The following is a 121,896-nucleotide window of genomic DNA, read 5'->3' on the forward strand; positions in this document are numbered from 1 at the left end:
CTGTATAATTTTCCTAACCTTTATTCATAGCATTTCACCATATTATAAGAAGGTGGCACAGCAGGATTCGCTCTGATGTTTCTTGGCAGGTTTAGTTTGATGGAGTGGGTGGTTTGGCATTCTCTCTAAAGGATTCAGAGGTGTTTTCATTTAGCCTTTTTTTTTTGTGCCTATTTGCGCTGTTTGCTGTTTTTGTTAACAATAAAAGTCCTGCCACACACGTTTATAGACAAACCCCTTTATACGATTCTAAAGAACAGATTTATCAATGTTTTTTTTTTTTTTAATGAAAGAATGTTTTATGGGTGTGCATTTCAAAAGAAACAAAAAGTCTATTCCACAAAAGGTTCTTTTTAGTGGAAAAATGTTATTTAGATAATAAAAATGTTCTTCACACTATAAGAAGGAATTGTTCTTTAAATAACTGTTTGGTGAAAGGTTCTTTGGGGAACCAACATTGGTTCTTCAATGGATCATTTGTGAAAAGACCCTTTTGGAACCTTTAATTAGTAGTCTCAATCTAATAAGCCAAAGACCTGTAAAGCCTAGAAAGGTCATTGAAATTGATTGAATCCTTATAGATACCGGTGTTTTGGTCTTAAAATATTAGTTCCCCCAAAAAGGAAAATTCTGTCATTAATTACACTTAAACTTGTAAGATCTTCATCCATCTTCAGAACACAAATGAAGATATTTTTGATGAAACTGAAGAGCTCTCTGATCCTTCCATAACGTCATTGCAACTTTCAAGGCCCAGAAAGGCAGCAAAAAAAAGATCAACAGCAATTTCTTCTCATTCTGTGTCATTCTCCTACGCTGTTGATGTGTAAATACAGTGCAGCTTTTCCAAATTCTGCGTCGGAACGCCAGCTTACCATTGTTTGACAATGTTCATGGGAGCGTCACGATGCATGCGTGTGATGCTGATGCAGGAGCTGGCAAATGGTAAGCCGGCATTCTGCCACAGAACTCGGAAGAGCTGCACTGTATTTACTACAGGAATATCGTAGGAGAATGACACAGACGAGAAGAAAATGTCATTATTTATGTTTGTTTTTTTGCGCACAAAAAGTATTCTCGCTGCTTCGTAAAATTAAGGTTGAACCACTGAAGTCACATGGACTATTGTAATGGTGTCTTAACTATACCTTTCTGGGCCTTGAAATTTGCAATGATGTTATTGCCAATGGATGGTTCAGGAAGCACTCAGATTTCATTAAAAAAATATCTTAATTTGTGTTCTTACAGTTCTTACAAGTCTTACAGGTTTGGAACGACTTGAGGATGAGTCATTTTTGGGTTAAGGTGAACAAACCCTTTAAATATATACACTGTAAAAAATTATTTAGAAAAACAGTTACCTGGTTGCCTTAAAAATTTGAGTTCATTGAAATTAAAAATTTTAGTTAATACAATGACATTTTTTGAGATTCGACAACCTTTATTAAAATATTATTAAACGATTTTGTAAGCATATTGGGTAATTGTGTGCGTTTTATTTCTGATGACGCAGTGAAACATGCCAAATAGTGCTATTTTCATGATTTATCAAAAGTTTTATGTGGTTCAGATAAAATAATATTTTGAGTTTCTATTTATTAAACAAATTTCCTTTATTGTATCAACTAAAATTTTTAATTTCAATAAACTCAAAATTTTAAGGCAACCAGGTAACCTACTTTTTTAAGTTAAACCAAAAAAAAAAAAGCAGTGTAGTTTACTTTTTATTATAAAGCTTAAAAATTTGGATCCAGAAATGCAATGTTCATTAAAAAAAAAAAAGACACCTTGTCAGGAAACTTGAGAACTTGGCAAGATGTTGTTAGGATTCAGTCTAAATGTTTATCTATCTGTATTCTCAAAGTCTTTGCCTTATTGAAGCCCAGTGTCTGTAACAATGGCACTTGTAGTCAGTGCCCATCCCCAGTAACCACGCTGCAGTGTTCTCGACCTCTACCTGTAAGCATACTGTATTTTCCAGCGGGGTGATTATGTATGGGGGCAGAGCAGATCTAAAGCTCTTGGCTCAGACAGCCCATTCTCCTGCTCACCCTTTGATGTCCTGCTTTCATTGCTTCTCTTTTGCCGGGACAATGACGAGAACCTTTCGCCACAGTGGGCATAATGTGCTTGTTGCTTTTGTTGGTTCTGTCTTTCTCCTCCACACCACAGGGGAATTTTCCTAACTGGCACAAATATACTCATACTACCCCACCAGACTGACTTCTCTTGCTTCCCTCTTCTTTGCCAGACTCTTCACAACATCTTCACATCCTTAAAATGCCTTTCGTGATGCTCTCTGGTGTAAATTTCAGGCATGTGTGTCAGGTTTTTCCCGTCATATAGGAGCTACATTGCTTATTACAGTTCGGTAAAGGCATCAGAATGTTTATTGCTTTATAGTTAAGGCCCGCTAACACAAAGATGATAACCTTATTCACCTCCACACCAATAGGCAATTACATTTGTAATTAGAATGGTTAATACTTTATACTACTTTATAATTTATAGTTAAAAGGATAGTTGACCCAAAATTAAAATTCAGTTATCACTTCTGAAGAATGGTTGTTGCCATTGACTTCCAAAGTAGGAAAAAAATAGTCAATGGCAACTGTCAACTGTTTGATTACCAAAATTCTTTAAAATGTCTTCTTTTGTGTTCAGCACAAGAAAGAAACTATGTTTGGAACAACATGGAGGTGAGTAAATGACAAAAATCTGGGGAAAATTCTCCCTTTAATAACTTTGATAACTTTGTTTATTGTAAGTGCACATCTGCCACTTTAAATGCTGATCATCTTTGAAGTTGGGTGGATTATGATTGGCTGCCAGTGTTTTTATCTTTCATCTGCTGGAGAAAAAAAAATGTTCTGAAAGTGATTCCAACGATGTTGCTATCATGTTTTTGTAATTTGTGGTGAGGACTTTGCTTTTCTCATTTTCATCTCAGAATTAGAAGGATGTTACTTTTTGCTTCATAGTTCTACTTTATAATTAAACAGTAGTTATCGGTACAGTCCTTGGTGTGACCTTAAAGGGGTGATGAGTTGCGAAACAAACTTTCCCTTGAGCCTTTGATATATAAAAGGTCATGGTAATATAGGAATATCCTGTAAGTTTCAGAGCTGAAAACTTCCTTGTTAGTCAAAGAAAAGCTTTTATAGACACCAAGCCAAGAAAACGATCGTGTACGCATCTTGATGTCATTGTGTGGCGAAACGTTGCTTCTAAAGAATAATAAGCCTGTCTAGTTTTTTAGCCCCGCCCACCGACTCATGAAGCTGTTCGGATTGGGCTAGCCAGCAGCGATAAACATGCCGAAGAAGATAGCAAGATATTGCGCTATTCCTGGTTGTGGAAGAACACAGTCACTGCATAAGCTTCCTTCGGATCCTAATATTAGGAATGTGTGATATTTAATTTATTTTTAATGAAGTTCCAGCTCATGTGGGGAAGACATGTACGCGTATTCGCTTCATTTCACTGCAGAATCATTTCTAAACAAGTCTCAGGTCAAACTGGATTTGCAGACATATTGAGATTAAAACACAATTCTGTGCCTTCTATATTGGATCCGACAGGATGGTGCAACACACTTATGAGAGTAAAAATTATTTTTTTATATGCAATAGTAGTCCCATGGCTATGAGTTTTCCAAACGGGCTACCAAAACATTAGCCCGTCGGCAGGCCGGTGAATCTCAAATAGTGAAATAACATTCTTGATGTGGGCGTGGGTGAGAAATAAATCATTGTGTTTGTTTGTCTGATAAAAATGTTTACGAATCCCTGTGACTGAGAGAATCATTCCGGTTGACGCTGTCAAAACACTCCCTCCCTCATGTGAACTGACAGGAGCTGAAGCTCATTAAATATGCAAATCTTATCCAATCCTAGCCGTGGGCGTTTACTTCTAAGTCTCCAGTGGTCACGCTCATCAAAACCCAGCGTTCAGGAGAGAGCCTCAAAACCAGTGTAGAAAATAGCCTATTACTTATTAATTATGATGTTTTTGAATGTAAAAACCACACAAACCCCATATATTGACCTCAGACAACAGTATACGTTTTTTTAAAGCCAGTTCATGACACCTTTAACCTTATGAAGGCACGTTTTTTCCTTAAGTAGAAAACTAAATTTTTGTGGTAATTATTCAAAGTGCTGTCAATTAAACTAAACTATTGAATCTGGATTATCCTTGTAAGTATGCCCTGTAATTCTTTTTGCCCTTCGTTCTGCTCTACATAGTCAGAGGGTGAGTCTAATTCTAATGTTATGATTCTCAGAAGAGCCATTATATGAAGTGTAATGGAGAGAACATTTCAATTGATTCTCAACAGACCGAATCTTTCTGATGTACCCGCTTCGGCGCCCGGAGGCAGATACAAATGGAACATACCTGTTCCTGCACCTGCTTAACGCAAGTTACCAGATGTTTGGAGAATTCACAAGCACGAATTGACTCGATGGTTGCCATGGTTACCGCCATTTCATTTGCCTGCAACATTTTTGACATTCCACATAGTGTGTTTTGTTATTGTTGTATTTCCTCCATGAAAGGTGACCTGACAGGGCAACTTCGCGTGGCTCCCATGGGCACCACAGGGCAATCATGGTGGGCCGAGCTGCTATGTGATGTGGAACAGTACAAATAATCACCCGGCCAGCTGTTTATTTTCACCTGTCCTCTCTGGCCACCACACCAGCTTCCTCAGGACCGCGGCGGGAAGCACGGCTGATCGAGCGGCGCTCCCCCATAGAGGTTAATTGGTGTAATGTGTGAATGATCCTCCTAGTCTGCATGTGTGTGTATGCTCGTATGCACATTGCCATCATTCTTCTTTACCAAGACCTTTTCAACCTTGAAACCAAAGATTGCATTTTGAGTGATTAGCTCAAAGGATGAGTGCTCTTCCAGGTGGCTGTTGCACAAGGCTTTATGTATTTGGTAAGTAGACATCGGCATTCCAGTTGCATGATGTTACTTTTACCGAAACCAACATCTGACAATTCATCTCATGATGGTGGAGCAGGTAAACATCTGCACCCATTCTATCAGCTTTGCTTTTTTTCCGCTATACTTGAGACAGGTGATATGTGAATACTTGAATTTTTTTTCTAAGAAAGCATCACTTATTCTGCACAGGAGAGCAACAAGCAACTTATTAGCCTGCCAGCGCATACAGAGTTAGACCCACCACAGTGTAGTCCCTCCACAATTGTACAGAAGCCGCAAGACTGGCCCGTGAAACTCTCTTTATTTTACAATCTTCTTATAGAAACCCTGCTGAAAAAATGACGGAATAACATTGCACGGAGGCACTTATAATGCCTCAAAACATTTCTATTTCAAATAAATTATTAAACATGTCTTTTCATCTTTAAATGAAATGGTCAGTTTCCACAAAAATATTAAGCAGGAAAGCTCAACAATAATAATATGTTTTATGAGAACCAAATATTAGAATCAATTCTATAGGATCATGTGACACTAAATACTGAAATAATAGCTGCAGGAAATTCAGCTTTTTCAATCAAATGAATAAAATTACTTTAAAATGGATTGTTCTCCCAAAAATGTAAATTCTGTCATTAATTACTCACACCCACGTCATTCCAAACCCGTAAGACTTTTGTTCATCTTAGAACACAAATTAATATATTTGTTTTAATAAAATCGGAGAGGTTTCAGTCCCTCCATTGACAGTCTACGCAACTGACATTTTGATGCTTCAAAAAGTTTATGAAGAGATCGTAAAACTAATCCATATGAATTGAGTTTAGTCCAAATTTTCTGAAGAGACACGATCGCTTTATGATGAGCAGATTGAATTTGGGCTTTTATTCTTACACAGACGTTCATCATTTCACAGATCAGTTGTGGTAAACAGAAGCTCAAGCATGTTTGCTTGACGTGAGAACTAATGAGGTTCATTCTTGGGTTACGCAGGACGTTTGAGCTTCCTCAAGAACCAGTGAGGTTCATTCTTGTGTTACGCAGGACGTTTGAGCTTCCTCAAGAACCAATGAGGTTCATTCTTGTGTTACGCAGGACGTTTGAGCTTCCTCAAGAACCAATGAGGTTCATTCTCATGTTTTATGCAGTACATTTGAGATTCCGCAAGAACCAATGATGTTCATTCTTGTGTTACGCAGCACATTTGCGCTTCCGAAAGAACCAATGAGGTTCATTCTCATGTTTTATACAGTACATTTGAGATTCCGCAAGAACCAATGAGGTTCATTCTTGTTACGCAGCACATTTGCGCTTCCGAAAGAACCAATGAGGTTCATTCTCATGAGATACGCAGCACGTTTGGGCTTCTGCAAGAGGTTTGTCATCGTGTGTCAAGCATGTTCAGTTGAGCTTCTGTTTGTTCGCTGATCAATTTTTATATGTGAATAAAAGACTAAATTAAATTTGTTCATCATATAAAGTGATCATGACTTAAGAATTTTTTTAACTAAACCAGTCAATTCATATGGATTTGTTTTATGATCTATTTATGAACTTTTTAAAGCATCAAAGTGGTGTCAATAGAGGGACAGAAATCTCTCTGAACATGAGGGTAATTCATTAATTTCATTGGGTAAACTATCCCTTCAAATATTTCACATTAAAGTATTTATTTGTTTATTTATTTTCATTTATTTTTGATAAAATAAATGTAGCCTTGGTGAGTGTAAGAAACTTCTTTAAAAAAAAAAAAAAACAATTTGAATGTTAGTGTAAATATAATTTACATTTTGAGCTTTGGCCCTTTCCATAGTGCCTTTATACACTCACCTAAAGGATTATTAGGAACACCATACAAATACTGTGCCAAGAAAACATCCCCCACACCATTACACCGCCACCACCAGCCTGCACAGTGGTAACAAGGCATGATGGATCCATGTTGTCATTCTGTTCACGCCAAATTCTGACTTTACCATCGGAATCAGAATTTCTCGAAAGGAATCGAGACTCATCAGACCAGGCAACAATTTTCAGCAACAGTCTTCAACTGTCCAATTTTGTTGAGCTTGTGCAAATTGTAGCCTCTTTTTCCTATTTGTAGTGGAGATGAATGGTACCCGGTGGGGTCTTCTGCTGTTGTAGCCCATCCGCCTCAAGGTTCTGCGTGTTGTGGCTTCACAAATGCTTTTCTGCATACCTCGGTTGTAGCGAGTGGTTATTTCAGTCAAAGTTGCTCTTCTATCAGCTTGAATTAGTCGGCCCATTCTCCTCTGACCTCTAGCATTAACAAGGCATTTTCGCCCACAGGACTGCCCCATACTGGATGTTTTTCCCTTTTCACACCATTCTTTGTAAACCCTAGAAATCGTTGTGTGTGAAAATCCCAGTAACTGAGTAGATTGTGAAATACTCAGACCGGCCCGTCTGGCACCAACAATGATGCCACACTGAAAATTGCTTAAATCACCTTTCTTTCCCATTCTGACATTGAGTTTGGAGTTCAGGAGATTGTCTTGACCAGGACCACACCCCTAAATGCATTGAAGCAGCTGCCATGTGTTTGGTTAATTAGATAATTGCATTAATGAGAAATTGAACAGGTGTCCCTAATAATCCTTTAGGTGAGTGTAGTTTGCATTCATATTTTAAAGCCTTGAAGGAAAAAAAAAAAATTAAGCTATTTACTGTCGTTGCTTTCAAGCTTCAAAAACAACTCAAACGCAACATAAGAATATTACAGAAGCGCTCTATATAACTTGTGTGCTATATTTCAACTCCTCCATAAGTGAGGAAAGGAACAACATTGAAGTGGTTAATCACCAATAATAACCTCCAGGGAGCTGAGAACTTCACAACCATAGAGTGAATGCAACAGAAGAAGCGGACTGGATTATCCAATTCAAAGATCCTATTCAAATGAATGATTCATTCATGAATTTGTTCTTATGAACAGGCCAAGGAAAGCAAGGTCAGATTTTCAGCGAGTTGCATGGACAGTTTTTACATTTTTATGGTGCTTTTGTCTTTTTTGGAGCCTGACAGACTTCCAATCCAAGACCCTTTGTGTTCTGGTTTGGAATGACATGAGGGTGAGTAAATGATGACACTTCATCTTCACAGGCTTCAAGAAAACATGTTTTATTTGTGTAATGAAGTCACATGAAAAATGAAGACTTTTTTGGCTTAATGTTTATGACATTACAAGCAGCTTATGGGCATTATTATACATAAGTATGGAAACTTCAAGCATACACTTAAAGACTATCTAACCATATCTAAATATATATCTATATATTTCAATTTTCCATAACATGAATAGGATACATATTACTTATACAAGTACTTGTTGGAGAATCTAATACACAAGTGTGATTTGTATGAAAAAGAATGTTAACCAACCTCGAGCACAAGCAAAACACAGCAATTACCATCCCATGAAAAGCTGGATCCACACCCGGAAGTTCTCGGATCGTAACGTACACTTCTCAAAGTGATTCAGCGCCACATCTGAAGCTAAACCGCAGGGCTATGCACAACCATCACAGACGCTCGCCACAACCATGTGACTCACTCCCCTCTCGGTTGACGCAGGACAGAAGCTCGATGAAGGGTGACTGTGGGAGATATTATATCAAAGGCGCTAGTGTGGTAAAATAAGACACTGTGACTGTCCTACAAAAACAAGTCTCGCTCTGAGAAAGCAGCAGTCCAGCTTTGGGAGTGTCTCGATGTGGAGCGGAAGAGGATGATGAAAGCTTTGTTCTGGGAAAGGCGATGTTGAAATGGAGGGGCCGTCGGCCCAAAATTTGGAGGCTTAAACCACGTAGTTGGTCTCAGAGGGCTGACTGGATTCGGGTGCTTCCTTTGTGTCCTTCGTAGCTGCGGGCTGTGGCTTGAGCTTGGTACCAGAGACCCGCTGGCTGTTGGAGACTCCTCCACGAAATCCTGAAGGAAGAGAGCATTAAGTAGTGTGTTGAACAGCATTTATGACTATGAATCAAGCCGTTTTTTGCCAGGGTTTCAGTTCAAATTGAACAAATTTTGGTATATTTGCTATAAAACTGTGTTCACACTTGTAGTTCAGGTCGTACGGTCAGGACAATAAAAAGAACATTTAGTCCTAGTCTGCTTAGTGTTCATATTGGCATTTTAGCACCAAACCTAAAGATACCAAAGCTTAAGGTTTTGGGATTTATACACTTGATTTGTCTGCTTTTATTACGTATATTTTATGACAGCAGATACTGAACATCCAAAGAAGTGTAGTGTGCTGGGATAAATGCGCTCGTTGTGTGTGCATAGCCTACATTTGTTGCTATTTGACCAGCTGAGAACTCGTGAAGAGCTTGTAAAATGTGAAAAGGAGTCAAAACAGCATACAGGAATCCCTCCGTCACACACACAAACAAAGATCTGCTGCGAGGATCTTGTGATATCACATCCTGTTTCTTGTTCGCTTACATGTCTTTAGTCCGTGTTGCGTTCATATATTATTCGAACCACATCAGAGTTTGTTTGGAAGCGGACCAAGAACCATCTTTTCAGTGGTCTCGGTTCGCTCTATTGGTGCAGCGTTCACACTTATTCAAATGAACCACACTAACAGAGCAATCGCGCAAGGGTTCGTTTTAATCGAACCAAACCTGCCAAGTGTGAACACACACTTATTGAGCTTCGTAGGGAAAAGAAGAAAAGTGGTAAAAAAAAAAATTAAACAATGGTTAAATGGCATTATATTAACTAAATGCAAGAGGGTAATACAAACACCGTTTCAGTACCACGGTCTATATAAATAACAAAATATTAAAATAATTAATAAAAATAAGACATTTTGACAGTACTGCAAAAACTTTTTTTGCCAGGGGTTTAGTTTAAATGGTGCAAACTAAAGACCTCCATTCATCTTTGGAACACAAATGAAGATATTTTTGTTGAAATCCAATTGGTCAGAAAGGCTTTTTATTGACACCAATGTCATTTCCTCTCTCAAGTATAACGACTTATATAGTGATGGGCCGATTTCAAAACAAAGTTTCGAACCGTTATGAATCAGTGTATCGATTCATGATTCAGATCGCATGTCAAACCGCCAAACTGCTGAAATCACGTGACATCGGCGATCTGAATCATGAATCGATACACTGATTCATAACGGTTCGAAACTTTGTTTTGAAATCGGCCCATCACTATATAAAGTCCTTATTTGTTTTTGTTTTTTTGCGCACAAAAATATTCTCGTCTCTTCATAAATTTTTGTAGAGCCACTGTAGTGAGATGGACTTTGTAACGACGTCTTTAGTGCCTTTATGGGTCTTGAGAGAGAAAATGACATTGGTGTCAATGAAGGCCTTTCTGAGCCAGTCTGAGTTCAACAAAAATATCTTCATTTGTGCTCTGAAGATGAACGGTCTTACAGGTGTCGAACGACATTAGGGTAAGTAATTAATGACAGAATTTTCATTTTTGGGTGAACTAACCCTTTAATAAAAATCCAGCTGTTCAGTGCATTAACTCATGTTAACAAGATTTTAATAATGCATTAGTAAATGTTGAAATTAACATGAACAAAGATAAATAAATGATTACTGCAGTTCGTTATTAGTTCATGTTAACTATTGTAGTTAACTAATGAACCTTATTGTAAAGTGTTACCGTATTTTTTTATTTTATTTTCAATTCGTCTTTTGAATCAAGTTTACACAAAAGCTTTTCTGTTTTTTTCCTACATTTACATATTTAGTCATTATGTTTAGTAATACATGTTTTAGTAATTTTAGGGCTGCAAAAGATCATTTAGAATTTCATTTTAGTTTGTGTAAACAATGATAGCATTGCACTCCATGGTACCAGCAAGAACATAATTTGCCCAGAAATCTATGGTATTATGGTAATATGTCTAAAAATCCATGCTAATACCATGACATTACAGCGGATTTCTTGCACAAATCCATTTCCAGGTGGCAATTAGTAACTTGGCCTTGAGAATGAGGGATGTGGGATGTTGTCTTACTCTTATTGCAGTGACGTCCATGCCAGCCGTCCCTGCACTGGCACCTGTTGGGCTCCACACAGGTCCCGTGTGCTCCACAGCTGGGCTCGCAGACAGCTGCACACACGTATACACATACACAGAGACGCAGTGTTTAGTCTTACAAATGTATCATGTGCTGTTCAGAAAGCCTGCAGCCAGAGTGGAAAATTTAAGGTGCAATCAAGCACCGGCGGTTCATTTTTACCCTGCGTGAGCAAAGCGCATAGAGCAATGCTGCAGTGGAACATGTGCTTTTGATCAAACATGTCCACAGTTCTTCTGCCAAGTTGAGATAATCTTACCTTTGGAGCACAGATCGCCATGGTAGCCTTTGCTGCACTTGCATTTGTTCTTCCCCGTGCATTTGCCTCCATTTCTGCAAGGCTGTCGACATTTACCTGCAGACGACAAATCGCAAACTGCATTATCGCAATCCCTAAATGCAAAAAAATAACAGACTGCAAAAATAGAGGGTGAGGTTTCGCATGCTCTACAGAAATGTCTTTTCAGATAATATATTATGCCGAGATCATCTTGTCAAAGAACTCTTAATTAATTTATAACATTTTAAAGCGGTAAATCAAAATTGTTGATGCACATATAGCAACATCAAATTGATAATAACACTTAATTAATTTTTTCCATTCAGTTTTAATAAAAGTATGGGAATTACACTGCAAAACAATAACATTTTAAACATAAAATTAAAAAAAATTGAGACGGGGGATGTTAAATATACTTCTCAGCAGTGTAAACAAATTGGAGAACCTTAATGTTATATATTTAACAGTTATATTTATATTTTTCAGCATACAACAAGGTTATTTATTTTGCCAATGGGGTTTTACAAAATTTATTTTATTATTTATGCCATTAGAGTTTTATTCATATGTAAACAAGCTGCAGTAACTGATCTTGCATTAAGGATGTTTATATATTTGTTACTGGAAATTCTGACAAAAACATTGAGAATTTGTAAGAACAGCCAACATTCGATGTAAAGCGAATGAGGCTTAAAATAAAAGGAAAATTTAACCCTTTTAAAAAACAAAAGTGGGTTGCATAGGAGAACAGATCCTCTTACACCTACATATTTGATCAAGTTTGACTGAATTTCAGCGGCTTCTTTGTTCCTTGACAAATCGGCGAAATCCATACCCATGAATCTAGACAGAGAGGGGGGCGTCTTTACACAACATGACCTCAACGTTTATGCCACAGCTAGTTTTGACAGAGAACATGATCCATACGGCAGTGGATCAGATGGCAACAACTGGCTTAATGCTGTAAAAATGTTACGGAAAAGTTTCTTCAATATTTTCTCTTCCCTCCCTTTTCAGACCAAACACCCCTGAATACTGCAGAACTTCCTGCCTTTCAACAGGAAAGGATGACATTTGGGGTCAAAGTAGAGTTGTTTAAACACCAATGAACTACAGTAGACTACAGACCTTTGAAGCAAAGCATATATATATCATTTGGGATCGTTAAGTCTCTTATGCTCACCAAGGCTGCATTTATTTGATTCAAAATAAAAACAAACAGTAATATTGTGAAATATTATTACAATATAAAATAACAGTTTTCTATTTGAATATATTTTAAAATATAAATCCTTTCTGTGATTCAAATCAGAATTTTCAGCATCACTACTCCAGTCTTCAGTGTCACATGATCCTTCAGAAATCAGTCCAATATGCTAATTTGTTGCTCAAGAAACGTTTTAGATTATTATCAATGTTGAAAATGGATTCTGTGATTAATAGAAAGTCCAAAAGAACAGCATTTATCTCAAATATAATTTTTGTAATGTTATAAATGTCTTTACTGTCACTTTTGATCAACTAAACGCATCCTTGCTGAATAAAAGGATTAATTTATTTCCCCCCCAAAAAACAAAAAAACTTACTGACACCAAACTTTTGAACGGTATTGTATAATGTTACAAAAGCTTTCTATTTCAGACAAATGCTGTTCATGAACGTTCTAGTCATCAAGGAATACTGAGAAAAAAAGTGTGTATATATTATCAATCAATAGATCAACAATAATAATAATAAAAAATGTTGCAGCAAATCAGCATATTGGACTGATTTCTGAAGGTTCATGTGACTAACTAGTAACATGTGAAAATTCTGATTTGCATCACAGGAATAAATTACAACTTAAAACATATTCAAACAGAAAACAGTTATTTTACATTGTAATAATAATTCACCATATTACTGTTTAAATAAATACAGCCTGAATAGCAGGTGAGCAGAAGAGACTTATTTTAAAAGCATAACAAATCTTACAGACCCCAAAGCATTTTAACGGCAGTTATTATATATAGAGTTTTTAAAAGGGGAGGGGAAAAAAAGCTTAATTTCTGTTTCAGAAACCAGGGCCTAAGATAAAATGCCACACTGCTTGAGTGCATGTGAGCTCATGAGGTTGTTATTAGTGAATAGGGTGACAACACAACTGCATTACATCCTGTGTTTGCCCAAGTAGGTGCCGGCTCATTTACCACTAATGTGAGAACACACTTCACTTAGGAAGTTTACTTGGAGACCTGCTCTGAGGGCAATTTGTGGAAGTGAGCCTATTACTACCAAAGAAAAACAACACAGCTTTCCCTTTGAAAGATGATTATAAAAATATAACTGCCAGTTAACACCTTAGGTTATAAGTTAATAGAGCTGTTTAGTTAGTAGTCCAGAAACTCAGAAGAGTATTAGCCTATTAGCCAAACCAAATTCTGTAGTTTTCCATTTGAATATTAAAAAAAAAAAAAAACTTTATTCCTGTGATGCCAAAGCTCCAGTCCACTTGATTTCTAGCTTGATATTTTTGTGGAAACCATGACACATGTTTTTCAGTATTCAATAGAAAGCTAGAAAATAGCATTTATATGAAAATGAAATATTTTGTAACATTATTATTGTGTTTACTGTCACTTTTGATCAATTTAATGCATCCTTGCTAAATAAAATGATTGATTTACTTATTAAAAATCATACAGACCCGAAACCTTTGAGTTTAAAGACCGGTACCATGATTCATCAAGCACATAAAACCACACCCTAAAGTAGTTGCAGTCCTTATTTTTACAACTTTATTTCTTCTAGAACCCATCTGAAAGTCCTTAGGGTTAGCCAACAAGTTGGCATTTGTTTGTTTTTGTTTGGATCATTTTTAATTTGTTGTTACTGTGGTCTGACTGTAGTGTGGATGAAGAAGCGTGTATCTTAACTCACTGAGCTCACAGCGGCTCCCCTCAAAGCCGACAGCACAGACGCATTTGCCAGGATGGAAACACGTCCCTCCATTCAAACAGGTGGTGCTGCAGTTAGCTGTTAATGCATAAACAACAAGGCATGAACATGTCACAAACTACAAAGAGAAATAACACGCAAACAATTTGTGCTTTTCATTATTTATCTAACGGTTTGGTAGATCATGTTTCATGGTTTTGGCCTTTTGATCTTAATCCTTTAAGAACAGCTGTCAAATTAAAATATGTCGAGACTGTGATCAGAATTTCTTGCTTACCGAAAATAACAAGTCTAGACAATTTCCTGTCTGGTTATTGGTTAATTAGTCAGGTTAAGTCATTGACCCATGTATTTAAAGCCTTCCTGTGTTCCTTGTTCTTTTTTGTGTACAGTATGTACTCTTTTATAGCATGTTCCCGTCCTGTCAAGACTTCTCTCCTGTTGAGTATTGATTTATGGCTTGTTTCATTATTTAAAGTGCCCCTATTTTACTTTTTCAGATTTTGCAAAGTTTCAAAACATTTTCAAATTTGCAAAGTTTCAAAGATCAAAGTTCATGATGAATGGAGTTTATTCATGACCACCCTCAAAGAGTTTTAACATGTTATTCAATACAGCAATGTTAATGTTTTGGGACTTGACAGACCAGGGGCCAGATTTACTAAAAGCTTGTGCCAGCACAAACCCTCTTTTGGCATTAAAAACCTTGCCATCAGGATTTATTAAAGTCACGCAGTGGAGAAAAAAAAGCGCTGAAAAGGAGTGGACAGATATTTTTGCATCTGACCTTATTGCATATGCATTTGTGGGAGTTTCCCTTTCAGATGCAAAATGTTTGCGAGGCGAGCATTTAAATGAAACATGCAATAAAAAAAAGCATGTCTTAAACCAGATGCTAACTGGTAGATTGCGTTGGTCATTATGGAAATGATCCGGCTGCGTCTGTGTTCTTTCATTTGTACACCGTCAGTAGATCACGCGTTGAACTTTCCACTTCAATCGTCACTTGTTTTTAAATGCGCTCTTATGCCAATTTGCCCTTTTTAGTAAATCTGCCCCAATATCTGCTACACTGCAGCAGAGTAAGTATGGACTTTCTATTGGCAATAGATACACGGACACGCTGCTATTTATTGGGTAACACAATTAACAGACATACATAAATCGCCTAGTAAATCTAGCCAGGTGGAGCTGGGGGAGGTGGAGGGTTTTAGAGGAACTCTAATAATGCACTGCATGACTTGCCAACGCTGAACCAGACTATTTAAATGTTGAACAAGCAATCTCATTATATAATACCAGCCTATGGTCTTCATTGGCTGCCTGTGAGCAATGTCTACTTTGACCTACCCTTAAACACTGTAGTTGTAGCTACACAAACGGAAGAGTTTGTGTTGTCGACATTGTGCTGCAAAAGCATATTCAATTTGCATGCACTTCCAAGAATAAGGACTCTGGCTTGAATTGACAATGTAAAGCTGAAGCCATCGTTACGGTCCGTATTACTGTGTATACAAGAACTGAGAAAGCTGTTGGATCTAAAGGTCAGATATAGTAATGGCCGTTTCATTTCCAACAAACACTCCAATCAGAACAGACCAATAAGAGCAAAGTAGGCTCTCGGAAATGAGGGGGTTAGAGAGGCTGAATCCTTGATCAAACCGTTTCAAAAAGAGGTGATGCTGCTATTTTCATAATGTCAAAATTAAAGTGTTTTTTGACCTTGGATGCAATTAAACCTATTTTTTAACAAAAGTGTGAGCCTTTAAAATAGCATTTTAAAATAGCATATATATATATGTACAAGTATGTATGTTTTATGCAAATGTATGTTTATTATTAGTGAAACCATACTTATTAAATAATAATCAATAATACAGCATGAAGACTAGACATGTGTCAAAGGTCATAGATGTTTATCAGTCTTCTTCATGTCACTTCTTCATGTCTCTTAAGCCTAAGCAAAAAAATTAAGAATAAGCAGTGATTTCTATCATTTTAAGAATATAATTAAAAGGGAGTTTTTACACTGGAAGTTTAATTCAGAACAGGGCACAGTTCGTATGAAAAACTGGTAATCTGAAAGCTTTCATACAGACCTGGAGCGCACCAGTACCACAACATACCTGGAGGATGTCCATAGTCCACCAGTAGGTATATAGAGTGGCCCTATTAAACTGCCGGTATTTTGTGTGTGTGTGTGTGTGTGTGTGTGTGTGTGTGTGTCCACGATTCATGCAAACAGTGTGAGAAACACAGACTTGGGAGTGCTCTTAAAAAGTAATTGTAATTGTAATGTAATCTGTTGCTTATTGTAATGTATTTAGTTCAATAAAACATTGAACTATATTATATATTGAACTTTATTATATATATATATATATATATATATATATATATATATATATATATATATATATATATATATATATATATATATATATATATATATATATATATATAATAAAGCTGGCATAATATAGAACAATAATGGATGATATGCAGGAAACCAACCTCTCTCACAGCTGGGTCCAAAGTAGCCCGGAGGACATATACACACACCTGGGCTCATACACAGGCCACCATTCAGACATCTTGGAGAGCACAGGGCTAAAAATGAGGAAAAGAGGATTTTGTTTGTTTGTATTATACCTAATATACCTTAATATTTCACAGAGCTTCCAGGCTGAAATATTAATGTTTTAGTATTAAATGAAAAACAAACAAGTTAAAATTCTTGCTGCTGCTGTTGTTCGGCCTGCAGGTTTTCTTGATATGCAATGCACAGAACTTTGTGGTTTTGGCAGCGATGCAGACAAAAACAAATCAGCCAAAAGCTGTTGGATGAAAGTTGTTTTGTGGAAGCGGTTTAGGTACAAACATAGCAGAGCTACAATGAGAATATTGAACACATTTTCAGCATCTAATGGAAGTCTTTTTGTTTTTTTGTAAACCGCTCTTTAAAGTTATAAATAGATAAAAAACACATGTTTGTGCCTTCCAACCTGCTGGGTCATTTTTTTTTCAGAAACCTTTTAGAATACATGCATGCTCCATTCTCTCATATAAACTAGTACATAGCAGGCTTAACCGCGCTTTGTAATTTGCACAAGGCATTTTGGGACGTGATGCCCTGAGGTTGAGTATAATCATCATCATAATAAACTATATGCACTTGTTTGTTTCCAAAGGAAGCTTGTCTTTCTGAGAAAAGAGTCTTGTAGTATACACTTCTCTTTTTCTTTTTTTAAATAAAGTTATTATTTGGCTTTGTCAGAAGACGTTTTACGACAAGGTTCTACATCTGTTGTTGATGGATTTGTTCTGTTGCAGGTAGCCTATGAGACACTTTATATTTATATTAAATATTATATTATAAATTATTAAACAAATTATAACATTTAAATACAAAATAAATAATTATGTTTTATACATTTTTATGTTTAATGTTTCTATTATACATTTAAAAAAAATGAAATGTAGTAAAGTACACTGTCAGTAACCTGCATACTGACTTTGATTTGATGGTGGGCCTATATAAATATGGTTACCTTTCTCACAGTGCACCCCATAAAACCCATCCTGACACTCGCAGACCTGCCTTTCATTGCAGTATCCTCCATTGCGACAACCACCGGGGCACTTTGCTTCAGAAAGAGGAGACAAGACATAAATGGTGAGAACATTTCCTCTTTTTTCTTTTTTTTTTTAAATCTTCACCATAACGTACTCCCTTCCTATACCACTTCAAGGACATCAGATTCCAAGAGAAGTTGAAAGGCCAGTGAATTCAATAACAGTACTGACACCAGCATATAAAAGGAGGGAAATAGCTTTGAGGTAAAACCACAATGTCAACAACTCTGTCAAACACAATGTGGCCCCATATGCTGTTACAGAAATGTTTCACATTAGTTCACAACCATCTTTAAGGATCTTTAAGTATTATGTAGATTAGTGTGCTTTCTGTCATCATTAACTCTCTGTGCGTTTTGAGACACATGACATTCTTTTCTCTGTGAAAAACTAAATGAGAAGTTTAGCAGAATGCCCAAGCTGCTATTTTCTTTACAATGAAAGTGAATGGGGACCAAGGCTGTCAAGCTGGATTTTCAGTGAATAATGTCTTATATTTGGGTCTGTTCTTCATACAAAGACTCAAAACAACTTGGAATATAGCACACAATTCATACTGACCACATGCATACTAAGCTTTTTACACTGTTAAAGACTTGGATTCCCATCCTAAACACGGACAAAGTTTCAAAAAATAAGTTGGACGTTTGAGTATTTCTGTGTTAAAAATACTCCTTCTGGTTTCTCACAAGTTTCGGAGAGTTTTTTTCGAGTGTATGGGTCCACTTGAAGTCAACAGGGCGGAATTTCCTTGTAAGGGCCGTTTGGGCTCTTCTCCCGGAAGGGTGCGCACACGACCAGAGCGAGAAAGCAAATACACACCCATAAACACTGCTCTATCTGCTGTCACAGGACTTCACCAAATTAGCAATGTCACCAAAGAAGTGTGTTTTTGACGGAGCGGTCCTTACGATAAAGGTTCACGGTCGTGCTTTGGAAGCAGGCGGTGAGTAAAACTGCTTCAAATGTCTATGTTGTTGGCTATCGTTGTGTAAGTAAACATCAGTAAACGACACGATCGTGTATAACGTTAGTTAATTTATCAATGGAGCATGCAATCTATGGTGTGTGTTTAAATACATTTGTTTAGCTGACCACTATATGTGTCTGTTTGTTTATTGTAAAATCACCCTAAACATAAAGCTAGGGTATGTTCTCGCAAAGCGTGCTTCTTCATTGAAATGCGCTACTCCATTCTTGTTCTATGTATAACGTTACACTAGTCTGACGTGCAAAACCGTTTGGCTTGCTACTGCTAAGGTTTAGTCGCATACAATAGTCCATAAACCGAATCATGTCCTCATAGACTGCGAGTAAACACACACAAATGTTGACAGGCCACTAAATACAGTACATACCACAGAGACGGACGTCCTGCTGTTACTGCTGCTCCTGTTTAATTTATTTCAGCCTCCGAATCTGATTCTGGATCATTAATGTATGGCTGAATCTGATTGATAGCCATGGTTTATTAGGGTAACGTTTTCTTTTCCACGCTTGAGGATGTCAGCTTTCAGACGCTCTCATGCAATAGCTGCGCGCACTCGTGATTCTTTAGCTCCGCCCACACGATAACGCCTCCATCCGTTTTTTCCGGAAAGACTCGGTACAGCCTATATTTCTTTTATAAATATAATGAAACTAAAGACTTTTCGGAGCTATGAAGGATGCAGTACTACTCTATAGGTACTCAAGACTGACATGAGATTGACTGAAACTGAGTGTTCACCCCTCCTTTAAGTCAAGTTTTACAGTAAAACCCCAAAAGTTCCTGAACTTTGAAAAAGTACTACCTCGTGAGCAGGTACATTTTTACCCAAAACGCCATTTAGACCCTGGTCCCTGTGGTTAAAAACACACAAATATTACCCCAAAGTCCCTAGTTCCAGTGGAAAGTTCCTGCGGTGAAAACACAGCTAGTGATGAACAGGAAAGAATGCAAAGAGACCTTAATCCTCCTGTAAAGCATCTCTAAAAAGGCAATAATTATTCAGGTGAAATCAGTTCAGTCTTCATTCATCCTGGCTCAATAACTGTAAAGTTCATCAATTATGATCAGTTCATCAACAATGCTGAATATAAAGTGTTCCCTTTAGTCTACTCCCCTAGTCTTGGTCAACATTCATTTTCACTATATGGAAAAGAGCAGCTTGGACATTCTGCTAAACATCTCCTTTTGTGTTTCACAGTGGGGGAAAGTCATACAAGTTTAAAATGACAAAGGGGTGGAAAAATGATGACAAAATATGATTTATTGGTTCAACTAACCTTTTTAAGGTTTGTTCAATGCAACATCCATGAAGATATGTTTACGTCAGCTTTAAGAAACATGAAACGAAGCGTCCAATATTGTTAATACCGGTCCTCAAAAAAAGGGGGAAACTTGAGTGTTAATCTATATCAACTTTGTCAATGTCATTTTGTCCTGTGGGTGAAATTCAAGCAGCCAGACTTTAAAAAAACAACTTGTGAGTACTAGTCATTAAGGCACCCTCAGCTGTCACTAGGAAACACTTTGCTTCCTCCCTGCGGGGTGGCTTCAGACAGATGGACCATTTGATCTGTGAAGTCTACACGCCGAATGGAGAGGGGTGGAGAAGGGTGTGTAGGGGAATGCAACACCGTGAGGTTAGTGTGTGTGAGAAGGGAGGGGGGATCAGAGAAAAACATAACACGCTCATTCTAAAGGGCTGCAGCTGGTAGGATTCACATGACCTCATGAGCCAGCGATGGCTTTGTGGGTGAGGTTGAGAGTCACCCATACCATGATCACCGCTTCTCTTACCAAATGCACTTAAAGAGGGGCGAGAGGAAGAGGAGACAAATCCTGCTCAAAATCATAAATAAGATCTCTTTAATAATTGTTTGTACCAGAGCAAATGGAAACTTCCACCTAAGTCTCCAGGTTACTCTATTGAAAAAAAAGAAAAACTTCTCGCATAGACTACCGTTCAAAAGTTTTAGGTCAGTAAGATTATCTGAATGTTTTTAATGTTCAGCAAGGCTATAATATTGTGATTTCTATTTTCATCTTCAGCGTCTCGTTCAGGAATCATACTAATATGCTGATTTAGCGCTCAAGAAACATGTCTTATTAATATCAGTGTTGAAAAACGCTTAACATTTTTGTGGAAAATGTGCTAAAAAAGTAATAATTCTGAATTCTTTGATGAATTGAAGATTTAAAAAGCAGCATTTATTTGAAATAGAAAGCTTTTGTAACATTGTCTGTACTATGTATTTTGTTCATTTTAATGCATCCTTGCTGAATAAAATATTAATTTATTTCAAAAACGAATCTTACTGCCCCCAAACTTGTGAATAGCCATATCCAGATCTCAATAAAGTCTTATTTTAGGAATAAATTTGCATCTTTTAACATCAAAGTTTCGGTATCTGATCAGGTATTTACATTCCCATCACAATCTCTCAGTCATTAAAGGGTTAGTTCACCCAAAAATGAAACTGATGTCATTAATGACTCCCCCTAATGTCGTTCCACACCCGTAAGACCTCCGTTCATCTTCAGAACACAGTTTAAGATATTTTATATTTAGTCCGGGAGCGTATGTAAGTGTATGCACACTATACTGTCCATGAACCGTTATGAATCAGCGGATTGATTCATGATTCGGATCGCCAATGTCACGTGATTTCCGCAGTTTGACACGTGATCCGAATCATGATCAATACGCTGATTCATGACCGTTTGAATCTTTATTTGAGGTTTGAAAACAAACTTGGAAGAGAAGATGATGCTGAATAAAGTCGTAGTTTTTGTTATTTTTGGACCAAAATATATTTTCGATGCTTCAAGAGATGATGTTTTTATTACCTTTCTGGACATGGACAGTAAATGCTCTCGGACTAAATATAAAATATCTTAAACTGTGTTCTGAAGATGAACGGAGGTCGACATTGTGGAACGACATTAGGGTGATTTATTAATAACATAAATTTCATTTTTGGGTGAACTAACCCTTTAAGTGCATCAACATCTACAAAGTTTGAAAGCTCACCTCTCTGGCATGTTTTGAAGAAGATGGCATTGTGAGGCGTCCTCAGGATGATGTTTCCTCCAGCATCCATCACCAGGATGGTCACCTCGAATGCTGCAACTCCGTCCTGGTCACCTCGGCATGGGAAGCCCACCTGAATCACTGAGTACACAAAACCGCTTTTGATTCGTTAACATTAAGCATCCATCTACCATAAGTCTCATGGCTTATGATGATCATCTACTAGATATGATTTTAAGAATAATCATTGTTATTCTACTATTCCGCCAGTTTATTATCAAAACTTGTGCTAAGAGGGAAAACTATAATCACAACAACAGTGAAATAAATAAAGAAATAAAATACAAATAAACATATATTAGAATAAAATAAAATCACACCAGAAGCTTTGTGTGGGACTGATCCCAAAAGAGGTACGTTGACAGTAGGTTCATCCATAATGTCTTTATCCAGTGAACGCAGAGTCTGAAACTCATAGAAGTACTCTGCCTGAAGAAAAACAAAAGATAAACAGAGGTGCACTTTGTTTTAGATGTCAAAAACATTCAAAGAAGCAGTGTAGATTTGCATAAAAAGGGGCATTTGGGACAATAGCACAAAAAAAGGTTGCATGTGGTTCATGACAGGAGCACATATACATCTGTAAAGACTAAAAAGAGGTTTTCCGGGTATCCTTAAGTTTGCACGGCAATCAATTTCCTCCACTCTCTGACTAATGACCTCAACTCTTTGAGAATTACACACTTGTGAGGACAGCCGTGATGGCAAGGCCAAACATGCGCTGCAAAAACAGCAGATGAAAGCGAGGTAGACGGCTCTTTTTTCCCTTTCTTTTTTTCTCTGGTCTCTAGATTTCAGAGTGTAAAAGCTGGGCAGCGTTTGATGAAGGCAAAAGTACACAAGCTGTGTGGAGAGCTTTGCTAATCCTACAGCTGAATGGTAATAACCAACACAGATAACTCTCGCCGCCAGCCTTTTATGCCGGAGACCTTTGTTCTAAAGCCTCAGCGGCCGTCTTTGAAGCTAACGGGGGCCAGGACAGAGTGGGCCCTCTCTTTTTCCTCCGTATCCCTCCCCTTGCTATTTTAATTTCTCCCTCTTGCTTCTCTTTCGTCAAGTCAACATGCCATTCACAGATTATGATCCTGGTGTGCAAAGATAGATCATTTGTGAAAAGAGATTCCTGTACATCCCCTCACCCCAAAGGCTGTTTAGGTACATACATACAAAGTTGTGAATGAAGCTGTGGTGAGTGCAAGAGCATCTAGTTTTACACTTAGTTTTACATTATTTATTTACGAGGAACACAACAAGTGATTTGTTTTAAAGGCAAGTGCTACTAATAGCATCAACATTTTAATAAACTGACATTTAAATGAAAAATTGGCACATGCGCTATGTTATTTTAAGTTGCTAATGTTATTCATGATATTACAATGCATTTTTTGCTTTGATTTTTAGAGTTGCGATTTATATGCACATTTTATATAACTTTTTTTCATTGCTGTTGTCACCTTATTAGGATTTGTAAGGCAATATTCTTAGTAAAACTGCTTTGGAAAGCTGTGAAACGTGAAGTGTGATACAAATAAATTTGAATTGATTAAAAAAAATATTTTAGTGGGTAGAAAAAGTTTAATTAAAATAAATGCAATAAAAATAAACGTCCATTTAAAAGCTAGTGTTTTCGTTTAATTATAATATTTTATGTAGCTTATATTATTATGCCTTATAACTTAAAAATAAAATATATATGAAAAAATATTAAGTTTTAAAATCTTATCTGAAAGATTTCTTTACTGATTAGTCACGTAGTTTGTGATCAATACCAGATTGATATATTGCTATTACTATTAAACTTTTGTGGGAAAAGCTCTGCAGAGTTAAAAAAAAAAAAAAAAAAACTTTTGCCACTGTTTCTGCCAAAACCATAACGAATTACAAAGAGGATCAACAAGCAATAACAACACAACAAAGTGATTCTAAATGAAGTTTCGTTGTGAAATATAGCGCGGGCTCTGGCACGCGTGCTCTGCTCTGCACTCAGTGTAGGCTACTCTACTGATGACGACCCAGATGTTTGGCACATGCATGAGGAGGCGCGCTCACGCGGCGGGCCCGCGCTTTGATCCGCGTGCAGCTTTACAACACCAACATGTAAAATACCACAAGAATCGAACTGACCCTTTCAAATGTGGTCAATATGTCACAGATTCACTTTACTAGATTGAAGTGCCAAAATATTTTCCCGTTAAAAAACGGTAATACTTTCCAATAAGTTTTCGTTAGTTAAACATTAGTTAATAGCTATTAACTAACATGAACTAACCACGAGTAATACATTTTTTACTGTAGCCTATGCAGCAAAAAAATGCAGCTGTTCATTTTTTGTTTATGTTAGTTCATGGTGCATTAACTAAATTTTAATAAAGTATTAGTAAATGTTGAAATTGACATTAAAATAAATAAATAAATGCTTTATAAGTGCAGTTCATTATTAGGTCATGTTGACTAATGCAGTTAACTAATGAACCTTATTGTAAAGTGTTACCAAAAATAACTCTTATAAAATAATAAAAATAGGCTACAGAAGCAAAACTACATAAGATTAGCTTTCAAAGAAAATATGAATGAATTATTTTACGGATTCATTTTCTACAAAGTAATTTTGTAGGATATTTAGTTTTTTATTATTTTTTATAGCGGCTACATGAAAACAGGAAAATACTAAGAAATTTCACAGTAATAGCCTAAATATGCTATAATAATAACAATAATAATAGTAATAATAATAATAATAATAATAATAATAATAATAATAATAATAGCATACACATTGTAGATAAATAAAATAATGTTCAAGAGTACCACGTAGCATTTGTAAACGAAAAACCAACTTAATTCAGTAATTCTGTTTCTCAAGTCAAATCAATTTGTTTTAAAGATGTTTACATATTTTTAATGGGGAAAATAAGGCACCAAGATCAGGATTTGACATGCGTCACTGGTTAATATCATGCCCGATTTTTGGAGTAAAGGTGTAGACTACAGTACCTGATCAGTGGCCTGCCAGGTGAAGTTCACGTGGTGGATATTGACAGGTATTGCTGGCATTCGCTGCTGTGCTTTCCTGAAGTCGTGTGTGAATGGGGCCATTTTGCTCTCGGAAACTATTAAAATATCCTCCTCAAAACCTGTTGGATAAAGCATTGAGCATTCACAAGCTTCTCATATCTAAAAAAAAAAAAAAAAAACCCTAACATTTCAGTTCAATTCGTATAGCCTACGTACACTTGCTTGGTTTACATTTGGGCTCTAATAACATTGGCGCGCCGCAACAGAAACCACGCAAAACACATTACCAATTAATATTCTTGCTTGATTGGCATCAATCCACATGTACATGCTTCCTTGCTCCTGGGCAGCTTCCATTAGAGCCCCTAAAAGCAGAAGAAAACACGTTTTAAGGTGTAGCTGAACAGCAGGCGTCCTGAAAGCCATCCCTCGGTTTATTTAAAGTGAAATTCCCGGTTTGCTGGCTCTCCCCTCTCGCTCCAATCCAGTGCACTAAATGTGTCTCGAGCGACTCTTCAATTGACAGAATGATTCGCGAGGACTGTTCCGCGAGCTACTTGTACGCAGCAGGAGTTGCAATTCACAGATGCCGCCACGAGGTGGCGTAGTGTAATAGATGCTTTTTTCATTATTCAATTTTACACACACACACACACACACACACACACACACACACACACACACACACACACACACACACACACACACACACACACACACACACATATGTTGGTCTATGTGGTTTACAGGGACTCTCCATAGGCATAATGGTTTTTATACTGTACAAACCGTATTTTCTATCCCCCTACTCTGCCCCTACCCCTAAACCTACCCATCACAGGAAACATTCTGCATTTTTACTTTCTCAAAAAAACATCATTTAGTATGTTTTTAAGGCCATTTGAATTATGAGGACATTTGATATGTCCTCATAAACCACATTTATAGTGTAATACCAGTGTAATACCCATGTAGTTATACAAATTTGTGTCCTCATAAACCACATAAACAGGCTCACACACACACACACACACACACACACACACACACACACACAAAACATCCAATGACATTTAACATCAAACAAAAAACAAATAGAAATTGGGGGACACACATAACAGATACATTATAGCCTACATGATAAAACGTTAAATTTAGCACATTACTTTTTCAATATGGGAGATGTTTTAATATAGCCTACTTCTTATTTCTAGTAATTGAGTTTAATAAGTAATCAAATATTTTAAGATCTTTACTGAAGGTGTGCAGGTGTGATAGATTTTAGCTTTATGAATATTAAACTTCTCATGAAGAAGAATGAACTTTAATGTGTTATTCTATAAGATCCAGTATTAAAGTCCAAGAAGAGGATCATAGTCTCTTCTACTTTGATTACTTTGTCAAATGCATCAAAAACCATCATAGATACCTGCTTCCAAAAGTCTTCTGAATATTTACAATTGCAAAATAAATGTGTGAGAGTTTCAGATTCAAGATTACAAAAATTACATTGTGGAGAGAAGTCTTCTTTGAAATTGTTAAGAAACGCATTACATGGATCATACATGTGCAGTATTTTAAAATTGATTTCCTTTACCTTATTTGGCAGTAAAAACGTATTATTTATGACCAAATTTTCTCAATTGAAAGTATATAGAGAAAAATTGTTTCCATTTTAAAAGTGCTTCTGAGTAACAAATGATATTATTACAGTTTCTGATGTAAGAGTTTCTTACACTTCATATCCAAGATATTAACACATCCAATAACAAGTTTTGGAGTCTGCCGGGACACAGAATTGTAACCGAGAAGAGCTTTCATAAGGGGAAGCAATTTAGTGGAAATGCTTTTCACCACCATTAGGAAATCTCAAAGACTCGATCCCTGAGAGAGAATGAAACTGCTGATAGTATAAATCTCACCATCACCATTTAGTAAGTCTGCAATAGATATAATTCCCTTATCAAATAATTATCTTTTAAATATACTCTTTCTTTTAGATAACACGTGTTGGTTATTCCATAATGCATGAGTGTGGAGAGAAATTATGTTTAACGGCTATTTTCCATGCTTCTATAGTGATTGCTTGTGAACATTATCATTTGATGGGAAGTTTACTATCACACAATAGTAAAACAAATATGTTTTATAAAAACATATAAAAATATAAAACCATAGAACTGTTCAGGGTCAAGCAATGTTTTCATTTTAAAAATGATATTAAGAGTGTGTAGGCCTAATACATGCGTATTAATGTTCTGAAGTGTAACGGCATGAAAATGAAATGTTTTCTTCCATATCTTCAAAAAGGCATTTCATCAAATTCAGTATGGATACATCTCTCAACATCTTTATAGTGTTAATCCTTAAATACGGTCTTATATATAGCCTATATTCTCTCCTTTCAATCTCGAACACCAACACTAAGTGAAATTCCCTGTACATTTGTAAGTCGAAGACAGAGAAGTCTCTTGTCAGATATTTGACACAAACCTTTTGGAAAATCCAGTTAAAGATGTGGTTTCATTCATATTTTTAATTCACGTTGACTTAGATTTATAGTAGCTTAACAAATATGCTTTGTATAATTATTTATTTTAACAGATTATAATTACTAAATTTGATTTGATTTTCTTCATTGCCAATTTATTTTATTAACATTTATAATAATATAGGCTAATAATAATATATTTGTTAAATAATTGAAAGGCAAATCAAATAAAAGTTAATATATCATAAATATCACATTAAAGCTCCTTTATGAGTGGAAACTGCTTTGTTACAGTTTTCTACCTCCTTATTTCTGAAATAAGATGTGAAATAAGAGGTGTTATAATTATGTAAATGTACAATTCTTTACTGAGTGGAATGTGGCAGTCCATTGAAGACAAAACTTTGCCAAAGACTTTATATTTATATTTACTTAAAAAAACATTAGTTTTTTTTTAAAGGTCTAAATATGGTTATATTATCGATATACATCGGTTTTTAAATATTTAAATACTTTATTTTTATTTGTTTCTTTTTGTGTATCCCACCCGATTACCACCGGATGTCCGCCCTTTATTCTTGATTGACATTCATAGTGTTGTATAATGTTTATTTAATACAATATATATAAAAAAGTTTCGCATTTCTTTGCTTCCAAGTTGGCCGTCTGTCCGCTTACTTCCACGTCACTTCCGCCGTGTCTCGCTGTGTGCGTTTTTTCGTGCAAAGATGGCGTCTGCACAGTTAACGGATGAGGAGCTTGTGTCTGAATTAAAACGGCTCGGCTTCACCCCTGGCCCGGTGACGGAGAGCACGCGGCCCGTGTACTTGAAGAAACTGAAAAAGCTGCGGGAGGAGCAACCACAGCCAAGGGGCTTCCGGAGCGGGAAAGGGCTCAGCAGCACCGGGAGTATCAACAACAACGGCAGCAGTAGCGCTAGTAACAGCAACGCCGCCGCGCGAGCTTCGGGATTCAGCGCCAGGCCACCGGGCAGTGACGTCACGCGCCGGAGCGAAAAGCGCAGACCCGGAAAGTTCGTGCTGGGTTTCAGCTCGGACGAGTCGGACGCGGAGGCGCCGCAGAAGAAAGGAGGCCCGAATCACGGCGGCAGCAGGAGAGACCGAGGATCCGCGCAGCAGACACCCACCATCAGGCCTGCGGGAACACCCGCTGCTGCCTCCCTCGGGTTATCCGCGGACAGGAAAGGCATTTCTGGGTCTCCGTGGTGGGCAGACCGGGGTAAATCCAGCGGTTTGGACGAAACGGAAAGAGACAGTCGCGCTTTGAACGGGAATAAGGCTTTTTACGAGTCTAATAGCAGTAATTTAGCCAGGGATTATTCCGATTCCGACGAGGAGGAGGAAGAGGAGGGTGTGCGAGACCGTCCCCGCGAACGCCGTCTGACTTTCAGACACAGTCCACCCGCCTCCTCTTCCCCGTACCGGAGCGTCTGGAGCTCGGAAACGACGCATGATACTCCCGACTTTAACCTAGAGATGGTCGGGGAACGGAGGGACGACGATGGCAAGAAACCGAGGGAGTTCAGCGGAAGCTACGTGAGCCGCAGCTATCCGAAACTCTCCGTGACTGACGGGGATGACAACAGCAGCAGCAGAAGCATCCCGTCCGGTTCTTTTAACAAGAACCACCTCGACAACGGAGACGGCGAGTCCGCCTGCAGCAGCAGCAGCCGATTTAGTATCGGACTCAGACCGCGCTTTTCCTCCTACACCGCGACATACCGAGCGAACCACTCGAACCACACCGGGTCCAACCACTCCTATAGCCATGCCTCAGCCCCCAAACCCAAGCAGCACAACACGGTCCCCGAGGACGAGCTCCTGCAGCAGTTTAAACGGGAGGAGGTGTCCTCCACCGGTGGCTTCAGCGCTCACTACCTGTCCATGTTCCTCTTGACAGCCGCCTGCCTGTTCTTCGTGCTGCTGGGCCTCATGTACCTGCGGATGAGGGGCTCCAACACCGCCGTGGGGGATGCAGTCAGTAAGTATGAAGTGCTGAAGGTGGCATGACTTTTAAAACCTAGTCAACTGTTTTCTTGTACCATGGTAAAATTGTATCCGATGCTACTGAATGATTACCACATAAATACCATGCTATAATATGAATGTATTACTTCCACCCAGTTCCCAAGAATACTATAACAGATACCAGGTGGCACTTCTAAGAATGCTATGGTGTTACCGTGGTGTAATGAAGAAAAAATTAATCTGTCATAGTTTCAATAGTCTGTGAGCCAACATAATCGTCATATTCAATCATGTTAGTGGTAGTTGCACTAGTGTTAGCATCTCTTTTAAGATCAGGTTTATATGGTAAAAGTCATATTGACATCTGTTGAATCACTAAGCACAATTTATTTATAAAATTACACATTTAATGCTTTAGAATGTTTGTTTCTGGAACTCCATGAGTCAAATGTGTCCAATTCACACAGCAGTTATCACCCCAGACTGTTTGCACCTTCTCAGACAGGAAATGCACTTCCCACTGGTGCTTTATGGGACAGAGAGAGGTATTTGCATTAAAAATATGTCTCTCAAACGACTTGTTCCAGCCCTGGTGGATTTCAGGAAGCTGATCAAACCTTTACACTAAATGCTGCAACACGATGTTTGACACAAACTTTTAGTCAGATTACTCCCCAACATCTCTCAGCGTTTCATAACTCTCACTGTATTTGGTTTTTATGCCTTCATGTTTTTCTGGTTCTCTATTTGCTATTACTAAACGTGAGAAAGTTTAGATAAAGTAAATGGTAAATATGCATGATTCCAAATGACTGAATGAATGAACAGTTTTCTAATTATGCCCTGCGCTAAACATTTTATTTGGCTATATATATATATATATATATATATATATATATATATATATATATATATATATATATTAAACTAGCTTTGATTTTGAAATTGATGTAAATGATTCATTAGGCAGAATTTGAATTATTAAAAAAGTAAAACCATTTAAAATAATTATCTGTTGTACTTAATTATTTTAAATAATGAATTAAATTGAATGATTTTTAAAACTACTAATTCAGCGAAAATATAAGATATGGAAAGTCAGAGAAATTAATGTTTGAAAAGTGTGGGAACTCTTTGACTCTTAACTCTTAACTCTTTAACTATTTGTGAATAATCATGGCTAGTCTGGTTGTCCCCACGTTTTGACATGTTGACATCATTCATGGTCATAATGTGATAGCCAGCAGTAATCTTTTGATACATTTTCCCAGACGAGAGAAAGTCTGTACTTGGATGTGCGTTCAATGCCACTCAGTTTAAATAGCTTGAGCAGCATCAGAGTAAAGTGCTCTGAAGGCAGAGACGGCTCTTGAGAGGAAGGCGACTGATGAATTACTATGTATATTTGTGGCATGGCCGGCCTCTCAGGGAGAGAAGCTTTGACTGAAGAGTGTGCTGCAGACATCTAGGTCACAGACAAGCTAAAGCGGCCTAATTGTCTGTCTCTCAGGGGACTGGGAGTTTGTGGCCAGCTAGAGTGACTGACTTCTCTCTGGCCAGCTAAATGCTGGATTCTCACTTTGAGGGATTATACATGTGTATCAGTTTTTTTACTTGTTCAGATTGTAGTTTGCAGCTTTTTTGGGTGCTGTGCACTAAAATCTTCTGTATGAAGTATGTCCTGAAGCATTCAGTACCATTTTCCACAAAGCAGTGCGGTTGATTGATCTTCCAGTATGACCACTGTCACATTATCCACGACTTTTAACATCATATCAGACTTGGGCTGCACGATTTAGGAAAAATATTGAATTGCGCAAATGAATGGGTGCATGAAAAATGTCATTATTCACCCTCATGTCATTCCAAACCCATAAGACTTTTGTTATTTTTCGGAACACGAATGAAGATATTTATGATGAAATCCAAGAGCTCTCTGACCCGTCCATAGACAGCTATTTTAACACTTTCAAGGTCCAGAAAGGTAGTAAAGACATTGTTAAAATCGTACATGTCACTGCAGTGCTTCAACCTGAATGTCATGAAGCACGAGAATACTTTTTGTGTGCAAAAACACACACACAAAAAAAACACTTTATTCAACATTTCTTACGCTTTTGACATTGTGGAAAGAGGGGTCAGAGCTCACATTTCATCAAAAATATCTTAATTTGTGTTCTGAAGATGAACGAAGGTCTTACAGGTCTGGAACGACATGAGGATGAGTAATTATTAATGACAGAAGTTTCAGTTTTGGGTGAAGTGGTGAACTAAGCTGGTATTCAATTCCGAACAGCTAAGGAATCAAAAGACTGGAAGGTCAAGTCATGGGATATTATGATTTATCTGTAATGTTTTAGAAACATATCAGTGAAACAAGTGACTTAGTAATTATAAAAGTGATATCCTTTATATCACCATTATAAAAATGAGCCGCTTAAAGCCATGTATTTCAGTGGTTTATACCATGGTTAAAACGGTTTAAGCCGTTCACAGCTGTAGCTGAACCACAGAACCAGCAAAATGTCCTTGAACATCCCATTGCCTGAAATCTAGGTCAAACTTTGGCGAGAATCTTAAAAGCTGTTGTTTTGTCAGTTTAAATGGCTTGCGTCTTCAGACGGCTTACATGTGATATACCAGACGAATGGTATCTATGATTGAGACTTGCAGGGAAGGGCAGTTGCTGTGCTAAATCTGGGACCGGGCCAGTGCGAGGACAGAAACGCAATGTTCAGACAATGACTCAAGTGCGAGACTACGAAAGGCTCTCGTTCCTAGTCACACCCTCAAGTGTGAGACGATGAGCAGCCCTCCTCCACGGTCACTCCCTCTGTCTGTCCTCGGTATGGTTGGGAAACACCATCCAGCCATAATACCATAATATAACTGGACTGTGAAAGATTTTTGCTAATGCCGTGCAATGCCATTTGTCATCATCTTCTCTTTTCTTTTTCAGTCTTGCAGCATCCGTTTGGACCTGAGTTTGATAAGCAGTATGTAAGTATCTGTAGTCAAGTAATTTCCTTTTTTTTTTTTTTAACTAAGAAGGTTGTTGTATAATCCTTTAACGTGTATTTACTACACGTACTTGTGTTTGATTCAACAGGATGTCAAAGACAGAGACCTCATCCTTAACCTTCTCCTGTCTCTACATGAGCACCTGGCCAATGTTGCAGGTGAGCATACAGTTGAAGCTCATATTTTAACCGCTAAACATTGTACAGATTGGAATTGTAATGTGAACATTTTGATTGCCTTTCAGGAGAGCATGATTGCGGAGACCTTAAAAATCCTTTGAACAGAAGTGTCTCATTTAGTGACGCCTCCACGTACCTCAAGGTTTGTTTTGCTTTTTGAAGGGTTTGGAGCTATGTTTTATTTTCATTTAAGTCAAATAAGGTTTTTTTTTTTTTTATAGCCATGGACTTTTGTCATATTTAATTGTATTATAGGGGAAATAGTTGCCAACTCTGAAGATGTGCAATATAATAGTTTCTTTCTCTTTCAAGCTCCAAAATGAAGCATACGAAAACTTGATTGAAACATCTTTAGAATGGATCATGAAAACCAAAGATGTTGTCGGAATAAGGTAACTGATATCCATCCATATGTCTGTCTGTCAGTAGGCCTGTCTTCCTGTCTGCTGGCCTGTCTATCTGTCTTCCTTTCTGTTGGCCTGTCTGTCTGTTGACCTGCTGTCCTGTCCATCTGTTGACCTGCTCTCCTCTGTTTGCCTGTCTTACTGTCAGCCTATCAACCTGTCTGTCTGTCTGTCTATCTATCAGCTTCTCTATCTTTCCGTTAATAAGGTGTAGCGTTCATTTCTTTAAAATCTCTCGGTCTGTGTGTGCGTGCCATTTTCCTGTGATCACTGGATGTATGCATTTTTCTGGGCAGGATGATTGGTGCCGACCCTGCTCAACCCATAGAGTACGTATCGGAAATCTCACGGCTTGAGTCCATCCACCCCCGCATGTCCTTCTTCTGCCGCTTCAGACGCGCCTTCTTCACTGTGATCCACAGAGTTCTCCTCATTCTCGCAGGTGCGCATACTCTGTTTGTATAATTTGTCGATTTTCCCTTTGGTAAAAGCGTAATTTTGCAAATGTTGTCCTTTTACACTGTTTTTCTTTGTAGGCATTGGTATTATTTTGGGTTTGGTGTATTACATGAAATACAGATGGCGCAGAGAAGAGGAGGAAACGAGACAAATGTATGACATGGTGGAGCGAATCATTGGTAAGATTGCCTCATCGCTATAAGGTACACTTTAGCTAGAAGTGACACAGTGTATCTTAAATGCCTGTTCTTTGTGTTTTTACAGATGTAATGAGGAGCCACAATGAGGCCTCTCAGGAGAATAAGGACTTGCAGGCATACTTGCCCATCCCTCACGTCCGTGACACTCTTGTCCAGCCTCAAGACAGGTATTCTGTTGTTGCTGAACGAATTTGGCTTTAATATGGGTCGCGTTCTTGTATGAAAAGCCCTCTTTTCACAATTCCTGAATAGTATGTTTGTGTTGTTCTCTCAGAAAGAAGATGAAGAAAGTGTGGGACAGAGCAGTTGCGTTCCTCTCAGCTAACGAGTCCCGCATACGGACAGAAAAGCAGAGGATTGGAGGTGCGGATTTCATGGTGTGGCGGTGGATTCAGCCCTCAATGTCACCTGATAAGATGCATATGCCCTCCAAAGTTTGGCAAGGCCAAGGTAACTCTTACTTTGTGTGCAATCAACCATCAACATTTTAAGTCCAAGCTTGTTCCATATTCATTTTTCAGATCCATACACGGCCATAAGTATGGCTGGATACCTCCTTCTGATTGACTTGTTTGAAAGACCTAACTGGATGTTTTGATGTTAAAACATGCATTCATGTGTAGACACTCATGAATAGAGTGTGAATGTGGACTTCATGGCTTTGTTTTGTTTTTTAGCATTTCCGTTGGACCGAAGAAATTCACCACCAAACAGCTTAACGCCATGCTTGAAGATTCGCAACATGTTTGATCCTGTAATGTAAGTTTCCTAAGGAATTGAACACGTGACCTCACATTGAATTCAAGCAGGCTAGTTAAATGTATTTACTTACATAAGACTATATAGGTTTGACTTATGTTAGTGTTTTTTGAGATAAGTAATCAGTATTTTCCTTTGAACAGGGAAGTGGGGGAAAACTGGCACCTCGCCATTCAAGAAGCCATTTTGGAGAAGTGCAGTGATAACGATGGAATCGTTCACATAGCTGTTGACAAAAACTCAAGAGAGGTGAGCATCCTGAGCCTGTGGGGGTCATTACAAAATGTAAAGCCTGAATCTTTGTCCAAAAGCTAATGAGTTCTCAAAGAGAATTTTGGAAGAGAACACAAATATTGGATAAGTAGAGCAAGTTTGGAAAAGGGAAAAAAGAGCACGTTGCTGCCTTAGAATTTCCTTAGAATGTTCCTAGAACCATTTAACTAATGGGTTGATTTAACTATATGGTCTTCTTCTTGATTAGGGCTGCGTTTATGTGAAGTGCCTTTCAGCAGAGCATTCTGGGAAAGCCTTCAAAGCGCTCCATGGCTCCTGGTTTGATGGTAAATGAATGCCGTATTTATGCTAGACTAATCCGAGCCACTGCAGTTTTCAGTGCGATTCAACCTGTCACCCATTTCCTACAGGTAAGCTGGTGACGGTCAAGTACCTACGTCTGGATCGCTACCACCAGCGTTTCCCACAAGCCCTGGGCAGCAGTACGCCCCTCAAGCCCTCCAGCTCCAGCATGAACAGCATGTCTCGCCTGAACCAGCGATCCAGCACGTCCAGCTCGCTGGGTTTCTCTTGAGGGACTTGCTAACGGCCACCACCATCCTCTCTGCTCTCTCTTTCGCTATATACGAGGCTCCCTCCTCCTGCGTCCTCCTCACCAGAGAGAAGCGCGTTCAGGAGCTTTTACTGTTGGGTGACCTGGGACGCCCAATCAGTTTTGTCAGCCATATGCAAGCAATGGTGTTTAAACCTGTGAGCTGCTGTTTTTTTTTTTTCTTGTTTTTTTTTACCCCTGTCCTTCGGTATCAAGGAAAGCAAGGGAGATGTACACACTGGCGTGAAACCGGTGCAGAGAGTCGCTCAGTCCGGTGAGAACTTTTAGGAGAGGTGGACGACACAATCCTCTGTCCTTCCCATATATGGTGCAAGTGGACACAAATTTCTGTTTTCTCTTATGTATTTTCTTTGTTTTTGATATACCGTCTTTATGGATTCAATGACAAAATGGCTTCCAACTTTAAATCTTACAAGAATGAGAGTTTTCCGGCCTCTGCTTATTTTTTATGTAACTAACTCCCCTCCTTTATTCCAAGGAGCTGTGTGGGGCTTTACATAGCTGCATGTGCTGGTTGAAGTATGCCTATATTTAAGCTTTGAATTGTATCATATATTGTGGATGTTTATTTCCCTGAGGATGTTTTAGCTGATGTATTCCCTTTATTTTTCCCCCCTTTTTTTTGTAGTTTTTAGTCCGAGAACGGCATGCACACACTCTAGAAAGGGGTGCTGTAAATATCTCATTGAATGGTGGTGGTTGAAATCATCTGTATGAAATTGAAATTGTCATAAGCTCTTGTTTGTTTCTTGCCAACAGAATAACTACACTGCTGCTTTCAGAGACGTGTCATGTGGAGGGTCTACGTGGCTTTGCGAGAGAATGAACAGTTGTGTTCCCCTTCAATGCCATGTTTCTGAACACTAGTCTTAATTGTCACAGCCTGATTATATTCAAGTATATAATTATTTACTGTTGTTTTTGTTTATATTTTAAAAGTTATGCTTTTCCCATTATAATTGGTGAAGGTGGATCCCCCTCACCCTTCACTTGGCAAATTTTAAATGCCACCCTGTCGCTGTTTTTAATCTGTCCCCTGACCCTTCTAAATTTCCGAGAAACATTTTTGATGGAGGTTGTTTTCTGACTTTCACTTTACACTTGTGCTACAGTCGCAGCCTGATCCGGTGATCTGATTCTAGTTTGTATCGGGACATTCATAAACGGAGCATGTCATGCTGCGGCCATGTCTATTTTGGATCACAGAAAGATTTATCAGCTTTTGTTTAGATTCAGTTCGGGTTGATATGAGGTAAATAAAATGTACTTGTTTATTACTAATTGTTGAATTTCCTTACATATTCTGCTGAGCACATTTTAACTTCTGCTTTCTCAAAATGACTGGCATCCACATTTATATAAAACATGCTGGCAATGACTTTTTAGATTAAGGTAATCTTTTAATGATTAAAAAAAATGATTATTTGTCATTCATCTGTAATTGCCCACTCCAGGTGCATAGGTGAATGTATTAGTATTACGATAGAAATCTTAGGACAGTACTTTAATTATAATCACAGCGATCATTCATAAATTAATGGGATATTGTTTCGTCAAATCATATGTTGGTCAATATTTATGTATACAAAATCTTGTTCTTAATTCCCATCCTGTCTCTTTCAGATGCAAAACTGCAACACCAGCCATTTCAAGTCCTTTACTAGTCATAGAAAAAGTGGAGGCTATTAGAAATCCACCCAACTGGCGACGTGATATTCACTTTAACAAGTTGTGTTGTTTAATTTTCTCCATCATTCCCAGTTTCTAACCCATCAACAAGGATCCTTGGACTGAAAAAGGTTACTTTTCATTTAGTGCGGATCTAATATATAGACAATATTACCCAGTGCAAAACAGTTAGATAAATGGTTCCACTAAAATAACCATAGAAGCCTACATATATTCCTTAATGTTCAATGCTATTATCACTAAGGGAAAGCTTAAGATATTACAGAGGCATTGGCCATGCTAACTACATGAAATTAAACAGGTTGACTAATAAAGACACTAAACAAATAGGCTTACCCCTTCCCACACTGGTTAATTTATTTGTTGCTACTTTTTAATATGTATTAGTTTATATTGGCCCAGTTTCACAGACAGGGCTTAGTTTATACAAGGATTGGGCATTAGTTCAATTAGGACATTTAAGTAACATTCAGAAACAAGCCTGTAAAATCTTACTGGTGTGCATCTTGAGACAAAACAATGACAATTTAAGATATGCCAGTGCAAATTGCTTTCAGTTAAAACAGCTCAAATTAGCATTTTTCGGTTGGGACTAGGTTCAAGCCTCGTCTGTGAAACCGGGGGAAAATCTCCCGTCTTTTGATAAATTAATACATCTAATAAAGTTGTCTGAATCCACTGATCTAGAGTGATCTTTTCAAAATTCACCACATAGTTTAATTGTAGCTGTCTGATCTCACACCTGAAGGTACTGGCAGCTTTATCTGGAAGCAGCATTCGGAATTATGCATTTAATCATATTAACAATATTTTGTCATAGCCCAATGACGTAATTAAGTTGCTAAAGCGCAAAACTGCTTCGCGCTGATTAAGTATGCGCGTAAATTACGCATTGCTCATATTTGGAGCTCGTCTGCTCAGCGAGAGGAATTTCCCAGAATGCACTTGTCATTACCTAAGAAGTACACGGTCGTGTCGCTGTTTGACAAATGCGCTGCTCTCACAACGGCCCCCCTTCACTCTCTAGTCTGCTGTCCTACTCGGTTTTTACGCTATTTCTGCTGTCTGGTACGTGGAACTACTTATTATATGTCTATATTCTGTGTTATGCACTTTTAAGTGACTTTAATGCAACAGGGTTTCTATGAGTACGCGCCGAACATGTAACACAACACCGTTATACTTTACTGTCATTTCAAAATTGACGCAGTTGAAATATATCGCATATGTAGCGTTTTCATTCGTTCCATACGCGTATTAATTTGTTATGCCTATAGTTTAACATGACAAACTATTACGTAAATATAGACACAGGGTAACGTTGTTTGGTGTCCTGTGAGAGGCATATCAGTTACACTTTGTATACAATATATGTATCCTCCCACACGTGATGTCATAGTAGCGAGGCATTATTACATAACGTTTTGTTTATGTTAACAACAACCTTACAAAAAGTGGCACTACCATGATAAAGTGATGTTAATACCCTGGTATTACCATAACACTCCGATTTCAATTGGACTATGGTCATTTTTTGTAAGTGCAGACTTTTAAAAGATATGTCATGTTTATTTCATTCTGAAATACTGGAATCTATTTAATGCACGTCCAAAAGCCTGTCAGGATGGACTGTAATAATAGCCTATAGATTAAGTTGTATAATGGTTGGGGTGCTTCTTTCTCTTTGCAGTGAGTTTGTAAAGGTCCTATTCAATACCATTCACTGTATCGGCAAGCTTTTTACCTTTGTTGGTTTGGGTGTTGCCAAACAAAACGCATAGATCAGTTGCCAAAAGTTTCACATGCTTGAGATATTCATACTCCTAATGCTGCTTCATTTGCCAGCATTCATTTGGGCAGGCTAATCATTTCACAATTTTCTATTCGGCTATCAGAACCAGTTTGGTTAAATAGCAGGCATTCATTAAACAAATCTGATTTTAAAACATTTCAGATCTTATCCTTCGCTTTACTTCCATATATAGTTATGACTCTACCCCAAGTATCAAGCATGCTGTATTTATAAACGGCATTGATACTCAGAGCACTTGGTATTTCTGTTACGTAGAGGCTTCAAATGCACCTATTTTGTCTGATTATTTTATAGTCCAATTGTGTTAAAATAACGAGTCACGCAGTCTCTCATTAAGTTCCAGTTCAGCTTTACACAAATGAATCAAATTAGATATGGCTTTCCTTAAGTGTATTACAAACTGGAGTTGTTCATTAAACAGTACTGCTTAACATATTAAAATAAACACATCAGTAAAATGCACAAGCACTGGATCATTGTTCTGAAATGCAAAATGTCAAGCTGTAGACAGTCACCGATCTGGTGTGATTCTGCAGATCTGCAATTGAGTTCTATTTATAGTCCTCTCAGCCGTGAGTGCTGGGTATGTTTGAAATGTGGCCTTTCTTGTGTCTGTATCTGTGCATGAGTTAAACCACTCCTGCCAGACAGACCAGGCCTGGGTAAAGAGTCACTGGAGTACCAACAAGTGTCTGAATACTGTTCTTTCTACAACAATTCTGACTTTTGATAAAGAATAACCATGTCTGTCTTATTCATTTTGATCAGTGTCCTATTTTACACTTGCTGCATAGTAAAAAAACAAATGTTTAATTATAATTTGAATATTTACCAGGCCCCAAAAAGTATTTGTACAAGTAATGAAATCTATATAGAAAGATATATATAAAATTATTTCTATATATATTTCATTACTTGTACAAATACTTTTTGGGGCCTGGTATATATTCAAATTATAATTAAACATTTGTTATGTATGTATGTATGTATGTATATATGAATTTATATACACTGTAAAAAATTTGTGGTGGTTTTTGTTGGTTTAACTTAAAAAAGTAAGTAACCTGGTTGCCTTAATTTTGAGTTTATTGAAATTAAAAATTTGAGTTGATACAATGAAGGAAATTAGTTTAATAAATAGAAACTCAAAATATTTTTGTATCTGAACCACATAAAAAATGTGATAAATCATGAAAATAGCACAATTTGGCATGTTTCACTGTGTCATCAGAAATTACATACATTATTACCCAATATGCTTATAAAATCTTTTAATAAAGGTTGTCAAATCTCAAAAAATGTTCATTGTATTAACTCAAAATTTTATTTTCAATGAACTCAAAATTTTAAGGCAACCAGGTAACTTTTTTTCTTAGTAACTTTTTACAGTATATATATATATATATATATATATATATATATATATATATATATATATATATATATATATATATATATATATATATATATATATATATATATATATATATGTGTGTGTATATATATGTATGTATGTATGTATGTATATATGTATGTGTGTGTGTGTAACACTTTATTTTACAGTGTCCTTGTTACACATCATATATAGTTACTGTAGTAAAAAATATACATTTTACATAATTACATGCAACTAACCCTAACCCTATAGTCAGTTAATTCTCAGCACTTAAATGTAGTTAGTTTAATTTTAAATAAAATGTATCCGAATATTTTATCGAATATGTTTTTGCTAAAAAAGTGCTAAATGGAAGAAGAAAAACATTTCATAATAAATTGATATTTCCATGATAATTTGTCATTTTTTTATACTCTCCCATATTTTTTGCAGTTAATGAAAACTTCTCTCCCTTTTCCTCACACACCTGCACAACCACTAGATGGACCTCATTCCTTATAAACCGCAGCTTCACCCTCTCGCTCAGCAGTGCTCTGTGGCTTTTTCTGTTATTGCTCCTGTAGTTCAGCTGTAATTTCACACAATCTTTGACTTCTAACAGTTTTAGAGCTACCTTTTTCATAGGTCTTTATCTTTATAGTTACACAAAGTTTGGAGAAGGTCTTAAAAGCCTTCCCACTCTCTTCCTCAAAGTTTCATCCCACTCGAGTTTGCCGTAGGCCAGGATGGCTGCCCGTCTTCTCCGATCCATGGCCCCGTTCGCATCCATGGCCCTGCTCCAATGCAGGCGCACCCGTATATCCGCAGGACCGCTCCTAACACTGACTCCGCCCACTGCGCTAGGTACTGTGACCCATGTGGTTAGCTTCTATAATCTCTGATATGTCTATGAGGCAAGTTTAATTAACTGAGAAATAGACAGTCGTGCATTGTTTTAGAGCAAATGCATGTTCTGTGTAGTACAGTTGAAAGTATATTAGTTAAGTTGCAGACGTGTATTGGTGTAAATTGAATTGTGAGGTTTAGTTTTCTTTTCATTGACACAACTGACGTGCTACAGCCATAGAAACCGCCGATAAGCTCCGTCTCAGCAGCTTTTAATATCTGTTTCCTATGCAAAATGCTTCTGCACTTTGTTCTGTTTCTCCTCAATAACCCAGCTCATTAGAATTGACATACAATATATGTTGGATCCACTAATGAGGTTCTCTGACATCTTAATTACTTCTCAAACTGGTCAAATAATCATGTTTTTTCCCTATTAATCTTTCTCCTTTGCTTGAAATATATTAGACTGTCAGCACATATGTGTATATATCAGGCATAACATTGATTATTACAATTACATTACAAACTATGATTCACTGTGTATTCTGACACCTTTCTATCAGAACCAGCATTAACTTGAGTAATTTCAGCTTCAGTAGCTCGTCTGTTTAAACGGACCACATGAGCCAGCCTTCACTTCCCACATGCTTCAAAGCCGCCCATGACCCTGTCGCCAGTTCACCACTTTTCCAGCCTTGGACCACTTTTGATAGATACTGACCACTGCAGACCGGGAACACACCACAAGAGCTGCAGTTTTGGAGATGCTTTGACCATCTTCTTCTAGCCATCACAATTTGGCCCTTGATAAACTCGGTTAAATCCTTACACTTGACCATTTTTCCTGCTACTGACACATCGACTTTGAGGACAAAAAATTAACTTGATGCCTAATATATCCCACCCACTAACAGGTGCTGTGATGAAGAAATAATCAGTGTAATTCATGTCACCTGTCAGTGGTCACAATGTTATGCCTGATCAGTATATGTGTGTGTGTGTGTGTATGTATGTATGTATGTATATATGTATATATGTGTGTATATATATATATATATATATATATATATATATATATATATATATATATATATATATATATATATATATATATATATATATATATATATATATATATATATATATATATATATATATATATATATATATATATATATATATATATATATATATATATATATATATATATTTATTTATTTATTTATTTGTGCAGCAAGAAACTGTTTCAGGTTCATTGGTTTTAATATTTGATTTATAATATATAATATATATATATTGCTACAAGGTTTCCATTGTGAATATTATCTTTAAACATCTTTATCGTTCCTGTTCACCTCTCTCTCTTTACACAGTGACGTTAATCAACCTTTCCTTGCATGAGAAGTGTCAGACGTCCCATGATTGGCCGCTCTAATTGTCCATCTCTGTAACTGACACCTGTGTTGACCTATGTTGTGTTTTTTTTTCTCCTTCCTCTCCCTCCTCGCCTATGTTTGTCTTTATTATTTTTTTAGCCTGAGTGGTAGGAGAGTGTTTTAGCAGGCGGCTCCTGTCTCGCCGCTGTTTCTGTTCTCCCAGCAGCAACGGCAGCAGCCATGTCCGGGTTCAATCTACTGCATCTGGTCAGCCAAGGCCAACCTGTAAAACTCAAGGCCTGCGGGCTCCCCTCAGGTCACCTGGATGCTCTGTGTGTGTGTGTGTGTGCAGTGTGCAGTGTGCTTTGCTTCCTTGACGCTTTCATATGTCCGCACACGCGTGTGAGAGCGTTCGGCAAGGGGTGCGTGTTTGGTTGATGATAAGGTCACTTGTGGAGAAACCAACTTCTGGATTTATCTAAATGCAGCCTGACGGTGAGCTTTATGCGTGGCGAATGTTTTTTTCGCTGCGTAAATGCATGGACGTGTATAGATAGTACTTTTGTTTTCATTTCAAAATACCAGATGTCAGGTTCCCCCTGATGCTTGGGTTGGTTTTTCTACATTTGATGACCCCTTGCCCTGAAATGTCACTTTTTGCTTTGCTCTTTTCTCTGTTTAGATCTTCAGTTGCTCATGGATTAATGCCTAACTCACTGTTTTACCTTCTTTTAAGCCTGCATGCTTCAACATTTAACTTAGTTTCTACTAATGATTGAGTTTTTATATGCATTTTAGGAATCTAAATGAAACTAACATTTGAAATGCAACATTAGTTGTATCTAATTGTATTTTGTAAAATAACTTTTCCTCGGGTCATCAAGATTTATCAATAGATTATTTTTTATTAATGGACAGTTCTTTGTCAGAAAAACAATGCTTGCAAGGCAGCGAAAAAGTTTTTTTTTTTTGTCTATGTAAATGAACTGCAGGTTTCTCTGAATGATAAGTAATGCACGTTATATGATTGACTAGTTTTCAGAAGGAAGAACAGTTGCGGTTCAGTATGCAAATGTTATGGTGAAGTCATCAATGTCAGGTACATTTTGAATGCTGAATATTCTCTAAATGTCAGTTAACCACTGGGGCTCTTTGGTCATTTTTAATCAAAAAAATAGTGCTTTCTTTTTTTTTTGTGAATTTTATTGCTTTATGGATCTTAGTACAGCTTTTGCCACTTGCTATGTAAACACAAATAAATAATGGTCATGATTCAAAAAAGTAAAATTGTCCTGAAAACAATAGTCACACTTGTACTCCTCACAAAATTAATGGGGAAATTAATTTCATCTAGTGGAAAAGTTTGGTACTTCACCCAAAGAAAATCTACCTGAAAGCTAGTTTTTTAAGAAAACAACCTCAAATTTGGAACCTTTGGCTTTGAGTTTCTTGCAGTTTCAAAGTAAAAAATATATAGCAAAATATAGTTCATATAAACATAGTCTTCTTTAAAAAGAGAACAAACTTAAGTGTTCTACAAAACATTCAAGATTCATGACAGTTTAATTTCCAGGCCTATACTCAAAATATGACTACTGCATAATTATAATTTAGTACCATAAAATCCCCTAAAATGCAAAATATTAAAATAAAAAGCATTATCGAACTAAAATATAATACATTCATTTCATTGAAAGTGAAACAATTAGGTAATTTTTGACCACTGTGCAAAGTACACCAGAGGGTTAAAACAATAAAATAAAACAATATTTAAATGTATAAAGCTTAAAGAAGTAGTACTCCTAATAAGGCTGGCATTATATACAAGATATATGATATTTATTTAGATTAATTTGGATTTTAAATGAGCCTCTGCTCATGTAAATGATCTGTGTATAGACACATTTCAGTGCAAAAAACATTAGCGTGAGAGTACAACTCGTGCCTGCTGTTGCACTTATGTTATGTTATGCTTTTGCTTATGCGTGCTGTCTGAAACAGGCCTGAGTTAAGCATTTAAAACAAAGCAAAATGTTTAAGGAATCAATACAGCGCTGCCTTGCAAGCACTATCAAAAAGTTTGAAAGCAATGAGTTGAGGATAGCTAGAAAAAGCGTGAAGAATGTCTGGGGGAAGACGTGATTATGTTTGGTTTGAAGCAAAAGGCCTGTGCTAAAAACAAATCTTGCTTCCAATTAGGAAATAACTTTCACTTGAGGTTATAGCGGAGGGATGTTGGAACAACGTGCTGATTTGTAGCGTGACCTCTCGGTGCACCAAAACTAAATCATTTGCAGGGGGTGACACCGACTGAATTCCTGAATTTCTTGAAATGCCTCCTTAGAGGCTTTTCTAGACAAACCAAGAAATAAAACACTTTTTTACCCTTTCCCCCTCCTTCTCTCTCACAGTATAAATAGTGTTCAGAGCCCTCCATACACAAAAAACTAGGAATTCTCTCTCTGTGTCTCACTAATAGGATCCAGAAGACCCCTCTCACAGAGTCGAGAGGAATACAGGAGAGTCCTGCAGGGAGGCGACCCCCCTCCTCTTTGCGCTCTCCTCCCCTCTTCCCCATGTTTGTCAGAAGTAACTTTGTACTCGCTGGACAGAGCAGGGCCCATCAATGGAGCCCATTCACCAGGGGGACCTTTAAAGACCCCATTATTTCCTCCATTCACATGGTTTCAATCTTGTCGAGAGGAATTCTCCACATAGTCTAAGTGAAGGGAGTCCCGCTCTCACCAGAACACAAGCCGTAAAACTGGCCGAACAATACAGGAGCAAGACAGACCCCACAGGAACACGAGTGAAAAAATCGTTATTAGCTGGAAAAAAGGTGGAAAGGAGGGAGAAAGCACTCTGTAATGGGAAATTGCAGTAGAATTGTATGTAATTTAAAACTGCTGCGTGTCCCGGTGAATAAATGGCGTGCAGATGGACATCTGGCCCCCTTTAAAAACATGGCTACAGCGCTTGTCTTCTTCTGAGGACCTTACGGTTGCCAGAATGGATATTCTGGGCTGCAAGATATCAGATTTTTTTTCTCTCCAGCCTGATGTTTTTAGGTTTATATTCAATTGAAGTTGCATCGCTGTTTGATCAATTAAAGCAAGGGTCACTGTCCAGCAGAGTTTAGCTTCAACCCTAATTTAACACACCTGAACCAGTTAATCAAGGTCTTAGTACTAGAAACTTCCAGGCAGGTGTTTTGGAGCTAAACACTGCAAGACCGTGGCCCTCCAGAAGCGGAATTTGATGCAAATTAGATGACTAGAGTTTGAAAGTCCTTCTGCTGGCGTTTATTCACTCCTCAGGTTGACCTCTAGAGGTCAGCATTGTTGTAAAGCCAGGAGCCAAGTGTAGACTTCAAGATCACTGCCTTCTGTACGAACATCCAACTTGAGCAATCATCTAGAATGTCATAACTCACTGCGAATGTTATGCAGGGAAAATCAAATTTGCCTCGGCGTAATACTTTGGCTGTAGCACATCACTGACGGAGTGTTTGGATTGTGTGTGTGTGTGTGTGTGTGTGTGTGTGTGTGTGTGTGTGTGTGTGTGTCACTGTCATTGTGTTTTTTCCAGAGTCAAGTCAGGAATTAAAATAGACATCCTTTGTTATTGGCCAAAACCAAATAACTCGCAACCAAAGAAGTCACATCGGAACCTAGATTAGCGTGACAATTGTTTTGTTTTTAATAATACTGGTGGTTTAACACTACTTAGATGTTGTACTTTTGTGATTACGAACACTTATGGCTGTCTCACCTCACTTGTCTCTCCTGTAGGAACGTGCCGAAGTAAGAAGACATGGCCCAAAACGTTCCCCGAGGAGGAGCTGAGGAAGCGCTTGACCCCCATGCAATACCATGTTACTCAGGAGAAGGGTACAGAGAGGTGGGTGACTAACCCTAACTAAAAAACACCTTCAAATACACTTTCAGAATGGATTAGAATTAGAAATGATCAAAATGACACATTTAAGTATTTTCCCTGTGAAAATCATGTCTTCATGCCTTAAAATAGCTTGAAAGTAACTCTACACCCTTGCTTTATTTAGCATACGTGGATCAATGCATATGCAAATTAGTATTCACATCCTTGCCATCCCAGAGTCAGACAGCTGCCTTCAAAAAATCAGCTTCCTTAGAAATGCTTTGGACATCATAGAAAGTCAGTGGATCGTAATATACATCATATGCATAATTAATCTGCTATATTTCTACATGTACCTGATTTTTCCAGTCCCTTCTTAAAGGTGTTCTTGTGCTCAATGATTTGAAAAGCCCCATCCTTTACTTTTATGGGATTGGTTACTTGTTTGTGAGGGTAGGAAATGGGGGAGGTTTCAAACGCTGTTTTTGAGACACTGTCTGGTTTACTGCAGGTTTAAGGAGAAAATACTCAGCAATGGTGCTGATTGGTACATTTGCTCATAGTTTGTCTCAAAGCATATTAAAAATGCCACAGAGACATATAAACAACATTAAAAACGTTTTCATCACAGCGGGTGTGAAAAACATTTTTTTTTTTTAAAACATATGCTTAAGCACTTCATATTTGTAGACAAAAATAAATTATGCATGATTTATTCATAAATTGTTATTAAAATAAAAGATTAAAAAACATTTTAACACTTAGTTTAAAAACAAAATAAATGCATAGTCGATGTATTTTACATTTAATTCTACAATTAGTATACAATTAAACAATTAAATGATTGTTTTTGAAAGGGTTAATTTGGGCTGATTGCACCCAACAAGTTTAAATACTTTATATTCTAAAAAGTGGAAAATATTAAACAAGTGGATGTCAAATAATGAATATTGGATTTGTCTGAATGTACCTCTTTTTTTCAACTTGAAGCACTTTGTTGTAGTTGATCATGGCAGTAAAACATCAATGGACTGAATGTTCTTTGTACAGATTTCTTTAAGCTTGGCTGATAAAAATTTTTCTTCTGAACAACCCAATGCCATGAGATAGATGTTAGGTAAAAGGAGGATATAGTGCAGAAGAGAAAACACGGACACTTTCCTTCTTTCCCTTTATCCCTCAGTGGTAAAACACGTGGGGAAAGTATTTTTCGGCCCATTGGCAGTAGGAATGTGAAAAATGCCTGTGAAAGGAAAGCAAGGAAGGATCCTGAAAGGTGCAGTTTGAGGCCTGCTGCTCTGACCATCCACAAATCCTCCTCAACTTATCTAGATTAGAAATGCTCAGTCAATTGCCATTTACAAGTTTTTTTGCATAAACAAACCGAGCATGGGCAATTGAAATGCAGTTTGAAACAAGCAGGTGTAAGGAATGTTGTTTAGCATTGATTGTAGATTATGTACAGGTATGAAGTCACAGTTTGTGTTTTGTCATCCCTAGTGCTTTCACAGGAAAATTTGCTGATAATAAAGAAGAAGGAACCTACCACTGTGTCGTTTGTGGTGCTTCTCTTTTCACGTGAGTTTCCATAATGACCCATCTTTTTTGCCATTTAGAAATCAAAAGGGCTCTATTTTGTTATTGACGCTTTATTGTCCTTGCAGGTCTGATAAGAAGTTTGACTCAGGATCAGGTATGGCTCTGCATTCACCTACAATAAGATGAAAATAAATAATCAGTAAAGACAAGACACATGAGTGTATTTTTGTAAAAGTGCTTGATTTCCTTCTCGGAAGAGCTACATGTTTTGGTAATGGACATAATATTACAAGATTAAGCCTAATTGTTTCTCAAAACAAAATTAATAAAAAAAAGGGGTTTATTGCTTCTCATTCTTCTCTTGTCTGTCTCACGAAGAAAGAGTTTGACCTTCTCAGCCACCTTTAAGGTTGATTTCAAGGACGAATGTGAATCATGTCAGCAGGCTAATAAGCTCTGCAGCTTGAAACCTCACATGGTCCTTTATATATGAGTTACAGCACCTACAGGAAACAACACCATGACTTAAAGATCTTATAAAATATCTTAAATATTTTAATGAACACTACCTGTTCCATATGAGGTTAATGATATTGACTATAAACATTCAGCTGCTGTCATCCATAGTCTTTTGGAATTCTCCAGTTCGCAATAAAACATTGACAATCCATTGGAATTAGAGAACAACTACTGAATTAATTCAGTTTTCCTAGGAAAATTATGCAAAGGTTTTGTGTTTGTTTTTATTAATGCTGTTAATGGATTACAAAAATGACAAATTATGATAAATAATGAATTAAAACATAATATTTGCTGAGAAAGTCAAATGAAGATAATAATGAAGATGTGACCTATTGGCCAATGACAGCTTTTGACTAAACATGACAAAAAGTTGTTTTTGCATCGCTTTTTATGATGAATGTTGCATTTTCAACAGTTGGAGACCCATTTTAACAGTCTGAGTGCATGGTCTGAAGCGCAAAGCGCAGGTGCACTCAGGGCATGTCCGAATCCACTTTTGCTAGTTTAATGACAGAAAAAATGGTTGGCGCGCCAGATGCATGGTCCAAAAGGGGTTTCCCTAGTTTCTGAAAGGGGTCATATAATGGTACATGGACTTTTACTAGTTGATTGTATGGAAATGTGTGTTGGCAGTGCTTTTACACAACCATCCTATAATGATCAAAATCCTTCCAGTGTTTTTTGTTTTTTATAATCTCCTTATGTTTTCCCCTGTCTCAAATCCAGCTGTTCGATCGTATGTGTCACACGGTCGGACGCCCCTCCCACGATTGTTAAAAGCCACGATTGTTCCCACATGTGTTGTGTCAAACCGCCCCACAGAACAAAGGGACGGGGTGAGCAAAGCTCATTAGCATTAAAGACACATGCACTGAAATGGCTTGCTGAAAACAGAGCTGTTTTTGACCAGGTAAAATTAGTGTTTTCTTACAATATTAATGATAATTTTTAATTAAAGTATATTACAAAGTTTTCATTTAGACACCAAAGAATCATATGCCAAAAATGGTAGCCTGACAAGCCAGACCCACATCAAGATGTTTGGTCTGGAAACTCACCATAGACAGGGCTCAATCTGAGGGGCGGGATAAACGGTTGTCTTTCAAACTCCCTCTGCACGCGATAGGATAGCGCTACACCAACCAGAGCAACGAAGGTGAAACGGAGCTTGTTGATAGATTAAACATTCGCCGTATCTGGTCGGCTAAACTCCGAACACATCTTCCCTTTTTAAGAATGACTTCAGTGCCGTTCTTTTCTCAGAGAAAAGCTTAACTCAAGTCTTCCAGAATCGCGGTCAAAGCTGATTCGAAAGACCGCCGCCGTTCGCCAGTTTCTGTGTTTACTAGAAGCACGCAAACGCAACTCGGCCGTCGTCATTATGGCCCCGCCCGCCGACTCTATACACGATGTGATTGGCCCGTCCAGATTGTGAGGAATACAGCTCAGAAGGGTATTGAGAGTTGCTAGACGACACTTGCGGGCAGATTAAATTTGCTGCCGCTAGGGTGCGTCTAGATTTCTAGGCTACAAAAATGGCATTATATGACCCCTTTAATGAGTAATGGTTGTGTTTTGGGCGTAACATGCAATAAACCAATCAGAGTCTCATCTCCCTTTCCCTTTAAAAGCCAGTTGCGCTCGCACCATGGCGGATTCACTATTTACTTGGGGGAATTTGCGAGCGGAAAGGCTCCATGCTACTCCAGAGTGGAATACTTTTATTTTTAACATTTAAAAAAATGTTTGTGTGCTGCTATGCGTCCCTGTGTGTGTAATAAGCAGTGTACACGCACTGTGCACCCGCCTATATTGGCACATATTACTAACGCGCCCTTTAAATGATATTTGTTGGTCAATAGCACAGTCGATTACAGTTGCCTCAATATACCAGCTTGCCAACAATGTGCCTAAACACACTTCATTTTCAGACCAGCACACCCATGGGCGAACAGATGGGCACCAGTGCATTTGCTGTTTAAACAACATGGCGCTGGACATGGAAATGATAATTGCTTCGGGCTGAAACTTGCAAAAAACATTGCATTGCCCGGGGTGTATAAAAAAAGTTTAACTCTAAAAAATGCAACTGTTGTTTGTTTTACCTGGCTTATAATAAAGTGTTTAATAATCACTTTGGTTTTAATGCAGCTGTGCAAATAAGCATTAGATGCAGATTATGGTTCTTATGAATTTCATCCTATTGTTGTTTCCTGGAAGTGCTTCTTCTAGCATGGCCTAAATGACTTTAGTTGTTGCAATAGCATAAACGGTCTGTCATGAGTTTAAGATTTTAAGAGTTTAAAAGACTCATCAGCTCAGACTAAATGAACGCTGAGTTTGCGCTGAGTGTATACAATACCATTATATATCTCGGCAATGGTTTGTTGATTTCTTACAGATCTGAGCTCCAAACCACATACTTCTGCAGCATTACACATGCTATTTTTATTCGCTCTCCGAACAAAGTATATGTGTATGCACAAATTCTCTACAGAAAACAGGCCGAAATGAGAAACATCTGGGCCCCGTGTTGAAAAATCAGATTTTTGCTCGAGTTGAATCTTTTCTGTCTTCGAAATGGAGATAGGTGCCAAGCGGCCTGCATTGAATGCAGGCAGCGCTACAGACTGGACCCATATAGACTCAATTTCCTGTTTTGTTAGAGCACCACTACACTGCGCCATTCACTGGGCTGCTCACCCTGGCGATAAAGCTCCATTAGATCAGCTCTGCGATGATCCGCCGGGATTCTCCTGGTCTGAGTCATAGGATTCCTATATTCCCTCTAGAGCTTCCTGTGTCTGAGTGGAATTTCGTGGCTTTGTAGTTGTGGCCAAGCATCTCCTCCCTAAGAGGGAGGAGAGGGAGGGGGGTCCGTATAGAGAGAGATTGAGGGGTGTTCAAGGGGTTGTGAAGGGAACGTATACAATGAACGGGTGGACGTTTGACTGACTTCTGTTTTTTAACACCCATATTATCACAGCAGTGAGCAGACTCCTACTTCCTCAGACCTGACCCGATTTCATTATGAAAGGTTAAATTAGATAGTTACCAAGATGTGCTTGGTAATAATTGGGGTTGCATGCTAGAATAAAGGGCATGCATAAAACCAAATCTTCCACAGTGGCCCTCAAACTACTTTTTCCATGTATTTGTGGCTCCTTAAATTAACGTCTTAAAGGTCTTTAAAAAAGGTGAAGACAGAGAGTGAAAAGTCTTATTTAGGTCATTTTTAAGGTTTATATATATATATATATATATATATATATATATATATATATATATATATATATATATATATATATATATATATATATATATATATATATATATATATTTTTTTTTTTTTTTTAACCTATTATTTATAATTTTATATTATTTATAGAAAATATAAACCTTAAAAATGACCTAAATAAGATCAAAATGTATTATAAATGTTAAAAACGTGCTGCTTAATATATTTGTGAAAACTGTGATGCAGTGTTTTTCAGGATTCTTGGATGAATAGAAAGTACACATGTACTTTTGATCAATGTTCTTGCTTATTAAAAGTATACATTTCTTTAAAGCTTACTAAACCCCAAACTTTTGACTAAGTAGTCAAATTAATTTAGGTAGTCTTTAAATACTGTACATTAATGTTTGGATGTTCAGAGTGTTTAAACCTTAAAAACAGTCCATAATTTAACTCCGGTGTTGCAGAAATTGGACACTTTATCTCTGATGTTTTGACTAATAATTGGATATACTCCACAGAGCCAGCAGTCCACTGCACATTCATTTTGCTTTGCAGTGTTTAACTTAAAGTGTTTCCCTCTACCAGTAATCAGGAGGTAGTACCTTAAAGTTTGTAGGGGTTTTTGTCAAAAACCTAAACAAATATGCCGGCAGAGGCTGTGTAGTAGTAAGCTCCCAAGGTTCCTCTCCTCCAGACGTTCCACCTTCCCAGAGAGTCATGAGCAAGACCACCCATGAGCCAGAGTAGCCATTTTTTCCATTTGCACCCCTGTTACTGGGTAGAAATTTTCCAGATGAAAGAAACAGGATTGTGAGAGAGCCGTAACTCTGCCGATAACGCTTAACATTTTCATTGAGGTTTGTTTTACTTCCTGATCTTATAAAATGTTGTCCAACCATGCACCAGACACCCAAAAATCGTGGTGAATTTTGCATCAGCAAAATTCAAATATATTTTCCGTCAATCAGTGGAAAGACCAAGTTTTTCCTAAATTTTTCATTGTTCTTTTCAAAATAATCAACAAACTAGCTACTGCTTTACACCTGAACAAAATTAATAGCCGTGTTTCCACTGTCAGGCTAAATGCAAGCGTGCTAGTGCGTGCCAGGGCCAGTAGCATTTTCACAGACACTTCCGTGGCTTGATTGGGCCTAAACGGGGCTTTCTCCGGGCCAACGGCCAGAGGTTTTTAGCCAGGCTAATACCTTGATCCAAAGAGGGCCAACTGGGGCTTGAGGAGTGGTCATGATCAAAGGCACAGTTTACCTGAGTCAGCCGAGGGTAAACACCGTGGCTCATTACCCATGTTTTCATATCAGGGTACCAGCTAACTTATACATTTAAAGGATTAGTTCACCCAAAAATTATTCCATAATTTACTCATCCTCAACCCACTCTAAGTGTACATGCATTGCTTCTTTCAGTCAAACACTGTCTCACAATCTCTTGTGTAACTCACAATCTGAGTTATATTAAAAAATATCTTGGCTCTGCTTAATAATGGGAGTGAATAGATTTTGAAAAAAATCCCAAAAAGCCCATCCATCCATCCATCCATCATAGAAGTTATTCATAAGGCTCCAGGGGGTTAATAGGCCTTCTGAAGTGAAGCAAAGTGTTTTTGTAAGAAAAATATCCATATTTAAAACTTTATAAACTATAATCACTGGCTTCCGGTAATGACCGTCTGTGAGTCTAGTTCTGACGCAAGTGAACTTTGAACCATCCCTATTCCCATCCTAAGGTTGCAGAAGTAGCAAAATACAGGTAAATAGGATTTCACCCGGAATGAGCTTTTACATCAAGGCAGGCCAGGAAGAGGAAAAAACACTAAACTTGTACAGCACGAGATCGAAACACACCAGAATGGAAGGTTAATAGGCTTGTAGATCACATGAAGATTCACTTAACCCTTAATGTTTTGCTTTTGCAGGGTGGCCATCCTTTTTCGATTTGATCAATAAGGATTCTATAGCATTGACGGACGACTTTTCCTACGGGATCCACAGAGTGGAAACAACCTGCAGTCAGGTACAAAACCAGATAAAAATAAATAAAAATAAACCGCTATGAAAGCACCTTGATTTAAAAAAAAAAAAAATTCTCTTTGTAGTGTGGCGCTCACCTGGGCCACCTCTTTGATGACGGACCTCGACCAACAAAGAAACGCTACTGCATAAACTCCGCCTCCCTCAGTTTCCAGTCGAAAAACAGTGCCTCTAAGGAGGTGGAAGCATCTGGGGGAGCAGGTCAAGCGCCATCTTCGAGTAAGAATGAAGAACTTTAATAGGACTTGAAATAGACCAAACAGATGTCACAGTACTCCAAAGTCACTCCGTACTATATATTCTAAATCACGTGCACAGTGCAATCAGACAAATACATGCTTGGCAACATTCATCTGAATGATCAATCATTAAAATTACAATATGCAATGATATCAGTGTCCAGATAACAGATTAGAATGGCCTTATATTTATACCACCTTCAGCTGAGTCATCTGAAGAGCTCACATCGCTTCCAAGAACATACACTGGATACAAAGGTCTGAAACCATGTCAGAAACCTGGGATTTTAAGTTCTTTGTTGTTTATTTACTTTGATTTTCTTCCATTGAAACTCAAGACTCATAATAATCAGTTTGTAAACTAACTTGTGGTGTTCATGCAGCTTAAATGCTGCTGCCATTTAGGCAAAAGGAGGACAAACCAAATATAAAGGTTTTCTCATATTCATGTAGATTTTTTGATTCAGATTTTAACTTAAATTTGTAATGGAAAAATGCATTTTCACTAGTGGTCTCTGACTTTCTGGATCCCATTGTATATTAAACGTCCAATGATCGGAAACAAATTATAGATGTATACTTTCTCAGAGTGCGGTGTTGTTTTTGAAGTGACGTGATACAGGGAGGTCAAGAAGTTTGAGGAAAATGCTATGCAAGTGCTCCTGTGAGCAGTAAAATAAGCACCGAGGGGAGAACAAAGCATTCTTTGAAATAAAATGGAACAGTTGACAAATGTTTAGTCTGAACACAAATGTAGCCTGACTTTTAAGGGTGCTTTTTTTGGTCTCTCTGCTTGCAGTGCCTATTTTTGTCCTGAGTTGATATTGATTCACTTTGATTTGACAGAATTTAATTAATATTGACCAGTGTGATTAAAGAGATATTAAGAGTAATATGTCGTCGTGAATTTTGTTCACAAATGCAAGGACCACATATTCTGAGGAACACATTTCTCAGTCAAAGCAATCATATGATGTGTATACAGCAAACTACCCAGCAAACATTAATCGCGGTAGGAGGGCAAAAATCGGTTTCCTAAAAATGCATTCAGATACATCCATTCCACTTTCATTTTGGAACTGTTTTTCAACCATGACGGGACGTCCAAATGTTTGCTGGGTAGTTGTGTGTATGGTGGCTTGTGTTTGTCCTTGACACTATATGCTTTGATTGTATGGAAAAGAGCTGCTCAGAAAATCTACTAAATTGTTCCTGTGGATTACTCACATGAGGGTGAGTAAATGTTAATGTAGGAATTAATAGAGATCGTTTTTGTTCTGACAAAAAAAAACTACATTTACATATATAGCAACATTACAGTTTTTGCTCATCTTAACCACAACAGATCGCCACATTGGAGGAAATCCAGACACCCTTTATATCGTCTTTGGGTTGACTAGGCAGTGGTGTGCTTGGTGAGACGCTGGAAGTCCTCCAAGCCTGACGAGGTGACGTCAACCTCGCCATCCTCTTTGGAGTGCTGTTGTTTAGAGAACAGAGTGGTTGGCCTTACTCTGAGAGTGTGGGAAAAATCGTCCAACGGGCCTGTCGCTGAGAGCGTTTATGTTACCGATGCAATAAAGAATATTTACAAGTCAGGTGTGTTTAGACTGAGGGATGCTGGTAGGGGGGCTTTCGACAGAGGATGGAGGTTTTGGGGGGCCTGGCAGCTGGTGTGTTTCAAACCAGCTTTCAACCCCATATCGTCTCCCACCCGGAAGTCAAACAATTTTGTCATTTATAGAGCAAAAATGAGCAAGTGAGACACTTTGTAGGTAGCGTGACTACTCAAACTGTTACAAGCCTTTCTTTTGTAGCTGGAATTCCAAAACATCCTGTTGAAATGAGTCGTGCCTTGTCTCTGGCCCAGACATTAACGCTTCAATCACAGAATGTAGGTAAACCTCGTCCGTAAGTCTGTTTTCACCTCACTTCCTGCCACCGAAGTGTCCCCCGGAGTAAGTCATACTATATCTTGTCCCACTGGCCCCATTAGTCTACTCTATGAAAGCATTAAACCAAACAAAAGATCCCCTGGCAGCAGCCGTACAAACCCAAACACAGAGTCCGTGATCCACAGTCATCCAACACATAAACACCTCCCTCAAATCCTGGAACAAACACCATACTCTCCATATAGACTGCGAATGTATGTGTGCAAGCGTCCTCCTTTCCTGCTTTGTGGCCTGCCATTAACTATAGCTCTGTGCTGACTTTGAGGGATTACAGGGGCCTTGCACAGACCTGCCTCTGTGTTCACCCGAAAATGCTTGCTTGTTTAAGACCGCAGCTTTGTTGCAGGCGCAGGAAACCTTGAATTTAACAGGGTTAATGAATTATTAGTGTTCGTTTTCTCCTTAGTTCCTTCCTTCAATCTGTGGAGGACTTAAAATTTAAGTTGAAAATAAATCAGACCCCTTTACCAATCATACATTCAGGCTTTTTAACTCGCGCAGTCACTTTCATGTTCAAAGATTATGGAACATTTGTGCAAACCGAACTCAAATTAGGTACTTGGAAAGCATTGGAAGTGGTTTCTGTTTAGCTTTCCAAGTGCTGGTGCAATGTCCAGGTCTGTGTAAAGAAGCTCTATATATCCACACAAATCCAACATTGACCAAGTTCTCTCTCATATATGTGGCACTTTTCCATGCAATTATGGGGACTGAAGCGTTCACCTTTTAAAAGTACCATAAATGTATTATAAATAGGGGTGGGATGATATATCGATAGGGCAATATGTCGTCCTTCCCTGTGCGATACATCAATACGCTGGCACCAAATATCGATATAAATAAGGTGCTCTAAATAGACTTCCCTGCTCCCAGCATCGATACATCATGGCTCCTCGAGGTGGCGCTCAACACATGAATCAAGGAAACATGAACAATCCTTCTCAGAAAAAGAGGTTTTTAACAGGATGGCGGACAGCAGTGTGTGTAAAATAATAGATGCCCCAGCCCCTAGTCACATTTAAGTCCAAAGTCTGGACCCTGGCTTTTATACCATTGGTGGAACAAACTAAATCGACAAAGTGTACGCAATATGCAAAGAACTGCCTGTTAAAGGTGAAATAGCCTACACGTGTAATACCACAAACATGCAAAGCCACTTGCAGCGCCCTAAGCCTGATTTCATTGAGAAACTGGCTAATGATAAGTCGACTGGCAGCCGTGAATGCAATGTTTAAAGCAAACCTTCCTTTCTCATCCCCTTCCTCAGGTTTACATAAAACAAGTTGCTAAGCAAGTAGTTAAAATTGTCAGTTGACACAAAGAAAAGTTTAATGGAACACTCCACTCTGTTTTTAGAAATAGGGCTTATTCAACTTCTTTCCTACATTTAGGTATGTAGGTGAATGCATTTTTGTCTCCGTGCAAGCATTGTTTTAGTTTGGCAGGGTCGCCACTAGCTTAGCTTAGCGTAATGAATGGAATCCTATGTTGCCAGCTAGCATGTCCCGAGTAAAAGTGATTCAAAAAAAAAAAACACCCACCTAATTACTTCTTGTGGCCTGCGTATTCACAACGAGTACAAATAAGCCCCTTTCACACTGCGATTCCGGCAAATACACGGATAATGCGACCCGGCATTTGTTCCCGGGCCGCTAGATTTGGTCCATTCACACTGCCAGCGAAATACCGTAATATGTGCGCTTTCACACACAACCCGTAACGGTCCCGGAACGAGTTGACACGTGACATCCTGATCCACAGCGCTCGTCCCGGGTCGAATCCCGCAATGTTACTAGGTCCCCGACCCGGCTCGAATTCGGAAATCAATTCCGGGACGTGGTTGGTTTCACACAGAAGGTGACCCGGCAATGTTCCGGGAATATTGCGGGTCCGACGTGCAGTGTGAAAGGGGCGACGCAGTATAGCGATGCAGATTAAGACTAGTTGATTTTCTGGGCAGATATTGACTTGGGACTATGGGGAAGCACAGACGAAGCACTGCTATTGGGCGCAGAGATATCACGGTTCTCATCCTCACGTCCTCCGGCTGTTGAGCAATCGCAATGTGTTGCGTGATATCTCTGAAGTAGCAGTGTTTCGCCTGTGCTTCCCCATATTATAGTCCCCCAAGCCAAAATCGCCTAGTCTTAATCTACATCGCTATTACTCGTGAATACGCAGTGTATTTCTAGCTCTCAGCATGCTTTGCATAGGGATGGATCAGGAGAGTTCTAATGTTGAAATGAAGTGCTGTTTAATGTGTTTTTTACTGAAGGGAAAGGCCTGTTAACGTTTGTTGTTATATTTGACAGTTATATTTGACATTTAAAAGTTGTGTCAATTTTTTTGAGGTTACCATTATCGTGAAGTGTAGACCTTGTGGTTAGGCTGTGCTGTTCTCAATGAGCTGTAACTGTGCTAATGCCAGTGATGAGAAATTCTTTACTTGATCATTTCTTGCATGTTACAACTAGCATGTGATCAAGTGTTGTTGACTAGTAGTTTTAACAGAAATAAAGAAAATAAATTTATGTGACCGTTCCCACAGACTAAATGTAGTCATTAGTTCTACCTTTCTTGATACTACTGTATCGAGTTGGAATGACATGATATTTTTAGTAGTTTTGACTAAATGATTTTAAGTTTAATACAACAAGTTTACAACTAATTATTTTAAACCAATTAGATTTAGTTGGGAAAGTATAATTTAATTTTGTGGAAAAGTTGTCCTTAATTGAATTAAGTTTGTTCAGCAGTGTATCGTGTATTGTCTCATGATTCCCAGCCCTAATTATAAACATCCATATTCAGTCGAAAAAATTATTTAGAAAAAAAGTTACCTGGTTGCCTTAAAATTTTGAGTTCATTGAAATTAACATTTTGAGTTAATACAATGAACATTTTTGGAGATTCGACAACCTTTATTAAAATATTATTGAAATATTTTGTAAGCATATTGGGTGATTGTGTGTGTGTTATTTCTGATGACGCAGTGAAACATGCCAAATAGTGCTATTTCCTTGATTTATTACATTTTTTATGTGGTTCAGATACAATAATTTGATTTTCTATTTATTGAACAAATTTTCTTCATTGTATTAACTCAATTTTTTAAGTTCAATAAACACAACATTTTAAGGCAACCAGGTTACTTAATTTTTTAAGTTAAACCAACAAAAACCAACCTTTTTTTTTTTTTTACAGTGTATGCTTTTTGAACATAGAATTTTTTTTTCCCCAATCAACTGCAACCCAGAGAGTCTTCAGAATTTAAGGATGGAACAATATGAGGGTGAGTAAATGATTCTTGTACCTTTTCCATAGTTAGACACACCTCAAGGACCAGGAGTGGAATGAGATAAGTCTTTGGAGGCCCTTTCCAACTTATCATGGAGTCCTGTATCCCTGTCCTGATTATCCGAAAAGAATTGCTTCATCCCAATCTCTAGCAGACTTGTTAAAGTCAGAATCACCTTTCCCCTGAATTCGGGATGCTTTGCATGTCATAATCTGGTCAGTTGCAAAAGCCAAGAAGAAAGGGAGGACGAATCACTAAAGTGAGTGTTAAAAAAAGAATTTGTGGAATAGTGTAGCTTTGCCAGCTCTATCAGGCATTCGTCTGATGGATGTGTTGTGACTCCTTTCCTGGAGAAAAGTCAATGATCTCATTTCAGCTCTGTTAACTTCTGCCAAGTATTTGCTTTTTTTCAATGAGCAGTGTGGGGGCAGAGGGACAGAGTCTGCCTGTGGCCTCGCTCCAAATGATGCAATTTGACAGAAACCACATGAAGGGCCGAGGGGAAGCAGTATGGCCGGGTCTTGGAGCTTGAAGGCAACACTCAACGTCTACCAGGCCTCGCTTATACCAAGTGTGCCTTTCGCCTGATTGGTTCCAAATGCCCTTGGCTATATTTTACCCGAGGTTGTACCAATAAGAAAAATAATCATTAGGTCAGGATACATAGTCAAGATACCAACTGGCACTTGTTTCGGTACTAAACAAAATAAAACCACTGGTTTATCGTTACCATTGACAAGTTGTGCAGGATGTCTTTTTCTGAACTGGAGTTGGGCGTCTACAAGTGAGACATCACAGCTTTGGAATGCCACCAGGCGATCACCACACCACCTCTCCGGCATGCCGAACATAAATAAACCCTAGGATTTAGCTGCTTTGTTATTCCTAGTATTACTATCAGGAAGTGTCCGGCGGTGATCTATGCTCTTCAAATAGTTCATTTGCAGCCTCGGTAAGACATTCTTTTCCCAGGACAGGGAATTAAAAAGCAGCTCTGTGTTTTGAAGTTGGTCAAGGGGATGAGGCTCTCCATGACCCCAGTGTTTGGTTTAGGGGTATGTGCTGTTATTGGGGACGTGTGTGTCCGTCTGCAGCTGGTGTATGGGAATGAAGAGTCCGCATCTCTCGAGCCGGGGAAACGTCATTTCTGTCCATGTTTGTTTTGAATCTGCCAGGTTGTTTTGACTGAGTAAGTTTGCATCTTGAGCACACATCCTGATGAGATGTGTCCTGCGCGTGACCCCGCAGCTGTCCCGAAGGCTGAGCGGATGCTTTGGGAGAGCTTTAATAGGTGATGAATGCAGAAGCGTAACTTTTGTGGACAAGCGGGATTGGGCTCACTGTTGTAAAGTAAAAACGTATGCATTGAAACGGGAGAGCGAGGGAAAGCGGGTTTAATAACGGATCTGATGTCTCCCTTTTAGAGCTTTGACATAACAACTAGTGGGCGCCTTCATTTTACATGCAAAAGAACCGAGCCGTGCCATATCGACACCATGAAATTTGTTCAGTAGACTACATATGGATGTTAGCCATGATTAATTAATAGGTAGAGGTGTGTGTTTGTGAGAAAGGAAGTTCAGAATGGCATCCGAAGGTTCTGGGATCAATTATGCCTTGGAGAAAGTGGAGTGAAAATGTGGCCTCTTGTTTCATTGCCCAGTTCTGCGGTTCATACCGTTGAGCGAAAATTAGCTTTTATAAGAGCGTATTCAAGAGCTGACACCATAAAACTGACAGAGGGCATTTGTGTCTTTGTAGTTTTAGCCTGTGCAGAACTTGCATCTGGAGGAAAAGACAAGATTAAGGTTCTTAGCTGGCCCCTTCTCCCTCAAAGCCCGTGGGAGGAAAAGCGGTATCTCTGAGCCCAGAGTTAAATATAGAATGGTTACAAAGCACTCATGATTTGCATACCTGAGAATAAAATGGTCCTGTTCTGGAACAACTTAGCCAAACTGGAGGAAGCCATGGGAATTTCCCTCCGCTCTGCAGCCCAGAAATGTGGAAAATCTTCTGGAGAATCGAGCTGCTCAGAACAACTGCTCTTTGAGTTAAACTCTGAATTGAAAATGTGAATCCATGCCTTTAACCAAACAACTTCATTCACCATTTGCCATTGAAAGAATCAGACTAGTTCCATGAGGTCTTTTTTTAAGAAGAATAACAGTCAAGCAGAAAGATGAGACGTATTGATTTCCGTGCACTAATGGGGATCGGGATAGTGCACCCAGAAATTAAAGTTTTGTCATCCCGTACACTGTACAAAAAATGATATGTTCAATAAGTTATGATTACGTGTTTTTACATTATTACATTATAAAGAAAACTTTTTTTTATAAGTTGAACAATATGCAACTCATTTTTTAAAGTCGGTTTAGCATAATCTAAATTGAAATAACTTAAACATCCAAGTCGATTGTACTTAAAAATTTCAAGCTGTGACTTTTTTTTACAGTGTACTCACTGAAAAAAAAAAATGGAAGTCAATGGCTACAACGTCAACTGTCTGGGCACCAACATTCTTTAAAACATCTTTTGTGTTCAACAGAAGAAGGAAACTCACTGGAACAACACAGCGGTGAGTAAATTATGGTAACATTTTAATTTGTGGGTGAACTATCCCTTTAAGATGCAAAGTTGAGATGACCATGATGGTTTTGAAATCATATTCCAGTGTTTTAGTTTATATCATGAAATTGCAAACAAAACCATTTTTGTTAGCTTTGTTAACCTGTTTGCTGAATATTGGCTATTTTTTTCAGAGCCAATTTTTTGTCCTAGCCAGGGAAAATGTATGCTTGTTTAAATGAACCAAATAATTTTGGGTTAAATGCATAAACATCATAATAAAAAGACTGAAGTTAATGAATTTGAAATGGCATATTGCATCTCAATTTAAAGGACGTTATCAAAAGCAAAAAAACAAAGGTCCTGACACGCATACATGCGGTTGCTAAGGCCACCAAGTAAACACCTATCAGCTCACAAAAAACTTTTTTTTTCTTCAATCACGCTTTAAACTCACTTTCCTTTTTTTTGTTCCTCTCTAAAGCAAGTAAACTTGCCTCTGGCTCCCTGGACGGCGGGGAGCATTGAGCGAACGCCAGATCTTTAGGATGTCACCGCTGCTCAGTTGCTTCCACTTAGCCTTCCAGACTTTCCCCTGGCTTCTTTTCAAAACAAATCTTGGAGCGGGCCCACAGAAAGTGCATTCTTTCAGGGTCCCTGCGAGCAGTGCTCACGCGCTCCGCTGCTGCCAGAGGTCGCCAAGACAGACTCACTGAGACGTCATTTAGTTACACAAGCCAAATCAGAAAGTCCAAATATATACACACTAGATACACATTGTGCATATGAACATATATACATTTGTATAATTGTATTCTTCGTTTTTTTTTTCTTACGGAAGTGAAAATGTCACCAAATACCATTTGCCAAATTACTAAGTGTTAATGCTTGTTCTCATTGAGGTACAACATATTGAGAGCTCAAATTAGAAATCCAATCGTAAAAGACTAAACCTTGTTGTCACCTTCCGCCACTCAAGCAAATGAGTTAAACTAACTTTGCTTTAATCTGCTGTTCTCCTGTTGGCCTTGGCAGGTGTTTAATAGCGGTCCAGTGTTGTTTTACTTCCAATGTTTGCTTAGGCTAATGGCGAATGCTAATGCTTAGGCTTTTGGCAAATTCTTCAGGTTGCCTATTTGAGTAGTGAGATTAGGCAGCTGTAAGCGTTTGGTCCAATCACCAAAGCCCTAAACCTTTTGTAAACATAAACCAGATTTTTTTTTAGATTATATTGGTTTCAAAATATTACATTTTATTGACAGTGGTGCTATTGATATTGACATTCAAGTGAGAAAATTAAGTGAGAAATTCCCCAGTGCAATGATTTTCATTATTTTTGTATTACTCACAGGTTGTTCTTGCATAGCTTAGGAGCCTTCTTCTCAATTTAGTTTCAATCGACTTTGTTGCAAATGTTTCTCACTTTTTTAAAATTTATTAATAAGCAATTATAGAATCTACTCTTAGACTCTGTTTGCACTGCAACGTTTTCAACTTAAACTGATTTTTTTAACGCGTTTTGTATGGTGGCCAAGAGATCTCAACGCGCTGCAAATGAAGAAAAAACATGCACTTAAAAAAAACACAATAATAGCAAATAAAAAAATAAAAAAAACATAATCAGTTTGACACATGCAAATACAACAACTTTTGTGGACTTTTGCTGTGCGTTTCTGTATTTGCAGTGTTTTTGTATATGCATGTGTTGTGAACTTTTGCATTTGTTTCTGTATTTGCATATATATAGCATGCATGGGAGAGGTACTAATATATAAGATCATATATATATATATATATATATATATATATATATAAATGTTTTCAAATGAATTTTCTGCACTATTTGGCATGGTTTCCAAAGTGTTTTGTAATCAAAATCGCAGCACATTTTTTAAATGTTATTATTATTTCTTTCTGAATATACAAACAAACATTGTCTAATGATGGACCATTGTCTTGTGGTGTGACCATCAAGAAACCACCAATTTTGGGACTTTTATGTTAAAATCCATTCAGAGACAGGAAGATGCATCATCTTGCCAAGGACCCATTGAAGCAGCAAGCAGGTTTGAAACTCTCTTTCAAATTTGGAAGAAAATAGCCTTTTTAAAGGCTGGTATGTAGTTACCACATTTGGATATTGTGTGGTATGACCTCAAATAATAATAGCTAATAATAGTTATTTTTACAATTATATATTTGTGTTATAAAATTCATAGTGACCTTTTGTGGGAATCTAGTTTGTTTTGTTTAGGTGGCCAATTTTACGCCTGTAAATTTTGAGTGATTTTAAAAATATCATGTGGTGCGACCACTGCAGAGTGTTTTCCTTTAAATGGCAGATGGGTTTTTGTGGTTTTATATTCAATTAATGGTTTATATACATAACTTACTTTATTTTAGTATAATTTGGAATAGATTTTTATCCAATGGTACATTTTTATAAATATTTCAGATGGTTTATTTGTAATCTTTGTACGCTATAAGGAAAAAAAAGTTTTAGCGCATTAATTAAATTTGTCTAAGCAAAGAAAAAACCGCTTGCCATAGGCAGCATGTTAACTTTGACCCCACAGCAAGAGCAGAGTATCTTGCAGCAGAAGAGAAAGGTGTGTTAAAAAGAATGAAAACTATAAATGAAGCAATATTGCTCTTGTGTGTTTTTCAATACCTGGAGGAAGTATATTTTTTCGTTAACATGATCATCTGCTGTGATCTATCATTGGTCCAAAGTAAACACGAGCCATAACCTCCCAGCTAAGATTGTGGAAAGTTCAGAAATATCTGGGTTTAAAGAAATGCCTGCAGTTAACACACACGTGCTGCACTTTCACACAGACGTTTTAAATACCTATCAGCAGCATGATGATGGTCAAGTTTAATTAAATGTTTGTTTACAACAAGGCCACAAATGTGACCCTGGACAAAAAAACAGTCATAAGGGTCAAATGGCATCTAAAAGCTGAATTAAGCTTTCCATCGATGTATGGTTTGTTAGGATAGGGTAAAATTCGGCCGAGATACAATTATTGGAAATCTGAAATCTGAGCGTGCAAAAAAAGAAAATATTGCAAAAAATCGCCTTTCCAAGTCATTAGCAATGCATATTACTACTAATAATACATTTTTTATATTTATGGTAAGACATTTACTAAATATCTTCATGGAACATGATCTTTACTTAATGTACTAATGATTTTTGACATAAAAGAAAAATCAATAATTTTGACCCATGCAATTTATTGGTTATTGCCATAAATATACCCGTGTGACTTATGACTGGTTTTGTGCTCCAGGGTCACAAAAGTGCATTTACTTAAAACTGTGTATGACAAGGCATTATTCCATGATTATACATGGTTCTGATGAAAATTAAATCAAAATATTTTTTTTCTATGGTCTCCGCAGCCAAGTTAAACGAAATGTTGCACTTGTTTGCAATTCGATTTTATTAAAAAAAATAATAAAAAAAAAAAATAATTAAAAAAAAAAAAAATATATATATATATATATATATATATATATATATATATATATATATATATATATATATATATATATATATATATATATATATATATATATATATATATTATATATATTTTTTTTTAAATAAAATCTAAAAACAATTTTTAAATATGTATATATATATATATAATATAAAATGCTTATGTTCATAAAACAAATTCTGTGAAATTAATAAAATATTTTAAATCTATAACATTCGAGCTCTTCATGTCTTTTGGAGTGACCACTTATCATGTTGTGCGACCAATAATAGCAATAACTGTGTTAAAATAAAAAATGAAATATCTAATTTCTATGGCTGAAACAGGAATCAATGATAAAGAATGCTTAAGTTAAGTCAATGGTATTTTTATCAGTTTAATGCAATTTACAAGTCACAAATAAGTCACTTAATTTTTAAGATAAATCATGGTCACACCGCATGACATTTTTCAAGGCTACGGCCAATTCATCTAGATGGGGGAAAAAACAGTAAAATCACTTCATTTAAAAATGTAATATGAATGTATGCACACACAACATTCTCAATGTCTGAACAATTGCAATTTATACTATTATTTTGTGTATTTTAAAATTGGCCTGTTGAAAATCCTTATACGTCATTGACCCATTTGCATGTGTTGTGCACCATGCGTTTCAGATGCGCTCAGATCGTTAAAATAGAGCCCATTTTTGGTTTTGAAACTGGCGACGTTATTTTCACTCATTCTCATTTGAGAAACAATTTTAAGAGATTTTAAATTTTATCTCATTTGTTATTTTTTTATTCTTTCTTACAGGAATTTGCAGGAGAATTTGCAGACCTGAGTTATTTTAGAATTGTAATGTACTCATATGTTTATACTCATATGTGTGAGAGCGAAAATAGTTGTTTTGTAGCAAGGACTTTCTCTAAATTGGCCTCAATGCCTCAAAGGAGTGACCGAGAAACTTTCTATGGATTGTTCAGGTATTGACAGTATTGACCTTTGCTGGCCCCTCCCTCACTTCTTTTATATCATCTCACATTCCAAACATTCCTATTGGAACAGAACTCACCAATCACCCTTTTACCCAGCCCCGAAACCAAACAGAGGTCACAGGGACTGACCTTTACTCCAGGCATCCAACCAGACTTCAGGTGACTACAGAGCGGTTTTCAAAGCAGCATTAGTTTAAATTTGTGTCCTTATCTCAAATGTCTAAATACTCATTTACTTAAAAAGAAACTGATCAATAACTCGGGTTGATGACCAACATAACCTTGTCTTCAAGGAGCCTAAGCATAAGGAAGATACCCAGGTCTGAATGAATCAATGAAGATTCACAAGTTATACAAATGCATTACAAAATCATATTTTAGATGCTTTTGCTCTTTACAAATAGTTTAGGAATACTCCTGTTTTAGTACAAGCTCAATTGACACCATTTGTGGCATAATTGTCACCTGTATTTGCGACTGTCCCTTCTTTTATTTATTTATCTGTTTGTTTGTTTTTTTAAAGAGCAAAAATCTGGGTTGGATTGAGGCAATTACAGTGGAACTGGAGCCAATCCATAAACGTTTAAAAGTATATGCATGATAGAATCAATTAGGCTGCTAACCTTTTTGGCTTTTGCTACCTTAAAGGCCCACTGAAGTGCCTTGAAACGCGCCGCATTATTCGTGTTGACAGAATTTCCCCTGAAACGACTTCAGTTGTTAGCAGCTCCTCCCCTTTTTTGAAACGGCCAATAGCGTTTTGTTTTTTTAATATGCAGTTTGACTAGAGCGCAAGAGCGGACCTTTCTCTGTTTGGTAAAGCCATTTTCCTTTAACACTGTTCACCGCTTCATAATCGCCTCCATATCGCTTTGAAATGCAGCATTCTGTGCAGAATTCAAATGGGTCGATATGTTTGTTGTCTGCGCGGACTCGCGCATATGATCCACGCTGCGCTCTCGTGTCTGTAAATGTAAACCAGAGCCGTTAGGGTGTGCGCGCTTCTGCGTTACGTGAAACTAACGTGAAAACAGACTTCATTCGCCTCAAATGAAAGCATATTTACACTGAATCGTTTCCTATCACATATATAGTGTGCTATGTGACTTTCACCATGTAGAAATGAGTAAATGTGTGTTAACAACTCATAACTGATTTCAGCCTTAGTTTCGGCAGTGTAGGGGGCGGGCTTTAGATTCTAGAGAGCATTTTGATTGGACAGAAAATTTGACGAGAAAGTCTGCGATGTCACCAAAATCTGAGATTCGGTTTAAACAGAAGTGGGAGACTGTACATTTTGAATGCTTATATTTCCTAAATGCAATTTTTGTTTTTTTTCTCTCTTTTCCACTATAAAGAAAATGTATTTTTGTGTAATGGAAATATACTATGGTTCTTCATGGAACCATCACTGCCAATGAAGAACTTTTATTTTTAAGAGTGTAATTACGTTTATAAAAAAAGATAAGCTTCATATTTTTGCTTTTAAATCCTCAAAAAATTCCCCTTTCACTGCCTAACCTTGAAAACGAAGGACAAGTCAAAATGATCTTTTATAATAATCAACATTTATAGCGGAAGTTCTGTGAGTTCACCTTAACAGGTATTGAACCTGAGTATTCATTTAAATAATGGGACTTACGGTGTGACAAATGAGTTCCAGGTTCTCAGTTAATGCAGATCATATAAATATGCATATATAACTATTACACAAAAGCTTATTTGAAATAGTTTTCAGCAACCAGGCACATTCTGTTCAGTGTGATGGTAGTGAGGTTCACATTTGCAGCCGCACTTGAGCTTTTATTTTTTTTAGGGAGGGGGGGATCAGGAATGTGCAATGGGCCATTCGCTCTCTTTTGAAGACTTCCTGTCTAGGAAGCCAATGTTCCATAAATTTGTTAATGAAAACGTTAATTGAAGAACAGAGCAGGATTCACCAGGGCTACACTGAGACTGAGTATGAATGTGTGCTGTGCATGCATTTTTGTATTTGTACATAGATGTGTGTGTGTGTGTGTGTGTGTGTGTGTGTGTGTGTGTGTGTGTGTGTGTGTGTGTGTGTGTGTGTGTGTGTGTGTGCGCGCGTCTGCGAAAGGGACATCATGCTTCTGAAAATATTTCCTCTCTTGGAAAAACATTTGCCTTCGAGGAAAAACTCACAAAGTTGCGGTTTGCTGCACCCTGTTAGACTGCGTTCAGCCAATAGAAGAACATAGATTCTGCATTGACCAAAACTTTGTCTATTCATAAACTTTACATGTGTCTCCACTTGGCAAAACCCCCTACAGAACATAGTTGAGATTGCTGTCGCCATATGACGGAAGAGTGTGTGGAGAAAAGGAATTTATTTTACAACAACTGCGTGGAAGTAAAATAAACAGTTGTACACAGAAATGTACTCACTGATTTACAACCATCGATAATAGTCACTCTCGACTACATCAGTTTTCCAATAGTTCACGTTCAGACTTTCCCACCAAGGTTTTTTTATATTCCATCAGCAGTGCCAATTTAGACTTCTCATTTCAAAAACGCTCCAAGCAATTATATATATATACACATTTTTTTGTGTGTGTGTGCAAACTAAACGTAATTTGCTGTGATTATCCAATTGATTTTTCCAATGTATTTGAATTAACAAAATTTTTAAAAAGTTTTCATCCATTGGGATGTAAGTAAAACTCAAAAAAGTCCATCTAAATAATAAGTTGAGAATCTTTTTTCTTTCTTTTTTTTACAGTGTAATGCTTGAGTGAATTAATTATATACTTATGTACTTATGTTATTTACTTATCTGTAGGTTGGACATCATATTAATATGTACTATAAATGCATATTGTGTATATAAATGTGTATATATTCACAGTATTACTGTTTTTTTTGTGCGTGCGTGTACGTCTGTGTGTGGGTGTGGGTGTGGGTGTGTGAGAAACATTTCACAGTATTACTGTTTTTATTTACTTTTATTTATTATACATTTAAAACCTTACATTTAAACAAAAAAGGCTTGTGCTGATCAATTGTAAAGAAAAAAGGGGTCTCAGACGTTTGAACCCCAAGGTTGAACGTTTCCCATTTTCATGAGAAAAACATCTAAATGTAATAAAGTGTGCTGTAAATCTGAACATGTCTCAGAGACAAAGCAGTGACTGCTGTATGTCTCTCTTGGCAGTGAGGTGCACCGAGAGATAAACCGTCGGGATAGATTTAGCAGGGCTGCAGGCTTTCAGTGGAATGTGCTCATTTGGCGTCCTCTGGACTTTAGTGAATGAGTGAATGGGGAGTGTTAGTTGTCATCTTCTCTCGTCTGTGCCGGCAGATGGAGCCTTTGGCCTGCCAGCTGTCGTCTGCAGCGCACACATTTAGAGTTGGCATTGAGTGTTGCAGACTGCTCATTTTGTACCTTCAGATGGCAACCAGGTCTATGATACCTTAAAAAAGTGCAACTTAGATTTCCAGTAGCTTGAATGGAGCATGGTGATGACCAATTATTCATGAAATGGATTGTTAATTTTCTGCTGCTTTTGACTTCACAGAGTAGTCGCTAGTGAGGAGCTTGGGACTTTGCTCATTCTTAAACTTGTCAGCTAGTTAATATAGTCGTGAGAAAGCAAGGAAAGTGGAGGGGGGGGGGGGGGGGGGGACAGTGAACAAGGTTTTCGCGGTTCACCTCAGCTTGGGAGGAACATCCTTTGTTTTAGTTACACTTTGACCTTAACAAGGTGTGGAGGTAAAAGTCTGGCTGGCAGCAGAGAGGTCAAAGGTCAGTGGGTTTTTCTGCTCTTGGTTTCCTGAATGCCTCCATCACAGGAAGTGGACATGCTGAGATTTTCCGGCACTGGAAGTTCTTAAACACAAAGAGCAATTTTGCTGAGCTTAGCGTACGCATACACAAGTTACATTTTGAGAGATCATGAAAATATTATAATTTTTTTTAAATATAATTTATATGCATTGTTTTATAGGTTAAAATATGATTAAAGGGGCTATATGTAGAATTCAGAAATCTTTGTTGTTAGTGACACTAGTGGCCGTTTGGTGAACTGCAGCCAGCATTGCTTACACACATGTTATGTACAAGACTGAATGTTATTCAAGGCGCTGATATGCCCACAAGAAATTATTTTTTCTTTGCTTAGAAGAAAAAAAAAGTTGTAAAAACCTTTGCAGCGGTATACGTTTAGTGAACAACCCTACTGTTGAGAGTCCCATTTAGAGGGATTATTGGCAAAAGTAACTTTATTAACTATATTGCCAAAAGTATTGGAATACCCCTCCAAATAATTAAAGGTGTCATGAACTGTCTTTTTAAACTTTTTATACTGTTGTCTGAGGTCAACTAATGACGTTTGTGTGGTTTTTCCATTCAAAAACTTCATAACTAATAAGTAATAGTCTTATTTTCTACACTGGTTTCGAGGCTCTCTCCTGAACGCTGGGTTTTGGTGGGCGTGTCGCACTGGAGACTTGGAAGTAAACGCCCACGGCTTGGATTGGATAAAATTTGCATATTTAATGAGCTCAGCTCCGCTGTCATATCTAGCCCCTGTTAGTTTAGTTCACATGAGGGAGGGGTTATTTGAAAGCGGGGACCCGACTGATTCAAGTACGTCTTTATCAAACAAACACAATTATTTCTCATCTACCCGCAATTGACACACACGTGCGCCCTTCAGATGTCACGGCGAGAGAGAGAGAGAGAGAGAGAGAGAGAGAGAGAGAGAGAGAGAGAGAGAGAGAACAGCAGAACAAAAGGAATATTACGAGATTCATCGGCCTGCTGACAGGCTTCCGTTTTGTAGAAAACGCACCGCTCTGGGACGTTGGGCTTTGTGAGCCCTGGCCATTACGTGTCTGAGTACAGCGTGCTAACGTTAACTTATGCTCTGTTAGACACGTACACATAAGCAAAACAATCTATAATAATGCAATACTATTACATATAAAAAAAAACATGTTTTACTCACACAAGTGTGTTGCAACATTCCTCCTGTCGGATCCAATATAGAAGAATAGCATTGTGACTGTGAGATTTGTTTACAAACGATCCCGCGGGGAAGTAAGTGAACATGTCTCCTCCACGTGAGCTGGAACTTCATCAAAAATAAAGTTCAACCACACATTCCTAATATTAGGATCCGAAGGAAGCTTTTCTTCCACAACCAGGAATAGTGCAATATCTTGCTATAATCTTCAGCTTGTTTATTGCTGCTTACTGAACTTCATGCGCTCATTATTCTGTATGGTGCTGTTTCGTCGCGCACTGACGTCAGTAGAAGCAAACACTCGTTTTCTGGGCCTGGTGTCTATAAAAGCTTTTCTTTGACTAACAAGGACGTTTTTAGCTCTGAAATGTACAGGATATTCTTATAGTACCATGACCTTTTATATATCAAAAGCTCAAGGGAAAGTTGATTTCTCAATTCATCACCCCTTTAAACAGGTGTTCCAATCACTTCCATTTTTCCATTTCCACATTTGTGAAAGAATGGGTCGCTCTCAGGAGCTCAGTGAATTCAAGCGTGGTACCGTGATAGGTTGCCACTCTGCAATCGTGAAATTTCCTCACTACTAAATATTCCACGTTCAACTGTTAGTGGTTTTATAACAACGTGGAAGCAATTGGGAACAACAGCAACTCAGGCAGGAAGTCATAGGTCACGTAAAATCACAGAGAGGGGTCAGCGCATTATGAGGCGCACAGTGCGCAAAAGTCTGCAACTTTGTGCAAGGTCAATAGCTACAGAACACTACACTTAATGTAGCCTCCAGATTAGCTCAAGAACAGTGTGTAGAGAGCTTCATGGAAATGGTTTTCATTGCCGAGCAGCTGCATCCAAGCCTTACATAACCAAGTGCAATGCAAAGCGTCAGATGCAGTGGTGTAAAATATGCTGTCACTGGACTCTAGAGCAGTGGAGACGTGTTCTCTGGACTCATCAATCTTGCTTCTCTGTTTGGGAATCTGATGGACAAGTCTGGGTTTGGCATTTGTCAGGAGAACCGTACTTGCATTGTGCCAAGTGTTTGGTGGAGAGTGGATTGTAATGTGGGGTTACTTTACAGGGGTTTGGCTTAGCCCTTTAGTTCCAGTGAAAGGAACTCTTAATGCTTCAGAAGACATTTTGGACAATTTCATGCTCCCAACTTTATGGGAACATTTTGGGGATGGCCCCTTCTTGTTCCAACATGACTGCACAGTGCACAAAGCAAGATCCATTAAAGCATGGACGAGCGAGTTTGGTGTCCTGACCTCAACCCAAGAGAACACCTTTGGGATGATATAGAGCGGAGACTGTGAGCCAGGCCTTCTTATCCAACATCAGTACCTGACCTCACAAATGCTCCTCTTGAAAAATGGTCAGCAATTCCCATAAACATTCCTAAACCTTGTAGAAAAGCCTTTCCAGAAGAGTTAATAATAATAATAATTCATTACATTTTATACAGCGCTTTTTCTAGACAGTCAAAGCGCTTTACATATAGAAGGGGGGAATGTCCTCAACCACCACCAACGGTGGTGAATATACAACAGTTGAAGCTGTTATAGCTGCAAAGGGTGGGCCAACTCCATATTAAAGCCTACAGCTTAATGGGGTGTCATTAAAGTTCATGTGCTTGTGTACAACATTCACATTTGACCTTCCCACCGGGTCAAGATCTACAGTGCAATCGTTCTGGGCCATCAGACAGCAAACTACTTTATAGCACTGAAGTAAATGAACATGGTGTTAAATTTGATATATGTATCTTCTTTAATTACAGGACAATCATCCTTATTTGGACCAGTAGGTAAGGAAAGGTAAGGTAAGGTGTAATTGAAGAATATCCGATATATCTTATTTGCTTTGAATGGGTTCACAAGGTCAATTTCTGGTTTGTGGTTTTGTTAAAGTGATCAGAATGTTCTTTAGTTAATGTTCACATCCTCAGCAGCTATTAGTTATCAGTAGTGAAGATGAACTAATGGATGTTTGTCGCACTGATATCAGATCACCTTCACCTGAGGTTCCTTCACCAGCTGGAGCGACCCAGGTCAGTCAATTGTGTCGTGTTTGTGCACAAACACAACTTCTCATGTAAATGGAGGTGGCCCGGGTCAGGCCCTCAGGGTCCCGGGAACAGTGGGAGTGTGTTATGGATGATTCCACCTGTTGCGAATCGGTAATATATCAAGTCATTAGTTAAAGGGATTGTTTACCCATGTTTTGTCATTATTTACTTGTTTAATCTTTTGAAGAGAATCTTGGCCACACTCTTAAAAATAAAGGTTACAAAAGCTTTTTTGCACCTGCAAAGAACCTTTCAGTCAACATTTCTTAAAAGAACCATTTTTTTTCTTAGTGTGAAGAACATAATGTAAAAAAAATATTTTGCGGAATGGAAAGATGGATCTTCATGAATAATAGATGCCAATAAAGAACCTTTATTTTTAAGAGTGTTGTAAAATTAGGGGAAAGAAGAATGTCAAGCTCCAAACTGACAATATAAAGCAAAAGTAAATGGTTTTTTTTTTGGAGCTATACAGTAGTTCATTATTCACTCAAAATGTCTCTGTCACACTAGATTAAAGTGCAATTTTAATAATTCACTATTAACTACGACATTAATATGTGCTTTATAAGTACTAATAAACAACCAATATCCTAGTAATATGCATCCTAATAAGCAACAAGGTTATAGTGAGAATTGGACCCTAATCTAAAGTGTTACCAATTTCTCTTTTTGTGTTACACCAATAAAAAGAGGTCTAGAACGACATTAGGGTGAGTAAATGATGACAGAGATTTGTTTCTGGGTGAACATTCCCATTAAGATAAATTCAGTGGTGCCAAAATTACTTTGAAAAAGTAATCTGATTACTCTTTTGAAAAGTAACTTTAAAGTTACAAAGTAACGCGTTACTGGCATCACTGGATAAATTAAAAGCATGCCATTTATGACCAAAATAATCGCACCAGTTCTAATCAGGACATCTAAAGTAAGCCGCCATCTCAAGTGTGGTAAACCGTAAACTTCACTGCAGCCTCCTGACACAGTGACACACAAGTGTTCTTCCTGGATCAGAACCTTCTGTTGACCCTGTGACGCCACATTGTATACCTGGCCCCCCAAACTAGACCGTGAGTTCACAGAGGTCCGTTTCCATATACACAGGCCACCCTTCCCTTTTCCATATGACTACATTAGGAATACGAGAGCCTGGAGACTATGAATAGACCAGCGGACCCTGCTGTTCACAGGGGACTCAGGTTCAGTGAGGTGGGAGTTTGTGTGAGCTTGCACACATTGCCTCCTGTCTCTCCTAGGTGGCCTGGGAGCTGGCCAGACGTCTATGTCACTTCAGAAGGGAGGGGTTGGGAGAGGCAGCTCAGGCTGATAATTTGCCTTTATGGCCCCACATCACCTTTAACCCTTTGACAGGGTGACTGACCCTAGATAGTCCATTTCTAAGTGACCAATAAGGGGCAGTTTGGCCGTCTGTTTAGTGGATGACCATGTTGGATTCTATATTGTATGTGTGTGTGTGATATATATATGCCTATAACTTCCTCCATCTCATGCACTTTTTTTTCTAAATTATTAGATTATTTCTTGATTCTGCTTTCAGCTACTAATAAGGCTAATACTAATAGCTATAAGTTTTAAATAAATAAAATAAGTTTTATTATATTTAAATACAGTTTTCTTCTAAATCAACACATGTATTGTGAAAACTGATTTACTGCTCTATTAAAGTGAACGCCTGTCATAACAAACAGTAAAACTTGCTCATCTCATTGCCAGAGACTTCTTCACAGAATTTCATTTTTCGTTACCGCTCCTTATGCAGCTCTGAGACTGAAGTGAAGAGGAAAATGCTTTAACGGTTTGTGTCTGATGTGTGGCTGTCGGCCCCTGGCAGCCGGCTTTCATAAATGTATTGCATATGTGGGGGCCGCTTTGAGGCTGTCTGGGGATGAAATGGTTAAAATTGACATCGGGTGGCAAAGGGGCTGTGGTTGGTCTCAAATCTTTTTAGTGTGCCGCGGTGGACGAGTTCTCCCACAATTTGCCCAGAGCGCTCCCCTCCTCTGTCCGAGAGAGAGAGAGAGAGAGAGAGAGAGAGAGAGAGAGAGAGAGAGAGAGAGAAAGGAAATCTGTGTCCAACCCAAAGAATGTCTTTTGAAATGCACATGCTCCTTTTTTTACACCCTGTGAGCACTTTGTTTCCTTAACATTTCTACAGATTTGGCCTGCATTCTTGTGATTTACTACCACAATCATTACTTTTAATGATGGAAAGCACATTGCATCTTCAAAATAAATGATCAAGCTTAGACATTATACTGATTAATAGACATTTTTAATGCAAATAAAACATAAATGCATTGCTAATTTTTAATATAATAAATGCTTTGGCAATGGCAACCCTTTTCTCATATTTGAATCTTGCAAAGGACAGAGTGAAGTGCATTTTGCACAATATGTATACATACAAGTCATATGTCTCCATGTTCTGACAAAAGTTTCAAGTTGGCCGTAATCGATCTTGGTAGTACTTTGGGCAGTAATTTGTGGCTGGGGCTATTGATCGTATTCGTTTCATTCGCTGGCGGTCCTGACGCCGCTCTGTCTGCGGGGGAGTGGTCTGAAATTCCTCTTCTCCACCTTCTTTGGGGGTCTGAGAGCTGTTTTTTATGAATGAACTGAATACCAACTACAAATTAACCAGTCTCTTTCACAAGAAAAGCTCTCCTTCTGTATAGCCAGTTCTACAAACATGCTCGTTTTCAGTGTAATGACGAACAGCATGCTGTGAGGAATAATATAAAAGTGCATGAGTGTAAAAATAAGCACCCAGATGTTAACATATTACACAAAATCATGTGACAAGTATTGCAAAAATGTTACAATTTTGTATGTAATTTGTCATTTTTATATCAGTATGATATATCAACTGATATTAACAAAGTCCATTAATGCAAAACCAAGACATTACATATGCACACTCAGTAGTTTGATGACAAATAAGGATGATGAAAGGATACATCTAATTAAATCATATTTAGCAGGTTTTTAAAATGTGTTTTAAATAATACACATATTATTTATTTAATTAATTTTAATTATTAATTGAATTAAATAGCAATGACCTTGGCATACTGTCATAATTGATCTATAAGGGTATGCAATATCATTCTCTATTTTATTATTTTATTGTCAAACGACCTCCAAATGAATGATTACCACGCCGACTTTGAATTTGCAGACAATGGTTAGTATATCTAATATTTTTATATTTATTTTAACAAAAGGGCTGCACTGCTAATTTTAAGATACATTTCAGGCATTTAATTATTTTTTTCCCCATTTGCAGTTCTTAAATATTAGTTAAGCTTTAAACCCTTTAAAATACTAAAATAACCTTAATTAAAAAAATATCATACACGCAACAACACGTTTTTACATTGATTTAACTCAGCAAAACTTTTTTTTTTAGATTATATTCAACTGAATTCAATGAAATGACTTAAATAGTTGATTGTACACTGACATTTCTTACTGCTTGTTCAAATTGCTTAGTTAAAATAAGCTAAAGCAACAAAATTGCCATACATTTTGCCCTAACTTAATTTGATTGCATTCCGTCTACTTAAATATAAGTCAAACTGAAGTTATACTTAATCCGTTTGTGTTGACATTACATGAATGATTTGTGTTGCATTAACTGAACGAAATGGGCGGGGCTTGTTAGATCCCAGCATGCGGTGCATAATCAAGAGAGAGAGCAAATGTTATTTTATGAGTAAAAGTGTTAGTTTATGTATTTTTTGAGCAAGCTGAGAAAAGGGAGTATTGTATTGTATTTAATAGTGTTTAATATTCAATTATGTTGGAATTATTAGAACAATTTAAATTACAGTATGGAGAAAAGTGGAACATTTGCTTAGGCTGGATGCAGACTTGCTCTGCTGAAGGAACTTTTAATGCTTAAAATGCTAATGTGCTATTGCTAGCTAAAAGTAGTGCAGTATTATAATTCAGTTGTGTAACATTAAAGTATATGAAATTGAAGTGGATAAATGAATATATGAAATTGAATGCCTGAATCATGTCAGGGAGCTATATAAAATTACTTAAAGCAGACTACTTAAAGCGGTCACTTAAAATGACTTCATTCCATGATGTTGAAGTTACATGAAAAAAATATGTAAGTTTAACTTAATTGATTCATGTGGGACCAATTTACACAATTAAATCATGTAAATCCAACATATATATATATATATATATATATATATATATATATATATATATATATATATATATATATATATAATTTTTTTTTTTTAATAATATATATATTTTTTCTTTTTCATATACAATACATTTTCATTGAAACATGCATCTGATATATTTGTTGATGCAATTTTTAATTTTCTTTCTGTCCTTCTCCCATCTTTGTTATATTTTTTTAGCAGCTCTTGGAGTTCAAGGTCCTCCAGCTCTTGGTTATAAAGCCCATCTCTGACACAATTGTATTCAGTTGGAGAGGGTTGGGAGGACTTTGCCATTCCCCCCTGTTTGTTGAGCAGACTCGGTCAGATCGTGGGAAAGGCCCTCCACGTAAAGCAGTTTATTCTTTGTCACTGTTGTTCTTGTGTAATTGATCTCACTCCACGTCGATGGGCGGAAGACTTCAAAGACACGCGGCTGTTGGAGGTCGATCTGCTTGTGATCGCGGCCTTGAGGGACAAAAAACAACTGCTTTTCTCTTAGAACGCACACTTTTGATGAGTGTGTAAAGTTGCATAAAGTAGCTAGCCTAAATAGTAGGTAGGCCTACCAAGCACGTGAGGCGTGACGTGAACTGTGCATTTATGTGAACGCCAAATTATATTATAGCCCATTAACAAATTATTATTATTTTTATTTAAAAAAAAAAAAAAATAATATATATATATATATATATATATATATATATATATATATATATATATATATATATATATATATATATATACAAAAATCACTGAATAAACGCCGAAACTATACAGTGCGTCGTGTCCGACTTCCGATGGCTCCAAGGCGGTTCTTTTTTTTTTTTGTGAATCAAAAGCATACAGTGCCACCATATGAACGTTTTTGTTTTATTTTTGTAATGAGCAAAAACATACAGGAACAGCACGACTGACAAGTGTTGTCCGATTCCTTATGTGGCCGTTCTGTAATGAATCCAAACAGCTTTGAACCAGCAGGGACCCCGTTTATATCATTCTCACTTATTGAACCGCAAGCCATGTTATTTTTGTCATGGCTGACTCTAAATCAAGAGCTATATGCTATTTGATATGTACGTACGATTCCCTTGAACGTAGAGATAAAGATTTTTGTTGTTGTTGTAATTATATATTTATTAGCCTTCATGTGCATATATATAAAATATGTATATATGTGTGTGTATACACTCTAAAAAATGCTGGGTTAAAAACAACCCAAGTTGGGTTGAAAATGCACCAACCCAACAATTGGGTTGTTTTAACCCAATGGTTGAGTTGTTCTTACCCAGCAATTGGGTTGTCGTAAGCAACATTTAACCCAACCACTGGGTTAAAACAACTCAACCATTGGGTTAAAACAACCCAATTGTTGGGTTGGTGCATTTTCAACCCAACTTGGGTTGTTTTTAACCCAGCATTTTTTAGAGTGTATATATATAGGCTATATGTTCTTATAAAACTAAGAATTTGAAATTTGAATCTAAGCATTTAAAAATGCTGAGGGCATTCAATAGGCCTACTCAACTTTTTCTCTAAAATATTTATTTCTGAAAAAACAGAGCCTAAAAGAAACACTACAAGTTTAGAAACCAGATATTTAAGAGGAGAATCGGAGCACATCCCAAACCAAGTTTATGTAGGCCTATTGATTACATTTTTTTCTAAAATCAATAAACAAACAAACAGTCTATGAACTGTACTGTGTCTTTAAACTTTCTGGAGTGTAGCCAGTAACATGAATGGTGCTGGACACGTGAGTTTGTCTCAATGTGGTCTCTCCTCTTAGTATTTCTCATGTTTTCTCTGGCTGTTGTCCAATTCTTCTCTCTCTCTCTCTCTCTCTCTCTCTCTCTCTCTCTCTCTCTCTCTCTCTCTCTCTCTCTCTCGTGCCCCCTCCCTCCTCGTGTTATCCACCCACGGGGAAAAGTGATTTTCCTCTCTCTCTCTCTCTCTCTCTCTCTCTCTCTCTCTCTCTCTCTCTCTCTCTCTCTCTCTCTCTCTCTCTCTCTCTCTCTTAATGTATATACCTCATCCTCATCCACAGTCTCTGGACTTATTTCCGTGTGGGCAGCAGGGACGCATTTAAAATGCCCCCGTTTTTTTATTCAAGCCAATCCGCGTAGAAAGTCTTTCCCCGCAAATTCTTGAATCCGCAGTAGCGTGGATTTGACAGTGCACTGTCACACTTACCTCTGCGAATGTCTCGCTCAAATAGCAATCGATCACTGGGCTTATTTTATTACTAAAGCCACCCCCACTTAATTCTACAGAGGAGATTTTTTTCCCCCGTGTGTGTGTGAGCCAAATTCTCAACCGAGAGGCAGCACGTGCTTCTCACAATACCGCACTTTTCATTTACATTTTGCATACCCTTCATGAGCGCACCGGTTTTAAACGCATTGTTTTTGATAAGCGCGCACTGCTGAGCGCGAGACACTGACTTGACTTGACTGACTGACTGGCGGACAGCTCGTGCTGCAGGAACAGAAGGTGCGCGAGACTGTTTGGAACTCACACACACACGCACGATGAGCGCGCGCGGCGAAGAAGCTGCCGGCGAAGCTTCGGGATCGCAGGAGCAGCCCGAGCCCGAGCCCGCCCCGGCCGAGCCAAGGAAGAGGGGACCGGGTAGACCCAGGAAGCCGCTACAGGTCAGTGTGTGATCTCTTCCACCACTAACGCATTTACTATTCTATATTGGGAATGGGCTTGTTGAAACCTCGCTAGACTGGTCAATAAACTCTCTCAGAGTAGCCTAACTATATTACTCCTCGAGCGCACTTTATGGCCCATATTTACATGCACCCCTGCTGCAAAAACAGCTTTAAAACGAGATTACGCTAGTTTGCTGGTCTCCCAGACAGGGCTGATTGCAGGTTTTAAAGTGAATTTGGACACTTTTTAAGCTTAGCCAGGTTGACAAGACCTAGTTTTTCTTTTTCAGCAGTATCATGTTCTTAATATTATTATTATTTTTTTACATTAGATTTCCTTCATGTACTATACCTAGTGTACTGTACAGTACTGTACTGCACATAGTTGCTTAAAGTAATGCACACTTGCATACATTGAGCACATTCGTATGTCTCTATTTGTTTAGGTAGTTGACATTGAACAAGGCCATACACTTTAAAACATATATATATATATATATATATATATATATATATATATATATATATATATATATATGTATGTTTTACTGTTAACAAAACTTTCACATTCACTACTTGATTTTAAATGGGCATGTAAAATGAAAATGTGAAAAGTGCAAAAATCCTATGAAAACTTTTTTTAATGGACACAGCTGTCACTGCTTAAAACATGATGTCAACTACTCACTTTTTAGACGGAAGTCAAGTTTGAGTGCTGGAATTGCATTTTAAGTTTATATTTCTCTTGTAAAGAATACCTCCACACTGAATGTATAGCTTGTGTGTGTGCTGGTTTATTGTACGTGTATAGCACTTGTTTGGATTTGTGCAGATAGCATTCCAGATTGCTGATCACAACGGTCTCCCATACCTGATGCTAAAGTCACGTTAAACGCTTTATGCTCTAAATGCAAATATATAGCCTGCCTTACAGGGTCCTCTGTTGATGTGATGAGTTCAAAGCCAGTTTGCTTTAGGAATCTTTCATCAGTCTGAATAAAAATGTGCTTTTTACTTCTGAATTATCAGCAAACCATTAGACCAAGACCTTGTACATTTTTGCTCAACCTGTCAAAAGTTTGGAAACGTTCAAATGTTTTTGAAAGACATCTCTAATGCTCACCAAAGCTGCATGTATTTAATCAGAAAAACATTAATATTGGGAAATATTATTACATTTTAAATTTATTGTTTTCTTTTTTTAATACATTTAAAGATGTAATTTATTCCTGTGATGCAAATCTGATTTTTCTGCATCGTTACTCCAGTCTTCAGTGTCACATGATCCTTCAGAAATCATTTTGATATGCTGAGTTGCTGCTCAAGAAACATTTATTTTTATTATCAATGCTAAAAGATTTTGTGGAACCATTTGTGGGAAGATTAAAAAGGGGGAGAAATGTATGTTTTATTCATCATGGATGCATTGAAGCTATCAAAAGTGACAGTTAGAACATTTATAATGTTACAAAAGATGTATATTTAATAAATGCGTTAAAACAGTTATTAAACAAATGCTGAAAGAATTCTGGAAAATTCTCACAATTTCCACAAAAAATGTAATCATATAACATAATCATAATAGGAAATATTAATAAGAAATGTTACCAAGTGCAGTGTCTTAACATTGACTGCTTTAAATATACCTGTTGATGTAAGCAGTGGTTACTATAACAACAAGCGTGCATTTAAAATATAATCTCACTGAACATCTAACTGTTTAGTCATGACCACTTCATTCTAAATTCTTTTGAGTGTTTGTGGTTAGAGGATGTGATTCACTATCTGAAGTAATTCAACAGTGACTCTGCAATACCTTTAATTGCAAGTAGTCATCAGGATGAGTTGGCAAATGGGGTTAAAAAAAGTCCATCAGTCACCAAATATACAGTTTTTTTTGTATTTTTTTGGCATGTAATTGTGTTGCATGTGTGTAAAAATAAATACATTTTGAATTAAAATGTAATTCTAAAAACTTGTGTGTGTATTGTAACCGTGCTGTTGTTGTTAAATCAGTATAAGAAAAAAGTCTCTTTATAGTTGATATATGCAGGCAAATTTAAGTAAAACAATTTGAAAGAAGTCTGCTTATCACAAATATTTACAGGGCTAAAAAGTTGTATTGTAAAAATGTCTGTTTAATATGTTTTGTTGTCTGTGCAGGATTAAAGTTAGCTTTAGTTGTTTTTCCTATGTGCCTCCATATAGACACACAAAACTTTGTCCGTTTGGTCTGGACTCATAAAGCACCAAGTGAATGGGAGACCACCAGTAAATGTGTGTATGCTTGAAAGGAAGCCTGTCTTCTTTGAGAGAGGGGGGGCAGGGTATCCAGTGGTCTCCGAAAAGGATTTGGACACTCAAGCCACATTTCAAATGAATGAATTTCTGTGGCACCTGCGCTTTGCTAAGCTATTTTTGCAGTTACTTTAAAGCATTTGGATGTATGAAGTCAGTTCTCACAGCAGAGTAACCACAGGTGTAGTTTTATCACATTAACTATGGACGTGATTACCTAACGTGTGACAACCAGAATGTGTCCAAATACGTTTGGTGTCATTTTGAGCAATACATTAATGATTTTATCAATTGAAACCTTCAAATTGGCTTGAATAGTGTGCTTGTGCTTCCTTCCAAATAAATGGCACTTGGTTTGCTGATAGAAAGCGGAGCGGCAGTAGCCCGTGGCTTTGTTTCCTGTCCTCATGGCCTAAGTTCACCTCCTCTCCTCTTCAGGAACCTACAGGAGAGCCTGTCCCCAAACGACCGAGGGGACGCCCCAAAGGAAGCAAGAACAAGGGCCCCTCCAAAGCAGCGCAGAAGGTGAGAACCAGGCAACTTTCTGCACACCTCAGTCACAAACTAACTCGCACATATACTTGCCACATTATGTAGCATCCATCCATCCATCCAACCAACCAACATTTGATTGTCCCATCCATCCATCCATCCATCCATCCATCCATCCATCCATCCATCCATCCATCCATCCATCCATCCATCCATCCATCCATCCATCCATCCATCCATCCATCCATCCATCCATCCATCCATCCATCCATCCATCCATCCGTTAATCAATCTATCTGGATTATTAACCTTGGCAGTATTAACTGAGGACATGGACTCTTACCATTTTTACAAATCATTTATCAGGAAGGTGTCAAGCATTTATCAGGCATTTGGAAGTATGTGAAATGTGTCAACATCCGGGGGTATGTGTGAATGTTGAGGGCTGCCTTCTTGATGTCTCAATCATAAAGCCTTAGTGTTGCCTATATGTTTCAGCAGAGCAGTTAACACTGAGCTCCAGTAATGTGGCAGGGGGAATCCTGCTGACCTACACACCTAAAAGTAGCAGTGAATTCGACACATATAAAAACTCTCTTGTCTCACCTTAGGCAAATGACCACGCATACGTGAGAGAACCACAAACATGCGGCATACACACAGGCGTGCATGAAGCATATACACTGCACAGGGAGTATAGAGCATGTACTGTTGCATATTGCCAAACAAACTCTGTTCCCATTCCTTACTAATGCCCATGTAAACAGAAAAGCAAATCACAGCACATAAGATTTAGTTGGTGCGCATCAGCTTTAGCCGAATGCGACTGTCAGCATTTGTAATTGCTGAATTCTGTTTATGCATTGGGAATGCCTTTAAAGAGAGATTGTTCTGGCGAGCATTTTGTAATGAAGTCATTAACATTTCAGCCTCACTTGTGTGTGTGGTCTAGTCTGGCATATATTTGTGGGAAGTCCCCTCAACTGTCAGTGCGTTTGGTTTTTTAAAAGCATTACTATGTTATTCTCGTCTCCGAGCCGGCGAGGGGAGCTGAGATGTCTGCTTGCGGAATTAGTGTGCGTTAATAACTCAGTGACAGCTCTGACCACTCTCTGTTCGCAGTAATGTACCACTGTAAACAGTCACGGACCTGCTTTGAAAAGCTTGAGCAATTTTCTGATAGTGTAATACTGTTTCATCTTACTTAGCTTTGTGATGATATAAAGTGGACGGAATAATCTACCAAAGATGAAAGGAGCCAATTTCGGCAAGGTGCCTCACTAAAGACACTTCTCAAAAGCTTTGCTCTCCCACCCAAAATCAGTCATCTTCTGTGTCTCCCACCACTGTCACGACCCTCGACTTAAAGGCTCAGACTGACTGTAGATATAGCGGCTGAAAACTATATGGTAAGTATCACATGGCGGAGAAGAAATTCGGATGGATGGATGGATGGATGGATGGATGGATGGATGGATGGACAGACAAAGCGACACATAAAAACGTCCAGGTTCATGATATCTAGCAGCAGATAAATAATGCAATTTGCAATCTGACATTGCTCTTAATTGCTCTCGAGAACCCACAGAACTGGTATCATATGAACATTTCAAGCTGAACAGGCCACGATATACCTCAATGCTGCACGGTTTTATCTGTCAAGACATATAACCCGTCCATTTCCGACCGCTACGATAATGCTGGTCAATTCATTGGCCCTAATGACTAGCCGGAATATTTTCCGTTGAGCAGACATTGTTGGAACTTGATATGGGGCACCAGGGGGGCTAATTTTAAACGCTCCATTCGCAAAAGTGGGTTTGGCAGAAGCGAGTCTGCCCCTCCCTTTCCATTAATGAGAGATGGCCTTGTCCCCGGCCTCACACGCATGCCAGGATGTCCTGGTGTCGAAGAGGACAGTGAGCGCCCGGGCTCGTGTCTGCTGTGGACACGAGACATGGCTGGACGAGACATGCAAACACAGACATGATTAATTGATCAGGGTGTCGACTTGCAGACCATTAAATCTCCTGATTAAAAATGCAGCATCCCCAACAGAGGACTGACGGTAGGGAGACACTGATTGGACAGAGACGCTGAGAAAGACGCGGACAAGGAGAGGTGAGGCTAAAGGGTTTGTGTCTTTGAGAATGCGCAAGTCTTTGCAATTCATTATAATCTACTCCTTTTCAAACATCTGTGGAAGTGTGTCGGTCACAAAATTGGTTGCCGGACTCAGGCTAACCACCGACCTGCGGCTGCCTCTGTGTCCTTTCTTTGAGACTGGCTGTGGCGTGAACTACGACTCTCAGGTTTAAGTTTCTCCAGTCCATCATTCCACTGCAGAACGCTGAAGTGTCCTTGGGGTATTCAAAACATACTCTGCTTGTTGGAGAAGTGGTAATGAGAGCCTTGACAATGCCTGCATACTTAGTCAGGGCAAACAGACTGACCCAAACAGGACTGAACACATCACACACACAACACAACAGACAGGGATGCATTGTAGAAGCCGTTGCTGAAGTATTCCAACCATGTATGAGAATGCAGGTTTAAATAGTTCCCCCCAAAAAAGACAATTCTGCCATCGTTTATTCACCCTCACGTCTTTCCAAACCCATATACAGTATCCTTAAAGGGATAACTTTGTACCTTTTCTACTCCTATAAGAGGCATATTAATGCCTTTAGTGTAGTTATATGTACACCTACTCTGAATGTTTAGGGGCAAAGGTGTATAGTTGTCCCTTTAAGGCTACTGGCCAAGTGACAGAACAATTAAAGGCACCTTTTTTTTTACACAAAAGGTGAATTTTTGAAGAATATAATGAAAGAAAGCAGAGTGGTTCTGTAAATCTTTTGTCCAGAATTTCCACAAAAGTAGCCTGTATGATTCGTCTGCGATATTTAAAGTCTCCTGAAGCCATGTACCATGTAGCTTTGTGTGAGGAAAACCAAAATGTAAGTGATTTACTGAAAAGCTGAATATCTTTCCTGGCTTAATACATTTTTTTTTTGAGAGTAGTGTTCATTCACTTGAATCTGATCAAATTCATCATTGATCAAATGATATGTACTCTTATAGCATGTATTATTAGTTTGAATTACCCTGTATTTTTAACATTTTCATTATTTCAATTTAGTTTAGGTTTTTGTGAAGTTTTTTTTATTTTGTATTTTTTTTTAGTACTTCTATATAGATATTTTTTTATTATTATTTATTTCAGTTTTATTTTTAAATTTTACTTTAAATTAAAATCACTTATTTCAGATATTGTTGCAAGGTGACCTTTCTAATTTTTTTAAGTTTAATTTTCCCTCTAATATTTGCTTTCAGCTCCATTTTAATTTCCGAAAACAATTTTAATACCTTGTTAACAATAACAACACAGCAAACTAAAGACTCTTTTATGATACAAACTGATTATCAGCTTTTATTTTAAAGGGTTAGTTCACCCCCAAATTTAAATTCTGCCATTAAGTACTCGCCCTCATGTCGTTCCAAACCCGTAAGACTTTCGTTTGTCTTCAGAACACGAGTTAAGATATTTTTGATGAAATATCAGAGCTCTGACCCCACGTTACTGCAACTTTAAAGGTCCAAAAAGGTAGTAAAGACATCATTAAAATAGTCCATGTGACAACAGTGTTTCAACCTTAATGTTATGAAGCCTCGAGAATACATTTTGTGCTTAAACACAAACAAAAATAATGATTATATTCAACATTTTTTTCTCGTATGTCAGTCTCCTACACTGTTGACATAGTAAACGCAGTGCAGAGCTTCCAGGTTCTATGTCACAAGAACGCTGGCTCACCATTGGCTGACGCTGTTCACGTGAGCACCATGACGCATGATGCTGACCAATAATGAGCCGCCGTTCTGATGGTAGTCACTAGTCACATGGACTATTTTAACAATGCCTCTACTACTTTTCTTGGCCTTGAACGTTGCAATGTTGTTGCCGTCTATAGAAGGGTTTCATTAAAAATATTGTAATTTGAGTTCCGAAGATAAACTAATGTCTTACGGTTTGGAACGACATGACATTGAGTAATTAATGACAGAATTACCATTTTTGGGTGAACTAACTTTAATTATTAAATACATTTTATTTAAAGGTCCCATTCTTCGCGATTCCATCTTTCAAACTTTAGTTAGTGTGTAATGTTGCTGTTAGAGCATAAATAATACCTGTAAAATTATAAAGCTCAAAGTTCAATGCCAAGCGAGATATTTTATTTAACAGAAGTTCCCTTTTAAAGCTTACAGCGAACGGCTGGTTTGGACTACAGCAGGAAGTGCAGGGATGTAATGACGTCACTAGAACCGTTTGTTGACTAACCCTCCGCCCACAAGAACACGCAAAATAGGGGGCGTGGTCTTGTTGCTCTCCCACGTGGAGAAGAGCGCGCATTCAGCGCTTGCATCTCCCCGTTATGGTAAGAGGCGGGACCTTTCCGGGCAAAATGCGCTAAGCTGCTGTCCAATCACAACACAGAAAGCGCTGGCCCAATCAGAACTCGTTACGTGTTTCTGAAGGAGGGACTTCATAGAACAAGGAAATCATCAGGCCGTTTTTAGGACAGAGGAAACAGCGCTGTACAGATAAGTAAACTGTGTGAAAAATACTGTGTTTTTTTACACACGAAACATGAACTCATGTTATATTGCACACTGTAAACATAATCAAAGCTTCGAAAACACGCGAAGAACGGGACCTTTAATGTCAGTTGTGCATTTATGGATTCACGTGTCTTGACTTTTGACATAAACCAATTAAATATACACTCAGAAAACAGGATTCAGGACACTACCTCGGTAACTCTCTTTTAGATTAGTGTCATTCTTAAAGGGTTAGTTCACCTAAAAATGAAATGTATGTCATTAATGACTCACCCCAATGTCGTTCGACACCCGTAAGACCTCCGTTCATCTTCAGAACACAGTTTAAGATATTTTATATTTAGTCCGACAGCGTATCCAACTGTCCATGTCCAGAAAGGTAATAAATACATCATCAAAGTAGTCCATATGTGACATCAGTGTGTTAATTAGAATCTCTTGAAGCATCGAAAATACATTTTGGTCCAAAAATAACAAAAACTACGACTTTATTCAGCATCGTCTTCTGGAACAACATTAGGGTGAGTCATTAATGACATACATTTCATTTTTGGGTGATCTAACTCTTTAAGCATGGTGCTGTTGTTAATAGGTTAGAGACGCATGCTCTACCAGCATTGATTTGCATCTCACTCGATTGGATGTACTCTGCTGACAAACCTGATACCGTTGACACCTACCTTTCCTGGTTCATTCGCAGAATTCATAGATGTTTGATGATTTGAGTAAGGTTTCCCGCAGGGCTGTGCATGACAAAAGCCCATGGCCAGAAGAAAACTTTATATCCTATAAATAATGAAGACATGTCTTGTCTTGTTAATTGTCTTCGACCATGGCGAGAAGGCACCACTATTCAAACCCCGTGGTAAGACTCTCCCGCTTCAACCTGTCAAATGATTTCACTTACATTTTCAGAGGACGATGGGATTGTTGCTAGATCAACACAAAATGTCTGTGGGAAATCCTATGCTGGTCTTCTTAAGATCGGAAAACTTGCCTCTCAAATGTTATTAATGGAAGAATTTGCTGTCGAACAACATTAGCAACAGACTTTTTTGATGTTAAAGGGGCGGTTACATGCGATTTGACTTTTTTAACTTTAGTTAGTGGGTAAAGTTGCTGCTTGAACATAAACAGTATCTGCAAAGTTACAACGCTGAAAGTTCAATGCAAACTGAGATGTTGTCTTTTAAAGTTATGGCAGTTTATTGCCTACAAAAATGGCCGGATTGGACTACAACGAGCTTCTTCCTGGGTTGGTGACATCATAAACCCTTGCTATTAAAATAATCACTGTCCCAGATGTGACTTCTGCCCGTAATGGTAAGGGGCGTGGCATTTCCGGCAACCTGTGCTTGGCACTTCAGCCAATAAAAATACATGAAACTATATTTGGTCATCTAACCAATCTAAGACTATTGCGTGTTTCGGAGGGATGGGCTTCATAGAAGCAGGAAGCAAACGAGACGCTCAAAGGAGAGTGGAGACAGCCGTGTGGAATAAAGGTCAAATATAAGAAAAATACGGCGTTTAAAAAAAAAAAGAAGTATTAAGACATGTTATACTGCACCCCATAAACACAACAGAGCCTAGAAAAACACCACAGAACCATCCCTTTAAAGTCATTTTCCTGTAAGGTGTTTTGTTTTTACAGAGTCCTTCAATGGAGTCCTGTATTAAGTTGGAGCCGCTGTGATTGAAACCCCATAACTGTCTTTCATGGCCCTTATCTGGGTGGTTTTGCTGATAATGGTGCTCTTATTTACATTTGAATGGCATAAAATTCCTCAAGTGAAATATTACGCTGCACAGACCAGGAACTTGGGCAATGGATACAGTTCATTGTTGGAGGCCCGGATATACCTTACAAACTCTTTATGTATTAAAAGCTTTAGATGAAATGGAACCCTTGCATTTCACCTTCTCCTTTTGTGGCCATATATGAAAATGTCTCTGCTTGTGACAAATTGTGTGCCTGAAAAATTTGTTTAAAGCACTTGATGAAATACCGGCCACTAATTCATGGTTGTTGGCATTTGCAGAAAGCTGAGACCACAGGGGAGAAAAGACCTAGAGGAAGACCCAGGAAATGGGTGAGTTTGTTTACATTAGTATATAAATGGACATGTCCATTCCAGCATGATCCCATACACCTTTCAAACCTATCCATACAAATTCATTTGCATTGCTTTGCAGTGTATAAGCATGATGCAAGTACTTTGGTAAAAACACATGTTGAATCATGTTTTCTTTTATTTTTCTTTTATGTCTTTTATTTCATTTTAGTATTATTTTTCCCCATTGTATTTTACAAAGACTCTTTTATATGATACATAATTCAGGAATTATTTTACTTAATAATTTAATTGACATAATCGAACAAATGATTATTTATGCAGCACTTTTTAAGTTGTTTTAATCATGTTGCTTATATATGTGAAGTCTTGGATTTATTAATTATATACATACTAACAAATGTAACATGTTATAATTTTCATTTACTGACACTGTTGTAGAAAAGCATGATTATATAAATTTATAACTTTATTATTTTAGCAAAAAAACATGTATTTTTGAATTACACTATATATATATATATATATATATATATATATATATATATATATATATATATATATATATCTATATAGATATAGATATAGATATAGATATAGATATATATATATATATATATATATATATATATATATATATATATATATATATATATATATATATATATATATATATATATTGACCCTTGTTTGACAAGGGTCAAATTGTGATATATATATTGGCAGAATAATTAAAAAAAAATCAGTACATACAGTCTTGCACATGTTAACTAAACCCATGTATTCAGCGGATCACCAATGTGCAACAGTGTGGAGATTGTGCAAGTTTAATTCAATTGTTTTAATTCAGTTTAAATCCAACAATTCCCCCGATAACCTGAATTTTGCAGTGTTTATCAGCCTGCAAATGGCACGTTTGATTGATAGCCGGAGGAGCAAAGCCGCAGGCAGTTAAAAGTGCCACCAGGATAACTGCAGGGAGATATGGAGAGAATGAACCCTTTGTGGCATGCCGACTCTGTGTCCTTATGGACTTTTCTCAGGCAGACAGGAAAAGCAAAGCATTCTGAGGCCCCTGGACACACATTCAAAAGTGTGTCTCATCTGATTTCTCTACATGGTTTTAGGAAAGTGACGGGCTGAAATGCTTGTTTCAATACAGAAATGAGTACATTTGTATTGGAGGAAAACATGCCCCATCTGACTCTATCATCCAGGAATGCGATTTGAGTCACATGTGAGCCGAGCTGTTCCAAAACACCCTTTACCTCCAGGTCTCGGCTGAGCCCCTATAGCTAACACACTAAAGTGAAGCTTTTACTCGCCACATCGGACTGTTTTAGGACAGACACTTAAAATTTATTAGACACACAAAGGGTTATATAGGTCAGAGAATGAGGCCAGCCCTAAAGGAGTATCTCTAGAATGCTTTTTTAAAAATAATTTTATTCCACTTTTATTCACATATGGACAGTGAAATATAGGCCAATAAGATGATCTAGATTTTGTTCTTTTTTTTGTTGTTTTTAAGTTTTTAATGCAGCATATCAATCAGAGAAAATTATAGAACTAAAAAGCCCATTTTGAAAATAAGTTTTGGACAGCCCTAATGTTTCCCTAATTGCACTGGTGTTATTTTAATTGCATTGCTGCAAAACCAGTAGATTGCATCAAACCTGAAGAGGCGTTTTACCAGGGTAAAACATGATAAAGAAGTGTCTGTTTAAATGAGTTTGTGAGATTGAGAGTCTGAACTCTTTGGACTGAACTGATAAAGTTTACATTTATTACCGATGCCCAAAGGTGCATTCGGCTGCACTTTCATGATGGCAGCGTGGTGCAGGTACACACTCCCACGCACACACACGCTCTTGATCCTCCCACACATTGATGTCAGTTAGCCTTAAACAAATAGATAATGGAGTAATATACTTTGTAGATGCTAAGTAGACATTGTAAATGTTTTTTTTCTCAAACAGCAACAGGAATAGCAAAGAAAAGATGACCTTTTTTCCTTATTATAAACATTCTAAAACAATGAGACTGTTTGTCTTGGTTGCAGAGGACAGATATCAATTATCCACCAAAAATGTGCATTTCAATATGACGTTTAAGATGCCATATCAGTAATAATTGTCTTGATTGAAGCTATTATGGGACACACTAATATGGGTCAGAGTTTAACTAGATTTAAGAGATTTTTACATCTGGAGAAACAAACACACAAGCTACAAGTTAAAATTATATTTTTCATTAAATGCTAAGATTTCTTTATTTAATTTTTTTTAATGCAATTTTAAAAAGGAAAAAAAAATCTCTTCTCACTACTAACTAACTTAACTACGACTTTTGCCTCAATAAACACCTAATTACTGCTTATTAATTGTTAGTAGGATAGTTAAAGGGGGGGTGAAACACTCAGTTTCAGTCAGTGTCATGTCAATCTTGAGTACCTATAGAGTAGCATTGCATCCTGCATATCTCCGAAAAGTCTTTATTTTTTTTATAATTATATAAGAAAGATGCGCTGTTCCGAGTCTTTCCGAAAAAAGCCGAGCGGGTGGGGGCGTGTCATGTGAGCGGAGCTAAATAATGACGTGTGCAGCAGCGCGCTGCAGTGAGGAAAGTGAGTCGCTCTGTGAGGAAAGTGATTCGGTCTGTGAGGAAAGTGATTCGCCCGCCGCGTGAGGAAAGTGATTCGCTCTGTGAGGAAAGTGATTCGCTCAGTGAGGAAAGTGATTCGCCCGCCGCGTGAGGAAAGTGAGTCGCTCTGTGAGGAAAGTGATTCGCTCTGTGAGGAAAGTGATTCGCTCAGTGAGGAAAGTGATTCGCCCGCCGCGTGAGGAAAGTGAGTCGCTCTGTGAGGAAAGTGATTCGCTCAGTGAGGAAAGTGATTCGCCTGCCGCGTGAGGAAAGTGAGTCGCTCTGTGAGGAAAGTGATTCGCCCGTCGCGTGAGGAAAGTGCTAATACAGATCGACCGCCGGCCTATCAGTGGGTAAGTCAGTAGCTACTGGTTATATCACCTGTTTAGCATCCTACAAGCCAGCGCTTTGATGGGCGTAGCCTGTTGCTTTCGCTCTCTCCCTCGCTCTCTCTCACGCGCTTCCGGTAGAATTGTCCGTAAGGCCCATACAAGGAAATTCCGCCCCCGTTAACGTCAAAGGGGACGCATGATCTCAAAAAACTTGCCGAAACTTATGACTAACCGGAAGTAGTATTTTTGACAAAGAAATACTCCCATCAAACGTCCACCTTAACTTTTGAAACTTTGTCTATGTTTAGTATGGGATTCCAAGTCTTTAACAGTGTAAAAAGATCAGTATGCATGAAACAGCATTTCACCCCCCCTTTAAGTTTAGGTATTGGGTATGATTGTTCATTGCAGAATAAGGCATCAATATGTGTTTTATAAGTACTAATAATTAGCCAATATTCTAGTAATAAGCATACTAAGCAACTATTGTGAGAATTGGACCTTAAACTAAAGTGTTGCAGAAGATGAGCATAGTTTCTGCACTTAACATACTTTATACGGTTGAGAGCTTTTTCCTTTGCACATACACACATGTTGCAGTTGATTTGAGTGTTACAAGCTGGTGTGAATCTGGAGGCATATTCATCAGGCTGTAGTCATTCTACAAACATCCTGAATGTGGAGTGGGCATAGTGGTATGACATCCTGTGAATGAGTCCGAGATGAACTTACGGCCAAGTGTATGAATGATAATGAGTCAGAGATGGAAAGCAGAAAGAAAGATAGTGCTCCGATCGGAACGTTCGGGTGTCTGAAAAAAAAGAAAAAGGAACGAGCCTTGCATCTCCTGATGTGTGCCAAGGCTTTATTGAGTTCAGCCAATGCAGTCTGAGGCAGAAAACCAAAAAATGTTGTCTTCCTGTCTCCTTTTTTATGAATGGGCAATGGGAAACGTTTGTGTCTGCAGCCCTCCGTCCTCTTGTATGGGTCATTGTGTGTGGGTTATGATCTGTTTAGCATGTCACAGATGAACTAACATGGCCGAGAGTCTGCGCGGCGGTCTCCACATATACAGGGTGAACTTGACAAGAGTTTTGCCATTCCTCTTCTAGATAAACAAGTCCGTTTTCTTCATTCAGCTACTGCTCGCCCTCCTGGAACTAATTATAGCATATCCTTTTTGGCTACAAGGGGCCGCTGGAATGTTTTCCTTTGGCCCCCTCCCCCATCTAAGTATCTCCACCCCCCTAAATGGTTAATAGTGGAAGGTGGCTCTGGCTATGAGAAGAGAAAAAAAATGGCTTAATCGTGTTCATTCCACCGGAGACATTTAAGGCACTCACCAAGAGCTAAACGAGAGCGGTTCATCCGTCTAGGCCATTCGTCAGCTTCAAAATGACCCCTGTTGAGATGGATGCATTGAGCATCATGCTATAAGACAGGATATTCAGCAGTCACAGGATGGAGAAGGGGTTGGGATTCTTAAAATAACATTTCGCAGGTGGCACAGCTGCTACGTGAGGATACGGAATCGCTGGAAAAAACTGTCCTCCCACAGAATGATAAGAATAAAAATTGTTTTTAGACCTTGAGTTGTTTATCTTGATAATAAGAATATTTATACAAAATTAACTCATGTTCTCAGCCGCCTGCCATGTTCAGCTCGTCAATTGTTAAGTTGCACCCACATGAAATATTAAAATTGAAATAAATGTAATCAGAATTTTTAAACGTATATAAGGTCATGGTCAAGGCTGTACAGTATAGCTTAAAAAATCATATCGTTATTGCTTTTTCCGCTTTTTTATTTTATGATATTTGCTCTAAAATAAAAGATTAAAGCCTTGTTTGAATGAGATGAAAATCAGTTCAATCAAATTAAAAGAAAGTCAAAATGTCAAGAAAATGTAAAACATTTGGTGTGTTTTTCACCGAATGAACAAAAGAAATATTGATTATGTATAATTTCCTATCTGTATTTCTATCTACCCAATCCATCTATCTATATATAAAAAATAAAAATAGATATAAAATCGATATTTGTGATTCATTGTAATTCAATTTATTTTAGAGCAACTTCTTATCACGAGGGAAGACACTTTTTTGCATTATCCATACATACAGTATATATATATATATATATATATATATATATATATATATATATATATATATATATATAATTCTGTTCACTCGTTGTAGAATTGCTTTAAAACTTTTTACTACTCGTTTCTGCTCTAGTCCTTTTGTTATTTATAAATCCGGCCAACAGGAAGTCCTGCTATAGGGAGCATTTTGCAGATCCCCTGCACCAGGCGTAATGTTATCTGCTAGATTTGCTTCAGCAGCCAAAAGACTGATTTATTGCCCCCCTCTTCCTTTTCCGGGTGCTCCTCCTGCACAGGTGCGGAGATGGACCGGCTCCGCTGTGCCAAGCGGACAAGCCGCACTGTGTTGCGGAGGTGGGGGCGTGTTGGAACGGACTATCTCTGTCCTCAAACAGCTAACATTATTCAGTTGTGCAGCTCCCTTTCGTACTGCCAACTGGCTGGTGTCCAGCGTGTTTACTCGTTTGGTTGCTCTGCGAGCGAGACTGTATAAAAGAAGGGAGAAGTTCTTGCCTCTTCTTGTGCTTCTTCTTGCGCTAAGTGAGAACTCGCTAAGTGAGTTCTCGCTTAGCCAACAGCCCTGCCTGTTTGTTACCACAGCAATAAGTGGGAATGCCGGCAAAGACAATAGATTTACTTCCCATGGCGTCTTCAAACCGTGAGGGATGTCACATGCATTCAAAAGATCTGGCCAAGAGGTTGACGCTATGATGTCCACCTCATCTTACGCCAAGAATTCCTTTGATATGAGGTTGACGACAGCGCCTTGATTCATACTCGCTCTTCCCTTCCCAGGTGGTTCTTTCCACCAATGTTTCTTGGCCTCACAAACATCTGAGCAGGTCGCTCTCCAGACTGTAGCTACTGCCAAATTTGAAGGAAAAAAAGGAATTGGGATGTCGCAAACCTAACGCACGGACTTTCGACAAGGAAGAAATGAGGAAATGAGTGAATGAATGAGTGAAGAGGCACAAATGAGCGGAGGACAGGAGACGGTGCAGAGGAAGTTCTCTCTCATCTCACACAAGGATCTGCTGCTTTTGGCTGAAGGACAGACAGTGTTGTCAGGTGGTGAGGAGTGGAATCAGAGCCGAGGGAAATGGGAGGGAGAGTCTGGCAAGGATGAGGGGAGGCGCTCAGCGTTTCGAGGGGAACAAGGGCTGCGATTGGGAGGGATCCAACAGTCTTGATCTGGTGGGGAGGCTCGGAAAACCCTCAGTCGCTGCCAAAGTGTGAAAAGATATTTTCTCTCTTTTCCCCCCCTTCTTCCCTTTTTTAATGTGTCCATGTGTGAGGTGGGAGGAGGGTATTGTGATGGGAATTTGGTGTCAAACATCAAAACCTTTTTATAGCCTTCGTGAGCCTCCCGGGCGAAATATTGAACTTGCCCCCCTCCCTGGGCGTTTCTAGGCAGGAAACTCGGCTGTCAGCTGAGGTCCTGTCCTGCTCTGAGTCAGTGGCTTGGCTTGGTCTTTCGGCCTGTTTTTATTCCTATTCCTCACTAAATGGGACTGAAATAGTAAGATGCTGTCAGTTTTATTTAAACTTGTAAACAAATCCAAATGTTTGAAGAACGCCACTGTGAAACTCCATGTTGTTTCATATGGGTGTCTACATGAGCTACCATGTCAACATGAAATAAAAACTGACCCTATTTACTTTCTTAATACATATTACTTGAGACATTAAGGCACATTATAAAAAACACAAAAAAACTATGTTATTTTAACATGTTGCGAAATGGCCAAATATCTATTTAGACAGATTCAGGCTACTGTCATAATAGGGTCATTGTTAATGATAGTCCATGCAATAATCGCTATGATAGTAACAATCAAATAAATGTGGGCTGGATTTTTACACTTAGAAAGAAATTGTGTAAAACTTGTACCTTTAGGAATGCAACTGGGACATCTTTGTTCCTTATTTACCCCTAAAGGTTTCATTGTAGTGCCTTAAGGGTACATATTAATACTCTCTAATGTACTGATGTGCACCTTTTATGGGTAGATTAAGGTACAAAATGGTCCATTTAAGGGTACTGCTGCTTTTGTACTCCAAAAGGTAAAAATTTTTGACTTCGTACTCTATATGCCTACTATTCATGATCCAATCAATTCCAGTTTCCTCATATACAGTGAAGAAAATAATTATTTGAACACCCTGCTATTTTGCAAGTTCTCCCACTTAGAAATAATGGAGGGGTCTAAAATTGTTATCGTAGGTGCATGTCCACTGTGAGAGTCATAATCTAAATTAAAAAATCCAGAAATAACAATGTATGTTTTTTTTTTTTTTTTTTTTTTTTTACTATTTATTTGTATGATACAGCTGCAAATAAGTATTTGAACACCTGAGAAAAATCAATGTTAATATCTGGTACAGTAGCCTTTGTTTGCAATTACAGAGGTCAAACGTTTCCTGTAGTTTTTCACCAGGTTTGCACATACTGCAAGAGGAATTTTGGCCCACTCTTCCACACAGATCTTCTGTAGATCAGTCAGGTTTCTGGCCTGTCGCTGAGAAACACGGAGTTTGAGCTCCCTCCAATGATTCTCTATTAGGTTTAGGTCTGGAGACTGGCTAGATCACGCCAGAACCTTGATATGCTTCTTACAGAGCCACTCCCTGGTTATCCTGGCTGTGTGCTTCGGGTCATTGTAATGATGGAAGACCCAGCCTCGACCCATCTTCAATGCTCTAACTGAGGGAAGGAGTTGTTCGCCAAAATCTTGCAATACATGGCCCGGTCATCCTCTTCTTAATACAGTGCAGTCACCCTGTCCCATGTGCTGAAAAAAAAAAAACCCTTCCGTGCCATATATGATTTCAAACCATGACGTCTTATTGTATTACCAACAGTAACCTTGGAAACGGTGGTCCCAGCTCTTTTCAGGTCATTGACCAGCTCCTCCCATGTAGTTCTGAGCTGATTTCTCACCTTTCTTAGGATCACTGAGACCCCACGGGGTGAGATCTTGCATGGAGCCCCAGTCCGAGGGAGATTGACAGTCATGTTTAGCTTCTTCCATTTTCTAATGATTGCTCCAACAGTGGTCCTTTTTTCACCAAGCTGCTGGGCAATTTCCCTGTAGCCCTTTCCAGCCTTGAGGTGTACAATTTTGTCTCTAGTGTCTTTGGACAGCTCTTCGGTCTTGACCATGTTAGTAGTTGGATTCTTACTGATTGTATGGGGTGGACAGGTGTCTTTATGCAGCTAACAACCTCAAACAGGTGCATCTAATTTAGGATAATAAATGGAGTGGGGGTGGACATTTTAAAGGCAGACTAACAGGTCTTTGAGGGTCAGAATTCTAGCTGATAGACAGGTGTTCAAATACTTATTTGCAGCTGTATCATACAAATAAATATTTAAAAAATAATATATTGTGATTTCTGATTTTTTTTTTTTTTTTTGATTATGTCTCTCACAGTGGACATGCGCCTACGATGACAATTTTAGACACCTCCATGATTTCCAAGTGGGAGAACTTGCAAAATAGCAGGGTGTTCAAATATACTTATTTTCCTCACTGTATTATTAGCTCATTGTGTGCTTTGTGTCATGTTGACTTTGAGATTTAAAGTGTCTTTCTGTCAATTTTATGGTTTTGCCAGCATAAATAGTAAGAAGGTCTTGTAGGTTAAAACAAACTTGTTTGTATAGGATATTCAGAAAAGTTACTTTTGATTTCATGTGGCAGAACTCTCCCAATTAGACGCAGTTGGATGGTGAGTAGATTTTTGTAATGAGCTGCAAACATTTTATTAGCAATTATTGAAACCCTGGGCAAGAGTTGGGGTCTTGAAGTATGCACTTGCAAAAGCTTCGTTTACATTCTGGCTTGGAGCTGCTCCTGTCCCTCACTTGGACGGCTGTGCGAGTTAGATACAGTGTGAGAGAGAGAGTGGACATCTCTACCTCATTCCCTGCATTCCCCGAAGCCTTTCCCCTCCTCACGTCTCTTTTTCTATCTCGCTCACCCTCTCTATCTGGGGCCCGAGAAGCTGAATTCCTGCCAACGGGGGCGTGTGTTCAGTCCGGGGCTCTACTCACACAGCAGGAGTTTGCTGGGACCACCTCAACGGATTTCCACCAGTGACCCCTGTGACCTCTTCCCCTCATCTCTCGCTGCCCCCCTTCCCCCCCTTTCCTGTTCCAGCTTCTGGAAGCGCTTTAATCATTTTGCTCTGAGCTAGCGACCATAACAGCTGCCCTGATAGGTGCTCCAGAGATGAGAATGTGGGAGACGAAAGATTGAAATGGGAGAGAGAAATGTATTAGAGAAAGCAGCAGGAAAAGACACAATTATAATAACATGGTATACCTCATATGGGTCTATAGGTTTGCTCATATTAGAGAGAATAAAGAGTCTAGTGTATCCTGTTGTTTTATTTGTAGATTAATATGTTGTAGCCTGTGGGGGAAAATTTTAATTTCATATTTTACCTCATATGTAAACTTGTTGCCATCTTAAAAAAAAAAAAAAAAAACATTTGTGAAATACAAAAAATAGTCACATTGTAAAATATAAAATTCATTGTTGCAGTTGTGAGAAATAAAGTCATAATTACCTGGAAACTGGCTTCTATAACATCACAGTACTGTATCTATTTTCCCTTGCTGATAAGCTGTATTTTTATAGATGCCCATTTTTGCTATTTGCAATTCATAATTATGTCAGTGAGGCCTTAGTTCAATTAGGACATTTTAAGTAGCTTTTATAAATGTGCCTTAGAAAAAAATATCTTGAGACAAAACATGGATCTGACATATTTTAAGATATGTCAGAGCAAGTTGTTTTCAGTTCAAACAGTTTACACATGCATATTAATCTGGGTCTACCTTAAGTTTAGCTTAAATCCTAATATAAAAGGATGCAATACAAATGAAACAAAGTACTTCTTGTCTCATTGTGAGACATCAAATCCTAAATTTACATCATAATGTCGACCTTTCATTTTATAGTTGACTTTTTATATTTTAATTTTGACTTGTGGGATAATTTGAACCTTTCCTCTTTATTTCAAGATTTAACTTTAAAACTAGAATGCATGTTTGAGCTGTTTTAACTAAAAGCAGCTTGCATTGACATATCTTAAAATATATTACTGCCATAAATCTGTCTTCAAATTTACACCAATGTTTTTTTGTTTTTTCAAGTCATGTTTATAAAATCTACTTAAATGCCCTAATTGTCTGTGAAACCAGGCCTTTATCTTATAATTGTGACTTTTCATCTCATAAATATGTTTTATCTACACATATGTTTTTCTATCTTATCTGGTGGAAATTTTTGAGACGTACTGTAAAACGCACACTTTATTTCTAATTGACAAGAACCCACAGGTTGTCTGAAACGTGCAATTGGTTGAGGTTTGCAAAATATCACGTCCAAGGTTTCTGATACAGTCTTCTCATACATGCATGGTATTCCAGTAAAAGCTTTACTTAAAAAAGAGAGAAAATGTTTGCTGTTATTGAGAACAAATGATGGGAACAGCACAATGCATTCATTGGCAATCTACAGCTGTCTTATAATCGGCACTTAACTAATCAATCCATGATGGCAGTGGTGCTGTAATGTGAACAAATAAAGGAAAAGAGGCAGAGGGGGAGTAAGACAGGAAACCTTTGTGTTTGTATGAACAGGGTAAGGTATGTGACATACATTATTGATAGTGACACCTCTGCGACACAAGACCTTTATCAATGTATGAGCACGCACTAGGGAAGTGGTTCACACAGAGGGCTGTGCACATGCATTCCTTCACTGAGGCATTTGCAGGTCATTTCCATGAAAACATGTATGTTATGGTGACTTCGATTCATAAACCCCACCTCTTCAATCACTATTTAGAAAACAAACAAAGTATTTTGAACAATGTCTGGCATACGTAATGTATATAGTGCAGACGTAAATGCATATAAATAACAAGTTTGGGTAAATTGTAGGGAGACTGTTAGATAAATTATATACATTTGCAAATATATATATGCAAATATATACATTTATTTGCAATTTAAAGTTAGTTACATTTACATGCAACTAACCCTTTGACCAAACCCTAATCCTACCCTAACCCCATACATACACTGTAAAAAAAAATTAAAACTTGCTGACTACAATTGTTGAGTACAATCAACTTTGTTGTTTAAGTTAATACAGCTTGACATTTAACTGACTTAAAGATGAATTAAATATTCTATAACTTTTGAAAATTTAAATTTTATGAGTTAAAGCAATTTAAGAACATGTTGTCATAAGTTATTGGTCATATAATGTTCTTAATTAATATTACTCAGTACTTAAATATATAAGTACACTGTAACAATGACACATTAAAATAAAGTGTAACCTCTTTTTATTATTTATTGGGTTGGAATATTTAGTACACGTTGGCAAAGAGACTGAGATCTATAAACCTATATTTCAAAGTATCCAATATTCGGATTGGACCGACTGAGGCATTGACTCAGTTCCCAATAAAGACCCCACAGAGCCTCAAGAACATGAAAAAAACACTCAAAACTGGAAAGTTTTGTGAAACTGAAGTAAAAAACCTGAATTTCTGTGCTGACCCCCGCCACCCCTCTCCCTACTCTTCCTCTCTCCTTTGAGAAACTCTGGGAACTGATTTCACTTCAAACAGCAGAGGCTCCCAAACGGACCAGATCCAATTTGTCTGCGCTTTTCTTTCCCTCCAGAACACCCCCCCTCAAAAAAAAAAAAAAAAAAACTCCTAACAAAAGGCTGCTTGTCCTGCCAGGAATTTTCCACATTCCTTGCTCTGGCAGACATTTTTCTCTTCTACAAAGGGCCCTTCGGCAAATTCCCCCTAATCGCAGGGTTTAGCCCGGCTCTGATAGGTGGCATTCATAGCACTGTTTGGTTGGGGAGGGTGCATGATTTGGAGTCCAAGATGGGATCTTTGAGAGGTGGAGTGGGCAGAGGGGCTCTCGGACCCGGAATCGTTTCAGATTCGGTCGAACCGGTGGATGCATTTCAAGGGAGATCACAAAGCCAGTGCTGTGGCCCTGTACCCTGAAGATGTCTGGCTTGTTTTCCCCACTTCCACCTCCAGTTTAACAGAACATGTGGCCTTTATTCATGGGAGCGGAGGGGGTGCTGTTACTGGGTGGCTCGTCTGTGGGGTCCGCCTCTAGTGAGGGAGTCCTTGGATAAGTTGATGAGTGTTTTTTTATGTTTCCTGTCTTTGTGGAATTCTTGTCAGCAGCCCTAAGGAGACTATGTTCAAGTAAAGGCTTCTTTCCCCCCACAAACGCAAAACATATGTTAGCCATATAAGTTTAAAGCAAATGTGAGCTGCGTTCCATTTTTCTAAACTTTCCCTCTTTATTTTACCAGGCAGTCAGGTAAAATGAATACGGCTTATGGGCAGGAAAGGTTCTCATGGGATGACCCATGTTAAAGTACACATTTGGACATTATAGGCTTAGACAGTGCATGTAGTCTTTCTCTGCTTATTTTGTGGGAAAATAGGTAAAACGGTTAGATGAAGCTGAGAGAACTACACACTGAGTATAGGGAAGCACAAACATTTCCGAAGCTGAAAATGCATTACGACCCCATGTATTGTTTTCAGACCAAATTTGAAACGGATCAAATTACATAGTATATTTTGTATGAAAACATCAAGCAGGTTACAGTTTAAACGTTATTTTAGTATAATTTATGCTATACTTTATACTATTATAATGTACTTATTAATATTTTGAATGAGCGTTTATTTATTTAAAAAAATGATTTAGATCTGAAATTTTGCTATTTTAATTGTTTTTTTTATATTTAGCATTCATTTACTTTAATTTCAGTTTATTTTTAGTCATTGTAGTGCTTTATATTTTAGTTTATTTCAGCTTTATTTTAGTTCATGTAAAACGATTTAGTTAACGATTTTAGTTAACGGTGCGTTTCTTGACAACAAATGAGTCATGAACGTATCCCTAAACCGTATTGTCGCGAATTTGTCACTTAACCACATTGGTTAATGATGTCATGCAGGTGCTGGAGTAATAACTTCTTGAATCTGTTTGAGATTTCACTAATGCTAGAGTTTTTGCTATAAATCACGGATGGCATCTGAGGACTAATTCTCTTTTTCCTTTAAAGGTCCCATTCTTCACGTGTTTTCGAAGCTTTGATTATGTTTACAGTGTGCAATAAAACATGAGTTCATGTTTCGCGTGTAAAAAAACACAGTATTTTTCACACAGTTTACTTATCTGTACACCGCTGTTTCCTCTGTCCTAAAAACGGCCTGATGACTTCCTTGTTCTATGAAGTCCCTCCTTCAGAAACACGTAACGAGTTCTGATTGGGCCAGCGCTTCCCGCTCTGTGATTGGACAGTAGCTTAGCACACTTTGCCCGAAAAGTTCCCGCCTCTTACCGTAACGCGCTCAATGTTATTGCAAAAATGTCTATATTGCCTTATCAATTTGAGCCGGAATCAGACCCGGAGAATAACGAAGAGGATCGATTACAACCTGCTCAGGAAAGACTTTTGCTGGATGTTTCAGAATGGTAAGCTGTCTATTCAGTAGTATAAACTGATCATTACAAACACCAACAATCGATGGTGTCTGAATGAATTACTACACTTTTATATGCTAAGTTTTTCGGATTAGTTTCAATTACCATCTAACGTTAGTTAACAAAGCTAAACAGCGTTGCACTTTGTGTCATGAGTTACATAAACTGTTAAACGGACCAACTTAAATAATAAAATACACTTACCGGTTGTGGCTCATAAACAACGCCTTCTCCAGACAAAGAGGGAACTGCGTCATCTTTTAAGAATAATCTTTCTGCGAATCCGACATTAAACTGATTGAGATTGAGGAAGCAGTCCTCAGCAAAATGTGCTGCACATAGTTTCATTGATCTCTTTGGCCAAACAAAGGTGATTTGACTCCGGGATGAAAATAACAGCGTTTCAATGGCATGGCGACAAACACACTCTACAAAAACAACGGTTCCTATTCTCGACGTGCAAGAGCAAAAGGACCACGCCCCCGAATTTGCGTGTTCTTGTGGGCGGAGGGTTCGTCAACAAACGGTTTTATTTGCGTCATTAAACCTGGAAGTGCAGGGCTGTAGTCCAAACCGGCCGTTTGCTGTAGGCTTTGAAAGGGAACTTCTGTTAAATAAAATATCTCGCTTGGCATTGAACTTTGAGGTTTATAATTTTACAGGTATTATTTATGCTCTAACAGCAACATCACACACTAACTAAAGTTTGAGAGATGGAATTGCAAAGAATGGGACCTTTAATTCCAGTTTCAATCATAGGTTCGTTCTTATGCACATAGGCACATGCGCACTCTTCAAAAACAGTGCTTTAATTCTGTTGACAAACCAAAAGACATAAACAGCATTGGTATATATTCAAAATAAAAGATATAGGGCCCTATCATACCCCCAGAGCAGATCCATTTCTTCGCTAGCTAGAGCAGCATTCAGTTTTTCCGCTCGCAAATTCTGCCATGTAAATAGCGAATCCATCATGGTGTAAGCGCAACTTAGCCTGACATGGTCACACTCAATTCTAGTCGGAGTATGAGTCTGAAACTGCTCCATTGGGCTGTGATTATGGGGCATGTTTCAACCTAACCAGGAAAGACATCAATTGGATAGACCTACAACCAATCAGAGCAACGGAGCGACGCATTGTCAAATGTCAAACTGCACTGTGTTGCCAAGTCCGCGTTTTTTTCCGCGGGTTGTTTTTTATGTCCGCGGGTTGAAGCGATTATTATGTGATATATAAACCCATGACGAGTGCGAGTTTTAGCAGGCAACCATGACAAAATAACACACATTTTACCCCCCAAACACCATTTTTTTCCGGAGAACCAGAAACCGTTTTTTTTTTTTTTTTTACGTTTAAAACACACCCATGACTCATTTAGAGAGAAGGTACAAGCACTTGCACTGTTCTCTTTTAGATCATATCGCTTAGATCATTAAAATAGGGCCCATAGATTGTACTGAATGTCAACTTGCTTTATTTGCTCAAGATAAGGATTTATTAAGTCCAAGTCATGCAAACAAGAAGCTATGCTTCTAACCACAGGTCGAGAACTGCCATTCCAACCACACAACTCTGCGATGCTGTTTGCGAATGTTTGTTGGAACTATGGTTTCGGGAAGCATAGACACGTTGATCTATGTTGATAATGACGGAACTTGCTTGCTACCATAGCGGGCTAACAGCCCTTCTCGGGAAATGCACGGTGGAACTGAACATTCATAAAAAATCATAAATTAACTTGCAATGGGTGAGGGAATTCTGCTGGTGTGTCAGTGTTCTGAGGAGTTCTGCAGGAGCAGATTCCCTTTAGGTCTAATCATTAGCAATTGTAAAAAGAGACTAAAAATAGGGTAAAATAGCTTATTTTACTGTACATATAGTGGGTGTCGATGCTCAGAGAGCTTATACTCCTCAAAAGGAGTCCTGTGGAATAAAGTCAGCATAAATATAGAGAGATTTGGTGTGTAGGAAGTAGTGCAGCATCAGTTTTAAAAACGAAACCTGTTTTTTGCAGATTCACTCTATTGTTTATTCAACTATTAGTTTTATTAAAGATGCTAAAACACAGAACTGTAAAAACAATTGAAGGTTTACCAGTGTGAAATTCTCCCTCATACTAAGAAAAAAAATCAAAAGTGATTTCACATTTAGATCTCCTCCATTTTATTGTTGTTAGGACAAAGATTCAAAGATTCCAGGGGCAATGAATGAGAGTGAGAGAGAGACAATATCTCCAGTGCAGTTCCTTGTAAGAGCAAAGAGGGATTCCCCACATTGTAAAGCTTTTAGTAAATGACTCTTGGCGCAGAGAATGGTTTTGGTAAGACATGCCAGGTCCTAAGAGCAGGAGTCTTCCACTCGCTTGGCTTTGCTCTGCTCCGGCACGTTCTGTTCTGGAGCTGCCGAGACGTGCAGCTGCACGCTCCCAGCTTCTTGCCCCCAGGTACCAGTGCCAGAGGCTGACTTGCAACCATTACATAATGTCTTTGTGTAACTGGCCCAAAGACCTCTTTGCATTCTTGAAGAATGAAGCATCCCTTAAACCACGTCTGCTTTCCAGTGATCAATATTTTTTAAGGCTCCTCCCTCCATTCAAAGCAGGATCAGAGACCATGGCAGCAAGATAACATTTCTACAACAAATATGACTCACCTTTTATTGCAAAATATGTGCTCGAACATTATTTGAAATCTGAATATTTGCTAGAGCATTTCATTACAATAATCTCAACAAGGAGACTCACTAAGCCTTAAGATTTAGATGCTAAGTTAAGGAATTGTGGGTTTTCTAGTCCATAACGTTACACCCCTTCTCTTGGAAAAAGCTCAGTATTTTTGGAGAACACACTGACTTATTGTGTCGTCAAGGATAGCACAACTTTTAAAAGAGGCCGCCAGCCCAGACAGGATTTAATTGGATGTCGAAGATTGCTTATCTTATTATTTTAACTCCTTAATAAAAAAGAAATGTCTCTGTAAAAGGGTGGAATTGCACCTGAAGTAGGATGTAGTGCTACCCATTTAAAAAAAACATTAATGGTATAGTTCAGCCAACAATGAAAATTCATCGTTATAAACTTTTTTTGTGTCTGTGTGTGTGAACAACTTTGTTATTCACTTCCCAACAGAAAAGAATGAAGGATACCACATTCTTTTCTACCTCTTTGCCATTTGTTTTTTCTTTTGGAGATACTGTTCATCAGTGTTATCATTCCTGAGCGCGGTGGGTGTCTCCGTTTTCCTCCGTTTTCCTTGTTTCAAGGCATGCGTAACACTGTAGGCTGGAAAATAATTCACAGTAGAACTTGTTTCCAATGTGGCGGGTTGTGGCAAGCATAAACTCCGAGGCCAGTTGGCAGTGCTGTGTTAAGAGCTTGGAAACTCGCTCTAACTGCTGTATTACTCTTTAATCTGTCACTTCAGTGAGAAAAGGCTTGAAATTCCTTTAGGGTATGTTCAGCTTCTCATATAGGTGCATTTCTTTAAATGTGAGATCACAGCAATGTGGAGTGCACAAATCAACCTGTCATCCTTCAATATTCAGATTGATGTGCTCAACTGAATTGGGTTTTTGCAGTGGTTGATTATATTGCTTTATGGGACACTTCTGGCCACAGTCAATCACGCCAACTGCAATGTAGCCTCACGTTTTTGTCCGGCATGCTGAATGTGACTTACAACTTAAAATAATATTTGAGCAGTTGCTCTGTTCTCATGTTGGCATAAAATTTAATGACCTTAACAACCTCTCAGAGTGCAGTTTCTGTTCGCTTATAAACACAAGCATTTACATTGGAAACTTACCTACTGAAAAGCAAAGCTTTTAAAAGGTAACTGCAAATGGTTCGACATTCCTCTTTTTTAACAGCCTATTTGCACATGGGATCTAATTTGAAATGTATATGTAAAAACTCTTTGTGGCTAAATGATGCTTTTATTTGTATAGATACCACAGACAAAACTTTGACGGATATTTATTAAGTTAACAAATAAGAGCAATTAAGTCTTCTGAAATTAAATAGGTGGCTCTCAATAAATAAAGTATGGTTAGGATTTTGGCTGATATATATATATATATATATATATATATATATATATATATATATATATATATATATATATATAATCAGAGTTAGTGCATTTTTTATATAAAAATGTTTATATTAAATTGTTACCCTTTTTTAAGGTGTCATTGTAACAGTGTAATTATATATTTGAGTACTAAGTAAGTAATATAAATGAACAACGTGGTTGGGGTTGGAATAGGATTTGGTTGAGGGTTAGTTGCATGTAATTATGCTTAATTTACTGTTATTACCATGTTTATTACTATGTAATAGTTATATTTTAGTTGTGTATTACATATGTAACAAGGACACTGTAAAATAAAGTGCTACCAGATTATATCATATTATTAAATTATATACCTGCTTAGCTTGAACCTACTAAGCAATTCATATTTTTAAACAAGATCCAATGGCCGTTATTCATTTTAAAGCTCCATACACAACAAAAAGACAGTATTCTCACAAGAATGAGCTTTTCACACCAGTTCATTTCCCTTTGCTCACTGGGCATGATTCTTACATTAAATCCAGAGCTGTGAGACGAAAGAGAAATGTGTCACAATGTGTCACCTCAATGTGTCAAACAGTAACGAATTAGTTGATTTATGAGTGTTTTTTGTAATTATTTAATTATATCTCGTTTATGCCTCTCAGCTCCCCACAAGTTATCTTTAATTAAGACATTTGGACACGCAGGGCCTGATGGCTAAATGTATCACCAAACGATTACCCCAAATTTACCACTGGGACACAAATAGTGTCTGAGAGCTTTTTCCATGTCACTTGATAGCCTATATCCGATGGAGTCATACCCTCTCCTTATTTGGTCCTAACTAGATATAAAATTATGATTTAATGTTTATTTTGTGGCACCTTCCTTTTATGGTATCACATTAAATCAAATTATATGAAACAAAATTAAGTAAAAGTTGTATTAAATTACTATTTATTTGTATTTTAGCCATATATACACACACACACACACAAATGCTAGGTTTTTGTGAATTGTGGGGGCTTTCTATACACTGTAAAAAATGTAGGTTGTTTTTGTTGGTTTAACTTAAAAAAAAGTGAGTAACCTGGTTGCCTTAAAATTGTGAGTTTATTGAAATTAAAACTTTGATACAAAGGATATTTGTTTAATAAATAGAAACTCAAAATATTATTGTATCTGAACCACATAAAAAAATGGATACATCATCCGAAATAAAACACAATTACCCAATATGCTTACAAAATCTTTTAATAATATTTTGTTGTCGAATCTCAAAAAATGTGCATTGTATTATCTCAAAATTTTAATTTCAATGAACTCAAAATTTTAAGGCAACCAGGTAACTTTTTTTCAAAAAATTTTACAGTGTAGGCTTAATGGATTTTACGTTGTACAAACTGTATTCTTTCCCCCTACACTGCCCCTGGCCCTAAACCTACACATCACAGATCACAGGAAGCATTCTGCATTTTTACATTTTCAAAAAAACATAATTTTGTATGTTTATAAGTTCATTTACATTGTGGGGACTGCTGGCTGGTTCCCACAATGTATGTGATCTCGGCTTTATATTACATGCCCCCCCCCCCCACACACACACAATTTAATTTAGATATTTTACATAGCCAGTACAGAACTGTTTGTATTGATTTGTAGAGAAAAAGCAGATCTGTGGTAGCCTAGAAATCTAGACGCACCCTAGCGGCAGCAAATTTAATTTGCCCGCAAGTGTGGTCTAGCAACTCTCAATTCCTATCTGAGCTGTATTCCTCAGAATCTGGACGGCCCAATCACATCGTGTATAGAGTCGGTGGGCGGGGCCATAATGACGACGGGCGAGTTGCGTTTGCGTGCTTCTAGTAACACAGAAACTGGCGAACGGCGGCGGTCTTTCGAATCAGCTCTGCCCGCGCCTCCGGAAGACTTGGAGTTAAGCTTTCCTCTGAGAAAAGAACAAAGAGCGGCACTGAAGTCATTCTTAAAAAAGGGAAGATGTGTTCGGAGTTTAGCCGACCGGATACGGCGAATGTTTAATCAGTCAGCGAGCTCCCCTTCACCGTCGTTGCTCCGGTTGGTGTAGCGCTATCCTATCGCGTGCAGAGGGAGTTTGAAAGACAACCGTTTATCCCGCCCCTCGGATTGAGCCCTGTCTATGGTGAGTTTCCAGACCAAACATCTTGATGTGGGTCTGGCTTGTCAGGCTAGATCTGTGGAGGTCTCTCTAAAGATGTCTCTCCATGTCTTTTTAGGGACATACTTCTTACTCTTTTAGCGCATGTCATGCACAGCACAAGAGGGTCACAGGAGTCCCGCGGTCATTCAGCTCTCCTCTAGGCCTCATCTCACCAGAGTTTGCAGAAGTGATTTGGTGTGTCAGCTACTAATGACTTCAAAGAGAGAGCTCAGTCTTGTGAAAGACAAGGCTGTGGGTTCTCTTTTCGCACTGAGGGGTAGAAGGGCAAGAGGGGACTGGGTTTCTAGGTAACAAGTTCATTGGCAGCAATAAAAGGGTCTTTCAATTGTTTTAGATGCTTGAGTTTTTGGTACAACTGTACAAATTTGGTACTTTTGACCATGTACACTGTGCACTTTTTTAAGTTAAACCAACAATATTTTTTAACAGTGCAGTATCATTATGTATCGTGATGTAACATACAGTGCAGTTTTGACATCCAGGGTCATCTGTTAACCGTAAAGTGCACATGGCATCTTGCATTTCATGTGTTTGTAAATAGATGCAATCAGGAAGGTGTTGGAATTCTCCTCCTCCTCCATGTCCATTGGCATCTCCAAAGTATATTTGTGTTCCGTCCATCCCGTTTGGAATGTGTGCATCAATGTCTGCATCATTTTCCCAATTTCCCTTTATCGCCAGCTGCATTCTTCGCCTGCTTCCATCCGGTGTTGACATTTACTGTGTTACAGCCTGATAGCATTCCAGGGAGAGCTGGCACAAAACACACCAGCTGCTCCCAACAATCCCAAATGGTGTGTGTGTAATCGGCAGTGGCTGGCTTTGGTTCCAAACACTGGACTCTCAGGGTTTTATTTTTGCCTGGCTCTCAGAGCAGCGGAGGACTCCTCAGCTGTCAAGCTCCGGTCTTAGAAGCACTTCCTGTGGGGTGGCAGCACTTAGCGTTTATGATGTAATGCGAGTAGGGCACAATCTGGGCATTGTATACTGCACTCCTGGCACTGTGGAGGCACTGCGTACATCCCTGTATGTGCACATATGTCCTTTCATTCTTAATACTGTTTAGGGATCAGTGTTGTGTCATGATCTGATTGTATAACTGTTATCAAATTTAAAAATTTGAAATTCTTTAATGAAAGTAATGTGTATAGTGCTGTCAAAATGTGCACGTTTACACGTGCGATTACCCTTTTCAGCTGAAACGCAGGATCAGATTTCTTCTTTCATATCTAATCAAATAAATTGTATTATCTTTATTGTTCAGTATCAATTTATATACACATCATATACACACATGTACCTACAAGTCTCTTTTTTACTCAAATATTTCCTGTCATGAATCACGAATAAGAACTATGAGTGTGTTTATGTTCATAATGCATCACTCAAAATCCATATTCATAAATTCATAATTGTTTCTCTTTGTGTCTTTCAGCCACAGCAAGTGGTTCAGGAAAAGCCCGCTCAGGTATGGGAAATGAAATCTTGCATAATTAATATAGCATGTGGACATGCGCATGTATGTATGTGATACTGAAAGTCCAGTTGGATAGAAGGGGACGGCAGCTTGCAAAAACAGATTGAGGATGATTATGTGAGGAAGGGATTTGCTGTTTGGGTTTACAAAGTCCTCAAAAAACCCAAGTGAGTGAAAGGGGGGCATAATTCTGGTTTGATGAGAGACCTGCATGGTTAAGGCTAATGTAAATCCTATAGCGCTATGTGAGGAATCCCAGTCTTCTTTGGTTTCATCCCCTCACAGATGGATATGCAATCTGGCAGACAGGATTAGTTTTGAAGAGTTGCCCCTTTTTTCCTCTCTTGTCAAAATTCCTTCAGCGAATTAACAATGGAGTCGACTCTAAAGTCTCTGTCCGTGCACAGCGCTGCTTTAATGTGCACAGGAAGAAAAGACCTCAGTCTGCTGCCTATATGCTGGCTGCTAATGAAACTAAATGACAGATGTGGTTTAAAAAAAACATGCTTTATAAATGTGAAAATAAACTGTATATTGACTTTTTAACAAAGCTTTCTATATTGATACAGTATATGTGATTATTCAATTAATTAATCAGCTAAATTTCATCACATTCAATTGAATGATGTTTGCTGTACATTGTTTTGGTTAGAGTAGAAAGACCCCAATACTCTTAACAATAAAGATTCTTTGGCGAATGAAAGGTTAAACCTTTAATATCCAAAGAACTTTGCCATTGCACAAACGGTTCTTTGTAGCGCAGAAAGTATCTTCGGGGAACCAAAAAATTATTCTTCTATGGCATCAGTGTAAAACCCCTTTTCGGTTCTTCCTGACACCTTTATTTGTAAGGGCGAAGATAAAAAGACACGACAGCCTAAGCTACAATTCCTCACTCCCCCACACACAATCTTCCACACATTTACCAGGAATCCGCTCACCTCCTCTTGTTCGCTGGTGCGGACCAGTTTACAGTGTGAATGCATAACTAAGGCCTGATTTGATGCTATGTGGGAACGCACAGACCCCGATGGCTTCGCGCCACACTGGAAGGTCCAACACACATGCACACACACTGCACTGGTGTCTATAGGTAGACCAAGAAGGTATCTCTGAAATAGAAGGTAAAACTACCAGCACCATCTTGTTTAAATAAAGGAACAGTTTACCCAAAAATGACAATTACCCCATGATTAACTCACCCTCAAGCCATCCTAGGTGTGCTTTCATTCAATCAGACGAATGCAATCAGAGTTATATTAAAAATGCCCTGGATAATAATGCCCTGCCAAGCATTATAATGGCAGTGAATGGCAGCCCAAAATTTAAAGGCCAAAATATATAAAATTTGTACTCCACACAGCTCCCGGGGTTAAAGGGATAGTTCACCCAAAAATGAAAATGTGATGTTTATCCGCTTACCCCCAGGGCATCCAAGATGTAGGTGTGTTTGTTTCTTCAGTAGAACACAAATGAAGATTTTTAACTCCAGCTGTCGCTCATATAATGCATGTCAATGGGCTGTTTTCCTTGAGAGTCACTATGACTGTGAGTAAAAAAAACACACAGACATACGAATCTATATTAAACCATGTGGCTCGTGACAATACCTATACGTCTTAAGACACGAAACGATCGGTTTCTGCGAGAAATCGAACAGTATTTTTGTAATTTTTATTACTTTTTTTACCTTTTTTTTTTTTGTAGACGAATCTCATCTAATATTCAACGCCATTACTTCCACCGTGAAGGTCAAAACCCGGCGCGATCTTAGATTGCGAGCCACAGGGTTTAATATGAATTCGTATGTCTGTGTGTTTTTTACTCTTATAGTGACTCTCATAGAAATACACCCCATTGACATGCATTGTACGAGCAATGGTTGGAGTTAAAAATCTTCATTTGTGCTCTTCTGAAGAATCAAACACACCTACATCTTGGATACCCTGGGGGTAAGCAGATAAACATCACATTTGATAAATCACATTTGATAAATCAGATAAACTATCCCTTTAAGGCCTTCTGAAGTGAAGTGATGCATTTGTGTAAGAAAAGCATTCATATTTAAAGGTCCCATGGCATGAAATATTTATTTTATGAGGTTTTTCAACATTAATATGAGTTCCCCTAGCCTGAATGTTGTCACTAAGTCGCTAGAAATTTTGATCAGTATAAAACAAGATCTGGCTGTCTTTCTCTGCCTTTGAGAAAATGAGAGCCTAGACGAGCTGATCTTGAATTCTCCTGTTATGACGTCATACCAGGAAAATTACCTCCCCTTCCTCTGCTTTGCCCACCCAGAGAATTAGTAGAGAATGGATTCAGTTTATCAGTCGCGATATTAGCACAGGTTTTACCATATGGTATACCATGTTTCTGTTAACAGCATGAAACAAATCTGTTTTTAAATGATTAAACTACAGAGAGCAATCAAAGAATACTCTTTATAATGATCGGATTGGTCAATCACACATTTGAATGACGCTGCTTATTATGCTCAACAAAAGCTCTTACTGTATTCATGTCGATGTTGTGTTTGTTGTTAGCTGTGGTGAAAGCATTTTGTGAGAGAAATAACATTGCAAAGTTCACTCGTGTTTATTCAGAGTTCTCAGATACAAACAAAATAAAGTTGCGCTCTCAAAAACTCGGTACAATAACACTTTCTCAGCAATCTTTCCCCCGCTCCGTTTCTCTCTGTCTCTCTCTCTCGACTGGCAGCGCTGCTCCTGCTCCTGCTCGCGCCTGACTAAACCACGCCCCCTCCGCACGTAATCTCATTTCAAATGTAAAGATGTCAGCCAATCACAACAGTGGGTGTTTTCACTGAAGACTCACAGCAGACACGCCTCTTGAAGCAGAGCATTCTAAACAGAGGGCTAATATAAGTATAGAAAAAATGTATAGACATTTTTTGATGTAAAAACCATACTAACAATATAAGTACACCCCAAGACACATTATAAAACAATAAAACAACCCATGCCATGGGACCTTTAACACGTTATAAAGTGAAATGTCTATTATATATAATAAATGGATGCACTTTTTTGGGCTTCAAATTTTGGGCTGCCATTCACCGCCAGAACAAAGCTTGGAAGAGCCAGAACATTTTTTGCCCATCACTGCTTTTTAAGCATCTCGCGCTATGAGCATTGCCTTTTAGCTATTATGAATTTAAACTTTTAAAAATGTGTCTCATCATGTCTTAGCCTAGTTAATCAACAAATTACATAGTTCATATTGCTTTTGTCAATATGGTGTGTTCAATCTCCCTAAACTTCAAAGAGAACCAGCGATCGGTAATCCTGGCCACCATTTTTGTTTTTCAGGAACAGAATTCCATTGAAGTTTTAGTGTTTTTTGAGTGCCGTATCTGTGGTTGTAATTGCTCTCGGAATGAGTGCAAGAGATGCAAGAGAATGTCATTTAATCATTTTGATTGAAACAACACAACAAATCTGAACAAATCAATGCAAAAGATTCACAGAATTCTGCTAAACGTATCATAGTTGCAGCGCTGAAATAGAGCAAAGAACTAAGCTGGTATTTTCTGGTCTGTGTGGCACTTGGAAGCTCAATTGGTGGCCGGGGGTGTCCGAATATGATTAAAGAGTTTTTTTTCTTCTTTCTCCATTCTTTCACTCGCCCATGTCACACATGGTAGCGCTTAGCTGGTCCTTCACAGCTGAAGTGTCTGCCGCACTAATGAATGGAGTTTGGCTCATATAATGCAGGCAGGCTTTTGCCACTGCCTTTCCCCTGAATGGGAGCAACACAGTGACTTGGGAAAAGAACAGGGTTATAAATTGTGTCAGTTAGCCTTTCCAAATAAAATGAAGCCATGTGGAAAATGAAATCCATTTCATTCTGAAAAGTACCCAAAGCCAAGCATCTCCCCAGCCCCCATTCAACGCCCTCCTCCTGTTTCAATGGTGGTCATCCTGGCTGCAGCTGTGGGACATTCGTTATCTAAGCTCATGAAAAAGAACATTCGTGACCAAAACAATAACAAAAAAGATAATATAAATGCTAATAATGGCACTATTTCAGTTCTGTCAGCCAGAAGTTTGCACACAGCCATGTTCTGCTTTGCAGCAGTTTTTTTGTGGTGACTGATGAGCAACCACTGTTGTGTTTTGTAGGAAGAAGAAGAAGAGGAGGAAGAGGAGGAGGCAGAGCCAGAAGAGGACTAAGCAACCACAGGATTTTACCTCTACCTCATCCAGCTGTCAGCTCTCTCCAAGGGAAAAGACTGCCTTGACCACTTGTTATTGACTTCCCACTTTCGTTTGATCGTTTTTCGTTTGTTTATTTTCGTTTTTCCTCATTCGTTTGTTTTGGTTTGGTTTCGTTTTGTGATAAAACACACACAACACCTCAGAGCGTAACCCGCAAAAAGACGCAAATGCAAACAAACATCTTGCAGATGACAATTGGAGCCGCCTTGCTGTTTCCACTTCCCACAAACTGCTGTAAGCACAAAGGTGCAGGGGTTAAACACACAATATGTGCTACAGCGGTTCTTTGCGCCACACACACTCTTGTTGACTGATTTTCCAGGCTACATTGGAGATGAAACTGTCTGGTTTTGTCATTCAGCAAGTAGTGTTTTGTATATCTGGGTGGAGCTTTGAATGGTTACACCCATTCGCACACAAACAGAACAACCTCTTTACAGTACCATACCACCAAAGACAGTTAAAATAGACCCTTTTCCCTTCTCTGTCCACTTCATTTTGTTGTTTTGACCAAAATGAAAGTGAGCTTTAAAAGTATCTGCCTTAAAACTGCAACTAGAGCCTTTAACCTATTAGTGGATACCTAAAAATGAATATTCTGTTATTTTTTACTGACCCTTTCATTTTTTCGAAACTGAATTGACTTTGTTTCTTCCGTGAAACACAAAAGAAGAAGTTTCAAAGAATGTCCAAGCTGGTCTTTTCCATACACTGAAAGTAAATGGTGACCATGGCTGTCGAGATACCATCTTAAATTAAAAACATTTTTTTCACTCAAAGCTAGTGCATGAGTCATATGGACCACTTTTATGGTGCTTTTTTGGAGCTTAACAGCTGTTGGTCACCATCCATTGTATGGAAAAGAACAACATGAACATTATTGAAAACATCTGCTTTGATTTTCTATGTATGACTTTCTTTTTTTACAGGAAAGAAACTTTTAGAGTTAATGCGTTACAGTTTTACACTATAAAAAAAGTAACTAATTGCGCTACTCAGTTACTTTTTATAAAAAGTAATGTTTTGTTACTTTTTTGTAATTTTTTTCTCACCTTGGCTGTGCTTGTTTGTTGTTTTTTTAATAACAAAATAAATTAATAAAATAAGTCATAGTTTAGGCAAACGTAAAGTAAAAAAACGTTCACACCAAGGGCCAGATATAATAACTGCTTGCGCAAGTGCAAATCCTCTGGCAGTGTTAAACAAAAATAGTCAGAATTTGCTTAAGACACGCAGTGAAAAGGCACATTTGTAGCCGTTTCCTTTTCAGATGAAAAATGTATCTGAGGAGAGTATATTTAATTGAAACATGCAAGGTGATTTACTAAGGTTTGTGCAAGTCAAATGACTGGTATTTGCAGCATTATTTAACGCCCCCAAAAACACGTCTTAAACCAGTAAAAGTAAGCAAGTAAAAGTAATTCAAAGTTTCACTTGAATACAAGTAAGAAATAAATAATTTTTCAATGTAATTAAGTATTAAAGGTAAAAATGAATAGTGAAATGTAGTGCAATAAAAAGTACAACATTATGCTTTGGAATGTAGTGAAGTAAAAATCTTCCAAAGAAAAACACTAATAAAGTACATATACTTGAAATATTGACTTGCGTAGAAAGTAAAAATACTTCACTACTGTCCACCTTTGCTGTAAATCAAGCGCAGAACTTTCCACTCCCTTCTGAACTTTTTTGTTTTGCGCTCTCATGCTAATTTGCCCTGTTCAGTAAATCTGGCCCCAAAAGTGAAATAATAATTTCCATTTTGACACCAAAAGCACACACAGTGCCTGTGCACCTGACTCCCAATTTCTCTCAACATGGGATCAAGAGAGGTGTCTTGTGTTACTTATTTGAAAAAGTAACTAAAACATTAAGCGCATTACTTTACTAGTTACTTGAAAAAAGTAATCCCATTACGTAACCCGTGCTACTTGTCATGCGTTATGGGTTTAGAACGAGTAAATGATAACAGAATGTCTATTTTGGGGTAAATTTTCCCTTTAGTATCAAATCCATGTCCCTTGTGTCCTTGGTGGTGATTTTTTTTTTTCAAACTGATTACTGCGAACATTAAATGTCTCGGTGGGAGACGGTTTTTATCATTACTACAGAACAGTAGTTCTACTGTACATACCTTCGCGACTTCGGCTTTGCATAATTAACATACGTGTACATAATTGTGTTTTTATTTTCTTGTACGGCATAGCTTTAAGAGCGTAATTTTCTGACAAATTCAGTGTAAGGGAAATTGATCAACTCAGTCAAGACCTAAACCTCAAGAAACACCCAAACCACAGGAACAAAACCACACTATACCTCATTACACACAAAAATACCTGAATCGCAGCGACGGCGTCGAACGGTATTCGGCGGATCTTAAAGTACGCCAGCGCTGTCACCAATGCAATATCTCCTCACCGTTTCAAAACTACCTCTGATTTCTTCAACCAGCAAACCAGCTCGAAAAGACGCGCGCTGCTGTAGAGTTCTCATTACAAAGCGGGATGGCAGCGAGTGCCAATGTTGAAAACGAACCAGGCGAACGCTCTGCAAAATGTTTTTTGTGAGAGTCGGGCAGGTATTAACTGAATTCTGAGGTCTGTTTGTAGTCATATGTAGAACTAATCATGCAGCTAAGGGAAAAAAAAAAGTACTGTCTTTGTTCTAGTTCATTTTCTTTTTTCACATTAGCATATATCTGACATTTGTAACTAGACACTCTGTCTCTGCAGCTGGGATGTCTGTTTTACATTTTTAACTTGAATATATATATTTTGTACTGATTTACTCAATGGTTTCTAAGGATCAAGTGCTTGTATGACACTAAATGATATTGTTGCGAATGGATTTCTCTTTTTTTTTTCTCCCTCTCCACTATTGCTCTGAATTTCTAGTTTTAGTTTCCTATGTACTATTCAGATATGTACCTCAAAAAAAAAAAAAAAAAAAAAAAGGATAAAAATGGACTAATAATCAGCTGACAATTACCTACCTCCAGTCTTGAAAACGGAAAGATTTTTTTTGCCTGGTTTCTTTCAGTACGGATTGCAATGATGTGTACTGAAAAAGGCTTTAGGACTGCACAAGATCCTGTTTTACAAACGTTTTAAATTCGATTTTCGTTTCATCTTAGTTCAGCTGAGGGAGAAGACGGCTAAGAAAGCAACTAAACACATACACACAAAAATAATACAAATCACAAAAAAACAAAGAAAAGAAACTTGAAACGCTTTTTCAGGTTTGAAAAATATGTTCGGGTTTTGTATACTGCATATATGAATATGTTTTTGAAAAATTAGTAGATATTGAGATATACTTGATTAGCGGGGTTTTTTTGTGTACTTTACACAAATGTGATTTTCTTTTCTTTGTTATATGGTTCAAACAGATGTATATGTAATGCTTATGTAGTGAAAGAATACACCTTTTCAGCTTGTCACCATGAAAACCTCTCAACTGGGCCTGAGGTAGAGCCTCAGAGGAAGCTAATGGAACTGTTGGCATGCCCCTTGAACTTACAATGGCATGTAATGACCGTCTTTATATGCGGCAGCTTGGCTTTTGCCACAAACCAACATTAAACGTTGCTCAAACACTGTAATGCTACTACCTAAATGGTTACAGTTCTTGTAAAAGTGTCAGTTTTCAAATCGGACCGCTTCTTTACTCTCCTACGAGTTTGCTTTAGTGGAAGGACGGCGTGTCTCGGCTCGACCTCGGCAGTGGACGCTGTTTTGAGGTGGTTTTCGTTAGATCAGCGTATAATGGCAGTTTTAGCAGAGCGATCTGTCGTAGTGTGCGCCGCATTCAGCCCTCCTGAAACTTGGCATTGTGCTCATATGCTTCCTACGTTGGTTTGAATGTGTATCCACAGGAGCCACTGTTCATGTGCTTTCAGCTCTGGGTGTCTTAATGAAGATGAAGTTGTATTTTCATGACAACATGTTCTAGTACAATCGAATACACTTTTCTACCTCCAAGAGGGCCTCCTGTTACCTCATTTTTCAAACTTACTATCTGCTTAAATTCAGGTGCCTGAGTCCAGAGAGAACGGCGTAAAGTTTTAAATTTATATATAAATAAAATATATATTCATAGTTTATTTTTGTGTGTTTTGGGGGGGATTTTTTTTATAAGACTGTACCTCTCTGCCTCTCAGTCACAAGTTAGGTGAGACTGGACAATTTGACTTGTTTTTAAAACGTCTTACATTATGCAATGTTTGTCATTTCTGCAGCTGTAGAGATGAAAAAAAGTATCACTAGGTGGTTACTCTCTCAGCTTTCTTCACTTGATATAACTTGTTTTCTAACAATTATGGCTGTTTCACTTAGTATTGCTGTTTGTGATTTCACTTAAAATTGCTTGCTTGTTTAAAAAAAAAGGACAAAAAAAAGAATCGTATTAGAAAAAAGTCCTCTTTATACATATCCACCTCTTTATTCAGCACAATAAAAAAGGTGCCTGTGATCAGTGTCGTGTATTAAGTCAATATTAACACTGCATGCTTTGTACAAATGTCATTATAGCAAAACATGTTGTAATATAACCACGTGTCCTTTGCATATATGGGTTTGGATTATTTACATTGCATTTAAGGTACCTTCGGTTCTTTGAAGCCCTGTTCACACTGACTGATTAAAATGCTAACATTAACCAAATAAACCAAAACACTTAGAATCCATTTAATTTTAGGCGATCGCTGTCTGTACTCCCATTGGTAGTCCTTTTGTTTCACTACTCATTTGCATGAAGTTGAGCTCTGCTCATGGCGCTACCGATCTCTGCTATGATGTGGTCATGTTTACCATTGCATTGGATTTAGGTTCTTTGGGCCGTTTTTTAGATTGATTTGAAATAGATTTCTGTATGAGCATCGTCAAGGTGGACACTACTGACAACCAGATCTTTTTTGTCAATGAGAAAACGCCTTTAAGTTGTAGTCAGCGGTTTCAGTGAAATTTCATGGGCAACATTATGGTTCATTGTCAATGGCGTACCGATCGATGATGCACTGCTCAAAGAGAAGTTATTCTCTAATCAAGCAGCTTTCTTGATCAAATTAAATGTGAGCGAAATCTGACTTTTCAGTCCTTACTGGAAATGCTTAACCTTGCAAATTCCTATTAAAACGAGCTATGGTAAATGTGACCGCACCTTTACTCAAAATGACAAATTCACCGTCTCTCTTTGATTATGAATATCCAGATGTTTTTAATTAATTCCCCGATTCCCACATTTTGTTTGAAAAACTGATATACATCACAATGGGGAAGAAAATACCTATCATGCTGACTTTAAAGGTGCAGCAAGTCTTCATCCGATGTGAGTGTACGTTGTTTTAAAATGTTTGTCTGTAGCACTGTTTTCTTTATGGGTAAAAAGTTACTTAGTGTACAATTTTGACATTGACACCATGGGGGAAAAATGCCATATAGATTGTTTTAATATATCATAATTTGACAGTAGGTATATTAGCCTGCTGTCACTTTAAAACCCGATGCACGGATCCATTCTACATTATACACATGCGTTTCTTTCTCAACAGTTTCCATTGACTTAACTGACTGTCATCATCTTCCTATCGTTATTTCCCGCTCATTTGCAGAGTCCGCTTCACACACACATTTGATTTGCCACAAATTTTACATTCAATCCAGCACTGAGAGTTCTGGGACATATAACTGACTGTGTTTATGTGAATAATTTGGACATTATTGTGTGTGTGTTTGACTGTTTAAGTGCAATAAGCAGCAAAAAATATAGTACTAAATATCAATTTAGTACTTTGGGAGCGAGCAAAAAATCTGCGGGAATGAGTAAAATGATGTGCAATGCTCGCAATCCCACGCTGAAATTAACCAAGCCTTATAACACCAACAATATTCATCTGGAGCAAATGAAACGAGCATAAGGGGAGGCGGGTTTGTGTGTCAACTCGCTGTCGCAAAGATGAGAGAGCGAGAAAACAGTGCAGCTGAAAATTAGCGTTTCAGATATTTCTATATCGATATGTATCAAAAAATCGATAGTTTTGACAACGCTATTGGACTTAGTTTATTATTTCCGATGCCTTTTTAATAGAATACACTTGAAAAATGTATATACAATGTAACCCACCAAAGTGGCTAGAAGGAGTGTCTGCTGAAATCCCCCCGCATTTTGGCGGGTTTAAATGTCAAGCCCTGACCCTAATTCCTATCTTAAAGCGCACTTAAGCCGCGTTTCCACCACAGGAACTTTCCCCAGAAGGGGAAACTAGGGACTTTGGGGTGCTACTCAGCATGTTTCAACCACAGGGACTGGGGTCTAAATGAAGTTCTGGGTAAAAATGTCCCCCTCAAAACAGCCCTCCTTGCGAGGTAGTACTTTTTCAAAGTTCAGGAACTTTCAGGGGTTGGTCTTCGGCGCTGAACTTTCTGATTAGTTGAATTCACGCAGTATTTCAACCAAAAATCTGTTGCGATGCATGCAGTAATAGATGTTTGCTATTCGGATCAACGATGAAGTTTTTAAAAAAAAACGACCTATGGACAGACGACGAGGCTCAGGCTTTATTAAGTATATTTGCGGAAGACGGAATCGAGTGGGCTCTGGAAAGTCACATGCAGTCCTACGTCACCGGACTAATCTTCATGGTTAAACCGTGATGGAAATGCAGA

The 121,896-nt window shown here is 38.0% G+C and overlaps 4 protein-coding genes across 9 annotated transcripts; 3 read left to right on the forward strand and 1 right to left on the reverse strand.

Annotated features, from left to right (window-relative positions):
- Window positions 1-8,112: 8,112 nt before the first annotated feature.
- Window positions 8,113-28,269, reverse strand: wif1 (wnt inhibitory factor 1). Of its 2 annotated transcripts, XM_067427065.1 has the most exons (11): window positions 28,150-28,269; window positions 25,268-25,345; window positions 24,960-25,099; window positions 22,286-22,394; window positions 21,906-22,046; window positions 17,802-17,897; window positions 16,765-16,860; window positions 14,233-14,328; window positions 11,293-11,388; window positions 10,970-11,065; window positions 8,113-8,904 (listed from the first exon to the last, which is right to left on the reverse strand). In XM_067427065.1, the coding sequence occupies exons 2-11, from the start codon at window positions 25,335-25,337 to the stop codon at window positions 8,774-8,776; spliced, it is 1,071 nt and encodes a 356-aa protein (XP_067283166.1). In that variant the 5' UTR covers window positions 25,338-25,345; window positions 28,150-28,269; the 3' UTR covers window positions 8,113-8,773. The 2 variants fall into 2 exon arrangements, with proteins under 2 accessions (XP_067283166.1, XP_067283165.1); XM_067427064.1 differs by lacking the exon at window positions 28,150-28,269 and having other exon boundaries at window positions 25,268-25,527.
- lemd3 (LEM domain containing 3) lies at window positions 28,200-36,609 on the forward strand. The gene is made up of 13 exons (XM_067427063.1): window positions 28,200-29,472; window positions 32,419-32,459; window positions 32,569-32,638; window positions 32,725-32,801; window positions 32,972-33,051; window positions 33,360-33,505; window positions 33,600-33,701; window positions 33,787-33,889; window positions 33,997-34,172; window positions 34,400-34,481; window positions 34,625-34,730; window positions 34,963-35,041; window positions 35,126-36,609. The coding sequence occupies exons 1-13, from the start codon at window positions 28,200-28,202 to the stop codon at window positions 35,287-35,289; spliced, it is 2,499 nt and encodes an 832-aa protein (XP_067283164.1). The 3' UTR covers window positions 35,290-36,609.
- Window positions 36,610-37,949: 1,340 nt separating this feature from the next.
- On the forward strand, window positions 37,950-54,791 carry msrb3 (methionine sulfoxide reductase B3). Of its 5 annotated transcripts, none has more exons than XM_067426831.1 (7): window positions 37,952-38,085; window positions 40,920-41,069; window positions 46,222-46,330; window positions 47,810-47,887; window positions 47,974-48,002; window positions 53,545-53,642; window positions 53,725-54,791. In XM_067426831.1, exons 2-7 carry the CDS (start codon window positions 40,952-40,954, stop codon window positions 53,896-53,898), a joined length of 606 nt encoding a protein of 201 aa, XP_067282932.1. In that variant the 5' UTR covers window positions 37,952-38,085; window positions 40,920-40,951; the 3' UTR covers window positions 53,899-54,791. The 5 variants fall into 5 exon arrangements, with proteins under 5 accessions (XP_067282935.1, XP_067282932.1, XP_067282936.1 ...); XM_067426835.1 differs by lacking the exon at window positions 40,920-41,069 and adding an exon at window positions 42,590-42,746 and having other exon boundaries at window positions 37,962-38,085; XM_067426833.1 differs by having other exon boundaries at window positions 37,972-38,085; window positions 40,867-41,069.
- A 24,767-nt stretch (window positions 54,792-79,558) lies between these two features.
- Window positions 79,559-119,664, forward strand: hmga2 (high mobility group AT-hook 2). Its single transcript, XM_067427154.1, has 5 exons — window positions 79,559-80,126; window positions 82,866-82,952; window positions 89,588-89,638; window positions 110,952-110,984; window positions 115,139-119,664. Exons 1-5 carry the CDS (start codon window positions 80,004-80,006, stop codon window positions 115,187-115,189), a joined length of 345 nt encoding a protein of 114 aa, XP_067283255.1. The 5' UTR covers window positions 79,559-80,003; the 3' UTR covers window positions 115,190-119,664.
- The last annotated feature ends 2,232 nt before the right edge of the window (window positions 119,665-121,896 follow it).

The sequence above is a fragment of the Pseudorasbora parva genome, chromosome 20, assembly GCF_024679245.1.
Source record: "Pseudorasbora parva isolate DD20220531a chromosome 20, ASM2467924v1, whole genome shotgun sequence".
NCBI classification, from domain to species: Eukaryota; Metazoa; Chordata; class Actinopteri; order Cypriniformes; family Gobionidae; genus Pseudorasbora; species Pseudorasbora parva.

Coding starts and splice junctions, on each gene's coding strand:
- wif1 (XM_067427064.1), bottom strand. CDS start 25,406: ATGGCTTTCAGGACGCCTGCTGTTCAGCTACACCTTAAAACGTGTTTT. Junction 14,329..16,764: donor TGGACCCAGCTGTGAGAGAG/GTTGGTTTCCTG, acceptor ATGCATTAACAG/CTAACTGCAGCACCACCTGT. Junction 11,066..11,292: donor TGGCGATCTGTGCTCCAAAG/GTAAGATTATCT, acceptor ACGTGTGTGCAG/CTGTCTGCGAGCCCAGCTGT.
- lemd3 (XM_067427063.1), top strand. CDS start 28,200: ATGGCGTCTGCACAGTTAACGGATGAGGAGCTTGTGTCTGAATTAAAA. Junction 29,473..32,418: donor CGCCGTGGGGGATGCAGTCA/GTAAGTATGAAG, acceptor TTTCTTTTTCAG/TCTTGCAGCATCCGTTTGGA. Junction 32,802..32,971: donor ACGCCTCCACGTACCTCAAG/GTTTGTTTTGCT, acceptor TTCTCTTTCAAG/CTCCAAAATGAAGCATACGA.
- msrb3 (XM_067426831.1), top strand. CDS start 40,952: ATGGCTGCCCGTCTTCTCCGATCCATGGCCCCGTTCGCATCCATGGCC. Junction 46,331..47,809: donor CAGGAGAAGGGTACAGAGAG/GTGGGTGACTAA, acceptor TGTCATCCCTAG/TGCTTTCACAGGAAAATTTG. Junction 48,003..53,544: donor GAAGTTTGACTCAGGATCAG/GTATGGCTCTGC, acceptor TTGCTTTTGCAG/GGTGGCCATCCTTTTTCGAT.
- hmga2 (XM_067427154.1), top strand. CDS start 80,004: ATGAGCGCGCGCGGCGAAGAAGCTGCCGGCGAAGCTTCGGGATCGCAG. Junction 82,953..89,587: donor CCTCCAAAGCAGCGCAGAAG/GTGAGAACCAGG, acceptor TGGCATTTGCAG/AAAGCTGAGACCACAGGGGA. Junction 110,985..115,138: donor TTCAGGAAAAGCCCGCTCAG/GTATGGGAAATG, acceptor TGTGTTTTGTAG/GAAGAAGAAGAAGAGGAGGA.